Source organism: Mytilus californianus, unplaced genomic scaffold, assembly GCF_021869535.1.
Source record: "Mytilus californianus isolate M0D057914Y unplaced genomic scaffold, xbMytCali1.0.p SCAF_3, whole genome shotgun sequence".
Taxonomy (NCBI): domain Eukaryota; kingdom Metazoa; phylum Mollusca; class Bivalvia; order Mytilida; family Mytilidae; genus Mytilus; species Mytilus californianus.
The window spans coordinates 109564032-109677355 of NW_026262679.1; the positions used below are offsets into that span (position 1 = coordinate 109564032).

At 31.2% G+C, this 113324-nt stretch overlaps 3 protein-coding genes across 6 annotated transcripts; 1 reads left to right on the forward strand and 2 right to left on the reverse strand.

The window, feature by feature from the left end:
- Positions 1–36551: 36551 nt before the first annotated feature.
- LOC127733602 (uncharacterized) lies at positions 36552–39125 on the reverse strand. Its single transcript, XM_052242932.1, has 4 exons — positions 38984–39125; positions 38429–38617; positions 38178–38310; positions 36552–37900 (listed from the first exon to the last, which is right to left on the reverse strand). The coding sequence occupies exons 1-4, from the start codon at positions 39068–39070 to the stop codon at positions 37620–37622; spliced, it is 690 nt and encodes a 229-aa protein (XP_052098892.1). The 5' UTR covers positions 39071–39125; the 3' UTR covers positions 36552–37619.
- An 11025-nt stretch (positions 39126–50150) lies between these two features.
- On the forward strand, positions 50151–97401 carry LOC127735764 (echinoderm microtubule-associated protein-like 2). 4 transcript variants are annotated; one of them, XM_052246065.1, is made up of 27 exons: positions 50151–50232; positions 67222–67398; positions 68521–68620; positions 69034–69206; positions 69459–69579; positions 70068–70270; positions 71225–71322; positions 71651–71825; positions 74611–74812; positions 76502–76570; positions 77193–77525; positions 78281–78428; positions 78715–78864; positions 79454–79526; positions 80875–80973; positions 82225–82311; positions 82883–83026; positions 83390–83530; positions 85177–85290; positions 86196–86351; positions 88200–88340; positions 90203–90273; positions 90656–90750; positions 91334–91440; positions 92094–92193; positions 92913–93139; positions 96574–97401. In XM_052246065.1, the coding sequence occupies exons 2-27, from the start codon at positions 67291–67293 to the stop codon at positions 96694–96696; spliced, it is 3558 nt and encodes a 1185-aa protein (XP_052102025.1). In that variant the 5' UTR covers positions 50151–50232; positions 67222–67290; the 3' UTR covers positions 96697–97401. The 4 variants fall into 4 exon arrangements, with proteins under 4 accessions (XP_052102025.1, XP_052102024.1, XP_052102022.1 ...); XM_052246064.1 differs by lacking the exon at positions 50151–50232 and adding an exon at positions 50266–50318; XM_052246062.1 differs by lacking the exon at positions 50151–50232 and adding an exon at positions 53473–53547.
- A 5208-nt stretch (positions 97402–102609) lies between these two features.
- Positions 102610–110224, reverse strand: LOC127735765 (dye-decolorizing peroxidase YfeX-like). Its single transcript, XM_052246066.1, has 9 exons — positions 110078–110224; positions 107783–107985; positions 107051–107242; positions 106650–106722; positions 105984–106145; positions 105588–105661; positions 104335–104383; positions 103505–103600; positions 102610–103007 (listed from the first exon to the last, which is right to left on the reverse strand). The coding sequence occupies exons 1-9, from the start codon at positions 110133–110135 to the stop codon at positions 102757–102759; spliced, it is 1158 nt and encodes a 385-aa protein (XP_052102026.1). The 5' UTR covers positions 110136–110224; the 3' UTR covers positions 102610–102756.
- Between the last annotated feature and the right edge of the window lie 3100 nt (positions 110225–113324).

Consider the following 113324-nt stretch of genomic DNA (forward strand, 5'->3'; position numbering starts at 1 on the left):
TCATATGTATTTTGTTTTATGAAGATTGCTGAAGTGTTTATGGAAGGTCATATCTATTGTGTTTTATGAAGATTGCTCAAGTGTTTATGGTAGGTCATATGTATTGTGTGTTATGAAGATTGCTATTAAAATATTTATGGTAGGTCAAATGTATTGTGTTTTATGCAGATTGCAAAATTATTTATGGTAGGTCATATGTGTTGTGTTTTATGAATATTGCTCAAGTGTTTATGGTAGGTCATATGAATTGTTTTTTATGAAGATTGCTTCTAAAGTTTTTATTTTAGGTCATATGTATTGTGTTTTATGAGTATTGATAAAGTATTTATGGAAGTTCATATCTTATCTATTGTGTTTTATGAAGATTGCTGAAGTATTTGTGGAAGGTCACGTGTATTGTGTTTTATGAAGATTGCTGAAGTATTTATGAAATGTCATATCTATTGTGTTTTATGAAGATTGCTCAAGTATTTGTAGAAAATCATGTATATAGTGTTTTATGAATATTTCTGAAGTGTTTATGGAAGGTCATATGTATTGTGTTTTATAAAGATTGCTAAAGTATTTATGGAAGGTCATATGTATTGTGTTTTATGAAGATTGGTAAAATATTTATGGAAGGTCATATCTTATCTATTGTGTTTAATGAAGATTGTTCAACTATTTGTGGATGGTCATGTGTATTGTGTTTTATGAATATTTCTGAAGTGTTTATGGTAGGTCATATGAATTGTGTTTTATGAAGATTGCTCAAGTGTTTATGGTAGGTCATATGAATTGTTTTTTATGAGTATTGGTAAAGTATTTATGGAAGGTCATATCTTATCTATTGTGTTTTATGAATATTTCTGAAGTGTTTATGGAAGGTCATATGTATTGTGTTTTATGAAGATTGCTGAAGTATTTATTTTAGGTCATATGTATTGTGTTTTATGAGTATTGGTAAAGTATTTATGGAAGGTCATATCTTATCTATTGTGTTTTATGAAGATTGCTGAAGTATTTGTGGAAGGTCATGTGTATTGTGTTTTATGAAGATTGCTGAAGTATTTATGGAAGGTCATATCTATTGTGTTTTATGAAGATTCCTGAAGTATTTATGGAATGTCATATCTGTTGTGTTTTATAAAGATTGCTCAAGTATTTATGAAATGTCATATCTATTGTGTTTTATGAAGATTGCTCAAGTATTTGTAGAAAATCATGTATATAGTATTTTATGAATATTTCTGAAGTGTTTATGGAAGGTCATATGTATTGTGTTTTATGAAGATTGCTAAAGTATTTATGGAAGGTCATATGTATTGTGTTTTATGAAGATTGGTAAAATATTTATGGAAGGTCATATCTTATCTATTGTGTTTAATGAAGATTGCTCAACTATTTGTGGATGGTCATGTGTATTGTGTTTTATGAATATTTCTGAAGTGTTTATGGTAGGTCATATGAATTGTGTTTTATGAAGATTGCTCAAGTGTTTATGGTAGGTTATATGAATTGTTTTTTATGAAGATTGCTTCTAAAGTTTTTATTTTAGGTCATATGTATTGTGTTTTATGAAGATTGGTAAAATATTTATGGAAGGTCATATCTTATCTATTGTGTTTAATGAAGATTGCTCAAGTATTTGTGGATGGTCATGTGTATTGTGTTTTATGAATATTTCTGAGGTATTTATGAAAGGTCATATCTATTGTGTTTTATGAAGATTGCTGAAATATTTATGGAAGGTCATATGAACTGTTTTTTATGAAGATTGCTACTAAAGATTTTACTTTAGGTCATATGTATTGTGTTTTATGAATACTGGTAAAGTATTTATGGAAGGTCATATCTTATCTATTGTGTTTAATGAAGATTGCTGAAGTATTTGTGGAAGGTCATGTGTATTGTGTTTTATGAAGATTGCTGAAGTATTTATGAAAGGTCATATGTATTGTGTTTTTTGAAGATTGCTGGAATATTTATTCAAGGTCATATGTATTGTGTTTTATGAATATTTCTGAAGTATTTATGGAAGGTAGGGGCCTCGGTTGCCGAGTGGTTTAAGTAGTTACTACTATAATCACTTGCCAGTCAACACTGAGGTTGTGAATTCGAACCCTGCTCAAGCGGGTGCACTCGACTCCAATCTTAATTGACTAGGATTGTCAGTTTTCCTATCGAAGGTCGGTGGTTTTCTCCGGGCACTCCGGCTTCCTCCACCAATAAAAACTGGCCGCCACGAAATAGCCCAAAAGGTGCTAAAATTGGCGTTAAAAAACCAAAAAATCAAAATCAAATTTATGGAAGGTCAAATGTATTGTGTTTTATGCAGAAAATGCTACTAAAGTATTTATTTTAGGTCATATGTATTGTGTTTTATGCAGAAAATGCTACTAAAGTATTTATTTTAGGTCATATGTATTGTGTTTTATGCAGAAAATGCTACTAAAGTATTTATTTTAGGTCATATGTATTGTGTTTTATGAATATTGGTAAAGTATTTATGGAAGGTCATATCTTATCTATTGTGTTTAATGAAGATTGCTCAAGTATTTGTGGAAGGTCATGTGTATTGTGTTTTATGAATATTTCTGAAGTGTTTATGGAAGGTCATATGTATTGTGTTTTATGAAGATTGCTGAAGTATTTATGGAAGGTCATATGTATTGTGTTTTATGAAGATTGCTGAAGTATTTATGGAAGGTCATATGTATTGTGTTTTATGAAGATTGCTGAAGTATTTATGGAAGGTCATATGTATTGTGTTTTATGAAGATTGCTACTAAAGTTTTTATTTTAGGTCATATGTATTGTGTTTTATGAAGATTGCAAAATTATTTATGGTAGGTCATATGTATTGTGTTTTATGAAGATTGCTACTAAAGTTTTTATTTTAGGTTATATGTATTGTGTTTTATGAATATTGGTAAAGTATTTATGGAAGGTCATATCTTATCTATTGTCTTTAATGAAGATTGCTCAAGTATTTGTGGAAGGTCATGTGTATTGTGTTTTATGAATATTTCTGAAGTATTTATGGAAGGTCATATCTATTGTGTTTTATGAAGATTGCTGAAGTATTTATGGAAGGTCATATCTTTTGTGTTTTATGAAGATTGCTCAAGTGTTTATGGTAAGTCATATGTATTGTGTGTTATATGAAGATTGCTAATAAAATATTTATGGTAGGTCAAATGTATTGTGTTTTATGCAGATTGCAAAATTATTTATGGTAGGTCATATGTATTGTGTTTTATGAATATTGCTGAAGTGTTTATGGTAGGTCATATGAATTGTGTTTTATGAAGATTGCTGCTCATGTGTATTGTATGTCATATGTATTGTGTTTTAAGAATATTGGTAAAGTATATTTAGAAGGTCATACCTATTGTGTTTTATGAAGATTGCTTAAGTGTTTATGGTAGGTCATATGTATTGTGTGTTTTGAAGATTGCTACTTAAATATTTATGGTAGGTCAAATGTTTTGTGTTTTATACAGATTGCACAAATATTTATGGTAGGTCATATGTATTGTGTTTTATTAATATTGCTGAATTGTTTACGGTAGGTCATATGAATTGTGTTTTATGATAATTGCTACTAAAGTATTTATTGTAGGTCATATGTATTGTGTTTTAAGAATATTGGTAAAGTATTTATGGAAGGTCATATGTATTGTGTTTTATGAAGATTGCTGAATTGTTTATGGTTGGTTAATGAATTGTGTTTTATGATGATTGCTACTAAAGTATTTATTGTAGGTCATATGTATTGCGTTTTAAGAATATTGGTAAAGTAGTTATGATAAGTCATATGTATTTTGTTTTATGAAGATTGCTGAAGTGTTTATGGAAGGTCATATCTATTTTTTTTTATGAAGATTGCTCAAGTGTTTATGGTAGGTCATATGTATTGTGTGTTATGAAGATTGCTATTAAAATATTTATGGTAGGTCAAATGTATTGTGTTTTATGCAGATTGCAAAATTATTTATGGTAGGTCATATGTGTTGTGTTTTATGAATATTGCTCAAGTGTTTATGGTAGGTCATATGAATTGTTTTTTATGAAGATTGCTTCTAAAGTTTTTATTTTAGGTCATATGTATTGTGTTTTATGAGTATTGATCAAGTATTTATGGAAGTTCATATCTTATCTATTGTGTTTTATGAAGATTGCTGAAGTATTTGTGGAAGGTCATGTGTACTGTGTTTTATGAAGATTGCTGAAGTATTTATGGAAGGTCATATCTGTTGTGTTTTATAAAGATTGCTCAAGTATTTATGAAATGTCATATCTATTGTGTTTTATGAAGATTGCTCAAGTATTTGTAGAAAATCATGTATATAGTGTTTTATGAATATTTCTGAAGTGTTTATGGAAGGTCATATGTATTGTGTTTTATAAAGATTGCTAAAGTATTTATGGAAGGTCATATGTATTGTGTTTTATGAAGATTGGTAAAATATTTATGGAAGGTCATATCTTATCTATTGTGTTTAATGAAGATTGTTCAACTATTTGTGGATGGTCATGTGTATTGTGTTTTATCAATATTTCTGAAGTGTTTATGGTAGGTCATATGAATTGTGTTTTATGAAGATTGCTCAAGTGTTTATGGTAGGTCATATGAATTGTTTTTTATGAGTATTGGGAAAGTATTTATGGAAGGTCATATCTTATCTATTGTGTTTTATGAATATTTCTGAAGTGTTTATGGAAGGTCATATGTATTGTGTTTTATGAAGATTGCTGAAGTATTTATTTTAGGTCATATGTATTGTGTTTTATGAGTATTGGTAAAGTATTTATGGAAGGTCATATCTTATCTATTGTGTTTTATGAAGATTGCTGAAGTATTTGTGGAAGGTCATGTGTATTGTGTTTTATGAAGATTGCTAAAGTATTTATGGAAGGTCATATCTATTGTGTTTTATGAAGATTCCTGAAGTATTTATGGAATGTCATATCTGTTGTGTTTTATAAAGATTGCTCAAGTATTTATGAAATGTCATATCTGTTGTGTTTTATGAAGATTGCTCAAGTATTTGTAGAAAATCATGTATATAGTATTTTATGAATATTTCTGAAGTGTTTATGGAAGGTCATATGTATTGTGTTTTATGAAGATTGGTAAAATATTTATGGAAGGTCATATCTTATCTATTGTGTTTAATGAAGATTGCTCAACTATTTGTGGATGGTCATGTGTATTGTGTTTTATGAAGATTGCTGAAGTATTTATGAAAGGTCATATGTATTGTGTTTTTTGAAGATTGCTGGAATATTTATTCAAGGTCATATGTATTGTGTTTTATGAATATTTCTGAAGTATTTATGGAAGGTAGGGGCCTCGGTGGCCGAGTGGTTTAAGTAGTTACTACTATAATCACTTGCCAGTCAACACTGAGGTTGTGAATTCGAACCCTGCTCAAGCGGGTGCACTCGACTCCAATCTTAATTGACTAGGATTGTCAGTTTTCCTATCGAAGGTCGGTGGTTTTCTCCGGGCACTCCGGCTTCCTCCACCAATAAAAACTGGCCGCCACGAAATAGCCCAAAAGGTGCTAAAATTGGCGTTAAAAAACCAAAAAATCAAAATCAAATTGATGGAAGGTCAAATGTATTGTGTTTTATGCAGAAAATGCTACTAAAGTATTTATTTTAGGTCATATGTATTGTGTTTTATGCAGAAAATGCTACTAAAGTATTTATTTTAGGTCATATGTATTGTGTTTTATGCAGAAAATGCTACTAAAGTATTTATTTTAGGTCATATGTATTGTGTTTTATGAATATTGGTAAAGTATTTATGGAAGGTCATATCTTATCTATTGTGTTTAATGAAGATTGCTCAAGTATTTGTGGAAGGTCATGTGTATTGTGTTTTATGAATATTTCTGAAGTGTTTATGGAAGGTCATATGTACTGTGTTTTATGAAGATTGCTGAAGTATTTATGGAAGGTCATATGTATTGTGTTTTATGAAGATTGCTACTAAAGTTTTTATTTTAGGTCATATGTATTGTGTTTTATGAAGATTGCAAAATTATTTATGGTAGGTCATATGTATTGTGTTTTATGAAGATTGCTACTAAAGTTTTTATTTTAGGTTATATGTATTGTGTTTTATGAATATTGCTGAAGTGTTTATGGTAGGTCATATGAATTGTGTTTTATGAAGATTGCTGCTCATGTGTATTGTATGTCATATGTATTGTGTTTTAAGAATATTGGTAAAGTATTTATGGAAGGTCATACCTATTGTGTTTTATGAAGATTGCTTAAGTGTTTATGGTAGGTCATATGTATTGTGTGTTTTGAAGATTGCTACTTAAATATTTATGGTAGGTCAAATGTTTTGTGTTTTATACATATTGCACAAATATTTATGGTAGGTCATATGTATTGTGTTTTATTAATATTGCTGAATTGTTTACGGTAGGTCATATGAATTGTGTTTTATGATAATTGCTACTAAAGTATTTATTGTAGGTCATATGTATTGTGTTTTAAGAATATTGGTAAAGTATTTATGGAAGGTCATATGTATTGTGTTTTATGAAGATTGCTGAATTGTTTATGGTTGGTTAATGAATTGTGTTTTATGATGATTGCTTCTAAAGTATTTATTGTAGGTCATATGTATTGCGTTTTAAGAATATTGGTAAAGTAGTTATGATAAGTCATATGTATTTTGTTTTATGAAGATTGCTGAAGTGTTTATGGAAGGTCATATCTATTTTTTTTTATGAAGATTGCTCAAGTGTTTATGGTAGGTCATATGTATTGTGTGTTATGAAGATTGCTATTAAAATATTTATGGTAGGTCAAATGTATTGTGTTTTATGCAGATTGCAAAATTATTTATGGTAGGTCATATGTGTTGTGTTTTATGAATATTGCTCAAGTGTTTATGGTAGGTCATATGAATTGTTTTTTATGAAGATTGCTTCTAAAGTTTTTATTTTAGGTCATATGTATTGTGTTTTATGAGTATTCATCAAGTATTTATGGAAGTTCATATCTTATCTATTTTGTTTTATGAAGATTGCTGAAGTATTTGTGGAAGGTCACGTGTATTGTGTTTTATGAAGATTGCTGAAGTATTTATGAAATGTCATATCTATTGTGTTTTATGAAGATTGCTCAAGTATTTGTAGAAAATCATGTATATAGTGTTTTATGAATATTTCTGAAGTGTTTATGGAAGGTCATATGTATTGTGTTTTATAAAGATTGCTAAAGTATTTATGGAAGGTCATATGTATTGTGTTTTATGAAGATTGGTAAAATATTTATGGAAGGTCATATCTTATCTATTGTGTTTAATGAAGATTGTTCAACTATTTGTGGATGGTCATGTGTATTGTGTTTTATGAATATTTCTGAAGTGTTTATGGTAGGTCATATGAATTGTGTTTTATGAAGATTGCTCAAGTGTTTATGGTAGGTCATATGAATTGTTTTTTATGAGTATTGGTAAAGTATTTATGGAAGGTCATATCTTATCTATTGTGTTTTATGAATCTTTCTGAAGTGTTTATGGAAGGTCATATGTATTGTGTTTTATGAAGATTGCTGAAGTATTTATTTTAGGTCATATGTATTGTGTTTTATGAGTATTGGTAAAGTATTTATGGAAGGTCATATCTTATCTATTGTGTTTTATGAAGATTGCTGAAGTATTTGTGGAAGGTCATGTGTATTGTGTTTTATGAAGATTGCTGAAGTATTTATGGAAGGTCATATCTATTGTGTTTTATGAAGATTCCTGAAGTATTTATGGAATGTCATATCTGTTGTGTTTTATAAAGATTGCTCAAGTATTTATGAAATGTCATATCTATTGTGTTTTATGAAGGTTGCTCAAGTATTTGTAGAAAATCATGTATATAGTATTTTATGAATATTTCTGAAGTGTTTATGGAAGGTCATATGTATTGTGTTTTATGAAGATTGCTAAAGTATTTATGGAAGGTCATATGTATTGTGTTTTATGAAGATTGGTAAAATATTTATGGAAGGTCATATCTTATCTATTGTGTTTAATGAAGATTGCTCAACTATTTGTGGATGGTCATGTGTATTGTGTTTTATGAATATTTCTGAAGAGTTTATGGTAGGTCATATGAATTGTGTTTTATGAAGATTGCTCAAGTGTTTATGGTAGGTTATATGAATTGTTTTTTATGAAGATTGCTTCTAAAGTTTTTATTTTAGGTCATATGTATTGTGTTTTATGAAGATTGGTAAAATATTTATGGAAGGTCATATCTTATCTTTTGTGTTTAATGAAGATTGCTCAAGTATTTGTGGATGGTCATGTGTATTGTGTTTTATGAATATTTCTGAAGTATTTATGAAAGGTCATATCTATTGTGTTTTATGAAGATTGCTGAAATATTTATGGAAGGTCATATGAACTGTTTTTTATGAAGATTGCTACTAAAGATTTTACTTTAGGTCATATGTATTGTGTTTTATGAATACTGGTAAAGTATTTATGGAAGGTCATATCTTATCTATTGTGTTTAATGAAGATTGCTGAAGTATTTGTGGAAGGTCATGTGTATTGTGTTTTATGAAGATTGCTGAAGTATTTATGAAAGGTCATATGTATTGTGTTTTTTGAAGATTGCTGGAATATTTATTCAAGGTCATATGTATTGTGTTTTATGAATATTTCTGAAGTATTTATGGAAGGTAGGGGCCTCGGTTGCCGAGTGGTTTAAGTAGTTACTACTATAATCACTTGCCAGTCAACACTGAGGTTGTGAATTCGAACCCTGCTCAAGCGGGTGCACTCGACTCCAATCTTAATTGACTAGGATTGTCAGTTTTCCTATCCAAGGTCGGTGGTTTTCTCCGGGCACTCCGGCTTCCTCCACCAATAAAAACTGGCCGCCACGAAATAGCCCAAAAGCTGCTAAAATTGGCGTTAAAAAACCAAAAAATCAAAATCAAATTTATGGAAGGTCAAATGTATTGTGTTTTATGCAGAAAATGCTACTAAAGTATTTATTTTAGGTCATATGTATTGTGTTTTATGCAGAAAATGCTACTAAAGTATTTATTTTAGGTCATATGTATTGTGTTTTATGCAGAAAATGCTACTAAAGTATTTATTTTAGGTCATATGTATTGTGTTTTATGCAGAAAATGCTACTAAAGTATTTATTTTAGGTCATATGTATTGTGTTTTATGAATATTGGTAAAGTATTTATGGAAGGTCATATCTTATCTATTGTGTTTAATGAAGATTGCTCAAGTATTTGTGGAAGGTCATGTGTATTGTGTTTTATGAATATTTCTGAAGTGTTTATGGAAGGTCATATGTATTGTGTTTTATGAAGATTGCTGAAGTATTTATGGTAGGTCATATGTATTGTGTTTTATGAAGATTGCTGAAGTATTTATGGAAGGTCATATGTATTGTGTTTTATGAAGATTGCTACTAAAGTTTTTATTTTAGGTCATATGTATTGTGTTTTATGAAGATTGCAAAATTATTTATGGTAGGTCATATGTATTGTGTTTTATGAAGATTGCTACTAAAGTTTTTATTTTAGGTTATATGTATTGTGTTTTATGAATATTGGTAAAGTATTTATGGAAGGTCATATCTTATCTATTGTCTTTAATGAAGATTGCTCAAGTATTTGTGGAAGGTCATGTGTATTGTGTTTTATGAATATTTCTGAAGTATTTATGGAAGGTCATATCTATTGTGTTTTATGAAGATTGCTGAAGTATTTATGGAAGGTCATATCTTTTGTGTTTTATGAAGATTGCTCAAGTGTTTATGGTAAGTCATATGTATTGTGTGTTATATGAAGATTGCTAATAAAATATTTATGGTAGGTCAAATGTATTGTGTTTTATGCAGATTGCAAAATTATTTATGGTAGGTCATATGTATTGTGTTTTATGAATATTGCTGAAGTGTTTATGGTAGGTCATATGAATTGTGTTTTATGAAGATTGCTGCTCATGTGTATTGTATGTCATATGTATTGTGTTTTAAGAATATTGGTAAAGTATATTTAGAAGGTCATACCTATTGTGTTTTATGAAGATTGCTTAAGTGTTTATGGTAGGTCATATGTATTGTGTGTTTTGAAGATTGCTACTTAAATATTTATGGTAGGTCAAATGTTTTGTGTTTTATACAGATTGCACAAATATTTATGGTAGGTCATATGTATTGTGTTTTATTAATATTGCTGAATTGTTTACGGTAGGTCATATGAATTGTGTTTTATGATAATTGCTACTAAAGTATTTATTGTAGGTCATATGTATTGTGTTTTAAGAATATTGGTAAAGTATTTATGGAAGGTCATATGTATTGTGTTTTATGAAGATTGCTGAATTGTTTATGGTTGGTTAATGAATTGTGTTTTATGATGATTGCTACTAAAGTATTTATTGTAGGTCATATGTATTGCGTTTTAAGAATATTGGTAAAGTAGTTATGATAAGTCATATGTATTTTGTTTTATGAAGATTGCTGAAGTGTTTATGGAAGGTCATATCTATTTTTTTTTATGAAGATTGCTCAAGTGTTTATGGTAGGTCATATGTATTGTGTGTTATGAAGATTGCTATTAAAATATTTATGGTAGGTCAAATGTATTGTGTTTTATGCAGATTGCAAAATTATTGATGGTAGGTCATATGTGTTGTGTTTTATGAATATTGCTCAAGTGTTTATGGTAGGTCATATGAATTGTTTTTTATGAAGATTGCTTCTAAAGTTTTTATTTTAGGTCATATGTATTGTGTTTTATGAGTATTGATCAAGTATTTATGGAAGTTCATATCTTATCTATTGTGTTTTATGAAGATTGCTGAAGTATTTGTGGAAGGTCATGTGTACTGTGTTTTATGAAGATTGCTGAAGTATTTATGGAAGGTCATATCTGTTGTGTTTTATAAAGATTGCTCAAGTATTTATGAAATGTCATATATATTGTGTTTTATGAAGATTGCTCAAGTATTTGTAGAAAATCATGTATATAGTGTTTTATGAATATTTCTGAAGTGTTTATGGAAGGTCATATGTATTGTGTTTTATAAAGATTGCTAAAGTATTTATGGAAGGTCATATGTATTGTGTTTTATGAAGATTGGTAAAATATTTATGGAAGGTCATATCTTATCTATTGTGTTTAATGAAGATTGTTCAACTATTTGTGGATGGTCATGTGTATTGTGTTTTATGAATATTTCTGAAGTGTTTATGGTAGGTCATATGAATTGTGTTTTATGAAGATTGCTCAAGTGTTTATGGTAGGTCATATGAATTGTTTTTTATGAGTATTGGGAAAGTATTTATGGAAGGTCATATCTTATCTATTGTGTTTTATGAATATTTCTGAAGTGTTTATGGAAGGTCATATGTATTGTGTTTTATGAAGATTGCTGAAGTATTTATTTTAGGTCATATGTATTGTGTTTTATGAGTATTGGTAAAGTATTTATGGAAGGTCATATCTTATCTATTGTGTTTTATGAAGATTGCTGAAGTATTTGTGGAAGGTCATGTGTATTGTGTTTTATGAAGATTGCTAAAGTATTTATGGAAGGTCATATCTATTGTGTTTTATGAAGATTCCTGAAGTATTTATGGAATGTCATATCTGTTGTGTTTTATAAAGATTGCTAAAGTATTTATGAAATGTCATATCTGTTGTGTTTTATGAAGATTGCTCAAGTATTTGTAGAAAATCATGTATATAGTATTTTATGAATATTTCTGAAGTGTTTATGGAAGGTCATATGTATTGTGTTTTATGAAGATTGCTAAAGTATTTATGGAAGGTCATATGTATTGTGTTTTATGAAGATTGGTAAAATATTTATGGAAGGTCATATCTTATCTATTGTGTTTAATGAAGATTGCTCAACTATTTGTGGATGGTCATGTGTATTGTGTTTTATGAAGATTGCTGAAGTATTTATGAAAGGTCATATGTATTGTGTTTTTTGAAGATTGCTGGAATATTTATTCAAGGTCATATGTATTGTGTTTTATGAATATTTCTGAAGTATTTATGGAAGGTAGGGGCCTCGGTGGCCGAGTGGTTTAAGTAGTTACTACTATAATCACTTGTCAGTCAACACTGAGGTTGTGAATTCGAACCCTGCTCAAGCGGGTGCACTCGACTCCAATCTTAATTGACTAGGATTGTCAGTTTTCCTATCGAAGGTCGGTGGTTTTCTCCGGGCACTCCGACTTCCTCCACCAATAAAAACTGGCCGCCACGAAATAGCCCAAAAGGTGCTAAAATTGGCGTTAAAAAACCAAAAAATCAAAATCAAATTGATGGAAGGTCAAATGTATTGTGTTTTATGCAGAAAATGCTACTAAAGTATTTATTTTAGGTCATATGTATTGTGTTTTATGCAGAAAATGCTACTAAAGTATTTATTTTAGGTCATATGTATTGTGTTTTATGCAGAAAATGCTACTAAAGTATTTATTTTAGGTCATATGTATTGTGTTTTATGAATATTGGTAAAGTATTTATGGAAGGTCATATCTTATCTATTGTGTTTAATGAAGATTGCTCAAGTATTTGTGGAAGGTCATGTGTATTGTGTTTTATGAATATTTCTGAAGTGTTTATGGAAGGTCATATGTACTGTGTTTTATGAAGATTGCTGAAGTATTTATGGAAGGTCATATGTATTGTGTTTTATGAAGATTGCTACTAAAGTTTTTATTTTAGGTCATATGTATTGTGTTTTATGAAGATTGCAAAATTATTTATGGTAGGTCATATGTATTGTGTTTTATGAAGATTGCTACTAAAGTTTTTATTTTAGGTTATATGTATTGTGTTTTATGAATATTGCTGAAGTGTTTATGGTAGGTCATATGAATTGTGTTTTATGAAGATTGCTGCTCATGTGTATTGTATGTCATATGTATTGTGTTTTAAGAATATTGGTAAAGTATTTATGGAAGGTCATACCTATTGTGTTTTATGAAGATTGCTTAAGTGTTTATGGTAGGTCATATGTATTGTGTGTTTTGAAGATCGCTACTTAAATATTTATGGTAGGTCAAATGTTTTGTGTTTTATACAGATTGCACAAATATTTATGGTAGGTCATATGTATTGTGTTTTATTAATATTGCTGAATTGTTTACGGTAGGTCATATGAATTGTGTTTTATGATAATTGCTACTAAAGTATTTATTGTAGGTCATATGTATTGTGTTTTAAGAATATTGGTAAAGTATTTATGGAAGGTCATATGTATTGTGTTTTATGAAGATTGCTGAATTGTTTATGGTTGGTTAATGAATTGTGTTTTATGATGATTGCTACTAAAGTATTTATTGTAGGTCATATGTATTGCGTTTTAAGAATATTGGTAAAGTAGTTATGATAAGTCATATGTATTTTGTTTTATGAAGATTGCTGAAGTGTTTATGGAAGGTCATATCTATTTTTTTTTATGAAGATTGCTCAAGTGTTTATGGTAGGTCATATGTATTGTGTGTTATGAAGATTGCTATTAAAATATTTATGGTAGGTCAAATGTATTGTGTTTTATGCAGATTGCAAAATTATTTATGGTAGGTCATATGTGTTGTATTTTATGAATATTGCTCAAGTGTTTATGGTAGGTCATATGAATTGTTTTTTATGAAGATTGCTTCTAAAGTTTCTATTTTAGGTCATATGTATTGTGTTTTATGAGTATTCACCAAGTATTTATGGAAGTTCATATCTTATCTATTTTGTTTTATGAAGATTGCTGAAGTATTTGTGGAAGGTCATGTTTATTGTGTTTTATGAAGATTGCTGAAGTATTTATGGAAGGTCATATCTGTTGTGTTTTATAAAGATTGCTCAAGTATTTATGAAATGTCATATCTATTGTGTTTTATGAAGATTGCTCAAGTATTTGTAGAAAATCATGTATATAGTGTTTTATGAATATTTCTGAAGTGTTTATGGAAGGTCATATGTATTGTGTTTTATAAAGATTGCTAAAGTATTTATGGAAGGTCATATGTATTGTGTTTTATGAAGATTGGTAAAATATTTATGGAAGGTCATTTCTTATCTATTGTGTTTAATGAAGATTGTTCAACTATTTGTGGATGGTCATGTGTATTGTGTTTTATGAATATTTCTGAAGTGTTTATGGTAGGTCATATGAATTGTGTTTTATGAGTATTGGGAAAGTATTTATGGAAGGTCATATCTTATCTATTGTGTTTTATGAATATTTCTGAAGTGTTTATGGAAGGTCATATGTATTGTATTTTATGAAGATTGCTGAAGTATTTATTTTAGGTCATATGTATTGTGTTTTATGAGTATTGGTAAAGTATTTATGGAAGGTCATATCTTATCTATTGTGTTTTATGAAGATTGCTGAAGTATTTGTGGAAGGTCATGTGTATTGTGTTTTATGAAGATTGCTAAAGTATTTATGGAAGGTCATATCTATTGTGTTTTATGAAGATTCCTGAAGTATTTATGGAATGTCATATCTGTTGTGTTTTATAAAGATTGCTCAAGTATTTATGAAATGTCATATCTATTGTGTTTTATGAAGATTGCTCAAGTATTTGTAGAAAATCATGTATATAGTATTTTATGAATATTTCTGAAGTGTTTATGGAAGGTCATATGTATTGTGTTTTATGAAGATTGCTAAAGTATTTATGGAAGGTCATATGTATTGTGTTTTATGAAGATTGGTAAAATATTTATGGAAGGTCATATCTTATCTATTGTGTTTAATGAAGATTGCTCAACTATTTGTGGATGGTCATGTGTATTGTGTTTTATGAATATTTCTGAAGTGTTTATGGTAGGTCATATGAATTGTGTTTTATGAAGATTGCTCAAGTGTTTATGGTAGGTCATATGAATTGTTTTTTATGAAGATTGCTTCTAAAGTTTTTATTTTTGGTCATATGTATTGTGTTTTATGAGTATTGGTAAAGTATTTATGGAAGGTCATATCTTATCTATTGTGTTTTATGAATATTTCTGAAGTGTTTATGGAAGGTCATATGTATTGTGTTTTATGAAGATTGCTGAAGTATTTATGGAAGGTCATATGTATTGTGTTTTATGAAGATTGGTAAAATATTTATGGAAGGTCATATCTTATCTATTGTGTTTAATGAAGATTTCTCAAGTATTTGTGGATGGTCATGTGTATTGTGTTTTATGAATATTTCTGAGGTATTTATGAAAGGTCATATCTATTGTGTTTTATGAAGATTGCTGAAATATTTATGGAAGGTCATATGAACTGTTTTTTATGAAGATTGCTACTAAAGATTTTACTTTAGGTCATATGTATTGTGTTTTATGAATACTGGTAAAGTATTTATGGAAGGTCATATCTTATCTATTGTGTTTAATGAAGATTGCTGAAGTGTTTATGGTAGGTCATATGTATTGTGTGTTTTGAAGATTGCTACTAAAATATTTATGGTAGGTCAAATGTTTTGTGTTTTATACAGATTGCACAAATATTTATGGTAGGTCATATGTATTGTGTTTTATTAATATTGCTGAATTGTTTACGGTAGGTCATATGAATTGTGTGTTTTGAAGATTGCTACTAAAATATTTATGGTAGGTCAAATGTTTTGTGTTTTATACAGATTGCACAAATATTTATGGTAGGTCATATGTATTGTGTTTTATTAATATTGCTGAATTGTTTACGGTAGGTCATATGAATTGTGTTTTATGATGATTGCTACTAAAGTATTCATTGTAGGTCATTTGTATTGTTTTTAAGAATATTGTTAAAGTATTTATGGAAGGTCATACCTATTGTGTTTTATGAAGATTGCTAAAGTATTTATGGTAGGTCATATGTATTGTGCTTTATGAATATTGCTGAAGTATTTATGGAAGGTCATATCTTATCTGTTGTGTTTAATGAAGATTGATCAAGTATTTGTGGAAAGTCATATGTATTGTGTTTTATGCAGAAAATGCTACTAAAGTATTTATTTTAGGTCATATGTATTGTGTTTTATGCAGAAAATGCTACTAAAGTATTTATTGTAGGTCATATGTATTGTGTTTTATGCAGAAAATGCTACTAAAGTATTTATTTTAGGTCATATGTATTGTGTTTTATGAATATTGGTAAAGTATTTATGGAAGGTCATATCTTATCTATTGTGTTTAATGAAGATTGCTCAAGTATTTGTGCAAGGTCATGTGTATTGTGTTTTATGAATATTTCTGAAGTGTTTATGGAAGGTCATATGTTTTGTGTTTTATGAAGATTGCTGAAGTATTTATGGAAGGTCATATGTATTGTGTTTTATGAAGATTGCTGAAGTATTTATGGAAGGTCATATGTATTGTGTTTTATGAAGATTGTTGAAGTATTTATGGAAGGTCATATGTATTGTGTTTTATGAAGATTGCTACTAAAGTTTTTATTTTAGGTCATATGTATTGTGTTTTATGAAGATTGCAAAATTATTTATGGTAGTTCATATGTATTGTGTTTTATGAAGATTGCTACTAAAGTTTTTATTTTAGGTCATATGTATTGTGTTTTATGAATATTGGTAAAGTATTTATGGAAGGTCATATCTTATCTATTGTGTTTAATGAAGATTGCTTAAGTATTTGTGGAAGGTCATGTGTATTGTGTTTTATGAATATTTCTGAAGTGTTTATGGAAGGTCATATGTATTGTTTTTTATGAAGATTGCTGAAGTATTTATGGAAGGTCATATGTATTGTGTTTTATGAAGATTGCTGAAGTATTTATGGAAGGTCATATGTATTGTGTTTTATGAAGATTGCTACTAAAGTTTTTATTTTAGGTCATATGTATTGTGTTTTATGAAGATTGCAAAATTATTTATGGTAGGTCATATGTGTTGTGTTTTATGAAGATTGCTGAAGTATTTATGGAAGGTCATATCTATTGTGTTTTATGAAGATTCCTGAAGTATTTATGGAATGTCATATCTGTTGTGTTTTATAAAGATTGCTCAAGTATTTATGAAATGTCATATCTATTGTGTTTTATGAAGATTGCTCAAGTATTTGTAGAAAATCATGTATAAAGTATTTTATGAATATTTCTGAAGTGTTTATGGAAGATCATATGTATTGTGTTTTATGAAGATTGCTAAAGTATTTATGGAAGGTCATATGTATTGTGTTTTATGAAGATTGGTAAAATATTTATGGAAGGTCATATCTTATCTATTGTGTTTAATGAAGATTGCTCAACTATTTGTGGATGGTCATGTGTATTGTGTTTTATGAATATTTCTGAAGTGTTTATGGTAGGTCATATGAATTGTGTTTTATGAAGATTGCTCAAGTGTTTATGGTAGGTCATATGAATTGTTTTTTATGAAGATTGATTCTAAATTTTTTTTTTTAGGGTCATATGTATTGTGTTTTATGAGTATTGGTAAAGTATTTATGGAAGGTCATATCTTATCTATTGTGTTTTATGAATATTTCTGAAGTGTTTATGGAAGGTCATATGTATTGTGTTTTATGAAGATTGCTGAAGTATTTATGGAAGGTCATATGTATTGTGTTTTATGAAGATTGGTAAAATATTTATGGAAGGTCATATCTTATCTATTGTGTTTAATGAAGATTGCTCAAGTATTTGTGGATGGTCATGTGTATTGTGTTTTATGAATATTTCTGAGGTATTTATGAAAGGTCATATCTATTGTGTTTTATGAAGATTGCTGAAATATTTATGGAAGGTCATATGAACTGTTTTTTTATGAAGATTGCTACTAAAGATTTTACTTTAGGTCATATGTATTGTGTTTTATGAATACTGGTAAAGTATTTATGGAAGGTCATATCTTATCTATTGTGTTTAATGAAGATTGCTGAAGTATTTGTGGAAGGTCATGTGTATTGTGTTTTATGAAGATTGCTGAAGTATTTATGAAAGGTCATATGTATTGTGTTTTTTGAAGATTGCTGGAATATTTATTCAAGGTCATATGTATTGTGTTTTATGAATATTTCTGAAGTGTTTATGGAAGGTCATATGTATTGTGTTTTATGAAGATTGCTGAAGTATTTATGGAAGGTCATATGTATTGTGTTTTATGAAGATTGCTACTAAAGTTTTTATTTTAGGTCATATGTATTGTGTTTTATGAAGATTGCAAAATTATTTATGGTAGGTCATATGAATTGTGTTTTATGAAGATTGCTACTAAAGTTTTTATTTTAGGTCATATGTATTGTGTTTTATGAATATTGGTAAAGTATTTATGGAAGGTCATATCTTATCTATTGTGTTTAATGAAGATTGCTCAAGTATTTGTGGAAGGTCATGTGTATTGTGTTTTATGAATATTTCTGAAGTATTTATGGAAGGTCATATCTATTGTGTTTTATGAAGATTGCTGAATTATTTATGGAAGGTCATATCTATTGTGTTTAATGAAGATTGCTCAAGTGTTTATGGTAGGTCATATGTATTGTGTGTTATAAAGATTGCTACTAAAATATTTATGGTAGGTCAAATGTATTGTGTTTTATGCAGATTGCAAAAGTATTTATAGTAGGTCATATGTGTTGTGTTTTATGAATATTGCTAAAGTATTTATGGTAGGTCATATGTGTTGTGTTTTATGAAGATTGCTGAAGTATTAATGGAAGGTCATATCTTATCTGTTGTGTTTAATGAAGATTGCTCAAGTATTTGTGGAAAGTCATATGTATTCTGTTTTATGTATATTTCTGAAGTGTTTATGGAAGGTAATATGTATTGTGTTTGATGAATATTGCTGAATTGTGTATGGTAGGTCATATGATTTATTTTTTATGAAGATTGCTACTAAAGTATTTATTTTAGGTCATATGTATTGTGTTTTATGAATATTGCTGAAGTATTTATGGAAGGTCATATGTATTGTGTTTTATGAAGATTGCTGAAGTATTTATGGAATATCATATCTATTGTGTTTAATGAAGATTGCTCAAGTGTTTATGGTAGGTCATATGTATTGTGTGTTATGAAGATTGCTATTAAAATATTTATGGTAGGTGAAATGTATTGTGTTTTATGCAGATTACAAAATTATTGATGGTAGGTTATATGTATTGTGTTTTATGAATATTGCTGAAGTGTTTATGGTAGGTCATATGAATTGTGTTTTATGAAGATTGCTGCTAGTGTATTCATTGTAGGTCATATGTATAGTGTTTTCAGAATATTGGTGAAGTATTTATGGAAGGTCATATCTTATCTATTGTGTTTAATGAAGATTGTTCAAGTATTTGTGGAAAGTCATATGTATTGTGTTTTATGAATATTGCTGAAGTATTTATGGAAGGACATATCTTGTCTATTGTGTTTAATGAAGATTGTTCAAGTATTTGTGGAAAGTCATATGTATTGTGTTTTATGAATATTTTTGAAGTGTTTATGGAAGGTCATATGTATTGTGTTTGATGAATATTGCTGAATTGTTTATGGTAGGTCATATCTTATCTATTGTGTTTAATGAAGATTGTTCAAGTATTTGTGGAAAGTCATATGTATTGTGTTTTATGAATATTTTTGAAGTGTTTATGGAAGGTCATATGTATTGTGTGTTATGAAGATTGTTACTAAAATATTTATGGTAGGTCAAATGTATTGTGTTTTATGCAGATTGCAAAAGTATTTATGGTAGGTCATATGTATTGTGTTTTATTAAGATTGCTGAAGTGTTTATGGTAGGTCATATGAATTGTGTTTTATGAAGATTGCTGCTCATGTGTATTGTATGTCATATGTATTGTGTTTTAAGAATATTGGTAAAGTATTTATGGAAGGTCATACCTATTGTGTTTTATGAAGATTGCTTTAGTGTTTATGGTAGGTCGTATGTATTGTGTGTTTTGAAGATTGCTACTTAAATATTTATGGTAGGTCAAATGTTTTGTGTTTTATACAGATTGCACAAATATTTATGGTAGGTCATATGTATTGTGTTTTATTAATATTGCTGAATTGTTTATGGTAGGTCATATGTATTGTGTGTTATGAAGATTGCTACTAAAGTATTTATTGTAGGTCAAATGTATTGTGTTTTATGAAGATTGCAAAAGTATTTATGGTAGGTCATATGTATTGTGTTTTATGCAGAAAATGCTACTAAAGTATTTATTTTAGGTCATATGTATTGTGTTTTATGCAGAAAATGCTACTAAAGTATTTATTTTAGGTCATATGTATTGTGTTTTATGAATATTGGTAAAGTATTTATGGAAGGTCATATCTTATCTATTGTGTTTAATGAAGATTGCTCAAGTATTTGTGGAAGGTCATGTGTATTGTGTTTTATGAATATTTCTGAAGTGTTTATGGAAGGTCATATGTACTGTGTTTTATGAAGATTGCTGAAGTATTTATGGAAGGTCATATGTATTGTGTTTTATGAAGATTGCTACTAAAGTTTTTATTTTAGGTCATATGTATTGTGTTTTATGAAGATTGCAAAATTATTTATGGTAGGTCATATATATTGTGTTTTATGAAGATTGCTACTAAAGTTTTTATTTTAGGTTATATGTATTGTGTTTTATGAATATTGGTAAAGTATTTATGGAAGGTCATATCTTATCTATTGTGTTTAATGACGATTGCTCAAGTATTTGTGGAAGGTCATGTGTATTGTGTTTTATGAATATTTCTGAAGTATTTATGGAAGGTCATATCTATTGTGTTTTATGAAGATTGCTGAAGTATTTATGGAAGGTCATATCTTTTGTGTTTTATGAAGATTGCTCAAGTGTTTATGGTAAATCATATGTATTGTGTGTTATATGAAGATTGCTAATAAAATATTTATGGTAGGTCAAATGTATTGTGTTTTATGCAGATTGCAAAATTATTTATGGTAGGTCATATGTATTGTGTTTTATGAATATTGCTGAAGTGTTTATGGTAGGTCATATGAATTGTGTTTTATGAAGATTGCTGCTCATGTGTATTGTATGTCATATGTATTGTGTTTTAAGAATATTGGTAAAGTATTTATGGAAGGTCATACCTATTGTGTTTTATGAAGATTGCTTAAGTGTTTATGGTAGGTCATATGTATTGTGTGTTTTGAAGATTGCTACTAAAATATTTATGGTAGGTCAAATGTTTTGTGTTTTATACAGATTGCACAAATATTTATGGTTGGTCATATGTATTGTGTTTTATTAATATTGCTGAATTGTTTACGGTAGGTCATATGAATTGTGTTTTATGATAATTGCTACTAAAGTATTTATTGTAGGTCATATGTATTGTGTTTTAAGAATATTGGTAAACTATTTATGGAAGGTCGTATGTATTGTGTTTTATGAAGATTGCTGAATTGTTTATGGTTGTTTAATGAATTGTGTTTTATGATGATTGCTACTAAAGTATTTATTGTAGGTCATATGTATTGCGTTTTAAGAATATTGGTAAAGTAGTTATGATAAGTCATATGTATTTTGTTTTATGAAGATTGCTGAAGTGTTTATGGAAGGTCATATCTATTGTGTTTTATGAAGATTGCTCAAGTGTTTATGGTAGGTCATATGTATTGTGTGTTATGAAGATTGCTATTAAAATATTTATGGTAGGTCAAATGTATTGTGTTTTATGCAGATTGCAAAATTATTTATGGTAGGTCATATGTGTTGTGTTTTATGAATATTGCTCAAGTGTTTATGGTAGGTCATATGAATTGTTTTTTATGAAGATTGCTTCTAAAGTTTTTATTTTAGGTCATATGTATTGTGTTTTATGAGTATTGATAAAGTATTTATGGAAGTTCATATCTTATCTATTGTGTTTTATGAAGATTGCTGAAGTATTTGTGGAAGGTCACGTGTATTGTGTTTTATGAAGATTGCTGAAGTATTTATGAAATGTCATATCTATTGTGTTTTATGAAGATTGCTCAAGTATTTGTAGAAAATCATGTATATAGTGTTTTATGAATATTTCTGAAGTGTTTATGGAAGGTCATATGTATTGTGTTTTATAAAGATTGCTAAAGTATTTATGGAAGGTCATATGTATTGTGTTTTATGAAGATTGGTAAAATATTTATGGAAGGTCATATCTTATCTATTGTGTTTAATGAAGATTGTTCAACTATTTGTGGATGGTCATGTGTATTGTGTTTTATGAATATTTCTGAAGTGTTTATGGTAGGTCATATGAATTGTGTTTTATGAAGATTGCTCAAGTGTTTATGGTAGGTCATATGAATTGTTTTTTATGAGTATTGGTAAAGTATTTATGGAAGGTCATATCTTATCTATTGTGTTTTATGAATATTTCTGAAGTGTTTATGGAAGGTCATATGTATTGTGTTTTATGAAGATTGCTGAAGTATTTATTTTAGGTCATATGTATTGTGTTTTATGAGTATTGGTAAAGTATTTATGGAAGGTCATATCTTATCTATTGTGTTTTATGAAGATTGCTGAAGTATTTGTGGAAGGTCATGTGTATTGTGTTTTATGAAGATTGCTGAAGTATTTATGGAAGGTCATATCTATTGTGTTTTATGAAGATTCCTGAAGTATTTATGGAATGTCATATCTGTTGTGTTTTATAAAGATTGCTCAAGTATTTATGAAATGTCATATCTATTGTGTTTTATGAAGATTGCTCAAGTATTTGTAGAAAATCATGTATATAGTATTTTATGAATATTTCTGAAGTGTTTATGGAAGGTCATATGTATTGTGTTTTATGAAGATTGCTAAAGTATTTATGGAAGGTCATATGTATTGTGTTTTATGAAGATTGGTAAAATATTTATGGAAGGTCATATCTTATCTATTGTGTTTAATGAAGATTGCTCAACTATTTGTGGATGGTCATGTGTATTGTGTTTTATGAATATTTCTGAAGTGTTTATGGTAGGTCATATGAATTGTGTTTTATGAAGATTGCTCAAGTGTTTATGGTAGGTTATATGAATTGTTTTTTATGAAGATTGCTTCTAAAGTTTTTATTTTAGGTCATATGTATTGTGTTTTATGAAGATTGGTAAAATATTTATGGAAGGTCATATCTTATCTATTGTGTTTAATGAAGATTGCTCAAGTATTTGTGGATGGTCATGTGTATTGTGTTTTATGAATATTTCTGAGGTATTTATGAAAGGTCATATCTATTGTGTTTTATGAAGATTGCTGAAATATTTATGGAAGGTCATATGAACTGTTTTTTATGAAGATTGCTACTAAAGATTTTACTTTAGGTCATATGTATTGTGTTTTATGAATACTGGTAAAGTATTTATGGAAGGTCATATCTTATCTATTGTGTTTAATGAAGATTGCTGAAGTATTTGTGGAAGGTCATGTGTATTGTGTTTTATGAAGATTGCTGAAGTATTTATGAAAGGTCATATGTATTGTGTTTTTTGAAGATTGCTGGAATATTTATTCAAGGTCATATGTATTGTGTTTTATGAATATTTCTGAAGTATTTATGGAAGGTAGGGGCCTCGGTTGCCGAGTGGTTTAAGTAGTTACTACTATAATCACTTGCCAGTCAACACTGAGGTTGTGAATTCGAACCCTGCTCAAGCGGGTGCACTCGACTCCAATCTTAATTGACTAGGATTGTCAGTTTTCCTATCGAAGGTCGGTGGTTTTCTCCGGGCACTCCGGCTTCCTCCACCAATAAAAACTGGCCGCCACGAAATAGCCCAAAAGGTGCTAAAATTGGCGTTAAAAAACCAAAAAATCAAAATCAAATTTATGGAAGGTCAAATGTATTGTGTTTTATGCAGAAAATGCTACTAAAGTATTTATTTTAGGTCATATGTATTGTGTTTTATGCAGAAAATGCTACTAAAGTATTTATTTTAGGTCATATGTATTGTGTTTTATGCAGAAAATGCTACTAAAGTATTTATTTTAGGTCATATGTATTGTGTTTTATGAATATTGGTAAAGTATTTATGGAAGGTCATATCTTATCTATTGTGTTTAATGAAGATTGCTCAAGTATTTGTGGAAGGTCATGTGTATTGTGTTTTATGAATATTTCTGAAGTGTTTATGGAAGGTCATATGTATTGTGTTTTATGAAGATTGCTGAAGTATTTATGGAAGGTCATATGTATTGTGTTTTATGAAGATTGCTGAAGTATTTATGGAAGGTCATATGTATTGTGTTTTATGAAGATTGCTGAAGTATTTATGGAAGGTCATATGTATTGTGTTTTATGAAGATTGCTACTAAAGTTTTTATTTTAGGTCATATGTATTGTGTTTTATGAAGATTGCAAAATTATTTATGGTAGGTCATATGTATTGTGTTTTATGAAGATTGCTACTAAAGTTTTTATTTTAGGTTATATGTATTGTGTTTTATGAATATTGGTAAAGTATTTATGGAAGGTCATATCTTATCTATTGTCTTTAATGAAGATTGCTCAAGTATTTGTGGAAGGTCATGTGTATTGTGTTTTATGAATATTTCTGAAGTATTTATGGAAGGTCATATCTATTGTGTTTTATGAAGATTGCTGAAGTATTTATGGAAGGTCATATCTTTTGTGTTTTATGAAGATTGCTCAAGTGTTTATGGTAAGTCATATGTATTGTGTGTTATATGAAGATTGCTAATAAAATATTTATGGTAGGTCAAATGTATTGTGTTTTATGCAGATTGCAAAATTATTTATGGTAGGTCATATGTATTGTGTTTTATGAATATTGCTGAAGTGTTTATGGTAGGTCATATGAATTGTGTTTTATGAAGATTGCTGCTCATGTGTATTGTATGTCATATGTATTGTGTTTTAAGAATATTGGTAAAGTATATTTAGAAGGTCATACCTATTGTGTTTTATGAAGATTGCTTAAGTGTTTATGGTAGGTCATATGTATTGTGTGTTTTGAAGATTGCTACTTAAATATTTATGGTAGGTCAAATGTTTTGTGTTTTATACAGATTGCACAAATATTTATGGTAGGTCATATGTATTGTGTTTTATTAATATTGCTGAATTGTTTACGGTAGGTCATATGAATTGTGTTTTATGATAATTGCTACTAAAGTATTTATTGTAGGTCATATGTATTGTGTTTTAAGAATATTGGTAAAGTATTTATGGAAGGTCATATGTATTGTGTTTTATGAAGATTGCTGAATTGTTTATGGTTGGTTAATGAATTGTGTTTTATGATGATTGCTACTAAAGTATTTATTGTAGGTCATATGTATTGCGTTTTAAGAATATTGGTAAAGTAGTTATGATAAGTCATATGTATTTTGTTTTATGAAGATTGCTGAAGTGTTTATGGAAGGTCATATCTATTTTTTTTTATGAAGATTGCTCAAGTGTTTATGGTAGGTCATATGTATTGTGTGTTATGAAGATTGCTATTAAAATATTTATGGTAGGTCAAATGTATTGTGTTTTATGCAGATTGCAAAATTATTTATGGTAGGTCATATGTGTTGTGTTTTATGAATATTGCTCAAGTGTTTATGGTAGGTCATATGAATTGTTTTTTATGAAGATTGCTTCTAAAGTTTTTATTTTAGGTCATATGTATTGTGTTTTATGAGTATTGATCAAGTATTTATGGAAGTTCATATCTTATCTATTGTGTTTTATGAAGATTGCTGAAGTATTTGTGGAAGGTCATGTGTACTGTGTTTTATGAAGATTGCTGAAGTATTTATGGAAGGTCATATCTGTTGTGTTTTATAAAGATTGCTCAAGTATTTATGAAATGTCATATCTATTGTGTTTTATGAAGATTGCTCAAGTATTTGTAGAAAATCATGTATATAGTGTTTTATGAATATTTCTGAAGTGTTTATGGAAGGTCATATGTATTGTGTTTTATAAAGATTGCTAAAGTATTTATGGAAGGTCATATGTATTGTGTTTTATGAAGATTGGTAAAATATTTATGGAAGGTCATATCTTATCTATTGTGTTTAATGAAGATTGTTCAACTATTTGTGGATGGTCATGTGTATTGTGTTTTATCAATATTTCTGAAGTGTTTATGGTAGGTCATATGAATTGTGTTTTATGAAGATTGCTCAAGTGTTTATGGTAGGTCATATGAATTGTTTTTTATGAGTATTGGGAAAGTATTTATGGAAGGTCATATCTTATCTATTGTGTTTTATGAATATTTCTGAAGTGTTTATGGAAGGTCATATGTATTGTGTTTTATGAAGATTGCTGAAGTATTTATTTTAGGTCATATGTATTGTGTTTTATGAGTATTGGTAAAGTATTTATGGAAGGTCATATCTTATCTATTGTGTTTTATGAAGATTGCTGAAGTATTTGTGGAAGGTCATGTGTATTGTGTTTTATGAAGATTGCTAAAGTATTTATGGAAGGTCATATCTATTGTGTTTTATGAAGATTCCTGAAGTATTTATGGAATGTCATATCTGTTGTGTTTTATAAAGATTGCTCAAGTATTTATGAAATGTCATATCTGTTGTGTTTTATGAAGATTGCTCAAGTATTTGTAGAAAATCATGTATATAGTATTTTATGAATATTTCTGAAGTGTTTATGGAAGGTCATATGTATTGTGTTTTATGAAGATTGGTAAAATATTTATGGAAGGTCATATCTTATCTATTGTGTTTAATGAAGATTGCTCAACTATTTGTGGATGGTCATGTGTATTGTGTTTTATGAAGATTGCTGAAGTATTTATGAAAGGTCATATGTATTGTGTTTTTTGAAGATTGCTGGAATATTTATTCAAGGTCATATGTATTGTGTTTTATGAATATTTCTGAAGTATTTATGGAAGGTAGGGGCCTCGGTGGCCGAGTGGTTTAAGTAGTTACTACTATAATCACTTGCCAGTCAACACTGAGGTTGTGAATTCGAACCCTGCTCAAGCGGGTGCACTCGACTCCAATCTTAATTGACTAGGATTGTCAGTTTTCCTATCGAAGGTCGGTGGTTTTCTCCGGGCACTCCGGCTTCCTCCACCAATAAAAACTGGCCGCCACGAAATAGCCCAAAAGGTGCTAAAATTGGCGTTAAAAAACCAAAAAATCAAAATCAAATTGATGGAAGGTCAAATGTATTGTGTTTTATGCAGAAAATGCTACTAAAGTATTTATTTTAGGTCATATGTATTGTGTTTTATGCAGAAAATGCTACTAAAGTATTTATTTTAGGTCATATGTATTGTGTTTTATGCAGAAAATGCTACTAAAGTATTTATTTTAGGTCATATGTATTGTGTTTTATGAATATTGGTAAAGTATTTATGGAAGGTCATATCTTATCTATTGTGTTTAATGAAGATTGCTCAAGTATTTGTGGAAGGTCATGTGTATTGTGTTTTATGAATATTTCTGAAGTGTTTATGGAAGGTCATATGTACTGTGTTTTATGAAGATTGCTGAAGTATTTATGGAAGGTCATATGTATTGTGTTTTATGAAGATTGCTACTAAAGTTTTTATTTTAGGTCATATGTATTGTGTTTTATGAAGATTGCAAAATTATTTATGGTAGGTCATATGTATTGTGTTTTATGAAGATTGCTACTAAAGTTTTTATTTTAGGTTATATGTATTGTGTTTTATGAATATTGCTGAAGTGTTTATGGTAGGTCATATGAATTGTGTTTTATGAAGATTGCTGCTCATGTGTATTGTATGTCATATGTATTGTGTTTTAAGAATATTGGTAAAGTATTTATGGAAGGTCATACCTATTGTGTTTTATGAAGATTGCTTAAGTGTTTATGGTAGGTCATATGTATTGTGTGTTTTGAAGATTGCTACTTAAATATTTATGGTAGGTCAAATGTTTTGTGTTTTATACATATTGCACAAATATTTATGGTAGGTCATATGTATTGTGTTTTATTAATATTGCTGAATTGTTTACGGTAGGTCATATGAATTGTGTTTTATGATAATTGCTACTAAAGTATTTATTGTAGGTCATATGTATTGTGTTTTAAGAATATTGGTAAAGTATTTATGGAAGGTCATATGTATTGTGTTTTATGAAGATTGCTGAATTGTTTATGGTTGGTTAATGAATTGTGTTTTATGATGATTGCTTCTAAAGTATTTATTGTAGGTCATATGTATTGCGTTTTAAGAATATTGGTAAAGTAGTTATGATAAGTCATATGTATTTTGTTTTATGAAGATTGCTGAAGTGTTTATGGAAGGTCATATCTATTTTTTTTTATGAAGATTGCTCAAGTGTTTATGGTAGGTCATATGTATTGTGTGTTATGAAGATTGCTATTAAAATATTTATGGTAGGTCAAATGTATTGTGTTTTATGCAGATTGCAAAATTATTTATGGTAGGTCATATGTGTTGTGTTTTATGAATATTGCTCAAGTGTTTATGGTAGGTCATATGAATTGTTTTTTATGAAGATTGCTTCTAAAGTTTTTATTTTAGGTCATATGTATTGTGTTTTATGAGTATTCATCAAGTATTTATGGAAGTTCATATCTTATCTATTTTGTTTTATGAAGATTGCTGAAGTATTTGTGGAAGGTCATGTGTATTGTGTTTTATGAAGATTGCTGAAGTATTTATGGAAGGTCATATCTGTTGTGTTTTATAAAGATTGCTCAAGTATTTATGAAATGTCATATCTATTGTGTTTTATGAAGATTGCTCAAGTATTTGTAGAAAATCATGTATATAGTGTTTTATGAATATTTCTGAAGTGTTTATGGAAGGTCATATGTATTGTGTTTTATAAAGATTGCTAAAGTATTTATGGAAGGTCATATGTATTGTGTTTTATGAAGATTGGTAAAATATTTATGGAAGGTCATATCTTATCTATTGTGTTTAATGAAGATTGTTCAACTATTTGTGGATGGTCATGTGTATTGTGTTTTATGAATATTTCTGAAGTGTTTATGGTAGGTCATATGAATTGTGTTTTATGAAGATTGCTCAAGTGTTTATGGTAGGTCATATGAATTGTTTTTTATGAGTATTGGGAAAGTATTTATGGAAGGTCATATCTTATCTATTGTGTTTTATGAATATTTCTGAAGTGTTTATGGAAGGTCATATGTATTGTGTTTTATGAAGATTGCTGAAGTATTTATTTTAGGTCATATGTATTGTGTTTTATGAGTATTGGTAAAGTATTTATGGAAGGTCATATCTTATCTATTGTGTTTTATGAAGATTGCTGAAGTATTTGTGGAAGGTCATGTGTATTGTGTTTTATGAAGATTGCTAAAGTATTTATGGAAGGTCATATCTATTGTGTTTTATGAAGATTCCTGAAATATTTATGGAAGGTCATATGAACTGTTTTTTATGAAGATTGCTACTAAAGATTTTACTTTAGGTCATATGTATTGTGTTTTATGAATACTGGTAAAGTATTTATGGAAGGTCATATCTTATCTATTGTGTTTAATGAAGATTGCTCAAGTGTTTATGGTAGGTCATATGTATTGTGTGTTTTGAAGATTGCTACTAAAATATTTATGGTAGGTCAAATGTTTTGTGTTTTATACAGATTGCACAAATATTTATGGTAGGTCATATGTATTGTGTTTTATTAATATTGCTGAATTGTTTACGGTAGGTCATATGAATTGTGTTTTATGATGATTGCTACTAAAGTATTTATTGTAGGTCATTTGTATTGTTTTTAAGAATATTGGTAAAGTATTTATGGAAGGTCATACCTATTGTGTTTTATGAAGATTGCTAAAGTATTTATGGTAGGTCATATGTATTGTGCTTTATGAATATTGCTGAAGTATTTATGGAAGGTCATATCTTATCTGTTGTGTTTAATGAAGATTGATCAAGTATTTGTGGAAAGTCATATGTATTGTGTTTTATGCAGAAAATGCTACTAAAGTATTTATTTTAGGTCATATGTATTGTGTTTTATGCAGAAAATGCTACTAAAGTATTTATTTTAGGTCATATGTATTGTGTTTTATGCAGAAAATGCTACTAAAGTATTTATTTTAGGTCATATGTATTGTGTTTTATGAATATTGGTAAAGTATTTATGGAAGGTCATATCTTATCTATTGTGTTTAATGAAGATTGCTCAAGTATTTGTGGAAGGTCATGAGTATTGTGTTTTATGAATATTTCTGAAGTGTTTATGGAAGGTCATATGTTTTGTGTTTTATGAAGATTGCTGAAGTATTTATGGAAGGTCATATGTATTGTGTTTTATGAAGATTGCTGAAGTATTTATGGAAGGTCATATGTATTGTGTTTTATGAAGATTGCTGAAGTATTTATGGAAGGTCATATGTATTGTGTTTTATGAAGATTGCTACTAAAGTTTTTATTTTAGGTCATATGTATTGTGTTTTATGAAGATTGCAAAATTATTTATGGTAGGTCATATGTATTGTGTTTTATGAAGATTGCTACTAAAGTTTTTATTTTAGGTCATATGTATTGTGTTTTATGAATATTGGTAAAGTATTTATGGAAGGTCATATCTTATCTATTGTGTTTAATGAAGATTGCTTAAGTATTTGTGGAAGGTCATGTGTATTGTGTTTTATGAATATTTCTGAAGTGTTTATGGAAGGTCATATGTATTGTTTTTTATGAAGATTGCTGAAGTATTTATGGAAGGTCATATGTATTGTGTTTTATGAAGATTGCTGAAGTATTTATGGAAGGTCATATGTATTGTGTTTTATGAAGATTGCTACTAAAGTTTTTATTTTAGGTCATATGTATTGTGTTTTATGAAGATTGCAAAATTATTTATGGTAGGTCATATGTGTTGTGTTTTATGAAGATTGCTGAAGTATTTATGGAAGGTCATATCTATTGTGTTTTATGAAGATTCCTGAAGTATTTATGGAATGTCATATCTGTTGTGTTTTATAAAGATTGCTCAAGTATTTATGAAATGTCATATCTATTGTGTTTTATGAAGATTGCTCAAGTATTTGTAGAAAATCATGTATAAAGTATTTTATGAATATTTCTGAAGTGTTTATGGAAGATCATATGTATTGTGTTTTATGAAGATTGCTAAAGTATTTATGGAAGGTCATATGTATTGTGTTTTATGAAGATTGGTAAAATATTTATGGAAGGTCATATCTTATCTATTGTGTTTAATGAAGATTGCTCAACTATTTGTGGATGGTCATGTGTATTGTGTTTTATGAATATTTCTGAAGTGTTTATGGTAGGTCATATGAATTGTGTTTTATGAAGATTGCTCAAGTGTTTATGGTAGGTCATATGAATTGTTTTTTATGAAGATTGATTCTAAATTTTTTTTTTTAGGTCATATGTATTGTGTTTTATGAGTATTGGTAAAGTATTTATGGAAGGTCATATCTTATCTATTGTGTTTTATGAATATTTCTGAAGTGTTTATGGAAGGTCATATGTATTGTGTTTTATGAAGATTGCTGAAGTATTTATGGAAGGTCATATGTATTGTGTTTTATGAAGATTGGTAAAATATTTATGGAAGGTCATATCTTATCTATTGTGTTTAATGAAGATTGCTCAAGTATTTGTGGATGGTCATGTGTATTGTGTTTTATGAATATTTCTGAGGTATTTATGAAAGGTCATATCTATTGTGTTTTATGAAGATTGCTGAAATATTTATGGAAGGTCATATGAACTGTTTTTTTATGAAGATTGCTACTAAAGATTTTACTTTAGGTCATATGTATTGTGTTTTATGAATACTGGTAAAGTATTTATGGAAGGTCATATCTTATCTATTGTGTTTAATGAAGATTGCTGAAGTATTTGTGGAATGTCATGTGTATTGTGTTTTATGAAGATTGCTGAAGTATTTATGAAAGGTCATATGTATTGTGTTTTTTGAAGATTGCTGGAATATTTATTCAAGGTCATATGTATTGTGTTTTATGAATATTTCTGAAGTATTTATGGAAGGTAGGGGCCTCGGTGGCCGAGTGGTTTAAGTAGTTACTACTATAATCACTTGCCAGTCAACACTGAGGTTGTGAATTCGAACCCTGCTCAAGCGGGTGCACTCGACTCCAATCTTAATTGACTAGGATTGTCAGTTTTCCTATCGAAGGTCGGTGGTTTTCTCCGGGTACTCCGGCTTCCTCCACCAATAAAAACTGGCCGCCCCGAAATAGCCCAAAAGGTGCTAAAATTGGCGTTAAAAAACCAAAAAATCAAAATCAAATTTATGGAAGGTCATATGTATTGTGTTTTATGCAGAAAATGCTACTAAAGTATTTATTTTAGGTCATATGTATTGTGTTTTATGCAGAAAATGCTACTAAAGTATTTATTTTAGGTCATATGTATTGTTTTTTATGCAGAAAATGCTACTAAAGTATTTATTTTAGGTCATATGTATTGTGTTTTATGAATATTGGTAAAGTATTTATGGAAGGTCATATCTTATCTATTGTGTTTAATGAAGATTGCTCAAGTATTTGTGGAAGGTCATGTGTATTGTGTTTTATGAATATTTCTGAAGTGTTTATGGAAGGTCATATGTATTGTGTTTTATGAAGATTGCTGAAGTATTTATGGAAGGTCATATGTATTGTGTTTTATGAAGATTGCTGAAGTATTTATGGAAGGTCATATGTATTGTGTTTTATGAAGATTGCTGAAGTATTTATGGAAGGTCATATGTATTGTGTTTTATGAAGATTGCTACTAAAGTTTTTATTTTAGGTCATATGTATTGTGTTTTATGAAGATTGCAAAATTATTTATGGTTGGTCATATGTATTGTGTTTTATGAAGATTGCTACTAAAGTTTTTATTTTAGGTCATATGTATTGTGTTTTATGAATATTGGTAAAGTATTTATGGAAGGTCATATCTTATCTATTGTGTTTAATGAAGATTGCTCAAGTATTTGTGGAAGGTCATGTGTATTGTGTTTTATGAATATTTCTGAAGTATTTATGGAAGGTCATATCTATTGTGTTTTATGAAGATTGCTGAATTATTTATGGAAGGTCATATCTATTGTGTTTAATGAAGATTGCTCAAGTGTTTATGGTAGGTCATATGTATTTTGTGTTATAAAGATTGCTACTAAAATATTTATGGTAGGTCAAATGTATTGTGTTTTATGCAGATTGCAAAAGTATTTATAGTAGGTCATATGTGTTGTGTTTTATGAATATTGCTAAAGTATTTATGGTAGGTCATATGTGTTGTGTTTTATGAAGATTGCTGAAGTATTAATGGAAGGTCATATCTTATCTGTTGTGTTTAATGAAGATTGCTCAAGTATTTGTGGAAAGTCATATGTATTCTGTTTTATGAATATTTCTGAAGTGTTTATGGAAGGTAATATGTATTGTGTTTGATGAATATTGCTGAATTGTTTATGGTAGGTCATATGATTTATTTTTTATGAAGATTGCTACTAAAGTATTTATTTTAGGTCATATGTATTGTGTTTTATGAATATTGCTGAAGTATTTATGGAAGGTCATATGTATTGTGTTTTATGAAGATTGCTGAAGTATTTATGGAATATCATATCTATTGTGTTTAATGAAGATTGCTCAAGTGTTTATGGTAGGTCATATGTATTGTGTGTTATGAAGATTGCTATTAAAATATTTATGGTAGGTGAAATGTATTGTGTTTTATGCAGATTACAAAATTATTTATGGTAGGTTATATGTATTGTGTTTTATGAATATTGCTGAAGTGTTTATGGTAGGTCATATGAATTGTGTTTTATGAAGATTGCTGCTAGTGTATTCATTGTAGGTCATATGTATAGTGTTTTAAGTATATTGGTAAAGTATTTATGGAAGGTCATACCTATTGTGTTTTATGAAGATTGCAAAAGTATTGATGGTAGGTCATATGTATTGTGCTTTATGAATATTGCTGAAGTATTTTTGGAAGGTCATATCTTATCTATTGTGTTTAATGAAGATTGCTCAAAAGTTTATGGTAGGTCAATGTATTGTGTGTTGTGATGATTGTTACTAAAGTATTTATTGTAGGTCATATGTATAGTGTTTTCAGAATATTGGTGAAGTATTTATGGAAGGTCATATCTTATCTATTGTGTTTAATGAAGATTGTTCAAGTATTTGTGGAAAGTCATATGTATTGTGTTTTATGAATATTGCTGAAGTATTTATGGAAGGACATATCTTGTCTATTGTGTTTAATGAAGATTGTTCAAGTATTTGTGGAAAGTCATATGTATTGTGTTTTATGAATATTTTTGAAGTGTTTATGGAAGGTCATATGTATTGTGTTTGATGAATATTGCTGAATTGTTTATGGTAGGTCATATCTTATCTATTGTGTTTAATGAAGATTGTTCAAGTATTTGTGGAAAGTCATATGTATTGTGTTTTATGAATATTTTTGAAGTGTTTATGGAAGGTCATATGTATTGTGTGTTATGAAGATTGTTACTAAAATATTTATGGTAGGTCAAATGTATTGTGTTTTATGCAGATTGCAAAAGTATTTATGGTAGGTCATATGTATTGTGTTTTATTAAGATTGCTGAAGTGTTTATGGTAGGTCATATGAATTGTGTTTTATGAAGATTGCTGCTCATGTGTATTGTATGTCATATGTATTGTGTTTTAAGAATATTGGTAAAGTATTTATGGAAGGTCATACCTATTGTGTTTTATGAAGATTGCTTTAGTGTTGATGGTAGGTCGTATGTATTGTGTGTTTTGAAGATTGCTACTTAAATATTTATGGTAGGTCAAATGTTTTGTGTTTTATACAGATTGCACAAATATTTATGGTAGGTCATATGTATTGTGTTTTATTAATATTGCTGAATTGTTTATGGTAGGTCATATGTATTGTGTGTTATGAAGATTGCTACTAAAGTATTTATTGTAGGTCAAATGTATTGTGTTTTATGAAGATTGCAAAAGTATTTATGGTAGGTCATATGTATTGTGTTTTATGAATATTTCTGAAGTGTTTATGGAAGGTCCTATGTATTGTGTTTCATGAATATTGCTGAATTGTTTATGGTAGATCATATGAATTGTTTTTTATGAAGATTGCTACTAAAGTATTTATTTAGGATGTATGTATTGTGTTTTATGAATATTGGTAAAGTATTTATGAAAGGTCATATCTTATCTATTGTGTTTAATGAAGATTGCTCATGTATTTGTGGAAGGTCATGTGTATTGTGTTTTATGAATATTTCTGAAGTATTTATGGAAGGTCGTATCTACTGTGTTTGATGACGATTGCTGAAGTAATTATGGAAGGTCATATCTATTGTGTTCTATACATTGTATATATATACGAACTATTATTTTCCAATTTTATAAATACATGCCTGTTCAAAACTCCGCTAATATTCATGTATTCATTTCGGACTTGGAAGGCTTAATAGCCATCTGAACATTATTTGCTAGATTTTTACATTTAAATGCTAATTTTTCTCTCTCAAAATTTAGATTATCCTGAAAACTACGTTGTATCTTTAATATGAAAGAACATGAAATTAGTGCAAACCAAGTATGTATGTATGTTCTGTATCTCCCTCCTTTAGTAGGAGCACCACCAAGTATATATAATATATATATATGTGCAAGTCTAAATTGAAAACAACGTTCAAACCTATGATTGCGTTGGATAAAAACCACAATTTTTATACGTGTGCATGCAAAACAAATTTCTTGTTAGAGGGGTCTAAATACAGCACAAACAACATTTTCCAAAAGACCAAAAGAGTGAATATATATATATATATGTAGAGTCGTCACTGCTTCAGACGTACATATATAAATATATATATATATTTATAGGCGTGCACACTATACTATAATAAAAATACAAGCAAATAATGCAGTTTCATGTATAAAGATGTATTTCTTATAAGAAGTTGAATTTGAAGAGATTTTTTTCAATCTACATTAGCTGATCTAGGAGTTGGAACCCTAACCCTTTTTTTCGATTATTATTTTGTTTAATTATGTTTAGGTGTCATGGGTGTAATGGGGGTTGGCACCCCCTTTTAAAAATTGCCGTATCCTTACCCGAATCTTGTATTATGAGTTACATTTCTTTGCTATGCAATAATATTTGTATTTTATAATTTGACAGGTAGAAAGAATTTGAAAAAGTCTGATAAAATTGAATCTGCTTCCATTGAAAACAGTAAGTTATTATATTATTCTGTCTGAAACTTAGTTTTCAATCAATTGATTCCTTTTTAAAAGCTATTTTTAAATAATTATAACTTTGATATACTCTATGTTGCTTGAATATGTAAGTTATCTGTTCCTACGTTAGTTGCATTTTTGTCATCTTTTAATAGTCCTGTATATTCATGAAATATTTTGTCTATGGGTATTAAATCAAAAGACGAAGGACAGGAATTTTGTTTTCAAAATAAAGTTAAAGGGAAGTACATTTCTGCATGCAAATGTCTGTGGACATTATAATAAAAAGATGAAGGAAGGGACTTCTTTTGTTTTTGTTTAATTTGGATTGTATTTCATCATAGTTTACTCTTAACAAAATTGAAAGAGAAAAAGTTGTCTTTTTCAAAATGTCTGCAATGATATCATTTTTTTTGTCTAGGTTATACACTTACAAAAGCTCAATCAGAAGCAAAAGAATTAGTTCTTTCGACACTCAACAAACTAGAAACAGATTATTTCAACAGATCAAACAGTACTTGTAAAGAATATTTATCAACTATGAAATCATATCTTTCTGACTCCACGTCAGAAAAAACTGTTTCAAAATGTCAGGAGTTGCTGGAACAATTGTGGCCATCTGTTACTGCTGCTGATGACACTAAATCACTTAAATCTGTGAAAATGGAAAGAAAACTGCAAATGTTTCACAACACATGAATTTCTGATACAATCAGTACAATTTTCATACAGATAACAGAGGACCTACAAATGGAGGCAAATATACCAATGCTTATGGTAATTGGTCAGTTTATTATTCAGAGACTCTTTGCTGAACTTTTAAGAAAACGATGCATTACTTCAGAATCAGAAAACCCAGGCCAAAATGCTCAATGTAAACTTTCAGGGACAGAGGAAAAGGTGCTGAGATACACTTCTGGATACATTTGTAAAAAACTCCTGAAACATTTTAAAAATTTCCAGAAGAATGAAAAAGCAAAGGCATGTTTTTCTATTCTATGCTCACTTCAAAATAAAAAGTCAAGTGTCAATAATTCTAATGTGTTTGCATACACAAAAGAATGAATTGAAATTGTAAACCGTGGAGGGCTTTTCCTTGTTCCTGACAATGTGTATCTTTTTTTTTCGATCTATGGAACTTATTGTCCACTCAGATTTGACAAACACTGATGAAAGTCTACGCATGACCAAGACCCAACTAATGACAAAAATAGAAAACAGTGACAACGTTAATGTTTCCTTTAATGAAATAATACAGGACTTTGATATTGATGAAAAGATAAAGTTTTATTTATTTACAAAATTTATCACATGTTGGATTAATCTGAGGTTAAAAGCATTCTCCAATATATACATGTTTGTTCTGAAGCAAGAGGACTCAAAACTGTCAAAAAATCTGAGAAAAGTATGCGACGAGAGCTCAATAAGGAAAACTGAATGCCATAAAAAATATTTACATGTATTGCTGTAGTGAAATCAATTTAAAACTGTACTATTATAGTTTCCTCCTTTGCAATGTTGATGCATTATATTGTCCATTATGAAAAACTTTGCAGTTTCCCCAGCTAGCAGCAAGCACGCTTGGAGCACCAGAGACCTGAAGTCGAAGGGCATTGTGCTGAAATTGGCGTACAGTTGGGTTGTCACAAAATCCTCCCATTCCTCGTTGTTTGCTGAAGTATTGCTCCAGGGGATCTTGATTATTTTTTTCACTCAAAAGAAAATGCACACCAGGTAGTGATAACATTTCTTTACCAAGCATTACAAAGGATTTCACTGAAAAATGAACAAAGTTTAATATCATAAATGCTCTTAAGACTTGAAAAGTGAATGAGACAAGGTGCACCTATAAGATACAATCTTTTTAATGGTCATTTCTTTTTTCTTTTCATCATGCAAATATTTAAATTTTCAATAACAAAATTTACTATCTAATTTTAAACAATTTAAAGATCAAACAGCTGTTAAACGTCCAGTGGCAAATTAAATGCATATTCAGGACGTGAAGATGTTATGACATGAATATAAACCTATAATGTAGCTTTCATTATACCTGAAATACGCAGTCCTTCCAATGTTTCTCGACTAAGGCAGAGCTGTTTTCTTTCTTTGGCTGTCAGATTGTTGTGTAGTTGCCCTTCCATTTCCCAACGGTCCAGGAACCCCATAAATTCATCAATGAGCCACTGGAAAAAAAAAACAATTAAAATAATTGGTTTGTTAAATTCGGCAAATCCTCATTAAATCATTTTCTTAAGTGTTTCTCATCAATGAAAAATTTACAATGTTTTGAAATATAAGTACCTTAAATCTCCAATCATTGACATCTGTATATGTGCATAATACTGGTTTCCTATGGTATGTCCCATTTGTTATGTTGTTGACATTCAAACAGTCAAAAAATTGGTCAAACATGCGGATGAAAGTTTCAGTTGACTTTGATTCAGCACGATTATGTAGTTGCAAAGCAGCCGCCACACTACTACTCAATACCTTCAATTAAAGTAAACATGGCAATAAGTTATAATTGATATGAATTGAATGACTAAAGCTTTTATATGGTACAAGACAATATCTAAATAAAAAAAAATTCAACTGTATGTTGTGTTGGAATTCAGATGTCTTTCTTTGTTTCTTGTTGTTTAGTTGTTGTCCCATTGATGTAAAGCCCACATCTCCTTTAATTAATTTTCATTGTGGGCGGAGGGGGGATGAACTGATTGCCTTTTATTTAAAGAATAAAATTTGTATTATGTACTAAGGCAAAAAATGAAGAAAAAAATCAAATGTTCAACAATTGCCTTTATAAATGCATAGTCGACGCTTATATGCACTGTTAAACAGATTTCAAACACATACCTGAACAGCAAGCTTCACACGCATTCTAAGAGTAGGTGTTAGATGAATATGTTCATATGTCAGCTTTGGCAAAAGCCTCAAACCCATACCATGAATATCATCTTCAACAAGGCGAACAATTTGCGACCATTTAATTGGTAAACCATTAAACTGAAATATAAATAGAGACAGTTATAGTTAATATATATATATATATATGTTTTCTGTTTGGTATTAAATTAATATTAAGATCCATTTTGTTAAATCTTGTGATCAATTTATTTGGCAATCGTCAATGGCAGTTAGCAGGGTTTAAGACTTCAGTTGTTCGACCTGTTAGTCAAATGCGTTTTGTTAAAATATACTTTTTCACTCTTTTTGGTCTTTTGGAAATTGTTGTTTGTGCTGTATTTAGACCCCTCTACCACGAAATTGTTTTACATGCACACGTATAAAAATTGCGGTTTTTATCCAACGCAATCATAGGTTTGAACGTTGTTTTCAATTTAGACTTGTTGATATTTTTTCGTTTGGGCTTGTATTATATTTTCCCTCGGGTTTATATGATCCGTTCATCCTATTTCGACTCTTTAAAATTCAAGAGTCTATCCTAAATTGAGATAAATTATATGGCCTTCCAAATACCGTTTCGATTCCTAACATCACTGAAGAGACATTAATTGTCGAAATCCGGATATGGTATACAAATTTTTGCACCTCATGTTTGTGGTATACCATATTTCCCGCAAGTTTATTGTTTTCTGTTTGGTATTAAATTAATATTAAGATCCATTTTGTTAAATCTTGTGATCAATTTATTTGGCAATCGTCAATGGCAGTTAGCAGGGTTTAAGAACATCAGTTGTTCGACCTGTTAGTCAAATGCGTTTTGTTAAAATATACTTTTTCACTCTTTTTGGTCTTTTGGAAATTGTTGTTTGTGCTGTATTTAGACCCCTCTACCACGAAATTGTTTTACATGCACACGTATAAAAATTGCGGTTTTTATCCAACGCAATCATAGGTTTGAACGTTGTTTTCAATTTAGACTTGTATATATATATATATATATATACATGTATGTATGAGAAATAAAAAGTACAGGTTCCAGCCCCGCTCCGGGAGGTAGTAAAGAATCAGATCTAACTCTTATGTTGATTTTCTAGGCACTTTATATATATGTATATATATATATATATATATATATATAGGGGTCTAAATACAGCACAAACAACATTTTCCAAAAGACCTTTTGGAAAATGTTGTTTGTGCTGTATTTAGACCCCTCTATCAAGAAATTTGTTTTGCATGCACACGTATAAAAATTGCGGTTTTCATCCAACGCAATCATAGGTTTGAACGTTGTTTTCAATTTAGACTTGTTTATATTTTTTCGTTTGGGCTTGTATTATATTTTCCCTCGGGTTTATATGATCCGTTCATCCTATTTCGACTCTTTAAAATTCAAGAGTCTATCCTAAATTGAGATAAATTATATGGCCTTCCAAATACCGTTTCGATTCCTAACATCACTGAAGAGACATTAATTGTCGAAATCCGGATATGGTGTACAAATTTTTGCACCTCATGTTTGTGGTATACCATCTTTCCCGCAAGTTTATTGTTTTCTGTTTGGTATTAAATTAATATTAAGATCCATTTTGTTAAATCTTGTGATCAATTTATTTGGCAATCGTCAATGGCAGTTAGCAGGGTTTAAGAACATCAGTTGTTCGACCTGTTAGTCAAATGCGTTTTGTTAAAATATACTTTTTCACTCTTTTTGGTCTTTTGGAAATTGTTGTTTGTGCTGTATTTAGACCCCTCTACCACGAAATTGTTTTACATGCACACGTATAAAAATTGCGGTTTTTATCCAACGCAATCATAGGTTTGAACGTTGTTTTCAATTTAGACTTGTATATAAATATATATATATATACATGTATGTATGAGAAATAAAAAGTACAGGTTCCAGCCCCGCTCCGGGAGGTAGTAAAGAATCAGATCTAACTCTTATGTTGATTTTCTAGGCACTTTATATATATATATATATATATATATATATATAAACGCCTAAAAAGTGTACACAACAACACCAATAACAAAAAAAGGAACTATAAATGTAATTATTTATAAATATTTCGGATAACAGATATCCTTCATCAGTAAATATGATTGTGATGTTGAATGAATCATATATCAGTCTACTTAGATTAAACTATACAAATCTTGAAATTTATGCAATAAAAATGTCAAACCGAACATCAGGTAAGACGCTTGCACAATTCTAAATATGTGTTAAACACGACATAGGTTATATGACTAATTACAACAGAGAGTTCAAATATATGCTTTAAATAAAAATAATAATGTGCGATATGAACTAGCACAATTCTAAAGCTTTAACGGTGACGACAGTTATGGTGTTACAAGAACGATTGCGTCAATAAGAATTCCAAATAAACAGCACTGAACGATCTAAATTTGTAAATATTTCAAATTTGACAACGGTAGAGTAGTTGCAACAGAGTCTGTGTATTTAAACATCGCAAACAAACGGCCGTTAAAATATAATAATAAATTTTGACTAAGGTTAACTAGTTGAACGTGGCTTGGTACTTTTACATCCCTCAAAAAATTAAGCAATTTAAATTGGTATATTCAACAGATTTATTTTAGAGATGAGTAAGGTAAAGAAATAGAAACAGAGACTGTAATAAAAAGTAATACAACCCAAATGTGAAGCACTGCATGGAGTCGAACTACATCTTTTCATTTATCCCATTTGGTGCCAAAGTTGTTAATTTTCTTATCCAAAATCTTTCCCGAGTGAGTCTATCCTCCCTAGACCAAGCAGACTTGTGGTCAATGATTGTAATGGTCAGTCGATTGAGATCTGCCTTAGTGTGGCCAGGGGATCTCAAATGTATATATATATATATAGGGGTCTAAATACAGCACAAACAACATTTTCCAAAAGACCTTTTGGAAAATGTTGTTTGTGCTGTATTTAGACCCCTCTATCAAGAAATTTGTTTTGCATGCACACGTATAAAAATTGCGGTTTTTATCCAACGCAATCATAGGTTTGAACGTTGTTTTCAATTTAGACTTGTTTATATATATATATATATATATATATATATTCACACTCCTGGTGCTGAGGTAAGAGCTGCCATATTTTGCCATGTTTTTTTTTTTACTTCTGACATATTTATTTAATGACATCCAGTATTTTAAAATAAAGAAGTGAAAGCATGTTGCTTATAATCGAAGACAATATATTTAAAGTTGCTTTGAAGTATTAGAAAATCTAGCTCTACATATTAAATTTGAATTCACATGCAAATTTCTTGTTTTGTTGTTCCATCCAGAGTTTTCAAAATTATTTCTAGTGGTCTTGAGAAGGTGTGGCGTGTCACATATAAAGTATAAATTTCTGTTCAGATTGAATGGATTAACTGTTCGGTGACAAATATCCTGTCCATTGCCGTGAACCCTATAGAATTTCCTGTTCGGTGTAGTACCATCACAGATTAAAGCCCTTACTTTAAAACCATAACACTCCAATAGGCCAACCCCTTCCCATACTGAAACAAATAGTTGCTCACTGGTAAAACCTTTGCACGGGTAGTGGGCTACTACACATTCTATACGGCTAAATATTCCTCTTATCATGAACGCTAAAATATGTGTTGCTAGTTCTGGTACTCTTTTTTGCTTTGGCATTGTATGTATGAAGTTCGTTATTCACTGTTCCTAAGTCACAAAATCCTATTAATATCCCGGTTTCAGTACAATAGACCAGTCCTGATTTTATTTTTACTTCATCAAAGAGCAAGCTCACTTCACTTTTCAAAACGTTTTCATCAACTTCATGATCCGTTATAATTCTCTCAATTACATCTGAATTCCATCCACTACCAGCATCTGTGAATTTTGTATAATATCTCAGCGTATTTTCGCAAGGAAGAGTAAGGATTTTTCTGTTTTTTATTGTCTCGCCTTGACGGAGTCAAAAAGCGAGACATAGGTATGCTGTTTCCGGCGTCGGCGACGGCGACGGCGATGGCGTCAACAATGTATTAGTTTGTGATTAGGTCTAGTTCATGGTGAACCACTAGTGGTAGGTCAATGATATTTGGTATGCAGTTGTATTAGCATTGGCACATCTCATTACCATGGAGATTATTTGGCCCCGCCCCCTCAGTCAAGGTCTATTGACTTTGAAACTTTTCATAGTTTACATGTATTAGTTTGTGATTAGGTCAATTTATGGGGAACCACTAGTGGTAGGTCAATGATATTTGGTATGCAGTTGTATAAGCATTGGCATATCTCATTTCCATGGAAATTATTTGGCTCTTCCCCCTTAGTCATGGTCTATAGACTGAAAATTTTGCTAAGTTAACATGTATTAGTTTGTGATTAGGTCAGTTCAAGGGGAACCATTAGTGGTAGGCCAATGTTAATTGGTGTTCAGTTGTATAAGCATTAGTACATCTCATTTCCATGGAGAATATTTGGCCCCGCCCCCTCAGTCATGGTCTATTGACTTTGAAACTTTTGCTTAGTTTACATGTATTAGTTTGTGATTAGATAAGTTTAAGATGAACTGCTAATGTTAAGTGAATGATATTTGGTATGCAAATTTATTGGCATTTGCAAGTATCGTTTCCATGGAGATTATATAGCCCCACCCCTGATCATGGTTCATTGACTTTGAAACTTTTACATAGTTTACAAGTTAATGTTTGTGTTTAGGTTAAAAACCTTTGTTTAAAGGGAACGACTTATAATAAGTCAATGGTATTTGGTATGCAGTTGTATTAGCATTGGCACATCTCATTCCATGGAGATTGTTTAGCCATGTACCTTCAGTCATGGTTCATCGACTTTGAATATTTGCATAACTTATATGTTAAAGTATTGCTATTTTAATTTCAACATTTGCATTATCAAAACTACAAAAAGGCGAGACATATCTCTGTGATAACAGTTTATCATCTTATATGCTGAAGGTGACTTTGCATGAAGGGCGATGCACCATCGTAAAAGTATGGGATGCCATCTCATTTGCCTCGAGTCTATTTGTATTGCTGCTTCAAGCTGCTGCTGCCATAGAAGATGTTGTATGGTACCCTCCTGGAAGTTTTGTAGCGCAGCATTTTTGTTGTCCTGCATTATCTTAACAAATGATGATGAAAGTCCATCTTCCAGTTCAATGTCATTTGTAGTACAGTCAGTCTGTATCTGCTCAACCAGAACATCAACCCTTCTCTTCAGGCCTCTTATTTCATCACGTGAACTGCGGCATCTTTCTCGTAACATGTTAGGATTCATGTAATCTAGTCTATGTGTCAGTTTGGGTTTAGACGTGGCGGAACGCAGCCGTGTTCTACACATATATAGAAATGTTCTATACATTTGACAAACATTACATCTGTCTTCACTTGCAGAACAAAGTCGTAAACAGTTAACAGTTCTTACTAGTTTTCTATTTTTGTTGAGCTCTTCTAGTGCACTTATTTCTCCTTCGGCATTGACAAAAGTGGCTAGATTTTCTGCATTCCTGTTTCTGCAGATGTCTTCAAAATCATCATTACCCATGCATACTTTTTTGGAACCTAATATCGCAAGCTCATTTGTTATATTTTTTGTTGAAGTCAGTGGAAAACTGTACAGACTGAGAGATTGGTCATTCACAACATGACCCAAAACCTTCAAAGTGTGTTCTCCGTTGTTTTCAAACTGCATTGAAAACTGCACTTCTCCGTCATCAATTTTCATAAAATATCTACGACTGCTTTCTTTAAAAAAAGTGAATGCAAGGTTGACTGCATGTTGCTGAATTTGTTCCCAATTAATTTCAGTGTTAGGTATTTGATAGTTTACATTGATATTAATCGGCTTTACTTTTCGATTATTCAAGTTCTTTCTCCAGCGTATCAATTTCATTCTGCATGACTCACAAATATACCGTGGGTGACTAGTTGTGTCTTGTTCTATATCAACTTTTAAGGCAAGTTTTATATCCCTTGAAAATCTTGATTTATCATATGGCAAATGATGATTAGTGTGTGGATTAGTAGAACTACATAAACGGCAAAGTTCCTCCAAAATAAGTATTGCTATTCTTCATTTAATTCAGTTGTAGTAAAAATGTAACCATCCCCCTTTTGTGCTACCAATGTGAAAAAAATATTTTCATTACTGACAACCAACTGATTAATTTCAAGAAGATACCATATGAACCCCCCCCCCCCAAAAAAAAATGAAAAAAACACAATTGTTTGCATGGACATCATTTTCATTAGCAAATATCTATTTATTTTTATATTGGATCACATTTGTTTCTCGGTTATTTGTTTTGTACATAATCAGGTCAATAGTTTTCTCGTTTGAATCTTACTTTGCGATATGGGTTTTGCTAAAATATGCTAAAGGCTGTACGGTGACCTATAGTTGTAAACTTCTATGTCATTTGGTCTCTGGTGGAGAGTAGTCTCATTGGCAATCATATCACATCTTCTAATTTTTATATTGAATTATAATAAATTTCTTGTGTAAGGAAACAAATAGTTGTAATCTGCATGTATAATTGAGGTTTACTGCTAACTTTGACAAATATCTTGTTGAATTAGTTACTGAAAGTCCGATGTCAAATATTTCATGCATTTCAACAAAATCAAAATATTATAAATTTCTAAACAAACGCTGCAAGATGTTTCAGAGCTGTAAAGCCTTTACAAATACATTTAATTCTAATGATAAAATTTTAAGAATATACTGCTTAGGACCCAGCATTATGATAGTTCTTTAAATGCATCAAAATATTTAAAGTTAAGCCATTATTTCCCAAAAACAAATCTGTCAGACGTCAGAGCAATCTCGGACTAGGTTGAAGGTTGTTTTAAACTTTTGAATTTATTCAAAAGGTGTACATGTAATCGGTGTTATAACCTGATACATGCTATATGAAGAGGCCATCACGTGCGTATAATTATCCACCTCTCTTAGTGTTTAAAACATTTTCTATAAATATGTTAAATTACATTTTACGATATTTTACGATAGAGAAAACCATAAATATTTGTGTTACACTCGATTAAAGTTTTCAATCTTTAACTTAAAATTTGAGTTATCCGGCATCATCCGGCACACTACACGCGCATCACATTATTTTCTGCAAACACTCTACTTCAGAGTCATGTAATTTTCATAACCGGATATTTCCCGATTTCCTAGTTCCAGTGATAAAAACATATTAAACAAAACTAAAAATAATCTTACCTTCTTTCCGAATACAGTTAATTTTCTTTTGTCATTCTGTTAAATATGGACCGATTTTTTAGATTGTTTCAGCTGTAGTCTTTAATTATTGAACGGAAACAGGTGTCGTTATTCATGTAGCGATTCGCAATTAGCCACGGGAGTTTCCGTGTTAATTTACATTGGTAGGTAGATAAGACCTTCGATAACAGATCACGTGATAAGATCAGTTTCTGTAAACTAGACAGGCGAAGGCGGCATCGCAGATACCCCACAAAGAAGTTATCACGTACTTGAAAAACTGAGTCGGAACCTTTTATTTTCCTAAAGAAGTCAGTGGGATGCGAATGTGCTAATTTTTCGTTGGAGTTCCTGTCAATATAATACTTCCATGGTACTAAATCAAATTTGGGGGTGTTTTTACATCTACAACAAGTTACAGTTAATAAGATACAAAAAAAAATCATAATGATTTATTTAATATTTTCCTTACGTTGTCATAACCTTTATTTTACTTTTCGTGATTAATATTACTACTAAAAAATGGCTACAGTATTACGGAAGAGTATATTGGCCTCGTGTTCGTTAATTTTTAACGAATATTTAATTAATTTTAAGCAAAATAACATTATTTCGCAATTTTTCGGTATAAATAAAATGCGTTTGGAAATACTTTTGCTCATTATATAATTTTAAATCATAAAGTAATTATTTTGTGTAAGAGTTGTACGAATTAAGGAATTCAACTCTAAACTATGACGGCATATTTCTGCCTCAGATAGTTTTCTCGCATGTAGACCTAAATATCTGCAAATGGGACTTGAATGTCTGACAAGTCGACTTAAGTATTTGACAAGTTAATATCTGACAAGTTATTTTTTTAAAGAGACACACTGAATTTAACTGAAGAAGAAAAAGACAATATTTTGGAATTTGCAAGTGTATTTGAACTTATTTAACGAATTGTCGGGCCTCATTGGCCGTTAGGTCTCAGTAGATATTTACAGTAATCACTAACCTATTAACACTGAGGTTGTGAATTCGATGAACCCCGCTTATGACATGTGCATTCGACTTTGATCCTTATTGACTAGGATTGCTAGTCACTTTCCTGCTGAAATGCGATGGGTCTCTCAATATATTATAATAGTACATAATAAAGCCACCTCCCCTCCCCAAAAATCATATTGGGACATTAATTAATTCATTTTTGACGGAATTCGAAATCATATAAAAATCATACGCAATTCTATATTTGATACGCAAAAGTTTGATCTCAGAACTTCATACCGGTTTTGATTACAGCATTTTTTTTAAATTCTAAAAAAGTGAGAGAAAAAACCAAAGAAAGAAAGTAAATTAATCAGAAATTTTTAAAATGCAGGCGCTTCTTCTCTTCGCTACGATGTACCTTTATAGAATTACATTACATATATGTTTCATTAATACGTTATTTTGATTGGCTAACAACAATCTCGCGTCATTCTGAAATTAACCTTCATTTCAAAAAAATGTAATTATAAGTATAATTGATTGCTCCTTTTTAGGGCTGTAAACCGTTAACCGTGCGCACATTTTTAGAATGAAGCAAAATGTGCTTCGGTCAACGCTTTTACATCCCAATAAATTTACAAAAAGAAGCATTCAATTCTTAAAAAGATTTTTTTTTTGTCTCGATAACACATTATGCCAAATAAATCGTGAATGAATGCGACACCGTTAACTATTATGTGACGTACAGTTTCTAAATGACTATATGATAGTTCAACCATTTTTGGTGTGGACTTAATACAAGAAGCACGTTCCTATTGATTTTATCCCATTTGCCAACTTCGGTGATCAGATATTATTTACTAGATCTTGCTTTCACAAATACAATTAAATCGGTCACTGTATGGTCATCTTCAATGTTTAGCTATATATATTTCATGTAAAACTATATATTTTTTTTTAGGTATTTATAGTTGGATTTTCCCAAACTATGTGTACATTTGTTTTCTCCTGATGTGAATATTTATAACATTTTTTAGCAATTTAATTTGGTTGAAATATTTAGCAAATTTTAGGACAAAAAATATATGTTTATATCATCAGAAGTCAGAACGAACATGACAACGCTTCATACCAAATATATAATCAAATAAACAAATAAACATGTGACAGCTCTGCTTCTATTGGTACCAAGCTGATTAAAATACAACTAGAAATGGCACACAATATGTTCTAGAAAAAACATAGTTTTCTATGAACTATATACTTGTTGTTACTTATATACTTAAAATATTGTAGGTGTCAAATCCTTATGGCCATGCACTGTACATGTCCTTTCATTCACAGAACGAACACAATAAATATTCCTTACATTTCCTTTTTTCTACAGAACAAATGATGTATACCCATAGATCTTCTTTTATTCACAGTAATCACTGTGTAAAAAGGATATACTAGGGGGCAGTTTTACAACACGTCAATATTACAGGACTTTGACGTTAACATAAGACGTTACCAAAAGTGATACCAATATCGTGTGTAACGTCCCAGGTGGAGGTGGAGGTGCTATTGGGTGTCCTATCATACATTAACAAACCAGCAGATATCGCTCGGCTGTAATTGTATACTCAACGTTTATCGCTTTAGGCTCCGCCCACAGCCGGACTACTTTTTGTATTGATTGCTAGCATTTCTCCTGTTTCTTATCCTCGTACAAATACAGCTGATAACTAAAGACACTAAACACTCATTTTCTATATAATCTTAGACTAATTCTTAGTTTATATAAGGTTTAGGCATACCACTTAATTTTTGTGGGCGTGACTTAAACTAACTAAGATTTTATTGTAAGTAAATACTTAGTTTAAGATTTTTATGCATACCACTTAGGTAAAAAGGGCGAAGTTTCCTTGACAAGCGTTTACTAAAGACAATCTTAACTAAGTAGCTTTATGCATACGGGCCCTGGGCTTGCTATAATCACACATATAATGAACATATGTGTCCCTCCGACAGCAAGAGGGTTTATATATTATATTTCTAAAAAAAAGATTTTTCTACAAAATATTTTTTATAAGGATATTTTTGTGTGTGAAATATCTTTTTGGTGAAGCTATATTGCTCATATATATATTGACCAAAAACTATGCGCGAAAAGGCCATGATACAATTAAGTCAAATACGTAAGTTTCTGATATCATATTGACAAGTAACCTTGTACGAAAGTGTCAAGATTATATCAACCTGTTCATTTATCAATAAAATTGACATAATTTTGAAAGACTTGAATATGATTACAATTTTTGCAATTACAGGGTCCAAATAATGGCACTTATCGTACCTCGTCCTTTGTTAGGAGAGGTCTTATGACTGACCAAGTGCTGTGTCTGTATGACAATTGAAGTTTTAATCATTATATATATAACTGATAAGGTTTAGATTAGGCCCTATCGAAATATATGAAATATTTCCTTTCTAAGAATCGCCTAAACAGCCCGATTACTATGACAGGAAAGCTTCTTGAATTTATGCTGAATTGCAAGTAATGTTTTATAATTGATTTCGCTTTGTGAAAGTATAATAACTGGATCATAATTCTAGAAGAATAGAAATACATTATACCTATGAATTATACATATTTCAGGGGGAGGGGAACACACTAGGCGAGATTTTCAAATAGCAAAACATTTCAATAAGTATCGAGGCGATGATGAATATTTCATGTCAAATTGTTTACTTTGCAAAGCACTTAAACACTTGACAGACAGTATTGGAAACGTTTGTTTAACTATCAATAAACCATAACACTATACAAACGTCATCACTGTCCAAGACATCAACAGAATTCTTGTTCCAGTCAATAATTGGATGAATGATAAAGCAACATAATAACGAGAAACCCACTCAGGTGTATTTGTCAATAGAAAATTACATCGATGCTATGTTACAGCTGAAAACAGATAAAAAATAGATAGAAGCATCATTTCCTGAACAGCAAGTTTACGGTATTAATTATAGATCTGTTTCATAATATAGCAATTTTCCAATTGATTTTAAAATATTTGTATTCAGTTCATAGACTACCATCCAGGTAAGAACTTCGTTACATTTAGTTAAGACGTTTAGTGCTTTATTTTTTTTCTGGTTAAAATCAAAGGAAGAGTTCTAAGCTCGTTTTTCTTTTCAAAATATATCAGCCAAATCCTTAAATACGAAAAAACACACAAACACACGAGTTTCCAAGCACTAACCTTATTCACCAGGAAAGCAATAGCTTCATAATTTTAACATGCTGAATATGCTTGAAGGAAGATATTTTGTTTTAAGTAAAATCGTTACATTTTTAGATATAAAAACTTAAGAATTATCAAAATTGATTAGTTTTTAAAGTAGTCTGTGAAATTCATATATGAAGAAGTCGTTTTTAAATTATTTTTTTTATCCTTCGCTACGATCACTCCGTTGAAAGACAATTGACCAATTGTGAAACACTTAAGCTGGTAAAGCTTCAAACATATGATAAAGAAAACAGAACAATCACTAAACAAATGACAAAGTTCAAGGAAAACAATACCATCTGTAATACTAACTGGGACGACCTGTTTCGTGTGTCGTTCTTTAGCTACCAAATTAATTATAAATCAGTATGACTCTGTATCTTTAAACTCGCATAGAATGTGAAGTTGGTTATCCTTACTTTTCAATATTATAAGTTTGGGTTTTCTGGATTATTATGGAAAACGCCAGGATTTCCGAATTATCTTACCATCATTTTATTTGGATTAATGGCGATATATTCGTTTCTCATATAGGAAAAACAAATTACTAAATTCAATATCATATAAATAAAAAAAAACGTCGCACCACAATGGACCGTTCACTTTTCCCACAATATTAAATATCCTTGTGGTACTCATCTTACTGACACTATGGAATTGGCCTAAATGCTAAAACTTCACATTTTCAAGTTACATAAGAGTATAGAAACTGAAATGACGAGAAAACATTTTGAATAGTCTAGTATCATTTATTGTATCAATAAAACACACGTCTTTCAGAATTATAATTAAATACGAATCTAAGGCAGTCGATCCAAAGTATGAAATACAAAATGTGTTTTCGTAGTTTTCTTTCTGTAAAACGCGGACACAGTTAAGTGTATTCTAACACACTATTTTTATCATTTCGATATTTCTAAAAACTGTAATTTATTCAAAGTGAAAACAATACCCTCCGTTCAATAGCTCTGTCACGATTATGCTGGACTTGATGTATATTTGAAAATTGTGTTGAGATCTTAAAAATTAGTTTAACCTCGCCACATGTTAATTTGTCTGAATTTTGTTAGTGGCTCTTATTTGCTATATATCTAAAAAAAAAAAAAATTGTTATCTAGGTTTTTTTTATTGATGGCAGATTTGAGAAAATCTCTATTTAATTGATAAAGAAACGATTCTACAATCAAGGCGATTTAGAACTTGACATATTCTCTATTGTTAAATGTATGATAAAATGGTGATATCTTTTGTCTTTAAATGTAATTTGGCTGTTGTCTCATTGCCGTATACATAACTTATGTTGTTTTTATTTTTTTATTTTTTTTTTTTTGTGTTTTTTTTTTTTTACATATAATATTCCTTCATCGGACTATTGATACAACTGCTTTTTTGTATCGACTTGACAAAAAAGTAATTAAATGTCCAATGGAACGCACAAGTTCTTTTACAATGCGAGTCTAGGCTGTTAAAGTTGGGGTGTTTTTTAACGCTTCTGGCACCCGATCTAGTAAATATTATTGTAGTTAAAACAAAAAATGGAGCGGCAACATTGAGCCAATTCTTAGGATGGCCCAAAAACATCTTTGGGTCTATATCAAAATATCCTAATCCGTGTTCACATTGAAGCTGAAACAAGTTTGAAACATGTTTAATTGAATTTGTGAGCATTAATTACAAAGTATCGATGCTTTAATTTTGAAAACACATGAAGCGTCTGATTGACTTTGAATACAGAATTGAATGCATGTCAAACAATGGATTAGATTTTATTTCAAATATGTAAACAATAAAACTTGTATACACTAAATATGTTTTATGTAAACAATAAAACTTGTGTACACTAAATATGTTTTATGTAAACAATAAAACTTGTATACACTAAATATGTTTTACATGGACAGTGTGAACGCAGCCTTGGTGTTCACTAAGCTGGGTACGAATGGAAACTTGTATTAAAACCATGAAAATCAAAGAAAACTCACTAATTTTAAAATCGCATTTCAGAGTTGGGCAGGCGGTAAATAGTTTGTTTGGTTACCTCGCACACACTTAAAAAACAAGTCAGAAACAAGAAGGGTGACTGATTAGGCAAATTTGACAATTCGCCAGTACGTGTCTCGATCAAGCAAAATCAGAACACATACAAAAAGAAAGGCACATGTCTTTGAATTCACGTGTATTGGATTATAACTCCAAAGTTAATATTGAACCCGTCATGAAATAATAAAATGATGTTAATCAGGCAGTTTTTGTTATACGTTTTATTAAACCCCTTGATGTCTGCTACATCCTTTAAGCAATATGAAATAAGGCTCGACAGATTTGTTGATAATCCAGAACGAATAATATTCCTCCGCCATCCCTAAAAACAAAAATCACTATAGACCATATTAGCATAAAGGTAAATTGATATCAATTGCACTACTTTTTTTCTTCTTTTTTTTATCTGATGACGTTCACATAAAAAAGTATAAATAACCGATTGTGTTCGTGTAAATAAATTACTCTGTTTTCTAATGAATATCGATCTAAATCCATTTCGTTCAATCGGTTTAGCTGCTGAAGCAAAACACAGATTACACGCATGCGTAATTCATTATTTTACATCCTGATTTAAATGTATCTTTTTAACACCATCTCTCTTAGAAGGACAAGAAGATCGATCGCAATTTTTCTCTTCATTATATGCTTGGTACGTAGGACTAAACTACTCCCGCTGTACATTATAATGACCCGCTTTTCCATGACTTTCCATATACGTGACCTTATTTAACTTGTCAACAAGCTATATCGATAGCAGGAAATATTTATTGACAACACTCACGTGGGTCAAATATTAAAACCCGTTTAATATGACATCAAAAGAGCATTACAAATCGTTAAGTATAATTTTTGCTGCATTTAACAAACACAGATATTGAAAACTAATAAATTTCCAGTCAATATAGAACTTTTAAAGTATCATATAACAAAAAAACTTAAATATGATTCAGACAACCAGCGAAAGTTAACATGGACAATACCTTCGAATTTTATGAAATGGTAAGTTGGAAATTGTCACATTTTAAAGTTTCGTCTATATCTTATTGGTTTTGATTTCTGGTAATGTTAACTATATGTTAACAATCTTTCAAAATGAAAACAAAGAAATGTCAATCCTTTGAAAAAAATAAGATTGCGGTATTACATTTCATCGGTTTGACCAAAGTCGAAGTTAGAACGACGATACGTGACAGACAGATTTTTTTTTACTTTTGGAAACTGTTCGCGATGAAAACGGTCTTTCTTTACGAAAAACGGAAACTGGTGTCCCATTGATTTAATGAATGACAATAAAAATGAGCGTCTATTCGTCATTTAAAACATACGGTAAACTCTGCAACTTTATGCGAAGGGATTAAAGGGTTTTTTTAGGCGGAGGGTTTGTAGTATTTTTTAGGAGGAGGGTTTGTAGGATTCTTTAGAAGGAGGGTTTGTAGGATTTGTTAGGCGGAAGGTTTGTAGGATTTTTTTAGGAGGAGGGTTTGTAGTATTTATTAGGCGGAGGGTTTGTAGTATTTATTGGGCAGAGGGTTTGTAGGTTTTATTAGGCGGAGGGTTTGTAGTATTTATTAGGCGGAGGGTTTGTAGGGTTTTATTTAGGCGGTGGGTTTGTAGTATTTATTAGGCGGAGGGTTTGTAGTATTAATTAGGCGGAGGGGTTGTAGTATTTATTATGCGGAGGGTTTGTAGGGTTTATTAGGCGGAGGGTTTGTAGTATTAGGCAGAGGGTTTGTAGGGTTTTTATGCGGAGGGTTTGTAGGATTTATTAGGCTGAGGGTTTGTAGTATTCATTAGGCGGAGGGTTTGTAGGGTTTATTAGGCAGAGGTTATGTAGGATTTTTTATTCATATTGTATTCGCTTCTTCCTTTTTCGACTTTTTGATATTTGGTAGTTGTCTAATTAATAATCGTCCTGAACATGCATGAAATATTTGCCACTGTACGTTAAGCAACCAACAATCAATCAATCAATATAATTAATAACTCCATATATCATTTCAGTTTACCGGTATTTATTCAATTCTACCAATATCAGCTACCAATTTATCAACTATAAAAATTCAATTTTTTATTTTCCAAATTGATATATCATCTGACACTCACGGTTACTGTATATCAATATGTTGGTATTTGGCTGCGTTTTGAAATATATATTATTAGAATGCTTTTTTTTTTGATTATTAGGATTTAAAATCTACTTTATTCATATAACCAACAAAGTATTTAGTTACTTATGAAAATGTTCACATAGCCATAAGTTTATTAGGGTCGCCAAAAAATCGGCAATACTATGATAATATGCCATATTTATTGAGAACTACTTTTTGGTTTTTCGTTTAATTCTTTAGAGATTTACTCATTGATTGCTTTTTACATGAGCAAAACACCAATCTATCACTCTAATGACAGTTCAATCACAATTTAAGTTGGAAACAGACAACATTACACCGAAAATTAATAATCATGAACGTTTGAACTCGAAAGGGGTCAGACTACGCGCGTCGACAGGGTTAGCAATAGAAGAGATGCAGTTCGTACCGATTGGAATATCAATAGTTTGAAATTGAAATTTTATCACCAACACGGCACATATAAATATTCCAATTGAAAAAACAAAGTTTTTTATCATTTCTTTGTAAGTGAATTGACTTTTGTAAAACCAAATTGTATAGAAAGGGAAAATTAAATATAGGAAATATATGTTTAAGTAGCTATCGATTATGCCTTTTTTATATCTTAGGCAACATTGACTGTTTTAACGACTGATAAAAACGCGTTATAATTTGCAAATTTAAAAAAAGAACATGCATGACTGTTTTGTTTGTTAATGAGCCATCTCGACCAGGAAACATAGTTTAGTGTGGGGATTGCCGGTTGAACGAACATTTAAAGACGTCACCATGGACACGGTGTCGTCTGAAATTGTAGGTGTCTCCTCATCACCAGACATGACAAATACCTCGAATCTGACACATTCAGATCATCATACTAATGACAACAGCAATAATAGACATTTTGGACTCTAATGACGCCGAACAACACTGTCTCATTTCTAAATGTAAAACCAAAAACTGCAAAACCTGTAAAATTTTAATAGCAATTTACTAGCAATTTAACTAAAAAATCTTACTTTACCAGAAGCTACGATGATCTGAATTGTAAATCAACAAATCTCGTCTACGGATTAAAATGTAATCTTTGCGGATTGGTATGTCGGTGAAACGAAAGGAGGGTTAAACAAACGTAAGTGCGGCCATAGAGCAAAAATCAACAACAATGCAAGCGACATTGTTTATCAGCCTGATCTTTCAATCCTTTCGATGCAAGTTCGCATTATCGAAAACATATACCACAGGACTAATTATCCTCATCTTGCAACACATCTCCGTAGACAAAAGGAAGACAATTGGATTAGAGAATTGGGAACTGCGACACCATATGGTTGCAAAGACAAAATTGATGGTATAGGTATTATATCTAGTCCTTCCCTAGACGTAAACGCAGTCATGGTCATCCTCATTATACATCACCTACTCTCCATTATGTCTCTATAAATGACTTGCTGCCATTTATACAAAAGCCATTGGGTATTCATCACATTCGCACGAAACTTTATTCACTACCCCTTTCGAAACTTCATTCTCTGCGCAACTTATGTTTGGAAACCACTGTTACAAACATCGTTCAAACCTATACAAACTTACAGCTATCATCTCGGATATTGTCAGTCACAGACTTTTCAAAACAGTTGCATTGGATGAAAGGGACAAAATATCCTGTTCTTTAACTTTCCTTTGCCAACAAAGGGTTCGATGCCATCAATTAGGGCAATATCCTTCACCATAAATCAGTTTCATCGAAAGTGTCTCCCTATTTTAAAGATTAGTATTTACCTTTCATTTCATATGCATATACCAAACCAATTGCTACAAAAATTTTCAATTACAAAAACGTGTTGTAGGATCTCGGTATTGACGACGTTTAGTCTTAACCTCCTAATTGCACATGTGCTAGTTCCCCATTCATATATAATCCGACTGGCCACGTTATTACTGTTGACCTAAACATTGTCAATAACTCTTCTCTGCGAAATGTGTTATCCTAAGGCCTTCAATATCGTGAGCCTTAATCCATCAATTGGAAAAACAACTTCAAACTACTAATGGATTCAGTCGAGGATTATGCCAGGTAATGGGTTAAACACGAGAGAGAAGACTTAGATACTCTTTCCGAATGGATTAAGGCTGTGAGGTCGTTGATACAAATCAGAATTAAACAAAACTGAATGGGTCTATAAAAATACATGCTACATCAATCTTTAAAGACTTAAATGTTGTAAAACACATGTCCTACCTCCATGACAAATATGTTGTTGTCCCCGCAGATAAAATCCCAAACAACATCGTTTTTGTGTTTAAATCACATTAAATAAACTGCTTGATAAATGAATTAGGTATTGACAATTCACTTGGAAACTCGACATATACCACCATGCACGACACTTACCAAGGAGGAGATCCTGTTTCATGTTCCTTAAGAATTTCAACCAAAGATGGAGAACTAGATATTTCTTCATTGTATTAAATAAGTGTCCTTACAAACAACGTCATGTTGTACTGTTACACCACTGTCCCAGGTTAGGGGGAGGGTTTGGCGCCAGTAAACCAGTTTAACCCCGCCATATTCTATATGTGCCTGTACCAAGTCAGGAGCCTGTAGTTCAGTGGTTGACGTTGGTTCATGTCTGTCATATTTGTTTTTCGTAAATTGTTTTGCTATAAATTAGGCCCTCAGTTTTCTCTTTTGATTTGTTTCATATTTTTCATGTCGGGGCCTTTTATAGCAGACGATACGGTATGGTTTTTCTCATTGTTGAAGGCCGTACGGTTGCTTATAATTGCTTACATCCACTTCATTGGTGGATAGTTGTCTCATTGGCAATCATTCCACATCTCCTCATTTCTATATTATATTGCTGGATCTTCCAAGTTCTCCACGAACCCTCTTTCTAAATTATCAACAACAATTTTATCAGCAATCAAAGACGAGCTTCAAAATTATTGTGAAAGTACCTATTCTGGAGGTGGGGTGAATCCGATGTGGATACTAAAAAAAAACGATGAACCTCTAGATATAAATAAGAAGATGTGGTATGAATGCCAATGAGACAACTCTCCATCCAAGTCACAATGTACAAAAAGTTAAGAATTATAGGTCAAAGTACGGCCTTCAACACGGAGCCTTTGCTCACACCGAACAGCAAGCTATAAAGGGCCCCAAAATGACTAGTGTAAAACAATTCAAACAGGAAAACCAATGGTGTAATCTATATAAAAAAACAAGAAACGAAAAACACATATGAACCACACCAACAAACGACAACCACTGAACAACAGGCTCCTGACTTAGGACAGGTGCATACAATGCAGTGGGTTTAAACGTTTTAACAGGCGCCAACCTTCACCCTAACCTGATACAGTAGTGTAACATTACAACATAAAAAGACACACTATAAAACATCAATAGAAATGGCTTAACTCGATCAAAAAGACATTAAAACAAGTAAACATATACTTAACGAATAAGTTTGATCTATGACCCAATATACATACAATATTATAACGTAGGTGTCTATATAACATAGACGTTTCAGTTGATGAAGATGAATTAGAGTGTCAATAAACCAACTCTAACCTGGGACAAAATGGCGTTAAATAAAACAACGTACACAGGTGTTGAATATAATAATTTTGTTGTTCGGAAATTTTTGTACAAAATTAATTAATTTGTTGTTCAGAGTACGAGTACGGAAGTGAAAATTAAGAGTCATACTAAATATTTATCAAAGGTGGTACATATTAAACATAGTGAGACGAGATAAAACACAAAATAAGTAAACATTGAATTACAGAAATGCATTACAAATTGTGTCAACAGGTCAACTTAACACGAAAGTACGATTTGAGAGTACTCGCAGTTACTGAAAGCTAGTTAAAAGCCAAAAACAACTAACAATAAAAAAAACGCATCAAAGACTTAAATCAATTAAAACACATCCCAGGGATTTCGTGTTTTAACGCCATGGACAGTCAAAGAAGACATGACTTGTGCAATGCCAAAAGTACATATAACCTAAGACTCTTTCATCTTGCAATAGTATTAAAACGTTTGACTTTACTCCACTTTACAAAGTTATTCCCCATTCCAAACTAAAGAACAGATTGAAAGAGTTGGTACTGCTTTGCTTCATAAAAATAAATGGCCAAGTATATACAAGTATCTTGTCTTAAGGAGGGATAAATCGTACTTTATAAAAAGTAACTCTGATTCTAAAAATAAATTCTCTGCAACTGACATTAATAAGATGCTTGATTTCTTGATTGACAACATATTTGTCTTGAGGATGTGTTTTTCAACAAACAATCGGCATTCCCATGGGAATTAATAGTGCTTCTCTTCTTGTCGACTTGTTCCTATATTCATATGAGGCTAACTTCATACAGGAACGTCTAAGGGAGAAAGAAAAGAAGTTAGAATTATCCTTTAATTTTTACTTTTTTGAGAAGAAACAATCAATTGCAAAATAATCTGAGATCTCCGATTAAATTGTATGTACTTTAGTACGTTCTTGGATCTTCATATAGTAATGTATTTATTCATTGACTGTCCCGAAATCGGAAAATCAGAAATACATCTATCTATATTTTATTTTTGCTGTCATCTATATCAGCTATCAAAGCATTACTATTTACTCTGATCTTCATATATGGTTTCGTGTTCGACGGTAAATGTACTGAACTAAAAACTATTAAAATGTGCAAATGTCTTAATTACTTTTGGATTAACGTGAAACCACTTGCGATAAATAGTCTTCAATGCAACTTTTTTATTATCATATCCAGTAATGATTGCAAGATTCACGGTTTGTAATGCAAGTGTAGAACCATAAAATATCAAAGTTAGTTTAAATATCAGATTAATTGCCATTTTCTGCCTTTCTAACGTATTAAGAATTTATATGTTTAGATAAAAATTCCTATCGCCACCATCTCTTTCTAATAACTGCTATTTTAGAATCGATCGGTTCAAAAATGGAAAAGTAATTATTTTTATTGCTAGGGAAATCAATTTTTACCTGATACTTGATAGACTTTACGTTCAAATATTGGCTCTGCGCTGGATATTGACATTCTTTCAAAAACGGAATTAATTCAACGGTCTAGTAAATGGAGTGAATTGAAAGATTATATAAACCGGAAGACATTGCGCTCAATATTTAAAAAAAAGTACAAATAGCAATCGTTATTCACATGAAAAAGATTGGTTACATGTTTGCGAAATTCAAAGAGAAGTCACTAATGGGAGATAATTCAGTACAACACTGAGCAAATATGACTTTAATTTAAATGTTATAAAAAATTGTCATTGAAGCAAATACGGAAACAAGTTACTTCAAAGTCCTTAGTGACCAATGGGACACTAAACGAATTTGAAGATGGTCGCTTGCTTTATTCATTGACGACTTCTATATTATGCATGTATTGTAAAATGGTTAAAATTATTATACAGCAGTGTTGAATTTTAGCGCTTACAGAAGTATTTTAAGTTAGCAATAAATGATGAAAATTTTAATATAAATCAATAGAGATTGAGCTATTTTTAAGATTTTGACTTCAAAGACGAATTATTTGAATGAACATATCAAAACAAAATATTTCTCTTTGTCTATACTTGTCCAAACCGCTTGTCCGTGTTAGTTAATAACCAACATATACTTCAACGGTTTTGACGAGAAATTGAATTTTGACATCTAATTTGCATTCTGTTCTCTGATTTTTAGTATATTGTAAAGCCATAAAAATTTGACCATTACTGGTGACATCTAGTTATGGTAACCGTTACATATCGTCTGTTGTACTGCAGACTTATAAATGTTGAACATAAATATGTGGATGATTGATGGCTGCTTAAAGTTCAGCGGCAAATAAATTTTCATAATCAGGGCGAGCACATTTTAATGTAATATGATTATTGACCCTGCTTTGTACTAGACCGACACGCTGAGCTGGATTTTTAACATGCTAGTTCACAAGGTAACAGTCCGCAGGAAGACATATCACCTTACCAGGACAAATTATTCTGACTCCGAGCCGACCAGTCTTTGCTCTTACTCCTTAATGCCGCGTGCTTAGCGGAAAAGCAGCAAATACCAATTATAAAGTCGTTGGTTTGACCCTGTCGGGTTTCGAACCCACGACCTCCCGCACTCGAGGCGAACATGCTACCATGAGACCACCGAGGCGGGTTAAATATGTGGAAAGACATTGTATTTCATCAAAGAAAGAAAGAAACTTTCTATTAATATGGTACTATCAAATACTGTTTTACATGACATTGTTGTATTTTGTTTCTATCTTTAAGTCATCGAATTAAAGTCCTTTATTTAGTTTTCAACAATAAAATATATATTGTTAAGTATAAAATTCTTGGGTCTGTGTTGTTTTTAGTCTAGTACAAATAGCATTAAATAAATTGAATATAAAAAAGAAGATGTGGTATGATTGCCAATGAGACAACTCTCCACAAGAGACCAAATTACACAGAAATTAACAACTATAGGTCACCGTACGGCCTTCAACAATGAGCAAAACCCATACCGAATAGTCAGCTATAAAAGGCCCCGAAATGACAAATGTAAATCAATTCAAACGAAAAAACTAACGGCCTATGTGCAAAATAATGAACGAAAAACAAATTTTTAACACAGCAACAAACGACAACCACTGAATTACAGGCTCTTTACTTGGGACAGGCACATACAGAATGTGGCGGAGTTAAACTAGTTAGATGGCGCCAACCCTCCACCTAACCTGGGACAGTGGTGCATCAACACAACACAAGAACACACTATACAAAACAATAAACGAAAAACAAATAAATAGCAACAAATAACAACCACCACTCAATTACAGGCTCCTGACTTGGGACAGGCACATATAGAATGTGGCGGGGTTAAACTAGTTTGAAGGCGCCAACCATCCCCTAACCAGTGACAGTGGTGTGACAGTACAACATAAGAACAAACTATAAAAATCAGTTAAAAAAGGCTTAACTCATCAGATGGATACAAACAGAAATACATCTAACAAAAACACAGAGTGGACGTGGACCGGTACTTGTACATCACAACAACAAAAAGACACTAAGTACAGATCTGAGGGTACTGGCATTTACAGTTAATGTTTGGCTTTGAGCGTTCCTGATGAAGGTAAATCCAGAAAAGCGCTTCGAACGCATGAAATTATTAAACGTGTTGTTTTCAATTTTTTTTTACTGACAGCTAGTTCAAAGCCAATAACAACTAATAAATAAATCATGCATCTAAGACTAAATTATACCTTTTTCGATTGATTAAATCTGCCACTGAACAATATAATAAATGATTGATTAAAGCTTGATTAAGTTCAGTGGCAAATATTTCATATGTATTGCCAACCTGGACAAGAGCAACTTTTTCTGATTTGACCAGAACAGTTGGATCAATGTTTGAATAGAAATTACTATACAATAGGTGAATAAGTCTGTTATAGCTACTAAAATGCACCAACTCTTTTCTAATTTTCAAAAACGTTCATTGTGTGCAGAAAGGCTGTAGCAGTTTGTAAACACAACCCGGTATAGTTGAAGTGAGGCTTTCCATATGTTAAGCCGAACACCCATAGGAAGACCGAATCTATTATCGTGGCCGCTTGCCAACTCTATGAGCTGAACTCCAGGGGAATTGCAATAGTATACATTATAAATAAAGAAGGATGATTGAGAACGATAACAAATCCTGATACATGTATCATGTAACGAATTAATTGTTTTACGTGAAAAATTAATACAGGAATACCATTACAAAATGATTTGTCAGATCTAAAAAAATATACCGATATTGATATTCATAATCCATAGTAATACATTTACTGCTTTCGTAAGTTCTTTTCCATATATAGACTGGTTGACGCACAAAAGGACTTCGTGGAAATCTGACGATGAAAAACTACACACTTACAGATTTCTATCCTTAAGTGATATTTAACAAAATCGATATTCGTTCCATCATGCACACAGATTTGTTTAGAATATGTTTACCTCTCTGTATTTCGAATGTGTAAACTGTACCATTGTTTCACAGGCACTTGTCTCTGAAAAAAAAGCTTTCATTTCTAAACACATTGGACGAAACAAGTGTCTATAGAGCCAAATTGTTTTCTTTGTTTTGCGTATTACGTAAAAAAAACAAATAAAAAACAAACAAACACAAAATATAGTTTACAAAATCTTTTGAAAATAAGAAAATTAGAATTTTTCAACTGGACATTTTAGTCATAAGTATCCTAAATCATTATTTTGGTTCAAAATGAAAGCATTGTATATTACTAAATTTTATCATCGGTACAAGGACATCATTTGTAAATATAAATCAACATGCAGACATATTATGCGTTCAGGTATTTCACATCCAATCTCTTATGGTAATATTCTATACAAAGCATTTTTGCGCCTGTCCCAAGTCAGGAGCCTCTGGCCTTTGTTAGTCTTGTATGTTTTTTAATTTTAGTTCATTCATATGTTTTGGAGTTTAGTGTGACGTCCATTTTCATTGAACTAGTACACATTTTTGTTTAGGAGCCAACCGAAGACCCATTGGTGGCCTTCGGCTGTTTTCTGTTCTTTGGTCGGGTTGTTGTCGCTTTGACACATTCCCAATTTCCATTCTCCATTTTATACTGATGTGATAGTTTAAAATTTTGAACGAGAAAATATATATATTAGAAATGGGCGACTAACTGTGTGGTAGTTACTTTATTATGGCTGTGTTTATATTTGTGACGTGTTTTTCGTCAGCTGGTAGGTTTTGAAAAGTTCACGTGGCGCTAAAAAAAGAGGCACGGCCTAACAATAGATTTTTGAAATATTGAAATAAAATGAGCCCATTAAAAATTGAAAAAGTTATTTGAAAAACAGTGTGACACCATGTCTCCGAAACAGGTCTTGTATTTCTGGCATTCCTGCAAGTTATCGATAAGAATGCTTATTTTGATCAACAATATGCAATAAACGTCATTGCAATCTATTGTACCTTAATTGGTATTCATTAAGTGTTTGGTTAATTGTCTAATCACTCGAATGAGAATCTACCAGAAACGTACGGCTTAATTGAACAGTTACAATAATTATTTCTCTAAGTTCAACATTCATTGAGATTAAATGCTGGTGTTTTGAACTTAGTGTCAATATGAGGGAAGGTTTGTGTTTCAATTAATAATATTTGACGAAGATGTGTGATTGGTTTTGATGTCTGATTTAACGACAATGTTAGATGAATTTTTCACTGATATATATTATGTTGTATACGGATCTATTTGTTCTGTGTGAATTGGATGTAAATGCATATTAATTATTCTATATAACTTTGAGGTTGTCTGGGAAGTAAAGGGATTGTTTTTCATGTTCAGAATGAAATGTTCCGTGTTGAAAGAAAAATTTGTTCACATTTCTCCCGATGCTCGTTATCGTTATGGATTATCACGTGATGAAAGGCTAAAGCAGGGCAAATTGGTAAGGTGACATTTTTTCTTATCATATTTTAACGCCGTGTTTGAGTTTTTTATTTTTTCTCGTCATGATCAAAACTTACCTGCTAGCAAAGGAAGAAAAGCACATCAATACTAACTTATAATATTAAACAACTGGTTTATGGTGTACCGAATACGGACACAACAATAAAAAACCTAAATCACAATCACTTAATTTGACATATAATTGAATAGTGTTTTATTTAACATTTATACGAAATGAATGCAAGTAGCATTCATATTTTGCATGAAGCTCGGGAAATAGTTTTCAATTCTTAAATTTACAGATTTTCAGATAAAAATATAAGTTAAATTAATATTTTGAATCTGAAAGTAAAACTTTAAACACAAAACATCGGCAGATGTTGTCTATGAGATGAAAGCAGTATGTTTTTCAAATAAATAAAATTTGATTGCGATTCTTTTAAAACATAACACGAACATATTTAATGCGAAAAGTTAGTGTTGATGAAATCGGTTATCGGAGCTAATTACTTAATACTCTTAGGTTGCTTCCATACGATCGGCACGGGACGTTTGCGCTTTTTTAATTGCGCTTTAATTTTTAGGACATTAGTGCTTTATCAACATAACAGTTAAAAGTTGAAAAAAATCATTTAATATCAAAACACAATACATTAATATATTTACAAGTCTAAATTGAAAACAACGTTCAAACCTATGATTGCTTTGGGTAAAAACCGCAATTTTTATACGTGTGCATGCAAAACAAATTTCTTGGTAGAGGGGTCTAAATACAGCACAAACAACATTTTCCAAAAGACCAAAAAAGTGAAAAAGTATATTTTAACAAAACGCATTTGATTAGAAGGTCGATCAATGGATGTTCTTAAACCCTGCTGACTGCAATTGGCGATTGCCAAATAAACGGATCACCAGATGTAACAAAATCGATCTTAACTAATATATACACATAAAATACTCACTCTTTCGCGATCATACGTAAGTCAGATAAAAAACGACAACACTTCAACAGGGCGGATGGAAGTAAATTCCTTATAACAACCATGACTCTTTCTAAAGTTAACATGAACAGCAGCGGTTTTTAAAAATCCAACTTTGGTGTTTTATAAATTGAAATTAGCTTAGATAAACCATGAGCGTACAGTTACTCGGACTATCAATGCAATAGAATGGACACAAGAGGAATAGAAATTCACGAATTTCATAAGGCTGCTTGAAGAATGTAGAGAAATATTTAAATGCTCCATCCATAAACATTTCGTTTTCTCTATCGATTACCCGAATATTTGTTTCTTTTTTTTTTGTTCGAAAGACCTTTCAAGGAATATGTGAACATCTTTCAATTCAATGACTTTGGTAAAATTGGTTTAAGATTACAGGTAAACTGTCATAGATAAAAGGCGCGAATGTCCGGTCAATTTAGTTCAGGTGTATTAAAGTTTAAAACGCAAATGTCTATAATATTAGAAGCCCAAATATCTTTACTTACGTGTTACAGGTAACAAAAACCGCAAATGTCCTGCGCCACATACGACGTATTTTTTTTATACGAAATAAAGCATACGACGGATTCAAATGATTCGTCTTTCAGCCAATTAAAGATCATCATTTGTATGAATTGAACATCTTCTGTAAAAAATTTTGAAAAAGAACCTCGTCTCATAACCATTCTATAACTTTCAATACGTTGTGAATTCATAACGTATTGAAAGTTATAGAATGGTTATGGTTGTGCACTTCCGTTAACATACAGATTGACACAATTTGTTTGCATAAGAAATGAAAACAACACTTTATAAATTGCATACGTCCGAACCGCTTTTGTGGATTTACCTTCATCAAGAATGCTCAAAGCCGAATGTTTGAAAGCCAGAGATGTACACGAACCGAAACAGTTGAAGAGCTTAATGACCAAAAAGGACCTAAAATAATAGATCAATCCACCCAAGGTCAACGTTGTCTAAGAGAGTTGAAACTTTAGTTTCTAAATAATTGAAATATTTCATATATACACAAATAATGTTTTAGTTTGAACTTATTAATGATTTGGACAAACGAATGCATCAAATTCAAATGTCATTTTTAAAAATGGTCTGAAATATTTTAACTTATTGAAAAAAACCTTCAATTAACTATCAGCAAGTGGATGCAAAACAAGAAAATCACAACTTTGGAATGTAAATTGATTGGTTGATTGATTGTTGCTTAACGTCTGTAGAATGTAGAAAATATTATTAAAAAATAACTGAACCTGAACTGATTGATTGATTTATTGCTGGTTGCTTAACGTCTTTAGAATGTAGAAAATATATCTGAACCTGAAAGAAATATGTAGTATTTTTTTTCGTTTCTTTGTTTCTAATTTAAATCTTTAAGTTGATTTTGACATTGGTTTCTACGGAAGCATATGCAACGTGTAAAACAGCCACAACAAATGAAAATTTACAAAAAAGTAAACCTCTAAAGGACTGCGCACGCATACATCAATGATCAGCGATCCGATAACGTATTAAAAGTTGTTGAATGTTTTAACAACAGAGTTTCAACAAGTAGATTCTTCACTTTATGGTCCGTATTTGGTATTTCAACATCAAGTTTTAAACATTGTTTGTTTTATGCAGTTTTGCTGTAAACCCAGCAAAATTAAATATAGAATAGTTTATGTAAGAACAAACACATCTTCATACTCATAATTTGTCTGGAGAACCAACAAGATAACATGAGTTAAGCAAATATATTGGACACCTCAATATAATGCGACAACTACTAACATCCAACTCGCCCCAAGAAAGCAAAAGCATGCATCTCAAACGGTAAAGAACTACACAATACAATACTTGATGACGTCCACGTTTATTTCTCAAATACTAAATGATCACAAGTGTGACCTTTCCTCTTTAAATTTAATTTCACTGTTTGTTTTATTATTATATAAGGCTATCAATTTATTTGGGTACATACGGTTACCAAGCCAATTTGGGTACAAATGATTTTTTTTCATTTTAGAGTACTGATGTTTAAAAGTAAGAAACATCTTTTACGGGTAGAACTCTTTGTTTTGTAGGGTTACAATGATGGTGATGAATGTTCCTTAGAAGACAACTACTTAGGTTCAAAGGACAGTAGTGACAGTATGCCTTTGGGTCAATCTCAAGCACAAATTTATAATCGCAATGCTGACAAAAAAATACAAAGAAACCAAAACCAGAAGAAAAATGGATCCAATGACAACAGGACATTGGTACGTAAAGATCCATATACAGTCCTTATATATAACTGTTTTGAGGAATTTGTCATTTGTGATGTCATAAGCAACAAGCTCCCAAAAAACTAAAAATACTCTATTAAAGGATGCTCGCAGTTACAAATTAAACCTAATGATATAAAACCATGTCATAATACACTCTCAAGAGTCAGTGGCTGTTCTTCAGAGACATGCAGCAAAGTCATAAACAGTACAGGAAGATACAATTTTGTACAATGCAAGAATATAACTGATACAATTTCAAAGCAGAAAAATAAAAAAAAAACCATTTTAATCTTGCTTCAAAGTTTGAATGTCCCTTTTGTATCTTTCGCCTCTCTTTTTATAATCATTCCAAAAAGAAACAGACGCAATGCTTGAACACGAACAGAACAATTCTTCAACTTGTAAGCTTTTACACCCGAGATCACCCATTTTTTTATTGGTGGGCTTCGTTTTTTTTGGGGGGGGGGAGGGGATGGGAAGAGGTTCTTGATATTGATTTGTCTATTTCTCCTCGACTTATGGATTTTGATTGTTCTCTTGGTATCTGCCACCTCAATGTTCAACAATAGGAAAATCTTGAAGTCAAATATCCCTTAGGAGAAGGCTATGGCTCACATCTAAATGTTAATGACAAGATCTAGAAATGGGACCAGTCAACTGCATGGATTTTTTTTCAACCTAACGGATAAATGCAAGAAAAATTAAAAAAAAATTAATACTTTTTGACAGAATAATGTTAGCACTGAAGAATGTTATTTGGTGGAGTTATAATACTTTTTGATTTTAGAATTCAAGCGGCAAAATTTGGCATTCGTTCCTTTACCTGTTATCTATGATGAGTTTATTTACCTACATAAACCATTTAGCGCAACACTAAAATAGTCCAAACTTTTGAGTCTGTCGAAATTAGCCATCGTAGATTGCAGATGACCACAAGTTCAACATATTAATAACAATGAAATTTCAATTGTCAAATTACCTTTTAAACATATTTCTGTTTATTGAGGACATAAATGCGTATTTTTGGTATGTTTTCAAATTCATCTAGAAAATGAAACATATTTTCTGATAAAATTTGGAAATTGATATATCTAAATTATATTTTGAATATAGGATAGAAAAAGAGGAAAAAGTCCTTATAACCCGCCTCTGAGAAAACCCAAAAGATCACCACAAGCTTCAGAATTGACTGACAACAACCAGACCTTAGAAGGTAGGTTTTCAAATAAGAAAATATTGGAAAACAAGGTGATGCTAATGTTTCATCAACATTATAAATAAATATAAGTTATTAGTCCAATTGAAAGTTTGATCAGTAAACATTTAAAAAAAATATCTTGGAAGTAATTTTGAATCATAAACAAAATAATCGCGTTGCATTCTAGTACATTTTTGAAGATGACAACCAGAAAACAATTAAAAAATATAGGCAGTCACGAATTAAATATAATTTTATCACGTAACTCCGTCATTAGCACTTAATTTGCTAAAGAAGTATCAATATCAGTTCCAACCTCTTGTTACAGATTGGCACAATCGACAAAATGAATAGACGAAAAAAGAGAGTGAAACACTTGCAATAATCACAGTAATGTTTTAAATTAGATGAGTTTGTTTATGTTTTAGGAAGAAAAACAGAAAATGTAACGGTTAATGCGGAGGATAAAACAATTCTTTTGATTAGCGAGAATGTGTCTGAATATAGCAGGCAACGCATGCGCGCTCTACAGATGAGTTTACGTCATTACAGTAACGTGGACGGGCGGATTTCAGTCAAAGAACTTAATTTAGCCTGTCAGGTATGTTTTTTACCGTGATCAGTAATTTAATATTTCAGGAATTAAGATGCCCTTTAAAATGGTGATAGAGTTGACTTTGATAATGTTCTTTTTTTAGTTTTTAGTTTTTTTGTATTTTTTAGATTTCAAAATTTCATTCGCAGCCTTCAAACCAATGCTACGTATTATTTCGTGTTTTATTGCATCGACAGAATCATATTTTTCAAACTCTTTTTCTTCAAATCATTTATGTTGATCATAACTTTTACTCAGGATAACAATATCCAGTTGAACAGCAGAGTGCTACAGATCCTACAAGGAAAATTTGAAGACCAGCATGGTATAAATATAGAAAAACTGTATCAGTATTTATCAGAAGCACATTCAAGATCTGGTAAGTATCCTGGACGAATTCAAATATCATATTGTGTTCACTCTAAAAGTGGATATTATTTGAACAACACATATTCAGCTTTGGAAATCTTAAAGCAATGAATATTTGAATGCTTTAAATTAATGCAAATTAAAATATTTCACATAATTGATGGAGCCCTTCATTCTTTTAGCTTATTTAGTAATCCCTTACCAAGTATAGAAAAACTCTTTTTTTAACAACAAATAAATATTCCTCATTCTTCAGATTGCCTGTTACAATCAGTAAAAAACTCATCAAAGATACCAGGCTAATAATTTTGTACGTCAGATGTGCGTTTTGTTTACAAAAGACTTATCCGTGATGATCGAATAAAAACAGTTAAAAGGCCTAATAAAGGACGAAGTTGAAAAGCATTGAGGACCCTAAATTCCGAAAGATTTTGCCAAATACGTATATATTAGATTAATAACTCAACTTTTAAGTACTGTTTTTATATACTTTTCTAGGACGCGATAGTGTCATGGCAATGCGTTTAAGAAATGACCTAGAACCTCACAAGGACACCAATCAGGAAGAAAAAGATGCAGATTTACTACGTAGACTTGAGGAATTATTAGTTAAAGACAATACCTTCTTCGATATTGAAGCTTTGAGACTGGCATTCCAGTTGAAAGATAAACAGAAAACTGGCAAAATATCAAATGATGAGGTAAACAGAATTGTCTTGAATTATCCGAACTTTATTGTTTTCCTTTCGTTATTCTAAGCTAAACGAAAAGAAACTTTTAAAGTTTTTTTGATAATCTAGCGTAAAAATTTTAGGAGAAATTAGGTTCAGGAAATTCTTGTTGTGCTCTCAACACTTATTCACTTCGTATGATTTCGATCAACTTAACAGTAGTCGTCTACAGAACCTTTTCTAACCTCCCAACTCATGTTAAAAATACCACCAAAGAAAACAGACTTATAATTTGGAACGCCAGACGCGTGTTTCTTCTACATAAACTCATCAGTGGCTCTCGAATCAAAACATTTGGAAGGCCAAATCAAATACGAAGTTGAAGACTATTTAAACAAACAATTCCGAAAAGATGTGCCAAATACAACTAAAACAATCGCCTGCGAATAAAAATAAAACGCTTGTGTTTCGAAACTACAACATTTTATCAACAGTAAATTTACAGAAATGAACATATTATTGATATTTCATGTCAAACAAAAGTGCTGAATACTGGGATGGTGATACTCTCCTGGCCGTAACGTCCACCGGCAGGGGAAACGACCCATTCGTTTTTAAAACTCCAGGCTTACTATTTGGGTCACGCGCCTTTCGTCTACATAAGCTTCATAAATGTCGCTCGAATCAAAACAGTTGGAGGACGATATCAATTCGAAATTGAAGAGCATTTTAAAAAAAACCCAAAAAATTCCGAAAAATTGTGCCAAATACGTACAAGGCAATTAAAGGCATTCCGATACGGTAAGGAAACATTGTAAATTGTATGAAGTGGGAAAAATAAAAGTGTGTCGACAGGGTAAGAACATATTGTAACATACAGTCATCACATGTCTAGTAATTATATGTACCCAATACAATATAATAAGAGCATGGAATTTTATTAAATTAATTATAAATGATGCAAAATTTTGTTTTTTATTTGAGGTATTTGATATCGTTGCCTTGAAACAACAACCACTTTACGGAGCTCTTCTGAAGGCATTAGTAAAACGATGTGATATGGACAACCATAATATTGTAAGGTAAATGATAACATGTTTTAGACGAAAAGAATAAGATATACTATTTGCTATATAAAAGCTCTATGGTAAATTCTTAAGACAGTTGAAGATATCGGCCAAGACCGAAAACCCTTAAACAACATTTGGCAATGGATACCTTGCACATTTCTTAATCTGGTTCTGAAATCTACGAAGAATTGATTTCTAATTTTGCTGTACGTGGTACAATTTTATTATTTGAATGTATAAATTCTTTTTTAAATAAATAGCAAAGAGTTGATAAAGTTCAGTAATTACATGATGATAAATTTGGGGGATTGAAATGTATACTCTCACATTTTGTTAACAGTTGGCCAGAGTTTTTAAGCTTCCTGGACAAAGCACAGAAAAATGCATGGAAAAAATATCCTGAAATGTCTTCCTTACCTGAGTTGATGAAAAGTAAAACTCCCGTTGTACCAGAGGCATCAGATATCCTTTCTAATCAGACTAAATCCAGACTGGTAAACAGATTTCTAAAGAAGGTAGAAAAAGTTCACTCATTTCCTATTTTGTATCTTAAATAAATGACTCTTCGTGTATTTATATTTATATTTGAAGTCTGGTCTAAATGTATCAGGTGTAAGACAAAGCGTATAAACCTTTACATTTTTCATTTCCAATCAGTAAATCCAAAAGGAAATTTGGGACTATTTTAGAATTTCTAATATTTTACGGTGAAAATGAATATTCAATATTCATCAAAGTACCAATGAACGAAAATAGACCTACTCATGTATATTAAAATGTTGTTTAGGATGAAATTTGAATCATATTGTCTAGACATGATAATCAGCCTTCATTTAAATTTAATGAATTTCGACTGATTTCATCGACCTTTTTGAAAACCTATCTTATTGCACATATGAAGATAGTTGTAAAAAATTACTATCGTTGATAAAAATGTCTAGTTTAAGAAAATGACAAATTATACTCTGTTAAACCAATCTGATTACATTTTTTTTATCTGAAACTGACATAATTAATATGATTGATTATGTTATAGACGTCGATTTATTATATAACGTTTGGTGGACATGTCTTTCGATAATCCTTTTGTGAACTAACAGTGTTCATCTTCTCGTTGACCATCGCAAAACGAAAGGAAAGGGACTAGCATTATCGTTTAACTTCCCGCTATATAGATGATGTCCTCTCACTGAACAAAGCTTGGTTGCTATTGCTCGCATATATCCTATAGAACTTCAAATAAATTATACTACAGATACATTTAAGTCTGCTTCATGTCTTTATTAAAATCCAGAAATTGACTGTAAGGGTCGATTGAAAACAAATCTTTACGACAAAAGATATTATTGTAAATTTTCTGTTGTCAACTTTCCGTTTCCATATAGCTTCATTTCAACATAACCTGCTTCAAAATATAAAAAAGAGAAGATTTGGTATGATTGCCAATGAGACAACTCTCCACAAGAGACAAGATGACACAGAAATTAACAACTATAAGTCACCGTACGGCCTTCATAGTATTTTCCAGTTGATACGATATTATAGAATAACTATACAACAAGATAGATAGACCGTGAATATGATCCACGTGTCTAAGTTTCAATCCTGTCCTCTTTCCACACCACTTACGCCATCATTGAATGCGACTTCTGACCCGAACTTCAATTAAAGTGAGAAACACGACGATACTTTAAGTGCAGGAGAATCTTATTCTTCCTGAGCACCTTATTTCACCCTCAGTATCTGATTGAGTTGGTGTATCTCATGTTTTTAGTTTTCTGTGAAAAGTTTTGTGTTCTGTTATTTGTCTGTTTGTTTTGTTTGTTTTGATCTTTGTGTTGTCTGTCTTTTATTGACACATGGTTTTTATTGCCCCATGGTATCTTGTGCCATTTTTCATCATTATTTTCCCGTGTTCACTGTTGTACAAACTCGGAGCAGTGAAAAGTGATGTATATCGATATAAGAAGATGTGGTATGAGTGCCAATGAGACAACTCTCCATCTAAGTCAAAATTTATAAAAGTAAACCATTATAGGTCACAGTACGGTCTTCAACACGGAGCCTTGGCTCACGCCGAACAGTAAGCTATAAAGGGCCCCAAAAATTACTAGTGTAAAACCATTCAAACGGGAAAACCAACGGTCTAATCTATATAAAAAACGAGAAACGAGAAACACTTGTGAACCACCTCAACAAACGACAACTACTGAACATCAGATTCCTGACTTAGGACAGGTGCAAACAAATGCATCGGGTTTAAACGTTTTAATGGTACCAAACCTTCACCCTTTCTCTGAAACAACTAATGTAACATCCCAACATAGAAAGACACACTATCAACTGAAATAGCTTAACTCAATCAAAGGACATATTAACACCATTGAACATACACTGAACAAATAAATTTGACCTATGATACAATGTAAATACAAAATAAATAAACTAAGGGAAGAATAATAAAAGTAACATGTTATATCGGTATGAAATGTTAAACAATTAAAGAAAAACAATATGCTCGAACAAAAATATCAGCCATTTGCAATAACTTTAAACACATGTAAATGAAAATAATTTTGTTGTTAGGTATACGTGTACAGTTCCAATAGAGAAAGGAAATATTTTTACAAAATAAAAAATATTGATGTTCATAGTACGAAGTGAAAATTTATAGTAATACCAAACACTTATCAAAGCTGGTATATAGTCCAGATATAACCCTGAATAACATTAAATAACAAAAAAGCAATACAATTAGTATCAACAGGTCAAATAAACAAGAAAGTACGATATGAGAGTACTCGCAGTTACTGACAGCTAGTTAAAAGCCAAAACAATTAATCATAAAAAATCATGCAACAGAGACTAAAATCAACTAAAACACATCCCAGGGATTTAGTATTTTAACGTCATGGACAGTCAAAGAAGACATGACTAGTGCAATGCCAAAAATAAATGTATCGACAGACAGTAGGATAGTTAGGAGTTTAACCTCTTTATAGATCAAACGAACGTGGGTGTGTCTTTATACATCCCGTTTGAAAAGAATACAAATTTAGTTATGTTTTAATTTGCTGATGACAAAATCGATATTAGTGCCAATGTAAACTATATTCAAAGATCTAATTACAACATTGGTAAGATAACCTTTACTAATAAGTTTGTTTAAAGGTTCGATGAGTTTACACGGATCACATAGTGATTTCCGCGCTTTAATGCATGGTTGGATAAATCTGGTTTTATTCTCTGCACTTTAAGTCTGGTTCAAGTTGATTGACCTTATTTTTTCTTTTCCATTAGGGATCTATAAACAGAGGCGAAAATCTTAATAAAAAAGAAAAGTCTGAAAAATCAGAGGAAAAGAACAAAGAAAATGAAACAAAAGAAAAACTCGCTCAACACGAAGTGATTGAAGAACAAAAAGAAAATGAGAAGAGTGAAACGATACCACAAAGAGAAAATCAGGAGTCAGAGAAGGAGACCACAGACGAAAAACCAGAAGGTATATGATTTGAAAGATAAGCACATTTTAGAATACGATATTTATCACGTTTCCTTTAGTTATGAAATACATGTGTTCAATTAATGTGATTTCTTACTGTGCTTATTCAGTAGGCTTTGGGGTATTACAATAGCCATGGCTAAAACGGTTTACCAAATTGCAGTTTGAATTCTTCTCCAACAAACTGATCAACTGGTAAAATGTTTTAACAAATTGAATCAGTGAAGGTTGTAAGTATAAAGTGAGTGCAGTGAAATAAAAAGTAATACTTACCATCCAGCTCCAATTAGTTGATGTGTATGTCATGAATTCAAAAAAAAAATGACTTACTATAATATGAGTCACTGATTTATAAAGGTCTAACTTTGACATGAAACCTCTATCCTTAATAATCTTTATAGATAAATAGTTCAAAACATTGTTTTGAAGGTCAATAATTCATAGCTTTGTTTTCCAAGAGGAAGTTATTGTTTGATTGGGATTTGGATAATATTTTCTATAAGAATTACTAATTTTTATTGAGTCATTGTGTATTAAAGATACAAGGCTTATGATTTTGCCTAGAAATGATTCATCAATACAACTCGAATAAAAAAAAATTGAAATGCCAAATTAGTATGAAGTTGAAGAGCATTGAGGACACAAAATTCCAAAAGGTTTTGCCAAATATTGCTCATAAGTAAACTTTACTTTGAACAGTTCATAGTTTTGCAAAACAATTAATCTATAATTTTGACCATATCAATGAAAATTCATGTCAACACAGAATAGCTGACTACTGGGCTCACCGGTGATACCTTCTTAATCTACAGAGGAATCTGTATGATTTATATAACTTTGTATGTGCTCCATAATATGTTTTTAACAGTTTTTTCCAAAATTTAATCATCTTAAAAATAAATTTCAGTGTTCCTTCCAGAACAGAGGATAATAATTTAATAATCAAGGAAATAATGTTACAAACAAAATACTTATAAAATGAAGGAAAAAGTAAAATCACAAAAATGCTGAACTCCGAGGAAAATTCAAAACGGAAAGTCACTAATCAAATGGCAAAATCAAAGCTCAAACACATCAAACGAAGGAAGTTGATATTTGACAGATCAAAATTTTGCTGATTTTACAGTTATGTAAATTACTTCCTTCTAACTTTAGCAGATAAGTAATTGCTTTAGAAAAAAATATCCAAATTACAGTTACACACTAACTTGCTGTTAGAAAACAGAGCTATAAATTGTTGACCTACAAAACAATGTTTGAACTATTTATTTATAAAATTTATTTAGAATAGAAGTTTTCATGTCAAAGTTAAACCTTTTTAAATCAGTGACTCATATTATAGTAAGTCATTATTTTGTTTGAAATTCATGACATAGACATCAACTAACTGGAGCTGGATGGTAAGTATTCCTTTTAATTTCACTGCACTCACTTCATACAAACAACCTTCCCTGAATCAATTTGTTAAAACATTTTACCAGTTGATCAGTTTGTTGGAGAAGAATTCAAACTGCAATTTGGTAAACTGTTTTAGCCATTGCTAATGTGATACCCCACAGCCTACTGAATAAGCACAGTAATATCTTTTTATTGTCAGTTACTTAAGTGTTATTTTTCTATATGCAGTTAATAATATGCACTTACTAAGTGTTGTTTTTATGAGCACCTATGCACATTTGTATTGTTTAGATACACAGAAACCAGCGCTTCTGAAGACACCATCTGGCTTCTTGGGTACTTTTAAGTCTTTTATAGCAGGTATTGTATAAGCGTTTTTTATGATTACGCTTTGTAAAGTTTGAATCGTGAATGCAGTACTTTGTATATGTTATCCCTAAGGCCAAACAAAAATATGAAATTCATGTGTACAATCGACTGAACGCTCAAAAAAGAATATTTGAAAATAAAATAATTATTCTTTATAAAGTTTCTTATATAGAGTCGGAGATAAACATTGATAATAAATATACCACATGCATGTCTTATTTTAGCCTAATAAATGGTTTGCCTTCTTGGTGTACGTATTGAAACTTGCTTGCTCATAGTGTTTACAAACATCAATATCCCTGAATGTTCCCAATATCATAAGCTATCATTAGTGCATATAATCGTATGATTGGATGACATAGATAATGTTTGAAATGTTGCTGTGGAATTATCAATGCAAGTTTTCATTTAGATTTTATTTAAAGAAATTAAAATTTAAAAGAACGTCTTTCTAAAAATGAAATAACAAACTATAACTGAAACCTTAATTCTATTTCCAAAACAACAGCTTTTAATTTCACATGATCATGATAGTATTCAATGATTAAAGAAAAAATACTCAATCAATCCTTCTGTCTCCAGAATACTTATTTACATTTAAATGGTATTTTAGGTCGAAAGAAAGATGAAGAGGAATCGGAAGAAAAGATAGAATTAAAAGAAAAAAGTACTGAAAAAGAGAACACGAACTCGAAAAAAGAAGAAAGAAAGAATCCAGACAAAGAAAATAATCAAAACATAGACCAGGAGGAGACAACAGAGAGTGATAAAACCCAAGAAGTCAGTCCAAGAGACATAACTCTTGTTAAAGACACGGATAATTCTAAGAAAGACTTAAACACCGATTCTGGAAGTAATGAGAACCAGACAGAGGGCTGCCTTGAAAACCCTAAAACTGATGATATTACTGACAACGTGGAAGAAATGGAGAAAGAAGATTCAATGCGTGAGTTTATGTAATATCAGTGAATATAAATAAGAAGATGTGGTACGAGTGCCAATGAGACAACTCTCCATCCAAGTCACAATGTATAAAAAGGAAACAATTATAGGTCAAAGTACGGCATTCAACACAGAGTCTTGTCTCACACCGAACAGCAATCTATAAAGGGCTCCAAAATGACTAGTGTAAAACAATTCAAACAGGAAACCAACGGTCTAATCTATATAAAAAACGAGAAACGAGAAACACTTATGAACCACACCAACAAACGACAACCACTGAACAACAGGCTCCTGACTTGGGACATGTGCATACAAATGCAGAAGCACCTTTTTATACTCAATGCGGTAGTTTAAAGGGGCTATCCTTTTTTCTAATTAATATGAATTCAACGAGAAAGGTATGGCAATGGGAGTTAAACCTATGACTCCAAATTCGATTATCGAAAATGCTCGTGCGTTTGGTGTTTGTAAAATTCTTATGCATACTGTACTATTTAAGTAAGGACACGTCACGTTAATAAACATGTATATGCAAGAAGAGAAACTGTGAAAACACAAAAGAAATATATATTTATTGGATTTAAAACAAATTTGAAAAAAATAGCTAATGAACATTTTCGTACTCGCTTTTATAGAAAATACAGTTAACTAAACGCAAAGTTCAATTAACGCATTTTTCTAAGGTAAATTCCTAAGGTATACAAGTATAATTATCTGCACTGTAAAAATGAATGAGAATTATTTTTTTTCCTGTAGCAACAATAAAGGACAGCGGATGCTCAGATGGGGACAATCTTATTTTAACAAAAAATGGTCATACCATTGAATTTTCAAAACCAGTTGGATACGATACTGAAACAGTTAAATTAGAACCTCCTGAAGCTCGGCTCAAGCTTGACTGGGTGTAAGTAATATTCTCATCATACATTTGTCGGCTGTATATAATTAAAAATAATAAGTGTCAATCAACATGTATTATTTCTCAATTGAAAAATTAAGAATAATATAAAATGGTAGTAGAATTAGAGGATATATTTACTCTCATGGAAATCTTGAAAGTTTGGCTATCTATATTTACATTGTTCATTGCAATTTTTATTTCTTTTGAATATGAAAAATTGCCATTTACATCAGAGATGTACCATTTGTTAAAAATTTACCATAATATTTAAGTACCAATTGAATTTTAGGTATGGTTACCGTGGAAACGACTGTAGGAATAACATACATGTTTTAGCCAATGGAGAGCTGGTGTATTTCATATCTAACATTGTTGTTTTATATGATAAGGAAAATCATAAACAGAGGCATTACAAAGAACACACAGAATACATCAAGTGGTATATTTGTTTATTTGATTATTATTTTGGTAAACAATATGATGGACATCATCTGTCTGGTGTCACGTTTTCGTTTAATTTATATATTTGGACCCACAAATCAGTTCTTTACCTGATTTAGGAATGGTCATACCCATACCCTTTAGGAGAAGAAACTGTTGAGATTTAGAATCTCAACTGAAAGTCAAAATCATATCGGCTTTAAACTAAGTGAAAACTGAAATATGAAGGACATATTTCAGTTCCGTATATATTGTTTTCGCGTTTATATCAAAATTTGCCAAACTACGTCAAACACCTAAGAAGAGAATAATAAAAAAATCAATCACCGGTTACACTTATTATTGAGCATTTCTTATTAAAGATATACAACGTGTCATTATGCTTTAGAGGTAACCGTATTAATGCCGTTTTTGGTGTTTTTAGAATGGTTAGTACAGACCATAATTCTATTTGAGTTATTTGTGAGAATGGAGTAATATACACAATAAATAGTAAGACATGTTGTTAAGAGAACATTTTAAAATGTATACAATACATTAATATATTAATATATATTCAAGTAACGAAAATGTAAATACTTTTACAGTATTGCTCTTCATTCAAATGGTGTAACAATAGCTACGGGACAAGTATGTTCTAAGCATAGACCACATAACAAGGTAAGAAATATTACACAGATTGACACATTGTATACTTGAAAAGCCTTTTTATTCGATGTTTAACTGAGTTTCAATGGGTTCTTAACATTCAATACACTTTCTTGTTTTAGACTCTGTTTTTTTAACGAGCTTAAACTATTCTGAAACCACAAAACTCCCAAAAGCTATGGAATTGTTACGATATATTCTATGTACTTCCTAACTTTGTACTTCGAGTAACATTCTTTCTTAGTTTACTTATTTATGTTTAAAAACAAATTTAAAAAAAAAAACAACATCACGCCAATATAGACTCTGTGAACCCTTTTTTTTTGTTCCTGGCAAATGAGCAAACTCCAGAATCGTTAAAGGTATGACTTAAGACCAAACGATACGGTAGCAGGGGTAAATTAAAAAAAAAGTATCAACATTCAATGCGTTTTTTTAAACTCTTCTAGTGAAAAGCATCCAAAATGTGCGGAAATTCCACAAACGTTATCAAATCTGTTGCGTGGATTACTTCATAATGCCATTAGTTCATTACTCAGCTGAGTAATGATCTTTGTGATTGACAAGAAGTGTAACGACTACTGTACTGTACGCTCAAAAGAATCTAATTGCAATGAAATCAAAGCCATCTGCATCTACTCCACAGTCTAAATCCCCACATTAAATGCTTCAAGTGTGTGGATTTTGCAGTAAACATACACTTCGATGTTAATTATACATAAAAGGAAAATGGAATCTCCAGCAATTTAAAAAATAGGGTTTCTACTTTAGTCTAAAAAAGGTACTAAAACCCAATTTATTTCTTTTGCGATCGATTGAGTGCTGCATCATTAATTTTATTGAAATGCTTGTGAAAATCAACCATAGATTTTTTTCTCTGTATGCATTTCTTGTGACAATAATTTTGTCTGTGGCTTTCTATTACACATAGCTGTATTATTTTTCAAAAATCTATCTCAGCCAATCCTTTTTTTTTTGGAATTAACTAAAAAGCCTATGATCTAAGGAATACTTTGCAAAAAGTGGATGAAAATATTTTTTTTTCGTTTGAAAGATGTATAATTCTAAAAAAAGTATTAGAATATGACTATTTATAATTTATTCTGAGATCTGCAAAAAACAATGTGAAATATCTCGAAAAGTATTTTGCATAGTGTTTCTTTGCATATTTCCAGGGTGCATATCAACACTGACTTTTGTCAAACTTTCAAGGAAAAAAACAACATACTATCTTTTCTGTATCTTATGCCCTTAAGACACCAACAAATTGATTGAACAATTCAAAGTTTTGTAAACAGTAAACTGATAAGTAATACCATAAAAGCACCATACATTATAAGGCTTTCTAACCATATTTCAGCCACATATTAGGATTTGGCGATCAGATACCTTACAGACAACACACGTGCTAGAAGAGTTCGAAAAATCTGTTATGTGTTTAGCATTTTCAAATTCAGAGGTAAATTTATGTAGTTTTACGTTAGTATACATTATTGCGAAAATGCTCAAAAGTCATTTCAGCTTTCATCAATCCAGCAGCAGACAGATACACATGGGAGTGAATCACATACGCCCGAAACATGTGTCCTTATGCATCAAAAGGTTATACATCTCCTGTAATGAATGTATAGCCCGTCATGTGATTTCAAACTCCTCTGCAGTGCGAAATGACATTACCATGAGTAGGACAAAATCGGAAATAAGTTTAGATGGCCAAAAATATTATAAACCGTGTGTTGACCTGTGGATTATTTATGTGTGTGTAGTTAGGTTGCGAATGAATTGACTTATACAAAACATGTTTTTGCCTTTATATTGTATCAATGACAAACATGTCTCAAGTGGATTTAACACCGATGCATAGTCCTTATTAAACAAATCTGCTTCTTGTTAGTATAATAAAGTAAGGCAAGTAGAATGCACAATGAGTACAATCGGAATTGGTCAGAAATAACTGCAGCTTTGGTTTGGTGACATATATGTTACTTTTATTTTATTTTGTGAATATTTTGCTATTTTCGAGGGAAATAAATAAAATCGACACTATTTTTTGCATCGCAACATTTGTTGTACGAAATAGATCATAAGACCGTTTGTTTTCATTTTTGAATTGCTTTGTCTTTTGGCATGTCGGGGGGGGGGGGGGGGGGGGGCATTACATTTTATAGCTTACTATATGATATTGATTTGCTTATTGTTTTTTGGTATCTGGTGGATAATTATCTAATAGTCATTCATACCACATGTTCTTAGTTTTGTAAAGAATTGTTTTATCTTAGGTCTCCTAAATTAACGTTTCTAATAAATATGGGCTAAATTGAAAAAAAATAAATCATCAAAGATACAAGACTTATATTTTTGTACGCCCGACCCGCGTTCCGTCAACAAAAGACCCCCCAGTGACGCGCCAATCAAAAAAGTTAAAAGGCCAAATAAAGTTCGAAGTTGTAGAGCATTGAGGAACCAAAAGACCACTGTAAATGTTGTATATTTTTTTAATAAACTTTCACTTCATATAATTAAGACGTAAACAATTGATGTATAGTTCATGATCATATACTGGTATGTAAAAAAAGGAACAATATATGTATATAATAGAAAAGAAAGGCTATGGGGTATCCATCCATGAAACTGTCTCGAATATTTTCTTTAAATTTATAATGAACAATGTTATTTGTGAATGTATATCTAAATCTTACGCTTTATACAGGATATCTTAGCTGCTGTAGATAATACTCCCGACAAACGCCTGACGGTTTGGAATATTTCTTCAGGAGAACTTATTACTGAAACAGAGGTATATAATATAAATCTTAAATATTTATCACCTGGCAGGAATAAAAAATACAGCGATTCTGTATGTAAAGATGTTACCATGACTGTCATTATGTTTTCTTTCATAATTGCTTGTTGCCAAAAAAGTAAAAAAGTTAGAGAACACAAAAATCAAAGGCCTAAACAGAACGACCAAAGTCATCTAAGGTCAAATTTCTCTGAGGAATTTGCAAATTAAGCTGAATATACTTCAAATCATTTCAATATCCCGAAGGACTTGCTACCACACGAATGGAACCTTCGGGGACTGATAGTCTACCAGCGTGGGCCGAAGCAGTGGTAGAAACAAACAAGTATTATACAATTACCGTGCACACGACAAGTTTTTTTCACGAAAAACTTTCATTAGGTTAATTTTGTTTCTGATTCTTATATGAAAAGTTAGTATAAAAACTTTATAGAATTACTGCGAGACTGCTTTCTGCAGAGCGCAAAGTAAATACACGGTAGGTCCGCATAGGCTATAATTTTAAAAAGAACAAAAATCAATATATATCATAATAATATCAATTCAGTTTATTTATTATTTTCAGGTGAATACAGAATTGATTTGTGATATATCATTCAATAAAAAGTATCCAGAGTTGTTAGTGACCTCTGGAAAAGAACATCTTCAGTGGTGGAAAATTTACGAGGAGAGTCGAACACTTCAACCAGTAGCCCAGCCACAGTATGATGTGAGAGCTTACATCAAACATCATTGTATAAACTATATACCTAAAATATGTGTCTATCAAACACAAATCAACTTTCTTTTTAACCCAATTTTTAAGGGAATTTGAGATTGTAAAATGCAGCAAAATTAAGTCGGAAGAAATTCTAATGTAACCAACGTAATAAGATAGTAACACTTTGTTTAAAAGATAAAAGTGTGGAATAAGGATTATTATAGTCTTTCTATTTGTTCCTGATAAAGGAATTTAATATTCGAATTAATAATATTTGCGGCAATTGTGTACACGAAAAACCATATAAATCGTCACATGTAATATAAATTAATTCCATATGCTGTAACAAATATGTCTAACTTTATACTTTAGAATTATCTTAAAGCAAAATTCATCATATTCCTTGAACATAACGAGAAAGGAGACTTAGTAACTGGAGATTCAAATGGAACTATTTATGTCTGGGCTGATGGTGGAAACAAGATTACCAACTTTGTCAAACATGCACATGATGTAAGAGTTTTTGGAGTAATTCACCATTTCAGAATCTATTTTTTTTTATCATATTTTTAAAATGAAGTTTATTATATAGACAAGTCTATTTCTACAGAATAACTTAACACCAGTAAAACTTGTTCAAAAATATATTCATAATTTATGATACCCATGTACAGAAACAATATTCGGGGTGTTTATTTATTTGAAAACTAGATATATAAATAGGTTGAAATACTTAAAAAATTTCAGTTCAACAAAACTGAAGGTAAGTGTCATAAAAGTATCACCTGATTTACAATGTGTATAAAAGGAAGAGCGTGATGTAGGTCAATAAGACAACTATCAAACAGGACAAAAATCCATACGACAATATTTATAAATCCACATTCATTGTCTATCTTTCGTAATCGAATGTATAAACTAGATGCCAAGCTACACATCAGATTTATGAGATTTGAACATCGATAAATTATTATTGCCGCGAAAAGATCTGTTGTCAACACCAAAACCTATAAAAGTAAAAAAAAAACAACATTGAGATATAACGAAATACAACAACTCACGATCTTCCTGGCATGTAAACTAATGGAAAAGATTCAACACTCCCCTTTTTTATTTTGATCAGTGAAATAATAAATTGTACATACATGAACCTTTAACTGAATCTGTTTAAAAAGAACCACTTAACTCCCAAATACCTGTCCAATAGACAAATAATTAGTACAGTTTTGTATCAAGGAATGCTGAGAGTTACTGATATCGAGTTAAAGTTCATAACCATCTGTTGATAAAGAAGTCATGCAATCATAAACTCCTACATCCACACTTATGCTTGTAAATTTAAATAAAAATTACATTAACAGGACATACAGAAATGAACTATTGGAATGCTCACAAACAAATAGTAAAAAAAAAAGGGAATATGCATTTAATTTTAACAAGGGAATTGATATTTATAAAAAAAAAAACTGATGCAATGCTTTAACAACAAAAGTATTATTGTTATTTGTATCGATATTAAAGCTTCTTCAGGAAAGAAAACATGTTTGATTGTGTGATCGCTTGTTGTTGTTGTGATACATTTGATGAACTATCACTCTGACATCAAGACCACTAAGAAGATTTGAAGAACAATTCATAAACATGTTTGTTTAATAAATGATATCACCATAAAAGCTGGATGTGAAATGCCACTTTTATTTACTTCAAGTAAACAACCTACGGAAACTTAGTATATCTGACTGTTGATCAGTGCATGATATGAACTATCTGTCCATTGTGAAAATTTGTATGTAACCCTCTAGATGCGTATTTAGTTATTTGAATGCCGTCTCATTGATATTTACCTACATGTCCTTTTATTCATATGCATTATTTTGGTACGATTTTGAACCATTTTTGTTTTTGATTACTATGCTTGATTCTTACAACAAGCACTCAAAATCTTAATAAAGTAATAAAATGTGCACACCCCAATTTAGAACAAAATCTCATCAAAGATACTAAGCCCATAACCAGTGATTTTAAAAAGATCTGAAAGCGTGAAAACCGATCATAAACTAATGAAAAACGAATATCAAAAAAATAAAAATGAAAATTTTTTTTTTAAATTATCAACTGTTTTATTTACAGTATATTGTTGTATTGCGTGTTTTTTTCAGGGTCCTGTATTTGTTGTAATGTTTTACAAAAATTACATCATATCTGGAGGAAGAGATGGAATTGTATATTGTTGGCTGTGTAACAAAAATATGGACAATGTTGGCGAACTGCAGGTAAATTAAACTGAATGCAAGTTAATAGAAAGTGCACATCTTAAATGTGGACCGCGAAGATGCCTCCAAAATGACATCTGACGTGAACAGCAATTTAAACAGATAACCACTGGCTATGTAAAGTTTTATAAACTGTTATCAGTTTGTTCATCTTTATCTGATGAATATGTGTACCTTCTAATTGGTTTATGTATTTGATCATAATTTGTTTTGATAAGCTTGCTAGATCTGATTAATACCTGATATTGAAAATAATGATGAAATATAGGATTGCTTATTACAAGGAACCAAGAACTTTTAATGGCAAATGAACAGTAATCTCATACAAAGTTTCATAAAACAACCATACTATGGTTAACTGTTACGGGTACTCAGGGTAATATATGACCAAGGATTAATCAATTCGTTTTTGGAAACATTTTTTTCCTCCTCTTCACTGGATGGTTTTATATTTACTATTTATGCGTGACAGGACGGTGTAACCAATGGAACAAGAACTACTTACTCTTTCAGTGCAATTCATCGTTCACTTTAGTTTTTCATTGGCTCGTGTTCTTCAATCTTGGTTATTTTTTAAGTGTTTTGTTGATTATTGTCGTAGTTGCTCTTTCCTATCTTCTGGCCACTGCGTTGTCTTGTAATATAGGGTTAGCCCTATTTCTACTTTCTTCCTTGCTTTTAAAGAGAGGAAATTCTTGATGATTGTAGGGTTATTGATAACATTGTGATATTTTTTTTATAAAAAAAAAAAGAAATATTTGCTACCTTGACTGTTTGACCAAAATATTAATCTTGTTAGGGGTATTTTTGACATTTTGCTCAAAACAAGGTGTTAAATATCTAAACCGCTATATAGTATGGACGGTTAGATTGACGATTTACAATGTATTTAGACTGTTTTTTAGATACCTAGATCTGAAGGCGGGATTCGAATGTTACAATTCCATGATGACACTTTTTTCATTGGAACTACAATGAACTCTATGTTGTCAGCAGAGTTATCTACAAAAGGCAACTCACCTCTTTCTGGAATTCAGTTGGATCCAGTGCCTATTACACAGGTTAGACAATATAAGTACATGACTTCTTATCTTTATATTTCTTTGGATGGAGAATATCTAGAACACACTAGAATGGAAGATAATATGTTTCTTAATTCATTTTTGCACATTGGACAATTTTCATATTCAGTGTACTTTCTTTTCATCTAAATAATAAAGGACCATTTGCTGACAAAATCATGTCCATCTAGTTGATTTAAACTCAAATTTGATTGATAAGATTCTAAAATGATTTTTTTTTCACAAAAGACCAACCGGAAACAAATTCATGAAATCGTAAAAAGTATCACCATTTTGGGTTGAACTCTATCAAAGTAATTATTTGAAAAAGACACTTTATGAATTTAATGCGTCCGAAGCGCTTTTCTTGATTTACTTTCATTATGAACGCTCAGACCTAATCATTGGAATGTCAGTGATGTATAAATAGGGAGAAACGTTATGAGCTATATCAACAAAAAGGACGTATTAAAAGAATTGCGAAATTCATCAAAATAAAAAAAATAGGAAGATGTGGTATGATTGTCAATAAGATAACTCTCCACCAGAGACCAAATGACGTAGAAGTAAAGTCAACGTCGCCTGAAGGAGTTGGAACCTTAGTTTATAATATTTCTTTAATCTATCTACGTGAAATCTAACAAAAAAATGTTAGAAATCATGTCAGTACCAAAACACTGACCACTGAGCTGATAATCCATCAATAACAGTCCACCAGTGCGTGTAAATGCAAATAAAACTTTATACATTTCGTTTTTCCGAAGCGATATTCTGGATAAGCCTTCATCAGAAACGCTCAAATGCGCAGAAAGGTCAGGGGCTATATGACAAAATTAACTAATCAAACATTGATATGAACTTATATACAACAGGCTGTATACATATGGATATAAATGAGACCAAATTATTGTCTTGCAAGTCAAATGAATAATGTATATGTTTAAAATTTTGGACATATTTTGACACAATTGAACCGAACAAATTATTTATCTATGACACGAAAATAATGTACCTAATCGTTTTACCTATAAGAATAATTTTTTTGTGAATTGACACAGTCAACAAAACCGGTTTTCCCGTTGGACCTTAGATTTACTTTTCCAGCTGACATTCTTTTCCATACCTGAACTTGCCGACCACATGCGCAATCACCACCAATTGAGGTCACATAAGTTGCATACATATGGATCTAAATTATGTCAAATTATTATCTTGCAAGTGAAATGAATAATGTATATGTTTAAGTTTTTGGACATATTTTGACACAATTGAACCAAACTGACTGCTGAAAATGTTTTTTTTCATTATTCCGTTCTTGTAAATAGCAATGGCATACTTAAATCATTTCAACTTTTACTGTCAAAATCGCAGCTAATGGCCCTTTAATATAAAACTGTAATATATTTCATGTTTCAAAAAACCGATTCGAAAATATTTCAATTTTTCTTCGAAGAACAACTCACTCTTCCATTAAACGCAAAATATTTACCGTGATTTTATGTTTACAACAGGGTTCTGGTCTTTTTTATGAATCATTATTATTTTATTCGTACTTTAGTAGAAAAGAGATAAAAGTTGGAAGGCGGGGACATGTATTGGTGTATTTATTCAAGATGAACTAACCATCCAATTAAAATAACAAAAACAATTCAAACAATCACAATAGATATAAAACAATAAAACGACAATCAAACAAACAAGATATAATGTACTAGTAACAGTTACCATCTCCAATAAAAGTAACCACAAAAGCAATTTAAAACAATAACAATAAATATTAAACAAACAAACAGAATTCAATACGATTAATGATATTTTATTAAGATTTTACAACTTATACATGTTTAGGGTCATTATGACGACTTACGTGGATTGGTAGTAATGCACGAATCTCAGCTTGGTGGCGATTTCCTTACTGCCGGAATAGACGGTGTTGTCTGCTGGTTCAACACAGAAAGGAGAGATCCTGTCTGTAAACTTATGTTGAAGGTAATTTTATCGGTGGTTGTAAGAAATGAATCAGTATCAAATAGAGTCATAGAAAATGTCTACACAACATTACCCGGCATTGTGTAAACGACTTCCCGAAAACAACTAACTCAAAGTCGTTAAAGTGGAAGTCAAATCCGTTATATATATAATATATAAGAATAGTTTCAGGCTACGAAATGCACAAAATTATTCCGACATCAATTAAAGCCGACGGTAGTTTAACGAGGTCAAAATATCATAAATCTATTTAGAAGATACAAATCAAAACTAAGAAAATTACATGAACTCCAAAAAGGACCGAGACGTTGTGCATCGACAGGTTAAGCATCAACTGATATTAATGCATCACCCGCCATGCAAAAGAGAGGCAAAAGATAACAAAGGGACATTCAAACTCATATTGTCTGCTCTATGGTCGGGTTGTTGTCTCTTTGACACATTCCCCATTTCCGTTCTCAATTTTATCATAAGTCGAAAATAAACTAACAACGCCTCGACTAAAAAGAAAAAGACCAACAGACAAACAATAGTACACAAAACACAACATAGAAAACTAAAGACTGAGCAACACGAACCCCACCAAAAATTGGGGGTGATCTCAGGTGCTCAGGAGTGCTTAGGACACACTCGGTAAACTTACAGATCGAATGACAATTTTAATAACTAAAAATCTAAGACCACAAAACATGTCGTTAGTGAGTTGAGACACAGTCACATTGTATCAGTCAACGTCCAGGGTCGATTTCAGTTTTTTTTCCTCATAACTTATGAATTTGTATATTGTATACTGCAAACATGCACGAGCATAACGTATTAAGTAAAATATATATAGAACATACGATGGAGCAGAGGGTATATGAGATGCAAGCGCTCACTTAAATGTGGGGTTTTGAGTGATATGACATCAATATATTTTTGCGTTGCACAATGATAGACATTTGAGTATCAATGGTCTGATAAAATATAAATCCATCAAACTCAAAAAAAAAAAATTGTCGATAAAAAAGTCCAGCAACTTTTTATCGTCAAACCTTCCTCTTACTAGTAAATTAATGTTTTGTCTGAATCGATCATTTTGATCATACCATCATCTGAAATATTTGATTATAATAATGTAAAAGTTTTTCCGTGGCTGTAAATCCGTCATTTCATTTCAAGTAAACCCAGTAATAGTTTTACAGACAATTAGAATTGTTTTGTCCATGTAAATGACAACAACTAAATATTCTGAAAAAAAACTCAGCATATCTTAACTGACCACAAGCGAATTGTCTGGACAGTATTGAATAAACCACATTTTATAAGCTATATCGTTGACTGATGGACTAGCTTACTAATTTTATATTTTATTCAGTCTTTTAAGAAAGGTTGAAATCAAAATGACAGTTTCGGTTAAAAATCGTTTTACTGTTGTGTTTATCTTGTGATAGTCTAGATTCTGTGTGCATTGTGTCAATACAGTCCACTATTCGGAAATATACAAAAATGAACGTCAATTTTACATTTTATTTCGTTCTAAATCGTTTGTATAGCAAATGGCATGGGATTAAAAAATCACTTTAAATCAGTCAAAAAATTTCGAAAACAGACGAGAGAAAAGCTTGCATGAATTGTATCTAAATGTTGACAATGCATAATAACATTAAACCGTACACCCCAACATGTAAGGTAGTAAGTAAAACGAAGAGCACCAATGAAAGTCAAAATGTCAGCAATAGAAGTGAAAAACAGATGGTTAGTTTCTGTTGGTTTCTTTTGTAGATATACAGGAAGCATGCGTCGTAAAATATTCTACTACGTGAACTAATTCAATATAGAAATATAAAAAATTGATTTTTCACTACACTTACTTATTATAGGGTATGCAGTTTACATGTGTAGATTCCTCGTTTGATGGAACACGTGTTGTATTGGGGACAAAGAATGGAAAGTAAGTGTAGTTAGACTTCCACTAGTTGACATTTTCAACAATCATAATAATGAAACTATTGTTGAATAATGATATTGCAGATCTGGTTCGTAATTTTTGTCTGCTTGATACTAACTGTTGGACATTTGACGTGGAAATTTTTGTGAAAATGACCTTGTCTGCTTTTTCTTGGCTTTTTCTTTGGTTTGAGGGGGGGGGGGTAGCATGTTTTAGTATGATGTAATATAATGATGAGTTACTGGACTATTTGTCTTTCATTCTGATTTATCCTCTTTTTGATGGAATTATGACCTTTTTCATACGCTTTCAAAATTGATGACGGAAATCCCTTTCATAATTTATTAGTCGATTTAATGATATTTAATTATAACTTTTTTTCCAGTTTAGTTATACTGAATATTGAAGGAGAGTCTAGTTCTGAAGTATTCAACAACAAAATAACAAAAGACAGAATAGATTGTGTGCGATTTTCACCAGGTAAAACTTGATTTCATGACCGTATATTATCTGCGATGTATTTGTATGACAAATTTATTACCAAGTGACTTGATATAGAAAATATCTCGCTTACGCGCGTCTTACGAACTGGCCAGATATCTTTGATGAGTTTTTCTATATGAAAAAACAACTCCAGATGAAACCATTCTAACCGAATAAAGTGAAATACTTTTCTAAAATGAAAAAGAAATTGTTATTTTCAACAAAGGTTAAAAACAAACTATAGTTGCTGCATATGTTTTATTTTAAAAAGTTGGGAAATAGGATTCTCTTCGTCTTTGAATGCTTTTTCTTTATTCATTATTATTATTACTATTATTTTAAATTTGACTGTAATTCATTTGATGCACCCATATTATTCCACGTGTTTAGATTGAATGTAGACGTGTACCACTATTGTAAGTGTTAACAGTAATTTATTTAAAAATGAATGTGACTAGATGATGAAAATAACATTTTATAATTTAATGCATCTGAAGCACTTTTCTGGATTTACCATCAACAAGACCGCCCAAACTTTTCATTATTCTTCAATGAGTGAAACAAGTTTATCTTTTTCCAGATTACACAATAATAGCTGTTGGAGGACATGATTGCTCAATTCATATGTATCATTTCGTTGCAAAATCGGATGGCTCGTTTGTATGGGAAATGAAAGGAAAATGTGTGGTAAATACCAATTAATGTCCACGTTAAAAGTAGATACTGTAACATGTACAAAATGGCAACCAAGCAAATACTTTTACAAATGTAATAACATAAGAATAAAAAGTCATCACTTTTTTTAATAAATGTTTTATTGATATCATAGAGATAAAATTGATCGTTAAATACAGAGAAAACAAAATTTATGAAAACAAAGAGACGGAAGATACAAAGGGAAAATACAAATCATAAGTCGAGGAAAAGCGACGAATAGGCAATCAACTGTACAGAAAACTAAAGACTGAGCAACACGAATTACACCCAAAACCGGGGGTGGTGATCTCAAATACTCTGGAAGGGTAAGCAGATCCTGTTCGACTAGTGGCACTTGTTTTGTTGCTCCTGAAAAGTAACAGTTCGATTGTCAGTCGCATTCGGTGATGGCATTTTACAGAAAAAGAGGACGGACATTATTGAGACTACAACTATCTAAACATACATGTGATCATCTATTACTCTGATGTTCAATAACGGGTCAACAAATGATAAAGAAACAAAGAAATTATCGACCATTAAAGAAATCAAATATACATTTTATATTGTGTTCTGTGAGAAATTGAACGTATGTCTATTCTAATAATAAATTTGTTGTATGTTGTATATTCTTTCTTTTTCAGGGACACCGTGATCCTGTAGTAGATATTGACTTTTCTGCGGATTTGTTCAACGATCACTTCCTCCTACGTAGCTGTACTAATTCACCTGAGAACTTATATTGTAAGTAAAATTAAGAAATTTTTATTGTTCAATGATCTTATCTTTCTGAATTTCTAAAATATTTACAATATATTTATCTATTCACCTCTGTGTGATATTTGTATGTAATAAATAGAAAATGATACAGAGTAAACGAAATGTGACAAAATTCAAAAACGTGACCCATAGCCATGAAATTTGAACAAAGAAAAGTGATTTTGATTTAAATTAATTGTGTTATTTTGATTACATCCGTGGGTACCGAAATAGATTCAGTAAACTGACTTCAATGATAGTAGAGAGGTAAGCATTGGCCATATAGCTCCTCAAATATTTATTCCTAGTGAATGTATAATTTGAATAGCGCTTCGAATGCACCAAAATGTTCAAGTGCTATTTCAATTTTTAATGGGTACAATTCAGACTGTAAACTTAAAGGTATATTGCAAACAAAAATACAATGATACAGCAACTAAGCAAAAACACCGACGGTACTTCTATCTAGTGGTAAGGTCATACATTTACGGTTGAGCACTCCGCCTTCTATAAATTCGGTCAGTGGAGGAATGAGAAGAAAACATATTTGACTCGCAGTTACTTGAAGCAAACACTATATATGATTAAAATTAAATGATGATTATTTACACTGTTTTATGTTTTGCCTTACATTTCTATGTTGACACTGATAAAACAGCATCGTCACAAACTCAACAAGAAAAGTGTTATGCTTAATTCAACAGGGAATGCCCAAAGTCTTGATGAAATGGATATGACAGAATGTCGAGAGGTCTCATGGATGACTGAAAAATGTAGAATATCTGCTTCCAATATTGGACTATGGTGGTCAAAATTAGAACAGGAAGGAGATATCAACTGTGTGGATGTTTGTACAGAATCAAATCTCATAGTTATGGGAGATTCGTGTGGAAACGTTTGTTTATATAGATATCCATGCGATAGAAAAGGGGTAAATGTTCAAAATTATTTTTGTAGGTGTATAATTGATCCTGTTTCGCAAAATCTGAGAAGCATATATCTTTTGACTATTTATCTATCTATCCTTCATAACAGTTGCGTTTGGTAAAACATTTCTCTTTTTGCAGTATCCAATTTTGCACAAGTTATATTCGTCCTCAAACTTGATTTTCATCCAATTGCTGTGACAGTTGATCAATTATATCCTTGAAAATGTGAGGAAAAAATTTTGGATGATTTTGTTTGTTAGTTTTAAATGCAAGATATTGCGTTTGGGAACATAACCATTTATTATATAAAATAGATAGAGCTAAATTACTTAATTAAGGCAACAGTAGTTCCGATGTTCAAATCTCATAAATCGTTAAAAAGACAATCGCGATAAGAAACAAAAACTGAGGGAATCACATGACTTCCAAAAAGACCGGGTGAGTTGACAGTGTAAGCGTTATACATATATCTCCCGCCTTACGATTCGACACTCAGTCAAACTGTCACATTCGGGAATACGTCACAATCGGCAAAACCACAGATCAGACGCCTATTCTTCTATCAAATAATCGCAAAAGACTTACAAAACATGTCGCTAGTTAGCCAAGACACAGACATATCGTATCGGTTTACCAATTCGCGGTGGCGACCGCAAAACCTTTGTAGTATCGTTTTCAGTCCGTCTTCTCCATTTGAGTAGGTTTTGTGTAAGGAGCACACTCCTGTTAAAATCGTAAATATATTTGGAATTTACAAACGAAAGGAAATTTCTGAAGGAATCAGGTTAGCTCCATATGGAGAACAACCTGGTGCGTCGACGAAATAAGCGTTTCTACTATAGATGCATCATCCGCCATACGGATCCAGACTGATTAAAAAATGCCACGACATGGAATAGGACATGTTGGTAAATTCTCAAATCTAACAACTATTCTGGTGTCATAAGATCTTAGACCGCAAAGCGACGTAGCAATCAAATCGGACAGGCTGCATGCAACAATTAATCAAATAAAACTAATGAATGGAATTTTTGGCATAAACTTTTTCAACATTCAATTAAATAAAGTGTATCAAAATATTGACTACTAAGACTTGTTGGTTAAATTAATAATTCCATGTTTAGGATGATATTTTGAAAAAATAGTCTGTTTACATTTTCACACAAACAAATGTTTTGGTCTATACCTCATTTCATGTATATGGTATTAATGACGTAAGCCTAACAGTTTTATGTAAGCTATACAAAAATGCTTGAGGTTAACCCTTCAAACGAATGAAATTAAATCATTTGTTTTGAATTGATGAAATGTCAAATTTTTCAACGAAAATAATATCAAAATATGAGCTTATTTATTGTGTGCAAAATTCCCGTTTCCATATGTGTCTAGTTTAATGTGCGACATGTTTTTCATATAGACGATAAAAAGCCAGCAAACTAAATGATCGACAATGAAACGAAGTTGTTCATATTTTTAGCACTTGGAAACGTTATATTTCAGTAATTTTACATTAAGCCAATTCAAAACATTTTCTCGGGTTATTAGCTTTCTTATTTGTGGTATTATATCTGAAACTTATTTCATGTCGTCCTCAGAAATCAAACCTTAACGTTACCAATTTTATTGCACTAGATGCGCCTTTAAACAATTCATGTCGCTCCAGTGATGCTCGAGGCAAAACTCGTTGATAGTCAAAAACCTAATACAATCGTTGAAAAGATGATAAAACAAAAATGAACCCAAAGTTAAGCCAAACACAAAAAAGGAATCAGAGCTATACCTTCCTTGATTTAAAATGATTTCGAAATAGTTTATAACAGCAAATTTAATCAAGACAATATCCCTGTTCTTATGCCAGTACCGAAGTACAGGCTTATGGGCTGGTGATACCCTCGAGGACTAAATATCCAAAACTCATCAAAGATACCAGGCTTATAATTTGGTACGCCAGACGAGCGTTTTGTCTACACAAGGCTCTTAAGACTTATCAGTGACACTCGAATCGAAACAGTTCTAACGCCAACTATTATAGAAAGTTGAAGAGCATTGAAAACAAAATTCGAAAAATTTATGCTAAATATGGCTAAGGCAATATATTCCTGGAGGAAGAAAGACCTTAATATATATAATGATTCAACAAAATTTATAAACAGTAAATTAACAGGAAGTAAAACAATATATATAAGGATATTTCCACTAAACAATTTAAATAATACATTTATAGTAAAAAATTATTTCGGGCGTATCTGACAGTCTTTTGGACCTATATGTTTTCGGATCAACAATATAACCGAATTTCAAAATTGAAGTTAGATGGTAATTATTGATTTTAACTCAAATAGCTGTAGAAGAGTGAATTTGTCTTGAGTCTTGACATTAAAAACGAAAGATCAAAAAATCAAAGAGAAAGGATTAAACTTCGAAACCACTGCATCAAATGTGAATACAAATGTATAATTTAGAAAACAAAACCTGGACATCTTACTAAATATGACATTTGGTCACAATGTGTTCCTCAGCTGATACATTTTCAATTTGTAATTTCAAAAATAAAAAAAAAAACTTATCAAAGATACCACGCTAGTGATGAAGTACGCCAGAAGCGCGTTTCGTTCTCATAGTCTATAATTGGCAATCGAATCAAATCAGTAGAAATGCTATATCAATAACGAAGTTGAAAAACCCTGAAAACTAAAGAATCCAAGAAGTTGTGCCAAATCAACTGTGCTCAGGCTATCTTTAGTGTCTAGAAAGATTTTAACAATTACCATGAACAGTATAAATTTGAAGAAAATAACCGTATCAATGATATTTCATGTCAACTCAACACAGATGTGCTGACCACTGGACTGGTAATGCCCTCGGTGATGAAACATCCACCAGCCGTGGCACCCACCCAGTGGTTGTAAAACCTCATCAAAGACACCAGTCTTGTAAATAAATCACCTATTGTGAAACTGTGTCCGGTTGTGGATTCGCATGGCCCATGATGCATGCATAACAGGAGACATTTACCCTGATGAAGGTAAAACCTCATCAAAGACACCAGTCTTGTAAATAAATCACCTATTGTGAAACTGTGTCCGGTTGTGGATTCACATGGCCCATGATGCATGCATAACAGGAGACATTTACCCTGATGAAGGTAAATCCAGAAAAGCGCGTCGGGTTTACCAAATTTATAGAATTTATTTTTATTGTGTCACTGTTACCCATTTTAGTTTCCTTTTGATTGTATAGCCCTTGTAAATATGTGAAAAAGACATCTTAAATTATTCGTCGCTAAGATTTACTCGTACTTTTACTAGTACCACTAATACCAATATTGTGTGTTGAATAAATGTTCATCCATTTATGATTTCCCTTTAAGTGATTTGCTACTTCTGTGGTAATACGATTTTCATCTTTATTATAGTGTATGTTTATCTAATTGCAGATGTATTGTCATATGTATCATGGACATGCTGCGGTTCACAATGTTAGTTTCTCGAGAGACGGGCATTATGTTATTAGTGTTGGCGGCAAGGACTCTTGTGTCATTCAGTGGAAAATCGTTTAAAACGGCAGAGCTGTAATTCAATATCAATCGATTATTGTGTGGAAACTTGAAATGATAATTTTTGGAAGGGGTTGAAGGAGCAATTTCATGTTCTTAGTATCTGACCATTCTCATTTATTTCAAGGATTAAGTACTCCACATTTGTTGCCATGCACATAATATAAAATAGTGAGACTACAAACCACAAGTAACGACTTAATGAAAATAGTAAATATTTTTAATATCTAAATTTCGATATGATAGAGAAATGTTGATTCTTCAAAATTCAAATTCAGTTGACTTGTTATAATTCAAGCAAAACAATTGTTTACCCATACGGAAATGCTCTGCCACTCAACATTTCATACTCTCAATCCTTAAGATGCAAAATCTCTTCATTTGGTTTACAGAACACATACGTGTACTTTATTTAGATGCATCATTATATGGAAAATTATGAAAAACGGGACATTATTACTAATAGTCGGCGTTATTGTTTTTTTTTATTTCAGCAACCGATTTGTGTGCCTTTTGGTGGCATGAATGTTTCTTACTAATAAATTTAAGAACTCTAGATATTTTCTGGTGGTTTTTTTTCGGGGGCTGTCTTTATTGGTGGAAACCCAATAAATCTTAATATCGAACAATTTTCTCTGAATTTATTTCATATCAGGGCTATTTTTAAAATATCTTTCAATCTTTACTAAAATGTACTGTCCCACAGCATCATTCGTGTTCTTTGGTTTTCTAACAATGTCATTGCTCATTTCTAGACATATAACAAAATTTTGAATGCCCAAAGATAGCTTAAACTGTTATTTTAATAATTTTGGCAAATGTTTAGTATCTATCCAAAAAACGAAAAAGACATTCTGAACCAAAACTGTATTGGAAAGATGTCCTTTGTTGCAAAGATTTTCCGACAACTTGATAATAGTGCAATATTGTATACAGCAGCAACATGTAGCTCAGAATAACATTTATATTTAAACATCTGCTGTGTTAAAAGTTTAAGTATATCATATAGACTCTCTTATTTTCAAATTCCAGTATATGCAAGTTTTATGAATTTTCTGATTTGGGAAAAAAATATTACAATAATATCGAACTCCAAGGTAAATTAAAAAAAGGGGAAGTCCATAAAAACTGACAAAATCAAACGCTATCAATCAACGGAACAAGTGTATATGCCTGACTTGTGTACGGTACAAGCATTTTCTGAAGAAAATGTTGGGTTAAATCTGGTTTTATAGCTAGCTAGACCGCCCATTTGTATGACAGTTGTTTATAGTTCCGTTAATTGGGTGAGCAACGCAGAAATAATTGGAAAATAGCTCTACCTCTTTCACTTCCAATGTATTCATGTTCTGACAATAAATGATGATGACCAGACTGTTGTAATATTTAGATCTTGTTACATGAAATCTTATTATCAACTTCATGTGGTTATTTTCAATTTTAATATCATCTTAAAACGTAAAAGTATATTATATTATACACTATCTCTGATGTTTTGTAAGCGGCTACTTGTCTGTGTGTATTAACACCTGTACTATAAATATTGTTTTTATGCTACAATGAGCTCCAGTATTAGAGATTTGTCTTATAACTATACAGCAACTAAGTACAGGGATGTGACTATTATATGTTACATTTTTAAGAACTGTGTCGATACCGCTGCTTGATGGACTGCTGGACCCTAGAGGGTATCATCAGCTCTTTAGTCAGTGCCTCGGTAATGTCATAATTCAAAACTTTATCTGATGATAGATTTTGGAAATTATTAAGAAACAAAATTTCAACTCTCTCGGGCAAATGGAATAGGGATTTTGAAAAAAAAAAATTTCTGATGTCCCAAGATCTTAGACCGCAAAGCTTCGAAAAAGAGGGGCAAAAGATACCAAAGGGACATTCAATCTCATAAGTCGAAAATAAACTGACAACGCCATGGCAAAATAAGAAAAAGACAAACAACAGAATACAAAACACAACATAGAAAACTACAGACAAAGCAACACGAACCCCACCGAAAACCGGGGGTGATCTCGAAACAATCAAAACGGACAGACTACTTACGGCAATTAATGTGTAATGTAAAAATGTTGGTCTCTACCTAATTTGCTTAGATCCTTTTGGTCATATGACGTTCTTAACGTTTCTACGTATTCATACATTACTGAGTTTCAAGTGTTTTGGGATTGAGCGCCTCGGATTAATCACATTTCTAGTGTTACTTAAAGGCCAAGTGAGCTTTTCTTATCACTTGGCGTTCGTCGAACGTCGTCGTCGTTAACTTTTACAAAAATCTTCTCATCTGAAACTACTGACGACGTGGCTAAAAATAGAACATATGGGGTAAAATGCAAGTTCAGCAATCAAAGCCGGGCTCCAAAGTTATTGTGAAACTGCCTATTCTAGAGGTGGCGTGAATCAGATGTGGATACTAAAAAACTCCAAAGATCTTTTAGAGTACATACAATCTGAGACTCTCTCATCTTGCAATAGTATTAAAACATTTGACTTTTCTACACTTTACACAAGTATTCCCCATTCCAAACTAAAAGACAAATTGAAAGAGTTGGTATTACTTTGTTTCATTAAAAAGAATGGCGAACGTAGATACAAGTATCTTGTCTTGGGGAGGGATAAATCCTACTTTGTAAAGAATCACTCTGATTCAAACAAACAATTCTCTGAAACTGACATTATCAAGATGCTTGATTTCTTGATTGACAACATATTTGTTACGTTTGGAGGACGTGTTTTTCAACAGACTATCGGAATTCCAATGGAAACCAATTGTGCCCCTCTTCTTGTCGACTTGTTTCTTTGTTATTAAGAGGCTGACTTCATACAGGAACTTCTTAAGAAGAAAGATAAGAAGTTAGCAATATCCTTTAACTCTACGTTCCGCAATATAGATGATGTTCTCTCACTAAATAATACAAAATTTGGTGACTATGTTGAACGAATCTATCCCATCGAACTAGAGATAAAGGATACTACAGATACAGTTAAGTCTGCCTCATATCTTGACTTACATCTAGAAATTGACAATGAGGGTCGGTTGAAAACAAAACTTTACGACAAAAGAGATGATTTCAGTTTCCCAATTGTGAACTTTCCATTTCTATGTAGCAACATTCCAGCAGCGCCTGCATACGGAGTATATATCTCCCAATTGATACGATATTCCCGGGCTTGTGTTTCCTATCATGATTTCCTTGATAGAGGATTGCTGCTCACAAGGACGCTATTAAGCCAAGAGTTCCAAATGGTGAAGTTGAAATCATCCCTTCGTAAATTTTACGGACGCCATCACGAGTTGGTTGACCGTTATGGAATAACCGTTTCACAGATGATATCGGATATGTTTCTTATGTCGTAACTACAATACCCTTCCCTTTTCACGAATGTGACTTACCGAATTAGACTATTTACCGGATTTGTAATAACATAAGCAACACGACGGGTGCCACATGTGGAGCAGGATCTGCTTACCCTTCCGGAGCACCTGAGATCACCCCCAGTTTTTGGTGGGGTTCGTGTTGCTTAGTCTTTAATTTTCTATGTTGTGTCATCTGTACTATTATTTGTCTGTTTGTCTTTTTATTTTTAGCCATGGCGTTGTCAGTTTGTTTTCGATCTATGAGTTTGACTGTCCCTCTGGTATCTTTCGTCCCTCTTTTGTCTATTATTCTGATTACAGTTATAAATACAGGAAATCTGAAAAGGGTAAGGAGTTATTGCCCTTAAATGACAAATTTTACCTATTTTTTTTTTCAATTTTGCCTATTATCTTAAAAACTATATTAGATAGAGAGAAAATTTTAATTGCAAAAAATTATCAGAAGGACAAGTTCTACAAATAAGTGTTATGGTTGAAATCGTCAGTTGACTCCTTATTAGAGTTATTGGCTTTTGATGACGATTTGTACAATACTTTTCTTATATCTCAAAACTTATAATCGATAGAAAGAAAATTAAATAAACAAAAAATGATCAGCAAGACAAGATCTTCAATTAAGAAAAAGGCGGAGATTGTCCGACGATTCCTTATTGGAGTTATTGCCCTTTAATGACGATTTTTACCATTTATTTTTTTTAGGCGTTTTGCCTTATATGATAAAAATATAATAGATAGAAACTTGAATAATCAAAAATGAAAAGCAAGAGAAGACCTACTAACAAGTCAAATTTTGCCGATATAATTAGTAGACTGTTACTCTTTATAGGAGTGTTTGCCCTTAAATCAGGATTTTTTTTACCCTCTCTTTTGTGTTTGGAGCAAAAGCTAAATAAGATAGAGAGACACTAAACAGACTTCAATGATCAGCAATATAAGATAAAAGAAAAAAAGAAGAAGATTTTTGTCATTAATTCTATTCTCGTCCTCGATGTTGGAGAGTGTCCTTTGTTGAATATGCATATAGACCAAGGTGAGAGACACATGCTCTTTAGAGCCTCTAGTTATTTATCACTTATTTTATTTATAGCTATTACGTCCCTCTATAGTATATCTTATATTAATGCCTACTCAAAAACTACTAAACAATTATAAGCAAAGTATGTACCACTTCTTTTCCATGTAGTATGTTTTTTTTCAAATTCGGGATTCCTCAGATAGTTTTAAGGTATTCACATTTCCTATAAAATCATTGATCCGAATGTAGACAAGCTTAAATCAATTCGTCTCTGAATAATTCAATTGTTATACCTGCATTTGGTTCTACGATTAAGGATGCTAAAATGAGATGCAATTAGGGTTATATTTGGAAGATCTCCTTGTATTCAAACATTCTGCAGTCCAGTTTACCACCATCCATCTGATTGTTTTCATAAATGGCGTTCATCCAATCTGTATCTGGCTCCGATTAAAACATACTACACCAAATTACATGGCAATCGGAGCCAAATAAACAGCTGATTTTAATCAGATTGAATTTCATCGGAACTTTCACTGCCTCACTATGTATTGTAACATGTGTTACTTGATTTCTGCATTTAGGGTTCCTGTGATGAGGTTTTAGTAGAAGTCAAAAGAGCTTAAATGAATAAGGCTATTCGTTTTATGTCCTGCTTGGTCATAAAGCTCTTAACGTTTCAACGGATTTACACATCCCTGTCTTTTAAATGTTTAGGTTCGAGGGTTCCTGGTGAAGGTAAATCATTTATAAAGTGTTATTTTCATTTGATGTAATCTACATATGTATTGTTATCTACTATATAGTTCAAATGAACTACAAAATGAAGGTAAGCTAAAGGTGTTTTGCATCTACATCAATGCAACATGTATGAATAAAAAGAAATGTGAAGCACATGTTAATGAGACAACCAAAGAACACTAGATAATCTAATAAAAATCTAAATGTCGCTGTTTTCTGCAATTAGAATTCAATTAAAAAGTAATATAACAAAAATACCGAAGTCCAAGGAAAATTCAAAACGGAAAGTCCCTAATCAAATGGAAAAATTAAAAGCTCAAACACATCAAACGAATGGAAAACAACTGTCATATTCCTGACTTGGTACAGGCATTTCCTTATATAGAAAATGATGGATTAAACCTGGTATTATAGCTAGCTAAACCTCTCACTTGTATGACAGTCGCATAAAATTCCATTATATTGAAAACAATGTGTGAACAAAACAAACAGACATAATAGGTAAAAATGTCAAAAATAGGGTACAGCAGTCAACATTGTGTTATAATCCTAATCACTATCAAACAAACAAATATGTCAACAAAGGAAAACTAAATGGCATATAGACAAAGCACATAAGTAAGTAGAAATGTTGTTGACATGTCTGCATCTGAAAGTACTAGCATCTTGGATTATTCGTGAGTCCTAGCATATCTGGAACAGTATTTCTTTTTATAGTATGTTAAATAGAATGACAAACTATTGTTATACCGATGGCAATCAACATATATTATCCTTCTAAAACATGAATTTTAATGTATATATGAGTGAGACTTAGCATAAACATTTTGATTATACGATATATGTTAACAAACGATCGTATTGCATATGCGTAGTATTAAGAATAGCTAAAAATTGTTCGATTTTTTTGTTATCTTTATGCCATCTTTCTCAGTTCTGCAACACCTGGAAAGTACCAATATGTTCCCTTGACATTCTTTGTTAACCTCATGATATCGTCACTGACGCCATCGCCACCAGCACCAACCATACGGTCCAACATAAAGTTAAGGTTCTCCGGAGAAGCTGTGTATCCAATGAAAAATAACCCAGCCTCACCAGTAACGTTTCCGAATGGCATAGATTGTCTGACCATCTCAAATGGCTTTTTCTGTTCGAAATTTGTTCCTATTAAAAATAGAGAATTTAATTATTTCAGGTGACAATTTTACAAATCTGTATAAGCTTTCTGGAATATGTCTGCTTGTTTTATTGGCCACTTGGCAATAAACAGCAAAAAAATAGCATTGTATTCATATTTATGTATAGACATGATACTAGAGATGAATTGGATAATTTCATACTCAGATTCAAAGAACAAAAGCTGCCTATTTAATTGTAAACACTTCAGCGGTTTTAAAACATCGCATCCAATTATCTGATTAAACGTAATAGACCCCTATTCAATGAAGAACGTATACTGAAATGTCAGACCTGGTTATCAGTTTATTCAAAACAGACAATATTTTGATCGCTGACTTCTTCCCATCTACATGAATATCAGTATGAGAAGACACTTTCTATAAAATAATGAAATCTCTTCAAACCCTTTTAACTTGCATAAAAGTACAGAGCCTTGAGTATAAATAAAAATACGTGTTTAGTTAATGTAAAAAAGTTTTTACCTCCTGTCATGCGGGCTACATGAGATGATGTAGTTTTCTTTTTGAGTTCTATACTGTCGGCTCTAGTTCTGCCAACCCAGCCTTCCATTGTCTTGTCTATAAATGATATCAAAATAATGTTCATTAGGCAGTTTCAATATAGTTTATCAAACAATATCCAATTTCGCAGGGCATCAATTAGTATATAAGCGATTTTCTTTATGTTCTGTGTATGCTATGCTACGATTGTTCTGTTTCAAATGTTTTTATATTCGTTATTTTTTTTTCTTTTCTTTGGCTATTACCATTACTGATAAAGGTTAATTAAGAAAATTGTTCCGAGAATATATAAACAATAACACTTTTTTAACTTTAAAATTTCATGCAATGCAAAAAATTTTCGTTTCAAATTTATATGTATGTCAGTGGTAAACTACTGAAATGATTCTAAACTTTGAAACAATGAACAATAACGTACGTAACATTTTCAACGTTATCACATGATATAACCGGCTATCAGTACGCCAGATTATACAATATATACGATGTGTGTTCCCGATTGATATTTACAACAATGGTTTTGGCTATCGTGTACACAAGATTACTATGTGCAGTTCCGATTGCCATTGCAATGCAATGTATTTTGCCATCGTGATCGGTTGATTTTGATCTGTGCTACCTATTGCATCTGCCATACCGATAGCCGATAACAGGTTCTGTTTACATCTTATGGAAAACAAACGTTTGGTAGGTCACACATAATCTTGTTGTAAGCATGAAATATAAAAAACTTACACTTTATCCTGCAATTTAACTTATTGAATCATGTTAATAATAGCTAAACAATATACCCTTTTCTGTTGATATTAGTTTTAAGTCATGGATCCACTTCTGTGTAATCTGGAAAAAATATATAAAAGACATTTGTAAAGACTTTATCAGAGTTCGCGAAAAGTGGTGGTCCGAATGATTTAACCACAAAAATTTTGTAAAGGACAGACATATTTTAGTTTTATGCAATAGAAATAATAGTGAGGACCAGCAGATTTTCTTCAAGGACAGCCAGGGGGGAAAGTTTCGCGAAGTCTGCTTTATTATCCTTATTCCAATATGACTCCTTTGCACTAACAGTTTTTGATGGTTAGATTGTCATGGAAATTCATAGTTTATTTAAAGTTTGATATGCGATAAAGACACGTTCTCATAATGGAAGACTGCAGTTTGATATGCGATAAAGACACGTTCTCATAATGGAAGACTGCAGTTTGATATGCAATAAAGACACGTTCTCATAATGGAAGTCTGCAGTTTGACCTCTAGATATCTTTTTAAATTTGTGTTGGGGGTTTCTGTCTCATGAACATTTACCACCATCTTCCTTTATTCACGTGGGAACCTAACTGTTTAAATCCCCATCCCTCTCTAAGTTGTCTTGGCTATATCTTTATTTGTCTGTTCTCTTAAAAAAAATCGGTTATCCTGATCCAAGGTTTGTCACACTTCTATAGAAATGTATACCTCGAACATTTTAAAAACCAACATAACAGTGTGTAAGAATATTACTTATTAAGCACAACTTTCAAATAAAAGTAAGTAGAAAAATGCATAGCCAAAGGCAATGAATACATTATCATAAAATAAGTGATAAATTCTGTCAATGCTATGAATTACACGTCAATACATGTGTTATACAACATAAATTAATGTTTTAAACTAAGGGGAAACCAATGAACGAATACTCTGGTACATGAATTACATAGAAAATATACAAATGAGATCCACACACAGGGAAGGGGTGAATAAACAACATTTTTATAAAAAAAAAATAATACCGTGGAATTGTATCTTCTGGATCAATGAATATACAGAACCAGATAACAATAGTTTTACCATACTTTTTCTTAATGACTGATATCGTATTCCAACTGTCGAGTGAATATGTCACTTTAAAGGAGCACGCAAAATTACGATAAAATATTGTAGATTAAACTGAACATTCGTTCCAAATAAAGAATTACTTAAACTTTGACCGATCTTATTATTAGAAAATAAAACATAAAAATGCTTCTGTAAAGTATGCAAAAAAATAATTTGTAAAGCTTACCACATAGCTTCCTCCAGTGTCTTTCTCTACCGCAACGTTTTGTCGCGAATCGTCGTCTGCTGGGTTCTCTGTACCTGAAATACAAATTTAAAGGATTCCACTCGGGTGATAGGTACCTGTCAGTATTTATTGAAAGGAATTGGGAACATTCTTCAATGGATAAAACGCGTGAAAATATCAATAAGGGTGGTGTAGAAAATATCAAGAAAACTATACAGAAATATCAATGACCAGGATATTTTAATATGGGATACGAACATTTCTATTTGAAAATAGAGCAAAACAAAATTGAGTATTGAATATTAATCAAAATATAAAACTATGTTAAGGATGTTAAACATTTATTTTAAAATTGAAAGACAAAAAAAGTGTTGAAATGGTAGGTATCGAACTTACCATCAATGAATCCAGACAAATCTCGTCCATTTTGATATACGAAACTAAAAATGTCTTCTGCATTGTCTACACTACCAGCAGGTAAACTGTTCAGGAATAATTGACTTAGTTCAAACAGTTTACTAACAGTGTTACATTTAGCATGGATGAAGACATCGCCACCTGAAAACAAATATAATATTGTCTGCCATAATTGTTTTACTTTTTTTGATTTAAGCATAAATCAGGCCGTTAGTTTCGCTTTTGAATTGTTTCACATTTTGTCGTCCCAGGGCTTTTTATAGCTTACAATACGGTATGTCGTACGGTGATCTGTAGTTTTTTCATCCTTGTCCATTTTTGCGTATAGTTGTCTCATTTGTAATCATACCACATCTCCATATTTTTAAAGTCAGGTAACCTTGTAATTATGGACAACTCAATACGAAATAATTTCAAATTCAATACCATATTACAAATTACTTGAAATGGTTTTCAACAAATAAAAAAAAAACCAATTTGTTCCACATCCGGATCTATCTTCATGATAGAATAAAGTTTTAAATTGGTAACATTTATTTATAGACAGCTACTCTTTTCGTTTATTATTCACAATTAAATAAACAAACTACTTTTTCTTTAAAAAGGGTTAAGTTATCCATCCAGAACATTAAAATTTTTACTCACCAGAGCTTGGCATTTCGCCTAATGTTCCTTTCCTGTAAGCGTATGTATAATTTTCTTTAGGATTACCTCCCAACTAAAATGCAAAAAAAAAAGATATTATTTTTATCTTTATAATGACATAATTCAAATACAGCAATATTTTACTATTGAAGTCTGTCTTCGTTGTTTCGTTATTGTTACTTTCAAATTAAAGCTCACTCAAAGAATCCCTTAAGACAAGTTAAAAGTGCAATAACTCAGAACGATAGCCATGAGATGACCAACAGTTGGTCCATCTAACGCAGAAATCACCATTGGTTACATTTTAATCCTGTAAAAAATAAAGTAATCTTTAAAAAATAATATTCATTGACAAGTATTAATACTAATATGTCAGTACAATGATATACCAGAATACGTACCTGTTTGTAAATATTTGGACCAAAGCCAACACCAGCCCATATTTCATCACTTTCATCACTCATTTTAGGATCTGTCACTTGATCTACCAAGTTCTGTAATTTGGCACAGGCACGCCCGACTTCTTTAACATTGGCAGTGGGTTTAAGATGAATCCAAAGATACAAAGCATGATCTTTGCCTTGTGAGAACACCTGAATAATAATGGCGTATAATTATTGTTTCATTTTATACATGTTTTAACGTGTACACCATTTTGATGTTTGACCAATTCATATGCTTCTTTAACACAGAATGAACGCATGGCTATAATTTGTATGTATCGCAAGAATTTAGAAGACAAGATTTATACATTTAAAGTTTGACACGGGTAATCTTTATGTATCTTTTTCGTTTTAATAATATTTTTTTATAATAAAATGAAGAATTATTTCAACAAGCTGATTTTGTTACCCATTCGTTTTATATTCTTATCTCATTACATTAATTCAGCTTTTCAAACTTTTGATGAATTTAGGTAAAATTGTGCATTGTATTACTTGAAAAATAAAACATTTTGTATTCCTTTGTTTTATGATGTATTTATACACAAAAGTTCATTTAAAACATGGTTGCTAAATATGAACCCAACACATGATAACCACTAAAGATGTCATTGATTACCTCTTTTCAAACTTAACCTCAATGAATACAGCCATTACTTTTGTCTTTATAGTACTACTGAGAGAACTTACAGAAGGTTGACTTGCTGGTGGTGCTGCAGCAAACACAGGTGTCGGAGTAACAGCACTGATGGCCTCGTCTACTGTTGTTTTAAAATTGTCTTTATTTTTATATAACCAACCGAGTCCAGTTCCTGCTGCTAAACCTCCAATTAAGAGAGGCTTGGAGAATCTTGAGATGGTTGAACGACTCGTTGCTAATCCTCGTCTACTACCTAATCAAAAAGACATAACTACCTTGAAATCACTAGTAAAGACAATTTAAAGGTTCAAATCGTCGTTTGCATACATGCATTGGCAATGTTGACTTTAAATTCAATTGACACATTTATTGACTTGTAAAAGACGAATCAAACTGTTGATAAAGAGATATGTTTCGCCTGATTAGCAGCAAAATAAAAAACATTAATTTGATAATATATTACTGCATGGATATATGATAGTGGGTATCGTATATCATTTTCAATTTGTTTTACAATGAACAATAGGATTTCTTCATATTAAGAAAAGTACGAATAAAAGAGAGAAGGAGAGAAAATGGCGTGCAATCGAAAAACGTATTTGCAACTAAGATACAAAAATTAAGAATTTAATTAATATAAAAAAATTCAGATATCCATGGTCTTTTGCAAAAATTAATTAAAAAAACTTTCTGAGGCTACAGCATGTCATAAATTAATGTTATATCACAAGTACTTCTTAAAAAAATGCCTTATTTTGTATGTATAAAAGTCCTGTCACTGAAGCATGGGTCAACACTCGTAAATGAGGTACTTCAATGTTTAAATTACAAATCACTGAAGCATGAGTATGGAGGTACAAAATAGTATGACGAATGTTTATTTTATTGTGATGTAAGGATGATGACACAATTATATATAAAAATATGTCAACTATACACGGGATAACAGTGTTATATTGGATAAGGACGGAATTTTACTGTGAAATAGATCTCCTATTTTCTTAATCATGCAAACAGATTCGTACTCTTCCAAAGTGATCATGGGGCATCGAATTAACTCCCATACCGAGCAAACGCGGTCTCGTATTTATACATCCAAATGAATATACGTTTTGGTCATATTGCCACACGGGGGAATTTAAGTTAAGCATATTTCTATAGTATACCCTGGGAGCCTTGATCTTTAATGCCGTAGCACAGGACTACGTCACGGATTTGTTGTTCTCTTAAATTTACCACGATGATATCGATGTATACTGTCAATTTGAAATATTTACTATCCACATTTTCAGTATATGAATGTGGATAGTAAATGTTATAATCACAATAAATACCGAAATAATTGTGGTAAGGTTGAAAAGATCGAAATGTGGGCGGTATATAAAATATATTAATATTAACAGAAAAAAAAAAGATTCTAGTGATCATCAGTCCCTTTCGTTTGTGTTAAGATATATTTCTAAATAATAACAAAACTATAAATGTCAATGAACCACATAAAGAAGACCGACATTTGAAACGATTCCCGGATACTAGTACTCGTGTATCATAGTGTGTTTGCGTGTGTAGGAAAAAGGGGTATGATATATCTTTCTCGGCTAAGAAATCGCTGAAATGCTGACATATAATATATTCATATATAAAAAAAATTGTATTTCCAAAAACTTTTATTTAATATAATGCAAACACCAGCAGATATATAATTTATAAATTTATAACACATAATGTAAACGTGACATATTTGCAATATGTAATAAAAGAACACGCATGACTAAGCAGTATCAATATCTAGGTTAAATTAGCTAAATCATTTCACTGATAATTTTATGATCATAAGACATTTGAATACTAAAGTTCATGTACTTTGAATAAATCAAAATGAACTGGTTTTCTCTGGGTTATTTTTTTTAATCAATTAAGGATTAGGCGATTATAGAATAGACATATATGATCCATAATGATGTAGGACAAAGTCATATTTATATAATTAAGAGATCCCCAGTGCAATGAACTTTCTTAATACTGGTAACAGTTCATTTATGAGGACATAACGGTGTACCCGGATCCTCTAATTGAAATAGCAATATATGCACAAAATACATTATCTGAAACGTATCCTTCATATCTGATAAAACAAAGATCGACTAAAACAAATTCCAACACGTAAACCGACGTTAATTAAAGTATATACCTGTTCATTAATACACAATGTATACGTGAGCAAATAAAATGTATCAGATAGACTTCTATTAATATACTGTCGTAAAAATCTATGTTTACAAAATAGTGTCTCTTTATTTGGCTTAATATATGTACGTTAAAGCAAAATATAAGTAAATACTTACATGAAAATGTAGAGTTAAGTTTGCCCAGCTGACGAACACTACCTCTTAACGCTGCCATGTTGGTTATATAAATTGTTTAAGATTTTAAATTGATAGCCGACCGATACACGGTGAAGGACAACTGGTAAGGTAGGTAATGTGATAGAATATGACATTGACCTTTTAGCGAAAAGTTTTCTTAGCGCGCTGAAATAAATTCGTATAGTCTAAACTAAATGATAAATATATTTATTAATAGTACAGAAGCACATGCATTTGTTTTGGTAAAACACGTGTGTTTGTTTACATCAACACGTGCTTTAGAATACCTGTAATGTTTACAATGGTATTCCATTGAATGAAATTTGTCATTGCAGGTATAATTCTCCGAATTAAAACAGGTATTCTATGTATCGTATGATTTTGGCTCGTGTTTCTCGTGCTTGCTGTTTCATATAAATTAAATGTAATTTATAATGTTATTATTCGAAGTTCTGCCTTATGCCCGGCTAGGTCACACATTCACGGATTTGACGCCGGATTATCTACGGATACGATCCGGCATCAGTCGTGGCAATCTGTACTAGTCCGTAGATTTCCGTATTGTAGCCGTAGTCATACGTAGTAGTACTTGTATATCCGTGACAATTTTTGATCATGCACAAAATTTGACCACGGATCAAAAAACCGTAGTATATCCTTACTAAACCGTATTAGAACGTATTGACCCGTTTTAGTCCCTATTAAAACCGTATTAATCCGTACTTATTCGTAGACCCGAAGGATTTCTACGGTTAGTTCCGGAGAACTACGTTCTAGTACGGTTACACCACGTATTTGTTAAGGATACAATACGGTTTGTTACGAATTTGTAACGGAACGGCACGATCTCATTATGTTGCATTACGGATAGCTAGGGATCAGCCAGGGTTCTCAAAGTCTTTTACGGTTAACTACGTTACAACACGACAAAACACGGAATATTAAGGTCCACGACAAACTTACATCGGGCTTCTGTATAAATACTCCCTGCTTATAGGACCAAAAGTAGACTGTGTCTTGCTTAGAGGTATATATAACATTATCTAACCTCCTATACATTTCTAGGAATGTGATTGGTTAAAAGCAACCGCGTGGAGACCGTGTATATTTCATATGGGGTTAGTAGGCGGAGATTATTTCAATACACGGTTAGTAGTGGTGTTACGTCCCTTTATAAAAAGAACACGGTGTTGAGGACAAATCTGAAAGGTTTCAACCGACGAAGAAATTGATGATGAACGATTGAAAGAAATACATAAAACACTTTTAAAGCTTACACGTTGTTATTGTTGGCATTTGTTTTTGTATAGGTATATACCAATTGAAGTAGGTTGTTAATACTAAGTATTGAATACTTGGTCATTTTGATAGGCCATTTGTCTAAATACCACATGTTAAGATAGTCGGTAAGATAAATTCGTTACACAGTGTGCTAGTGACCTAATACGATATATATGGAGTCAGTAAATTCCATATCCATGTCGTCTATGATACATCCTGTCTCCATTGACAAAGTGTTCTTATCGGGTAGCTTTCACTGACTTTGTTTTTAGTCCTAGTGTCACAGGTTTTAGGTTTGGTCCGGCATCTTTGGATGGATTTAGATTTATTTTATTTGTTTTTCACTCCGTTTCTAGTCATGATTATAGTCATTGTCGTGGTATTTTGATAGTTGATCCGCCGTTCGCGATTTTTTTCTGTAGAATTCAAACTTAGTGGTGGGGCTAACAGACGAGATGGCAGACCGGAATTGGTTTATTTCTTTATTTGATTAATTTATTGGGTCAGGTTTACTTTCGCGTCTGTTATTAGTAGTGCGTGCTACTACGCTTTTATCACTTTTCTAATGCTTTATTCTGTTGTTTCGTTGTTTTTCCTGTTATAGTTGATGTGTTTCCCTCGGTTTTAGTTTGTAACCCGGATTTGTTTTCTCTCAATCGATTTATGACTTTCGAACAGCGGTATACTACTGTTGCCTTTATTTATGCATTTTCAGAATCTTTTTGTTGGTCTTTAGAATCTTCTGCGGTTATTTTTTCCTCCATTTTTTTTTATTTTCAATAAGCTTGTGTTATTTAAACAAATTGATTCCGTTGCAATATTAACTGAATTTCATGTTCAACGTTTTTTTCCTCTGATAAATATTTGCCTACTTTTACTGTCTTTTATGGAGTTGCTGTTTTAATTTTACAATTTCGGAACTTAGTCTCTTGATCTGGAATGTTTCTACCTTAATTGATACAGGATGTTTATGTCATGTACATCGAAATACTTGATATACAGTATTGGACAATTATGGAAACACCTGAATGTTGCTCGGCATACTTTAATATGAGATTAAATGTCTTAAACATCTCCTATTTATTGTAAAATCACAGGTTCTTGACTCTCAATACATGACGGCTTGGCTATTTAATGTCTCAAAAAATTATTTGTTAATAGTTTTGATACATCAATTCAAATAATTCAGATGTCTTTTTTCCAAAAGAGAGACGACAAGATTTTAATGGGAACTATAGTTGTCTCGACCGAGGTTTCGAAAGCTACTTGTAATTTGAGTTGTTCTGCATAATATTTTTTTAATTGGTTCATGTAATATCTAGGTTTAAGGAAAATTTTAAGACCGAAAGTATGAATTTCTTTGTGACTGTATACTTTATTTTCCATGAGACATTTACGAGGACTGGGGCAAGATAAAGAGGTAGGGCCATTTTCCCGTGAGTTTTTTTCATTTGATTAGCTAGGTAAATCATGTTTTTAAATAGCCCGATAGATGCTAATTATAGTATATGAAAACACGTCACATCATCTATTTTCATACCTTGAACAGGTTTTCCTACAATAATCAAAGCCAAGACTTTTGATTTTTTTTGTTTATCAAAACCAATATTGATTTTGTTTGTTAGTGCCCCTGAGGAGCATTAAAATATGAATTATCAACTAATAGATATTCAAAACTAGTTTTGCATTAAACAAAAAAACATGGTGCTTCAGTTAGCGTGTTAATGTTGGTAGGTGTTTTGTAGCGTACATGTATTTCACAGCTTCGTTTAACTTAAAACTAACAAAATATTAAACAAGAATGTGTCCATAGTACACGGATGCCCCATTCGTACTATCATTTTCTATGTTCAGTGAACCGTGAAATTGGGGTAAAAACTGTAATTTAGCATTAAAATGAGAAAGATCATATCATAGGGATCATGTGTACTAAGTTTCAAGTTGG

What these genes read in the sequence shown, in the direction of transcription:
- LOC127733602 (XM_052242932.1), bottom strand. Translation starts at nt 39,070, where the DNA reads ATGGGTTTGAGGCTTTTGCCAAAGCTGACATATGAACATATTCATCTA. An exon ending in TCAATGATTGGAGATTTAAG is followed by an intron (nt 38,311 to 38,428) that starts GTACTTATATTT and finishes TTTTTTTTCCAG; the next exon opens with TGGCTCATTGATGAATTTAT. An exon ending in GGAAGGACTGCGTATTTCAG is followed by an intron (nt 37,901 to 38,177) that starts GTATAATGAAAG and finishes TTCATTTTTCAG; the next exon opens with TGAAATCCTTTGTAATGCTT.
- LOC127735764 (XM_052246062.1), top strand. Translation starts at nt 53,518, where the DNA reads ATGGACAATACCTTCGAATTTTATGAAATG. An exon ending in CACAGACGAAAAACCAGAAG is followed by an intron (nt 74,813 to 76,501) that starts GTATATGATTTG and finishes TGTATTGTTTAG; the next exon opens with ATACACAGAAACCAGCGCTT. An exon ending in TTGGGGACAAAGAATGGAAA is followed by an intron (nt 90,274 to 90,655) that starts GTAAGTGTAGTT and finishes CTTTTTTTCCAG; the next exon opens with TTTAGTTATACTGAATATTG.
- LOC127735765 (XM_052246066.1), bottom strand. Translation starts at nt 110,135, where the DNA reads ATGGCAGCGTTAAGAGGTAGTGTTCGTCAGCTGGGCAAACTTAACTCT. An exon ending in GTCCAAATATTTACAAACAG is followed by an intron (nt 106,723 to 107,050) that starts GTACGTATTCTG and finishes TTTGCATTTTAG; the next exon opens with TTGGGAGGTAATCCTAAAGA. An exon ending in TTTGTCTGGATTCATTGATG is followed by an intron (nt 105,662 to 105,983) that starts GTAAGTTCGATA and finishes TTTGTATTTCAG; the next exon opens with GTACAGAGAACCCAGCAGAC.